The 127,987-nt window shown below is 46.6% G+C and overlaps 6 protein-coding genes, 1 long non-coding RNA gene and 1 pseudogene across 21 annotated transcripts; 3 read left to right on the plus strand and 5 right to left on the minus strand.

Moving 5' to 3' along the window:
- Window positions 1-4,038: 4,038 nt before the first annotated feature.
- Window positions 4,039-6,930, minus strand: LOC121499135 (annotated as a pseudogene).
- A 17,317-nt stretch (window positions 6,931-24,247) lies between these two features.
- C9H8orf33 (chromosome 9 C8orf33 homolog) lies at window positions 24,248-26,299 on the minus strand. The gene is made up of 5 exons (XM_041769708.1): window positions 26,183-26,299; window positions 25,789-26,097; window positions 25,573-25,657; window positions 25,334-25,480; window positions 24,248-24,858 (listed from the first exon to the last, which is right to left on the minus strand). The coding sequence occupies exons 1-5, from the start codon at window positions 26,186-26,188 to the stop codon at window positions 24,719-24,721; spliced, it is 687 nt and encodes a 228-aa protein (XP_041625642.1). The 5' UTR covers window positions 26,189-26,299; the 3' UTR covers window positions 24,248-24,718.
- A 16,981-nt stretch (window positions 26,300-43,280) lies between these two features.
- Window positions 43,281-53,555, plus strand: LOC121499067 (zinc finger protein 252). Of its 11 annotated transcripts, none has more exons than XM_041769558.1 (6): window positions 43,302-43,357; window positions 45,090-45,161; window positions 45,378-45,539; window positions 45,917-46,043; window positions 46,725-46,838; window positions 49,496-53,555. In XM_041769558.1, exons 3-6 carry the CDS (start codon window positions 45,501-45,503, stop codon window positions 51,838-51,840), a joined length of 2,625 nt encoding a protein of 874 aa, XP_041625492.1. In that variant the 5' UTR covers window positions 43,302-43,357; window positions 45,090-45,161; window positions 45,378-45,500; the 3' UTR covers window positions 51,841-53,555. The 11 variants fall into 11 exon arrangements, with proteins under 11 accessions (XP_041625491.1, XP_041625493.1, XP_041625492.1 ...); XM_041769561.1 differs by having other exon boundaries at window positions 43,321-43,357; window positions 45,448-45,539; XM_041769554.1 differs by lacking the exon at window positions 43,302-43,357 and adding an exon at window positions 43,419-43,975.
- A 5,691-nt stretch (window positions 53,556-59,246) lies between these two features.
- On the minus strand, window positions 59,247-60,395 carry LOC121498976 (28S ribosomal protein S26, mitochondrial-like). Its single transcript, XM_041769412.1, has 2 exons — window positions 60,374-60,395; window positions 59,247-60,245 (listed from the first exon to the last, which is right to left on the minus strand). Exons 1-2 carry the CDS (start codon window positions 60,393-60,395, stop codon window positions 59,635-59,637), a joined length of 633 nt encoding a protein of 210 aa, XP_041625346.1. The 3' UTR covers window positions 59,247-59,634.
- A 12,086-nt stretch (window positions 60,396-72,481) lies between these two features.
- On the minus strand, window positions 72,482-73,748 carry LOC121498977 (proline-rich protein 2-like). Its single transcript, XM_041769413.1, has 2 exons — window positions 73,744-73,748; window positions 72,482-73,226 (listed from the first exon to the last, which is right to left on the minus strand). Exons 1-2 carry the CDS (start codon window positions 73,746-73,748, stop codon window positions 72,482-72,484), a joined length of 750 nt encoding a protein of 249 aa, XP_041625347.1.
- Window positions 72,726-87,436, plus strand: ZNF16 (zinc finger protein 16). 2 transcript variants are annotated; one of them, XM_041768745.1, is made up of 4 exons: window positions 72,736-72,838; window positions 73,629-73,725; window positions 75,605-75,809; window positions 83,513-87,436. In XM_041768745.1, the coding sequence occupies exons 3-4, from the start codon at window positions 75,614-75,616 to the stop codon at window positions 85,357-85,359; spliced, it is 2,043 nt and encodes a 680-aa protein (XP_041624679.1). In that variant the 5' UTR covers window positions 72,736-72,838; window positions 73,629-73,725; window positions 75,605-75,613; the 3' UTR covers window positions 85,360-87,436. The 2 variants fall into 2 exon arrangements, with proteins under 2 accessions (XP_041624678.1, XP_041624679.1); XM_041768744.1 differs by lacking the exon at window positions 73,629-73,725 and having other exon boundaries at window positions 72,726-72,838.
- A 9,818-nt stretch (window positions 87,437-97,254) lies between these two features.
- Window positions 97,255-117,037, plus strand: LOC121498691 (zinc finger protein 250-like). 3 transcript variants are annotated; one of them, XM_041768760.1, is made up of 6 exons: window positions 97,255-97,875; window positions 104,196-104,289; window positions 104,552-104,678; window positions 104,880-104,993; window positions 105,217-105,279; window positions 115,514-117,037. In XM_041768760.1, the coding sequence occupies exons 2-6, from the start codon at window positions 104,248-104,250 to the stop codon at window positions 116,770-116,772; spliced, it is 1,605 nt and encodes a 534-aa protein (XP_041624694.1). In that variant the 5' UTR covers window positions 97,255-97,875; window positions 104,196-104,247; the 3' UTR covers window positions 116,773-117,037. The 3 variants fall into 3 exon arrangements, with proteins under 3 accessions (XP_041624694.1, XP_041624692.1, XP_041624693.1); XM_041768758.1 differs by lacking the exon at window positions 97,255-97,875 and adding an exon at window positions 100,876-103,713 and having other exon boundaries at window positions 104,537-104,678; XM_041768759.1 differs by lacking the exon at window positions 97,255-97,875 and adding an exon at window positions 100,881-103,713.
- On the minus strand, window positions 110,356-120,060 carry LOC121498737. Of its 2 annotated transcripts, XR_005989871.1 has the most exons (5): window positions 119,220-120,060; window positions 118,004-118,130; window positions 116,885-116,943; window positions 113,225-113,322; window positions 110,356-111,261 (listed from the first exon to the last, which is right to left on the minus strand). It is a non-coding gene; the product is annotated as an uncharacterized LOC121498737 (long non-coding RNA). The 2 variants fall into 2 exon arrangements; XR_005989870.1 differs by lacking the exon at window positions 119,220-120,060 and having other exon boundaries at window positions 118,004-119,196.
- Between the last annotated feature and the right edge of the window lie 7,927 nt (window positions 120,061-127,987).

Genomic DNA, 127,987 nt, shown 5'->3' on the forward strand with positions numbered 1-127,987 from the left:
GACCCAGCTCTGGAGGATGCGGTGCGACCTGCCCCCGCCAGGTGGGCTCAGGGCCCCGGCCCCTCCCGACTCGGCCTGCTGGGGCCGCCCACAGGGGACAGAGCCCCCGGGGCCCCCGTCCTCATCTCTGGGGCTCTCCTCTTCTGCTCCAGCCTCGGGGACCCCAGGCCAGGGCTGGGCGGGCGGGTACCCACTGCAGGGCCCGGGCAGCAGTGTGGGGGGCTGAGCACAGGGTCAGGCCGGGGGGGCCACGGGGGAGCCGTGAGGACCCCCGGGGCCCCCAGCGGGGGACACACAGCCTGCTGGAGACGCTGACCCCGTCGGCCTCTTTCCAGCGGGACCTGAGGAGTTCCCCACGAGGCCCCTGGGCCTGGAGCCAGTGTCCCCGGCGCCCGGGCCTCTCCTCCCTTCTCCGGCCTCTGAGCCACCGCCCAGGGTGGAGGAGCCGGCCTCCCCGGGCCCAGCTGCCCGGCCTGAGCCGCCCGGACCCCCTCCCGGCCAGGCCATCGTCCAACTTGCCCCCCAGCCCCAGTGGTGGAACTCCCTCCCCACCCTCCCGGGGCAACAAGGCGGTGCAGGCAGGTGGCCCCGGGACACGGCGGGCTTCAAGACAGAAAACGGGGTCTCCTTCCATTCGGCACCTGCCTGGGCCACCCCAGAGGCCCCGCGACGGACCGGGCCCTGGAGCACCCCCAGGACTCCCATCACGGGGTCCCCCCAGCCCCCTAGGGATGACGCTGTCGGGCCCAGGACACCCTTCCTGCCCCGCGGCCACTGCAGCTCGTGCCCCTCACTGGGCAGTGACAGGCACAGCCAGGGCAGAGCCAGGGCGGCGCTGAGCCCGCTGCCCCGAGGCCCCGCACAGGCCCGGGACCCTCTGCCCCCCACGTCCATGGGGCAGCTCAATGCTCGCGGGCCTCGGGGGCAGAGCGTGGCGGTGAGGGCGGGGGCCCGGAGGCTCCGGCCCGCCGTCACCGTGCCCTGCCTCGTCTCGCTGTCCCTCCCGGAGGGCGGCACCCCCTGCACGGGACACCAGCCCCTGACCCAGAGGGACCTGGGCTGGCCTGGCCCCGGGCTCTGTGGGGGCAGGGGCGACTTGAGCGCCTGCCCCAGGCCCAGCGCTAATGGGATCCAGAGCCCCGGGGCCCTGGCCAGGCCTGCGTTCTGGCCCCGGGCTGAGCGAGCCCTCTCACAGCAGGATGTGGCCTCCTGGGCCCTGGGCGTGCCCCACAGATCCAGGTCGCTGACCTAGGGCAGCCCTGGGGATCCCGGGACACCCCAGGGCAGGGCAGCGGGGGCAGGCCCGTGGGCCCCACCCGCACCCACACCCACACCCACACCCACACCAGGAGGCAGGCTCCTCCACGTGCTGGGGCTCCAGCAGTCAGTCACCCGGCCCCAGGGGGCCCGAGGCCGGGGTCCAGCTGCCCTGCGGCGACCCAGCGCAGGAGCCCATGGGCCGCAGGTCCACATCAGCCCTGCCGCCCCCAGAACCGCCTCTCAATGCCCCGACCTCAGGACACGCGCCCCCACCCGGAGTCGAGTCCGCACAGGCTCCCAGGTGGGGGACTCCAGCACCCGCACCCCTGTGGGATTCCCGCTTTCCTCTAAGGACAGGAAGGTCTCCCAGGGGAAGGCGCGCACCCTCGGCTCTGAGCCCCTGTTTGCTGTTGCAAGTTCAATAAAGTGTTGTTGTGTGAGAGGGCACGGCCGGCTCGTTTCTGCGTCTCCCGGAGCTCTGTGCACGGGGTGCGGAGACACCCCCAGAGAGGAGGAGGGGGCGCCGCCCAGGCCCCGACCAGCCCCTGCGGGGGGCCACCAGGCACACACAGCTGACGTCCCCACGTGCCTTCCCGGGGCAGCCAGACGCCAGGGTCAGGACCCCGCAGACTCTACTGCGACTCAGCCTGCGCCCGCGGCCAGGACGGACCTGGGACAGAGTGACAGCCGGGGAGCCTCAGGTCACCAGGGTCTGTGCTAAGCGCCCTGGGAGGTCTGTGCTATATATTTCCCTCTTAGGACACTTTTGCTGTATCCCAAAGGTTTTGGACCACTGTGTTTTCATTTTGGTCTGTTTCCATGTATGTTTTTTTTTTCAAAGATTTTATTCATTTATTCATGAGAGACACACACACAGAGAGAGAGGCAGAGACACGGGCAGAAGGAGAAGCAGAGGAGAAGCAGAGCAGCTCCATGCAAGGAGCCCGATGTGGGACTCGATCCCGAGACTCCAGGATCACGCCCTGGGCCAAAGGCAGGCGCCCAACTGCTAAGCCACTCAGGGATCCCCATCCATGTATGGTTTTTAGTTCTTCTTTGATTTCCTGATTGGCCATTCATTGTTTATCAGCATGTTGTTTAACTTCTATGTACTTGTGGTCTTTCCAAATCTTGTGGCTGACTTCAAGTTTCACTGCATTGTGGTCAGAAAATATACATGGTGTGATCTCAGTTTTTTTTGTAGTTGTGAAGGTCTGATCTGTGACCCAGTATGTGATCTGTTCTGGAGAAAGTCCCATGTGCACTGGAAAAGGCTTTATATTCTGCTGCTTTAGGGTGAAATGATCTGAATATATCTGTTGTCTATCCGGTCCAGCATGTCATTCAAAGCCATTGTTTCCTTATTGAGTTTCTGCTTAGATTATCCATCCATTGCTGTAAGTGGGGTGTTAAAGTCCCCTACTATTATTGTATTATTATCTTTTTTTATTTTTTAATTTGAAGGAGTTGAAAAATTTTTAAGGATGTTTTCTGTTTTTCCCCCTAAACATGAATCATTCAAGTAAAACCAACTTAACTATAGAAATGTAGCAAAATAAGGGGAAAGAAGCACAATAACCCAAGGGGCAAAGTTTGGGGGAGGGGCAGTCCACATATAACATAGGCATTAATGCTATATGATTCACCTGCTCGGGACAGTCTCCCCAGAAGGCAAGCACAAGGACCCATTTTAAAAGGATATTTTCCCCCCAAACATCCAAGAATGTTTCAACTTAAAGCTTAAGGTTAAAAAAAAAGAAAGAGAAAACAAACCGCCACAAACCACCCAACCATAACCACCTTCCTTAATTGATCATATGAGTTTTCATTTTATAAAAAGACTAATAAAAATATTGAAAAAATATTTTCTCATCTTATATTTGTAAAGATAATAGAATTCAGAAGTTTCAAAAAAAAAAAAAAAGAATTCAGAAGTTTCTTAGAAAACAGACCAGAAACTGTTTTCCAGTTTCCACCCCTGTTGCTGAGAGGATCAGCAGGACTATAAAGTTTGGGATACTGGAGCTTCTGGTGGAGAATGGGATGCCCAACTCAGAAGAACTCAGAAAATATTGGGGTAGGGGGCACATGGGGTGTGGTTAGCAGCACGCCATGGGATACATGGCTGTGCAGAAAAGGGGAACACAAGGAGGTCAGAAAGGCCTTGAACTCCTTGACATACAAAACCGGTTTTTACAAAGATCCAAGCAGTTTGGTCCCAAACTGAGGTGAACACTTCAATGTCTATTCACATGCTTTGTTTTCTCTTTAAAGAATCAAAGTTACCCAAATTAAATCTTTCTGCTATTATTACTACATATGCCTTAAAAAAAAAAAAAAAAAGGAAGAAGAAAGGCTTTTAAAATCCGGATAAGGGAGAAGAGATAAAAAAATCATAAAATTAGTCCTCTTAGCTCCAAATCAAAGTAAGAACAAAACTGTTGGTTTCTAATAGGGAACAAACAAAAATCCAAGTATCGCTCTCCCCTCCCTACCCCAGCCCCCACCCCACACACCAACAACAAATGAGAAACACAGCTAAAGTCTAATGTGTTCTGCTCAAGAGCTGGGCCTGACCCCAGTCTCCTCAGCCGGCCGCCTCTGCCCAGTGGGACGCAGCGCCAGGGATGCTTTCGGCTGGAGTGGGATTCTGCACAGCTGGCTGCTGGGGGTAGGGGTGGGACGTTTGCAGTCTTGAGGCTCCTCCGTCTTGCTGCTCACCAGCCATCTTCCCAGTGCCCTCTGTGCCCTGGGCAGGGGCTCCCACCAGCATGGCCCCTACTTAGTTGTGGGCTGTAAGTTGTCCTTCTCTTTTCGGTTCTCTGTCCCACTCTCGTTGTCTTCAATCTCCCCTTCCTCCCCACTAAACTTGTCACAGACCCATTTGGGGCTGGGGCTGGATTTCCAGAACATGAACCGGCCTCGACCGCGGCGGAAGGCTCCTCGGCCCCACCGCCACTCACCCACTTCTCACTGCCTTCACCTTCACGGTCATCATGCAGGTAATACTTCTTGCTCTTGGGCGTGTACTCAGGGTCCCACTCCTCCTCCATGTTCCTCTTTTGAAAAACGTTGTTGCTGTTGTAGTTGTTGTTGTTACCAGAGTAGGAGCCCAGCCTCTCCCTCTGGGCTCGAAATTGAAAGGTCCCGTGAGCCATGCCGTCTCTTTCATTTGGACCCACGAAGTCCTTGGTCCCTAGTCTTGACTTGTCAAAGCCTGTGCTGCTCTCTTCCCTCTCCTCTGTTTCTTCAGTGTACCCTTCTGCTTTGTAGGAGTGGGATGACTGGGAGGAAGAGGAGGAGGACCTGGACTGGCCTAGTGCCCTCTGATGCTTCTTCTGCTTCTTTGATCCTTTATGAGTTTTCTCTGTTTTCTCAGCTAATCTTTCCCTTGAGTGGCTTGAGTCTCGGGAATCCACTGATTCTCTTGATTTACCTTGTTTAAGATCTCTCTCCTTATATTTTTTATGACGTTCAATATCAAGGCAGAGGTCAAGAGGATCATCTTGGTATTTTCCCTCAGGCTTGTAGTCAGGTTTCCATGGACTTTTCATTTCATCGTGAGCCAAACCATGTTTGCTGCACGTACTGGGAGAAATGTCTATCCTCCTGTGTACTTCTGGGCTTTTCTTGTTTTTAGCTGCCTCCTGCTCAGTTCCTCTCTTCGGGTATTTAGTAAAACGCTCATGTAATGTCATTCCTGAGGACCCAAAGTTATGCTCTTTTACGTGGTGAACAATGGTCACTATATGCTGGTCAAACAGTTCAGAGGGGCTCCGCTGAGACTGAGCTGACTGTATGTGCTGGAAAATGGAACACAATTCCTGTCCCTTTTTGTTGCTATGGACTAGATCCCAACAAAGCTTGTGTTCCTGAGCCAATAAGCCACTTGGTCTCGCAAGGTCCTCATCAAAAGAGTCCATTCGGACATTGACCTGGGCCTCTCGAGTAATGGAAAAGGAAGACTTCCCCATGCAAAAGTCTCCCTTGGCTCCTAACTTCTCTCAGCTCTCAGAGGTCTTTCTCGGGGGAGGTGACGAGCTTTTCTCCTGGACTGCTTTGTAAGCGGTCACTCAGAAATTCTTTTCAGGCATGAACCCTCTGTACCCACTTTCAGTTCTCTTGGGCCCTCCCTCATCCTCCTTTTTTGATCTTTCATAGAAATATTCCTCCTCCACCTGCTCTGTTTTCCTCTGCTTTTCCTTCCCTAGAGGTGCATGCATACACCAGGCCTTCCCATTTGCCTGACTTCTCTTCCTGGTTTTTGTTTGCACCTGCTATGACTTTCAACATAAATTTGGGTTCATCATCAAACTCCAATTCCTTCCTTCCCTTAGCTTTGTCCTTATCTTGATCATCCATGTCATCCTTATGGAAGTCGGCCATCTTCTCGAAGTCAACTCGAAGCTTATACCTTCTGAGAGACTGGCTACCCCGAAAAGACTTCTCTGTATCAGTTTTGGGAGCAAATGGATCAGATTTCATTTTTGCACCACCCAAGCCTGTGTCAGAGAAGCTCCCTTTCTCTTTCATTTTTCTCTTTATTAGTATTGATTTGTTTCTGCACCTTATCTTTTCCATTCTCTGTGTTCTGTTCTTCTAGGTACCTCTTTGTAGCCTCCTTCTTTTGAGACAAGCCATACGTGGAACCAGTGGCCAGTGGACTCTTACCCACAAGGCTCTTTTTGGATGGACTCAAGGACCCAGAGCTATGATCGAATGGACTTTGGTGTGTTCCAGCCTGGTACCCAGCACCACTCAGCAGAGTTGAACCCATCTGGGATGTGTTGGAAAGTGGAGGGCTAGGTTTTGGCACAGGGCTAGGTCGGGGTGAGCACCGCCTCACCACCACAGACTGGAGTGGGCTTTTGGGAGCAGGGCTTTGCTCCAGGGGACTCAACTCAGAAACTGCAGAGGCCCGTGATGCAGAACCAGCACTGTAAGTGGTGGCATCTGGCCATGGTTTTGATCTGTCAGATGCTTTTGTATCTTGAGAGGTGCCTCCAGAGAACATCTGCTCCTTGGCCTCATCACCTTGGTTATCCCTGGCAGCCTGAGATGGCCAGCTACCCTTGGAAGAGGACTGTTTCTCCTTTGCAGACTTGTGCTTAGAAGATTCCACTCAGCTGTAGTTGGAGGAAGAATGAGAGGATGAGGAGCACCCTGATCTGTCAGAGGAAGACTTATCGGAGTTTCTAGAATGGCTCCTGGACCTTGGTGAAGGGGACCTTCTCTTTGGGGATGAGGATCCGGGAACGGCCCCACGAGGACTGTATGCTTGCCAGTAGTTCTGCCATTTGAGCGGTAGTTTCCATAGCCTCCTCGGTTATACCATGGATAAAAGCCTTTGTTGCGCCCACGGAAATAATAGGGCCTTCTGTAGCCTCTGTTGTGACCTTGGAAATCCCGATTCTGATATACTCTTGGGTGATTTCTCTCTCTGTTATGAGCTGGAGAATATGATCTGGAACAAGACCTAGAACTCAGCCTGCGCTTCCTTGAACAAGAGACAGATCGACTTCGGGACCGAGACTTCAAAAATGAACGAGAACGAGACCTTGATGCAAATCTTGAGCGAGAAGTTAGAGATCCAGACTTGGATTTGTTTGTATTGGACATCTCTGAAGAGAGCGTCACTTTTCAATTATACCTTATTTGAACAATGATTCAACTTGCACCGGATCCCAGATACCACCACAAAAGAACACTGGCATGGTCACTGGCTTCTCCAATTTACAAAGTCAGGATACAATTCTGGGCCCACCACAGCGATCACATCTGCAGCCTTGCAACAGCACAACCGGCCCCTATTATTGTATTATTATCAATGAGTTCCTTTATGTTTGTTATTATTTTATATATCTGGGTGTCCCCATTTTGGGTGCATAAATATTTACAATTGTTAAATCTTCTTCTTGGATAGACCTCTTAATTATGATATACTTCCCTTTTTCGTCTTTAGTTTAAAATCTAGTTTGTCTGATATAACTGTTGCTGTTCTGACTTTCTTTCGATGTCCATTTGCATGATAAATGTTTTCTCATTCCCTCACTTTCAATCTGCAGGTGTCTTTAGGTCTAAAATGAGTCTCCTGGAGGCAGCATATAGGTGTGTTTTATTTTTTCATTCTGACACCCTGTCTTTTAATTGGAATGTTTAGTTCATTTGCATTCTGAGTACTTATTGATAATTTATTGCCTTTTTATTACATGTTTTATCATTGTTTCTAGAGATTTTCTGTTTCTTTCTTGTCTTTGTCACTTTGGTCTTTTCTTTCCGCTCAAAGAGTCCCCTTTAATATTCTTTTGCAGGGCTGGTTTAGTAGTCACAAACTCCTTTAGTTTTTGTTGACTGGAAAACTCTTTATCTCTCCTATTCTGAATGACAGCTTGGCTGCAGATTTTTCCCACTTAGCACTTTGAATATATCATGCCACTTTCTTCTGGCATGCAAAGTTTTTGTGAAGAGATCTGCAGCTAGCCTAATGGGCCTTGCCTTATAAGTTAGGTACTTCTTTTGTCTTGATGCGTTTAGAATTTTTTTTCCTTATCACTATATTTTGCAAATTTAAGTGAAACATGTCTTGGTGTTGGCCTGTTTTGTTGATTTTGATGTGAGTTCTCTGTGCCTCATGGATCTGGATATCTGTTTCCTTCCCCAGATTAGGGAAGTTTTCAGCTATTATTTCCTCAAATAAGTTTTCTGCCCCCTTTTCTCTCTTCTTCTTCTACTGGAACTCCTAAAATATGAATGTTGTTACATTTTATGGAGTCACTGAGTTTCCTAAGTCTATTCTCATGTTGCTGTAATTCTTTCTCTCTTTTGTTCAGCTTTATTATTTTCCATTATTTTGTATTCTATATCATTATTCATTCCTCTGCTTCTTCCAACCTTGTGGTCATAGCATCCAGTCTGTTTCTAATTTGAGTTATTGCATTTTTCGTTTCTGATTGATCCTTTTTTAACTCTTCTATTCTCTGCAGTAAGGGCCTCCCTGAAGCCTTCCAGTCTTTTTTCAAGCCTAGTAAGCATCCTTAGATTGTTGCTTTAAATTCTCCATCAGGCATGTTATTTCTGTTTCATTTAGATCTCTGGCCATGATTTTATCTTGTTCTCTCATTTGGGATAAATTCCTCCATCTCAATATTTTGCCTAAGTCTCTGTCTTCTCTGTGTTGGAAAACCCTGTTGTGTTTCCTTCTCCTGAGAGTACTGGCTTTATGAAGAAGAGGTCATATAGTGTCCATGGTGCTTCAGGGAGTGTCTCTGCTGTGTGATGCATATACTCTGCTGCCCTATCCTTTAGGCCAGTCGTCTGCAGAGGTTCCCCTTACCTGCAGTGCAAAACGTTTGGTCCCTGGCCAGAATGTGGAGAATTTTAACTGGGCGTGCTCTGGTCTGCTTGTTAAAAGAGACCTGATACTACTTGCACTAGAAACGAAGCCCCGCAGAACTCTCTAGTGGGGAAACATGGTGTGGGGTTTCCATAGATCTTCCAGGGAAGGTGCCCACTGTGCTGAGACTGAGGCAAGCTTGACTGGGAAGGGCAGTATGCCCAGAGTGCAGGTGGGTGGGACTTAATGTAAGCAGGTTAGGCAGCCAGAGTTGGTGCTGAGCTGCTTTCCTCAGGTGACTCTGTTTATGCTGAGGGACATGGCAAGGGAAAGGGAACTGGCACTGGCTGGCTCCTTTGTCCCTGGAAAAGTGTCTCCCTGAACTCTGCCCCTCAGGACCGGCTTTGAGAAGAGTAAATAATCTCCCCTTGTGTACCCCAAGAATTCTTTAGATCACTGTTTCCTACCCCTGGGTTATTTGCCTATCTTTTCTCCAGGAGTAGGGCTGCACCCTCAGGGGTCTATCCCAGCCAAGTCCCAGGTGATGAGTTTTAATAGACAATACTAAAAGCCAATCCACAAAATGGAAAAAAATGATAATGTGAACTTCCTAAACTTAAAACGTCTACTCTGTAAAAGTAGAAGGTCTGTGAGAGACCTTGCTCAGAAAACTAAAAGGCAACCCATAAACTGGGAAAATATTTGCAAAATATATATCTGATAAAGAATTTGTATGCAAAATATACCAAAAAAACTCTCAGAACTCAACAATAAGGAAACCACCTAATTGATAATCGGTAAATATCTGGACAGATGCCTGGACAAAGAAGATAAACAGATACCAAGTACACATACAAAAATATGTCTGACATCATCATTAGGAAATTACAAATTAAAACAACAGTGAGATAGCACTGCACATCTAAATGCCAAAGTCCAAAAAAAGAGGATACCAATTACTGGAAGATGAAGAACGACAGGCACACTCCTTCACACTGAGGGAAATGCATGAACAGCCTCTATGGAAAGCAGTTAGGCAGTTTTTTCCAAAGCTAAATAAGTCCCATCTTAGGATCCAACCATTGCAATTCTAGTATTTAGACAACTGCTTTGAAAATTATTTCCAAACAAAAACTAGCATGCAGCTATGCACAGAAGCTCTATTCATAATGGTTAAAAACACAAATCAAAATTTCCTTCAATAGATGAATTCATAACCAACCATGTGAAGGAAGCAGAATACACTACCTCCAAATATGCCTATATTGGGGCTGATTAATTTTAAGAAACAGCAGACAGAGGACAATCTCTGAAAAACCAGGTAGAGGTTGCTGTTTGATGAGGGACACTTATAAATGAAAGCTCCATTTGTAAGTGTGTCTCCCTCTCTCCCTCTCCATACCAGAAACAGAGGAATGACAATCTCAAGAAACTTTTATCAAAAAAAGGCACAGGGGCAGCCTAGATGGCTCAGTGGTTTAGTGCCACCTTTGGCTCAGGGTATGATCCTGTAGACCCAGGATTGAGTCCCACATCAGGCTCCCTGCATGGAGCCTGCTTCTCCTTCTGCCTCTGCCTCTCTCTGTCTCTCGTGAATAAATAAATAAAAATTTTTTTAAAAAAGAGAGAAGACACAGGCTTAAATCTGTATAACAAACATACCCTCATTTCCTGTGCTCACCTGATAACATCCCTTACTGGCCTTCCCACCACCCAAAATCATTTCGTCTTTTTTTTTTTAAGATTTATTTATTTATTTGGGGGGGATGCATGTGTGGAGGGAAGGGGAGAGTCAGAGGAAGAGAGAGTGTGAATCAGGCTCTCCACTTGGCATCTCATGCAGAGCTCAATCCCATGACCCTGAGACCCATGAACCTGAGCCAAAACCAAGATTCAGAGGCCCAATCAACTGCACCACCCAGGAGCCCCAATTTTGTCTTTAGATGAAGATGGCATTTAGGGTGATGACTCAGCCACTTTGAAGAGTTCCTCCATTTTTCTGGGTATCTCCCATGTATATTAAACTTCTATTTGTTTTTCTTCTATTAATCTATTTACCAATAAAAAGAAATAAACCATCATCCAACAAAGACATAGATGAATCTTACATGTATTTTGCTAAGTCAAAGAATCCAGTCTGAAAAGTCTGAAAAAGCTAAACAGTTTGTAGGACATTCTGGAAAAGGCAAAACTACAGAGATAATAGGGATCATGGAGTGGGGGATTGAGGTATGCCATGATACTTTAATGATAGATACTGGTCAGTATTTGTTTATCAAAATCCTAACTTTTTTGCATCATAAAGGATAGTCATAATCTACTCAAGTTATTTAGGATGTGGGAATGTCACAGGATGGTGTATGGGCCAAGGGCAGGCCACCCTGAATGTGCCACTTTGGCGTATTGATTATTTTATTTATTTATTTATTTTTGACCCTGTATTGATTATTTTAAATAAAACTTACTTAAGAAAAAAAAAGAGGTGGGGCGCCTGTGTAGCTCAGTCAGTTAAGTGACTGACTTGATTTCAGGGTTGTGAGATCAAGCCCCATATCAGGCTCTGCCCTGGGCATAGAACCTGCTTAAGATTTTCTCCCTCCCTCAGTTCTTCCCTCCCTCTCTCCTTGGCTGTTAAAGAATTAAATTAAATTAAATTAAATTAAATTAAATTAAAGAGAGTCTATGTAAGAGAGACTCTGTCCCTCTGGAAGCAGGAAATAAATCCCCATATGAAGATCTCCCTGTGTCAGGAGGTAGAGACTTCCTTATCACCAGAGATGGGAAATTTATTTTATTTTATTTTATTTTTTTTGAGATGGGAAATTTAAAGCTTAGAAGGCTGTATAAACAATTGTTATTATTTTTTATTAATTTACTACCTCAGCCCATAATCTGTTTAGAATTCCTTACTTTCCATAGTTCCACTATTGTATACATTGCTGCTATAAACATTGGGACCCAGGTGCCCCTTTGGATCACTACATTTATATTTTTGGGGTAAATAAGTCATAATGCAATTGCTGCATCATAGGGTAACTCTATTTTTAACTCTTTGAGGAACCTCCATACTGTTTTTCCAGAGTGGTGGTGCCAGCTTACATTCCCACCAGCATTGTAAGACGGTTCCTCTTTCTCTGCATCATTGCCATTTGTTGTTTCCCGACTTGTTAATTTTAGCCATTCTGACTGGTGTGAGGTGGTATCTCATTATGGTTTTGATTTTTATTTCCTGGATGCTGAGTGACGCGGAGCATTTTTCATGTGTCTGTTGGCCATTTGTATGTAGCTAAACTATGGAAAGGGCCCAGATGTCCATCAATAGATGAATAGATAAAGAAGATGTGGTATATACACAGTGGAATATTACTTAACCATGAAAAAAGGAAAAAGAAATCTTGCCATTAGCAATGATGTGAGTGTACTATGCTAAGTGAAATAAGTCAATCAGAGAAAGCAATTATCATATGATTTCACTCATATGTGGGATTTAAGAAACAGAATAGAGAAACATAGAAGAAGGGAGAGAAAAATAAAACAAGACAAAATCAAAGAATGAGATAAACCATAAAAGAGATTCTTAACTACAGGAGACAAACTGAGGGCTGCTGGAGGAGTGGAGTTGGGAGAATGGAGTAGCTGGGTGATGGGCATTAAGGAGGGCAAGTGATGCGCAGCCCAATGTGGCTCAGCAGTTGAGCGCTGCCTTCGGCCCAGGGCATGATCCTGGAGACCTGGGATCGAGTCCCACATGGGGCTCCCTGCATGGAGCCTGCTTCTCCCTCTGCTTGTGTCTCTGTCTTTCTCTCTCTGTGTGTCTCTCATGAATAAATAAATAAAATCTTAAAAAAAAATCTTGGGCAAGTGATGTAATGAGCACTGGGTGTTACATACAATTGATGAATCACTGATCTCTACCCCTGAAACTAATAATACACTATATGTTAATTAACTGAATTTAAATAAAATTTAAAAATTTTTAAATGAACTCCTTACCAGTTGAAGCTCCCAAGGTTAAGTTTTCTTGTCCTGTGAATTTGTCACAGGTTTATTTTCTCTTTGTCCAAAAAGTTTAGAAACTGGGTGCTTTGGTATTTCTTTAGGTGTCAATTTCATTATTGGACCTCTAAGTGTACACAATTAAACTTTGTTTTTGTTTTCCTCCTGTTAATCTGTCTCATGTCAATGTAATTCCTAGTCCTACTGGAAGAACCTTAGAATGAGGAAAATTTCTTTCTCCCCTTCAGTGGAATACAGACTGTGACAAATAACCTAACTGTATTAGAAACACATGGATGGGGGAAAAAAGCCCTCATTGTGGATTGTTTAACAAAAGGCAATGACCTAAGTAACTTTGGAAATGCATGGAATCTATGCACTAAAGAAAAAAAGTACTGTATGTATACAGTGGGCCCTGTTTCTTGCAATTCTTTCCCAAGGGTGGTAGCTAATAGTTCTGAAAATGCCACATCTGTAATCTGTAAAAAATGAATTAAATAATTGCCAGGTGGTGGGAGCCAGGCTTCTCACTGTTGTAGAAGGAAGTTACAGATCTGCAAAGCGAGAAAAATCACAATATCCATGTGATGATGGACCAGGTAGGAAATATCATTATAAACTCATCTTTCACTAAATATAGATATGGACAGTTCCACATAGAAATCTTTATAAGTAGGTATGTTTACACAGGTTGGAATATGTGCACATATTTCCTTGCATTGTCTGCTGAGCACATTTAGTCCTCATGTAAGACTTTAATACCATTCTCTAATAAAGAACCAGGGAGCAGCCCAGGTGGCTCAGCAGTTTAGCGCTGCCTTCAGCCTAGGGTCCTGGAGACCCGGGATCGAGTCCCATATCAGGCTCCCTGCATGGCTCCTGCTTCTCCCTCTGCATGTGTCTCTGCCTCTCTCTCTATCTCTCTGTGTCTCTCATGAATAAATAAATAAAATCTTAAAAAAAAAAAAAGGAACCAGGGCTCTTTGAAAAATTGCCGACACTCGGACTAAGACAGTAAATGTAGGAGCCAGGATTATCTTGAAGTATCAGAAAGTAAGGAAGAACCAAGAAAAAGAATCAACAAAGATGGAATTATGTCAAAGGAAAACAGGAATCAACGGAAAGCATTCTCAGTAGCCAAAGCAGGAATGAACCAGCAGCCAAACAGCAGTGCGGGAGTACGATCAACAGCCTAAAATGACTACCCAAGAGTCCATGCTAGTAAACATAAATGATTATTTATAAAGGAAACCACAATGGGACACCTGGGTGGCTCAGCGGTTGAGTGTCTGCCTTTGGCTCAGGGTGTGATCCTGGAGTCCCAGGATCCAGCCCCACATGGGGGTCCCCTGCAGGGAGTCTGCCTGTGTCTCTGCCTGTGTGTCTCTCATGAATAAGTAAAATATTTAAAAAAAGAAAACCACAAGCACAAAAATGGAGTCACCTGTTAACACAGGTCAGCATATGGTTTCACTCATACGTGGAATATAAGAAATAGTGAAAGATATTATATTATAAGGGAAAGGAGGGGAACTGAGTGGGAAAAATTAGAGAGACAACCCATGAGAGACTCCTAACTCTGGGAAACAAAGTGTTGCAGAAGGGGAGGTGGGTGGGAGGATGGGGTAGCTGGGTGACGGGCACTGAGGGGAGGATACTTGATGGGATGAGCACTGGGTGTTATATGTTGGCAAATTGAATTTAAATTAAAATTAAAAAATAAAATTAAAAATAAAAATAAAAATAAAGAGACTCAGGTCAGTGAATCAAAATTTAATACCTAAACTAAATGCAGTTTCACACACATACCCCATGTAACATTTAACCAGTCAACCTGGAAAATGTATTGAATGGCCCCTTTGTTCCCCTTAGGATGATGACCTTGCCTAATGTCGGGAGCGGTCCCGCGGTGCGAGGCAGGATTCCAAGCTGAGCTGAGACTCCTCGACCCCCAGCCAACCTGCAGTCATGCGGTGCCAGGCTGGGGGGCCCCGAGCCAACCCGCAGCTATGCGGTGCCAGGCGAACCAACCTGCAATTATGCAGTGCTAGGCGGGGTTGCGAGTTGAGCAAAAAGTTCCCTTGATGTGCCTGATCAACCTGCGGGTATTGCATTTGACTCTCCCTCGCTTGAGGAAGTGAAAATGCTTGCTGACGGGGTCTGTGAAAAGCTACTTAGGCAGGGTCACTAAAGATCAAGCTAGAAATAGATTTAATCATCCTATGGCGCCAGCCTGGGGCTTTTTTTTTTTTTTTTTTTATGATAGTCACAGAGAGAGAAAGAGAGAGAGGCAGAGACATAGGCAGAGGGAGAAGCAGGCTCCATGCACCGGGAGCCCGATGTGGGATTCGATCCCGGGTCTCCAGGATCACGCCCTGGGCCAAAGGCAGGCGCCAAACCGCTGCGCCACCCAGGGATCCCTTCCCTGGGGCTTCTAATTGAATTCCCTGCTGTGCTTGACCAATCCACTTGGGTGGCGCATGACCCTTCCCCTTATACTACAAGGAAGTGGTTAGCAAAAATACTTTAGCAAGCAAACCTGTTTTCCTTGAATTAAGACTATGTCACTTTCACATGATCATATAATCATTGTGCATCAGCATTTTAATCAATAACAGGATGTCTTAGTTATTCTTAGATTGTCCTATGTGATTGTTTTGGATTGTGCTTGTTATGAATTATGCTTCCTCTTAAAGGATATATAAGCGCTTGCCTGTGATAATAAACTTTGTCCATTGTGGCCATCAGCTGCATGGAACCTCCTATCCCATGAACTTTTAGTTTCTTGTTTATTTCTCATCCCCTTGCCCTCGGTTCCTGAATCCGGACCTTCTCGCCAGCCGCGACAGCCTAAAACAATGCATCCTTTGCTAATAATTTCCTTTTTTCAATACCCTCTCTACTTTTAAAAATATTTCCTTCCCTACAACTCAAAGAAGCTCCTTTCTATTTGCTAGATGGGATGATGCCCATTTCATGAATTGTTTCATGAAGTCATTGTGATCTTTTAAATTACTTGGTTGCATTTTCATCAACATATTACAAGGGTTTTTTTTTTTTGTTCTTTTTTATTTACAATTTTTTAAAGATTTTATTTGTTCATGAGAGACAGGAGAGAGAGAGAGAGGCAGAAATACAGGCAGAAAAAAAAAAACAGAAAAAAAAAAAAAAAGAAATACAGGCAGAGGGAGAAGCAGGCTCCATGCAGGGAGCCCAATGTGGGACTCGATCCTGGGTCTCCAGGATCAGGCCCTGGGCTGAAGGCGGTGCTAAACCTCTGAGCCACCAGGGCTGCGCTATTACAAGGTTTTTTTTACAAATGGGTTGAATAGACCTCTCCTACTAAATAGTCCAAATAATAGATATGTGCACTTAGCCATCATCCATCAAGGGGGTGGAGCTAACTCCCCTCTCCTAAAAGTGTGCGCTCCACATAGTATTTTCCTGCTCAAGAAGACACACCATACACACATGGGAAAGAGTAACCTCATGGTAGGGAAGCCTGACCAACACTGCTTCAGCCAGGTGACCGTTAACAGAGACAGTGACAAGTGGCCTCCAGAGCATGTTCCCTTGATACAAAATGATGACAGAGTACTTTACCTCTGTGATCTGCTTCCTCAGAACCATAATCCTAGTTTAATTATGAGGAAAACACCAAGTAAATCCCAATGCAGGACTTTTTACAAAATACCTGAGCAGTTCTCCTCAATACTGCCGAGGTCATTGAAACAAGGTGAGTCATATACTGTCACAGCCAAGAAGAACCTAAAGAGACACTATGACCATAGGTCACGTGGTACCCTGCATGGGATCCTGGAGCAGGAAAACATAGAACAGAGAGATCTGAATTAAATATTGACTTTTAGTAAATAATAACCTTTCAATATTTGTTCATCAATTGAGACAATTCTTTGAAAATTAGAAAGAGAGTAGAAATTAAAGGTCAAATAAGAGAAACTTATTGCATCAGACTGGAAGCCTAGAGGAAATGAGTGATTTCTTAGTAAACGTACACATTAATAAGATGGATCCTAAAATGAGGGAAAACAAACAAACAAAAAAGGTCAGTTGGCCATTCAGGGACCTCTCCCTCCTGCTGGTTCTCCTCCCATTGTTCTGGGGTTTTCCTCCCAGGAATAGAGAAGGAACAGGTACAGAGCTGTTCTAGAGCTCCCCTGAGGTGACCTCACTCACTGTCTTGTCACCCCCAGCCAAGTGAGGACACACTGTGCACAGGGAATCTCAGGGACTATTGATCCCGATGTGTTGGCTGGCACTTTTTGGATGGCAAGGGACTGGACACACTTACTGAAGTAAAAGAAATTAATATTTTTAAATGGTAGAAATAAATTATTACTTGCAAGAGGTAAGTTAAGAATGGGTTTGGAGGGGCAGCCCTGGTGGCTCAGCGGTTTAGTGCTGCCTTTAGCCCAGGGCCTGATCCTGGAGACCAGGGATCAAGTCCTATGTCGGGCTCCCCGCATGGAGCCTGCTTCTCCCTCTGCCTGTGTCTCTGCCTCTCTCTCTGTGTGTGTCTCCCATTAATAAATAAATAAATTTTTTTTTTAAAGAGTGGGTTTGGACCTGACAGTACCAGGGGCTCACACTCTCACAATGTGACCTGGACCGTCTCCAATCCTCCATCCTAAGTGCTCTGGGGGTGACCCCATTCACAGACATGGTCTCTCTCACTGCATCTGGAGCCTCCAGCAACTCCAGGCTGGCATCCCCTCATTGTCTAGTCTACTGGGAAGCGTTTCTCCTTCCCTTGAGTTCCAAGAAGTCACAGATTTAAATATCTTTGGGCTTGAGGCACATTCTCATCCTTGAAACCATCTGAGCACCCAGAGGATGGAGCATGGGATTGCCTAGATTTGGATCATACACCTATCTTCAAGATGGGTGGAACACAGGGTCTATACTCTGGAACTCTTTGGTTGGGAGACAGATGATTTTATTGCTCAGTGAATCAGTGAGAGGTTTGAGGATTATTCCACAGCCCAGAATCCACATTTGGCATGCTTTCTTGAGGCCACAGTTCCTGGGTTGTACATGTGGTTCCCCAAGACCATGCAGCCTCAGGAAGAAACTGCCCGCTGGGAGACACGGTTGGGCCTATATTCTTGATTCCTTATGAATATGCATGTCAAAAGTTACACTATAACTGGGAGGCCAAAGGATTGCAGGGCCAGTCTGTGGTATGGTTATTCACAATAGGAATATATTCACAATGTTTGGAGGGTAAGAGGTTGTAAGGAAGGAGGTTATTTGTCTCAACCACACAGGTGTTAGGAATAGAAACATCCCAAAGGGCTGTCTACACAGCTCATGGACCTGTTAAATTCCCTAGTAACTGGCCACAAGGATTGTCAAGACCGAGGCTGGCCTGAGCTGGAGGACCACAGATGCCTGCCTGGATGGTTGGAAGCCAAGGACTGTCTTTTCTGAGACCTGACTGTCTAGTGCTGATCACTCAACTAGGATGGAGGATCCAGCTGTCGCTAGGAGAGCAGCACCAGCCCACAAGAATAGACTGCCCATGGTAGGTTTTCTGGTAACCCGTAGGCCACTGCACCCAGTCCTTTATAAAGTCACACACATCTACTGCATGCCCCCATGGGTCAGGTCTTTGCTGGAAACTTGGGCTGCCTAGGCAGAGAGGAGCTGGCAGATGGGAGGGTAGAAGGACTGTGCATGATCTTGAGGCCTTCCAAAACCCTCATCTGGGGTTAAGTTGAATTTCAAATAGTGACAGGAAGATATTGCACTCTTCTTTTATTACAGCCCAACATTGAGAGCGAAAACCCAATGTTCCAACTTAATCGCTAATACAAATGTGATCAATGGTGAGTCCTGTCCATCCTAGGCCCAGTTAGAGGTGAGATAGAGGATAGGGAATAGGGCCATGTACGCTAAAACCAAACTCTGACCTAGACACTGACCCTGACCCTGACCCAGAGGGTGAACAAGACCCTGACCCAAACCCTGACCTGAAACAGACCCTGACCCAGGCTCTGACAATGACACTGACTCTGAGCCAGACCCTGATCCTGATCTCAAGCCTGCCGCTAGTATTTCCATTCCTTATCACAAATATATGGATGTGGGGTGGCTCAGCAGTTGAGCACCTGCCTTCAGCCCAGGGTGTGATCCTGGAGTCCCGCTTCCAGCTTCTCTTTGGAAGAAGAAGAGCCTGCTTCTCTCTCTGCCTACGTCTCTGCCAATCTGTGTGTGTGTGTGTGTGTGTGTGTGTGTGTGTGTCTCATGAATAACTAAATAAAATCTTTTTTAAAAAACCCAAATATATGGATGTGAACATAAATGTTCAACTGTTGCATATCATGAATGATCCTTATAGAATTTTGTGTGCACAATATAATTATTCCTGTCTTTTTACAATTGAGGATTAGGGATTGAAGTGTTCTTGCATGTAGTTTGCATCAAAAACACTTCAGCTTTGTTTCTTGTTGTAATTGTTTTATTTTTCAATTTGACTTTACCTTCCATTAGACAATGATACCTTTCTTCAGCATCACCTGCACTTGGGGAACACCCAGATTAAAAGTAGTGCTGGAAAAAAAAAAAGTAGTGCTGGAGAGGAAGCTTTCTTGAAGAATAACAGAAGATATCTGGCATAATATGTCATTCTGAACTATGGGAACACTCAAAGAAGCTGTCTCAAAGAAGCTATTTTCAAATACATATATTACAGATCATGTCATAATTAGATGAGGACTTTTTATCAATTACTTAAACATAAGCGTTGAAACCTGAAACATTCTTCAATGGTAGCATGAGCCTCGGGAATTTAGCAAGGTAATACAGGGTTCATTAATTAAATATGAAATTTCAAGTGTTAATTGTGACATTTGCCTTTTGCTCAGCACTGAGATTTTATTTTGCTCTTTTAAAGATTTTTAAATTTTATTTACTGGAGAGAGTGTGTGTGTGTACAACTGGGAGGAGGGGCAGAGGGAGAAGCAGACTCCCTGCTGAGCATGAAGCCTGGCACAAGGCTCAATCCCAAGACTCTGACATCAATGACTTGAGCTTAAGTCAGACACTTAACTGAGCCACTGAGGTGCCCCAAGATTTTATTTTTCTTGACTAATTTTCCCAAACATGGGTTCTGATTTCATTTAACTACTCTCAATATATAAACTGAGGGTGCTTCTTGCAGGTACTTTAAAAAGCTACAGATTTCTAGTCTGGAGGAAAACCTTAACTCTTGTCCAACTATCAGATATTATAACTACTGTGATATCCCTCAGAGCTATGACAAAATACCTCACCTGTTACTGTTCAGACTCCCTATGGGTCTGTATGCAGGAAAAACTAGGTCCCAGGAAAATCTCCCTGAATCTCTGCCTTTAATGATAGCCCTTCTAGTCCATGTGGGGAAATGCCCAACCAGACAGCCAGGCACCTGCGCAACATCCCTCCCCATCTCCCAGGGGAGAGCCATGTAATTACAGGTAAGGTTTCATTATTCAGTCATCATTTATTCATACATTTAATTAATTCACCTAATAATTCCTAAAACTTAATAATTCCACTATGTAATCAGTAAATTATCCATTTGCCTTGGAATGCCCTCACCACCCACCTTGCCTGGTTAATTCCTACTCAGTCACTTTCCATCCTGAAAACATCGCACTTGAACAAAATTTTCCTTGTTGATTTAACAAATCAAATGAGGCTACCAAAAATGTTCTGCAAGGTTTTGATGTCTCAGAAATGGCAAGATTCAACAGGCTGAAGAGACCTAGGAGCTGTCCAGCTACTGAAAAATATGCTACATGACACCTAAGAGCAGCCATGGATCCTTTAAATTAGTCAAATGTCTCTTTTGTATAAGAAGTGATAGGAAGCCCAGAGAAACATCAAGAGGGTTAAACAAGCTTGAGGCTTAGTAAGCCTCCCAGACATCATCCAGATCACACAACAGAACTGGCCTCCAAACTGTACAGGAAATTAGTGCCACCCCAAAACCCTATCAATAGCATCGTTCAGAGACGACAATGGGACAAGGACACTACCACACTGCTGTTGGTAATAAATGAGGGGAAACTGCCATCTTATGGCAACTAAAGTTGACAAAACAGTTTTGTTTTTTATTAGGACTTTATATTGTTTAAACTTACAGTAGACATTCACTTAGGGGATAATAAGTTAATGCATATTGTCCCAGTGAAAGTAAAGGTAAATATATTTTAAACAGGAAGATTTGCAACTGGTGATTTTGCTTTTATTCTTTTTTGATGTAATAGGAAATTTTTCAAATATAGTGAAGAGAATGGTGTGATGAATGCCATGTACACATCATTTAGACTCAATAATTAGCCATATTTGCTTCACATTTTTGTATTGTAAAATATTGTAAATCACAGACATAACAACACTGCACATGTAAATATTTCAGTATGCACTTCTAAAAATACCAACCAGTACAATTTTCCACAGAACTACAATACCATTTCTGAACCCAACAAAATCAACAATTCTCACACATCATCAGTATTCGGTCAGGAGGGGTTTTCCAAAGAACAATTAACATGAGAGGGCATACTGAAGACATAACCAGGAGAAATGAAATTTGCAAGTCTAAGAATCTATTATAGTATCCTTATGGAAGACAACAAAATAAATACCTCCCTGTACACTGAAGAGAAATAGAGGAAATATTTTTGTCCATAAAATTATCAGGGAATGGGCAATGTAAACTTAAAACTATGCATGAAGGACCTTCCCCGTAGCTATGTGTAGAAATATGTCCAAATGTTCTGTGACTGTTTTGTTGGCGGGAATGTGTTAAGAATTACTGAACCTGAGACATTACACCTCTGTTTTCTCATAGATGCAGACAGACCACTGTGTGAAGTGTCCAATCACTATGCAAACAGTAAGAAAGGTTGCCACCCCCCCAAAGGGTGTGATCAGATAGGTTTTGGAGGAAAGCTCTGGCCAGCACAACTCTCTCCTTCTTTCTTCTCACAGCTGTGATATTTGAGGGCTTTGTGCAGCTCTGAGTTGAGGTCAACAACAATCCCTCAGCTACATCCTCCTCATCTCCCTCACCCTGTGCTCCTTCTGCTCCTTACTCTTCATTGGCCACCTGCATCCGCTGGCAATCCACATTTAGTGTGTGTACTATAAGTCTTTCCACTGTTTTGCCCAAAACTATCACTGTAGTCATGGCTTTCAGGTTCACGTCACCTGGGAGGAAAATGAAGTGTGGATCAGTGTCATGGGGCATCTACTTCTGGCATTTCCATCTGCTCCCTGATTCAAGCGACTCTAATCTGGCTAGGAAGGTCTCCAGGCTCCCCTAACACATACACTCTGAGCCGAGATATTCAATCCGTTCCAAAATTCTACCAATCTTTCCCTACCAGGTGTGCAGTGGATCTCCTTTTACATTCCATTTCTCAAACCACTTCTCTGTCACCAAGCTTTAATTCATTTTCTCTATTTTCCTGTTACAAAAGTCTTTCCCACACTCCAGTCTTGAACAAGTCTTTCTACTTTTCCCTCAGCATTCCTAAAGGTTAGTTTACAGCTTTATATCTTCTACTCCTCTGGAATTCACTATCAAGAATTGCAAGAAACTAACATTCCTTTCTAAGGAAAACAACAGGGAGAGGGCTGAGTGTCACCTGTTCCTGAAGCTCCCCCTTGAGGGCATCCACATGACCAGAGGCGGAGGGACAACTGAGCCCAGGACTCCAAGGGCAGAACTGGAGCGATTTTTCAGGCCCAGGAGCCTGGCTTTTGGTGAGTCCCACAGGAGTGGTACAGCAAGCAGGCAAATTAGGCTGGGGACTTCTGGATAGCCACAGGATACCTGGGGCATGTGCAGTGGCATGTGGGCATTAAAGGGGCTTCCAAAACCTCAGGGGATGCCAGCGTACCCAGTACAGGCACTCAGGTGAGTGATATACTTCCATTTTTCAGGAGACAACACAACTCAAATAAGGGGAAGGTTTCAGTTTTTATTAGGACTTTATATTGTTTAAACTTACAGTAGACATTCACTTGGGGGATGATAAGTTAATGAATATTGTCCCAGTGAAAGTAAAGGTAAACATATTTTAAACTTAGGAGGATTTGCCATTGGATTTTGCTTTTATTCTTTTTTGATGCAATAGGAAATTTTTCAAATACAGTGAAGAGAATGGTGCTACCAGAAAGAATATAGTCCACCAAGAACTGAGCAGGTGCTGATTTTTTTTTTTTTTTTTTTTTTTTGTAGAATAAATGATCATTGTCCAGTGGTATTTGTGTCAGACATGTGGGTGTAGCTCAAAGAACCAAACTAGGAAGAACCAAACATGAGTTGCGGAGCCATGGAGCTGGTGTTGAGACCACCACACAACAGGGCCTATTGCATAGACCAGACCACTGAGGCCTGAGAGCAGTGCAGGGAAGTCAAGGTCTCCAGTTAACCTCATCTAGCACCACCCACACCCATCCCATTTATAGATGGGTGAACTGAGGCCAGGGTAAGGGGTCTGACTTAGCTGTGCTTTCCCAACATGCAAGCCACGTATGAAATAGCACCAAGAACACAGCTAGATATAGGCTGAAGGAGCATCCTGAATAGAAAAATAACCTGAGAGGAAAGCAGGGTTGATGGTACAGAGACTCTTGTCTTCAGATGATTCCTGTTTCCCAGTCTCCATGTACCATGTTCTCCAGAGTCCAAGATCTCCTACAAGTGGACTTTTAGTGATATCAGGATTGAAGCCCTTGAGGAAGGATTGATTTGATTATCTCAGGAACAGACAAGTCAGCAAGGTAGGAACAAGAAAAGGGGGCCACATCAGAGAAGTGGTCAGGAGCCTAAAAGTGTGCAGGCCCCAAATGGGACCTTTCACATATCTAAAGTACAATAAAGTCACTAGGTCAGAGAAACAGGACTCAATATACGTGCAGAATCACTGGCTGCATAGAACACACAAGAGGCAAGAGTGATGTATGGATACAAACCCCTGGAGGCTCACACAGCAGTCAGGGGAAGAGCCAGGGCCATGACTAGTATGCCGAGCAGCGAAGAGAAAGCTCCAAATATCATAGATTTAGTTTGCAGACAGACCTCCTATCAGAACACATGTGTGGGAGGAAAGCAAGAAAGGATAACACAGGTCTTTGGCCTAATCAACTAGGTGAGCAGTACAGCTATTAACTCAAAAGCAGAAGACAAAGGAAGATTTAGGGACCAATCAAATGTTTTGGACACGTCAAGTTTGAAATGCTCATGAAACGTCAAAGTAGAAATGCTGAGCAGGCAGCCTGGGATGCAAGCTTGGGAGACACAAGCAAAGACAGCATCACAATTGCAGAGGGGGAAAAGGCCACCTGATTCCAAGCAAAGGACGTCCTGGGAGTATCTCCTGCAGCAGCCAAGGTCCAGAGAGGTCATCTACTGAGGGTCAACTCAGGTCTCCGGCCAGGATTGTTAGGACAAGAAGCTCTCTGCTCCTGAGAAGAAAGCCTGGCCTTCTGGGAGCTACGCTGGCTCCCTAGGGAGGACACATGCTCAGGAATGAAAGTAAAACAAAGGACCAAGCACCCTGGTGAGCCTAGAACCCAGCCAGGCCAGACACCTGCATCTTCTGTATTTATTTAACAGACGTTAGCACATGAATTCACTGATTCATTTTTACAAAAAATAGTTTTATTAGAGCAACATATTATGATATAAAGCACTACACCATTTGACACAAAGTTCTTTTATAAGTGAGCACCAGTGTACAGTTCTACAGCTTCCTCTGCGGTCCTTATTACAAACAGCTGCCTAACCTCAGCCTAAAGATGAAGTGCAACATTCTTTCTACAATATGCTGAACACTCACTTCAGTTTATTGTAGAAGTTTCCTAAACAGACATCCTTCTTGTCGCGGGATGGACATTTCATCTGAAAACTTACAAACGGTCTTGTGCTTATCTGACAGTACCCAATAGGCTGGTTTCACATCCGTCCCACAGCCATGGCACCAGATCCACTGGGCAGCCACGGACGGACTAACCTCACGTCTGTCCGGCAGAGCATTCCCGGAGAGGCTCCACACAAGACAAACCCCCACACTACCCAGGCAGGGGAAGTGTTCCAGCATGGAAGTCAGGCTAAAAGAAATTGAACCTGAACTCTTCATCAGGGGTATCCTGGGTGGCCTTGGCTACCCCCGGCTGGCGAGGCCTGCAGACCCTTCCGCTCTTCTTTCTGGTGGCCTCACCTACAGGCTGCACCTGCGCCGCGCGGGCCGCTGTGGGGGAGGGGACAGAAAGTGTCGGAACAGAGTAGTAACCGCTAACATTACCCTGGCCATTCACCTCGAATCTCTTGGGGCAAATCAACGGATCCATTCCTCAAAATCTGAGGGTAGGTGTTGGCATCAAACCCCACCCAGAATCACTAAGACCGGCACCCTGAGCGGCTCAGTTAGGCTTCCGACTCCATGTGGGCTCAGCCACGGTCTCAGCGTCAGGAGACCCAACCTCCCTCCCCCGGCGCACAGTCAGTAGGAGGGTGCTCCAGCTTCTCTCGCCGCCCCTCCCCCACCCCCTCACCGCCCCTCCCCCATCTCCACCCCCCTCCCCCTCTCTCGCAGGGCCCCAGCCTTTTCTCTCCCTGCGCCCTCAGGCCTCTGAGCCGACCCAGCCCTGTCACTCTGGGTTCCTCCGGTCCTGTCACCCCCTAGGCCCTTCCTCCGCGCCGCCTGGGTCCACCGGCTTCCTCACCTGCCCTGAGAGCCCGCAGGGCGTCGCGCCGCTCGGCCTCCATGCGAGCCCTGTAGTCCCCGAACAAGGAGCGCATCAGCTGCCTCTTCCGCGGCAGGGGGGTGCTGTCGCTGCGCAGGCTCCGGATCGCCCCAGCGGCCTGCTCTCCTGCCCGCAGCAAGAGAGGCCTGGTAACCGCCTCCATCCCGCTGACGGCCCCCGCGGCCCCCGCGGCCCCCCCGCCCCGAAGGGCCCCTCACTCTGTTTCGGACTCGGTCTCCGCGTCCTGAGGCCCAGCTCCAGCTGCTCCACGCACCAAGCCAGCTCCCGGGCCAGCTGCTCCGCCTGCGACGCAGCGAGGAGAGCGGCCGTGAGGCGGCGGCAGGGCGCCGGGGCCCGCGGCCCCACCCCACGGGCACCCGAGAGCCCCGCGGCGGCCCGCGCGCCCGCCCTCCCCGACCGAGGCCCGCGCGTGCCTGAGCCTCCGCGCTCCGGGGCGCTTCCTCTGGGGCCGGCTCCGCTGGGCCCTTCCCGCCGCCACGCGCCACAGCGGCCCCGTTCCGGCTTTTCTTCTTCTTCTGGTTCTTGGCGGCTCCGTCGCCCCCACGTTGCTCGGGGCGGCCCCCGGGGGCAGCGTCACGGCCGGCGGGGGCCCCGGAGCCGAGGCGGGCTGCGGGAGGCCTCACGGCGGTAGGACTCGCGGCGCCGGGCGGCGACCCGGGGGCCCGGGGGCTACGGGGCGTGCGGGCGGCGCCGGGGCTTGCGGCCGCTGCTGCGTCTCGGGCCTGCAGAAAGGGGGCAGCGCCAGGGTCAAGGCGGGCCGCGCGCGGCGGGACCCCGGCGCCCCCGCGCTCACTGGGCACCGCTCACCGCCATGCGCCGCCCTCGCCGCGGGAGACCGCGCAGCGCCGGAGCTTCCCGCCGAACCACTTCCTCCGGCAACGCGGCTGCGGCGCCGAGTTCCGCGGGGCACGGACTGGAGGGGAGGGGCGGGGGCGGGGCTACGGGCGGGGAGGGGCGGGGTGGGCGGGGCTACGGGGGGCGGTGGCGGGGCTGGGAGATGGGCGGGCGGGGGCGGGGACTGCAGGCTCAGGCTTCGCAGCGGCCGCTGGGACCCAGCGCAGGCTCCGAAGGGGCCCCCGGGGCCGTGTTCTCGCGCCACCTACTGCGTTGCAGGCCCCGCTCAGGATGCAAGGACAAGGCCCTGCACAGGGGAACGCTCCGACAGCTCGCCTGGTGGGCGGGGAAAAGCCGTCCCAGAGAAGCGTCGTGAATAGCGGCCGAAACTGGAGGGCGAGCGCTCGGCGGAGACCCCCGGGCAGCAGCCCGCGCCAGGCTGGCGGGACCGGTTGGGCAGCGGGAAGGAGGCGGGGCAGGGGCCGCGGGGCAGGTCAGGGCGTTGGGGAGCTCCGGCCGTGCAGGCGCCGGGGACAGGCCGCAGGTCCGCTTGATTGGCAGCGCGAGGGGAAGCCTTTGACACACGCTGGTCCGCAGAGTGCTGGGGTCTCACTCGGATGTGCGTTTGAAAGCCCCCTCGGCTGTCTTGAGACGAAGGCCAGACGGGCAGGCGGCAGGTGAGGCTCGGAACGTGGAGGGATGCCCGAGACGCGGGGGAAGAGCCTGCGCCCTTGCGGGTGGCCTGGACGTGAGCACTGCCGCGGGAGGACGCAGCAGGAGCCCGTCCCGGTCTGGCTTGCCCCTCCCCGCCTTCTGCCCAGGGCGGCCCCCCACCCTCCGGCACTACAGACCGGGTGCCTCCTCCCAGCCTGGGGCCCCAGGCGTCAGTAGACGTCCTCGGGAGGAAAGGGGCTGCAGCAGGACAGGAGCCGGAGTGCTGTCCGAGGATTCCGGTCGGGGAAATCGGGGTACCAAGTGTCGTTTCTGAGGCAACAGATGGGACGTGTTGCCTGCCTGGGCTGGGAGGTCTCGAGGGTGTCAGTTTGGTCATCACAAATAGTTGGTCTATTATTTATTGCGGGGTGACAAGTTGTCACACGACTGAGCTGATCGAAAACATAAACATCTGGTACCGTTCCCGAGGAAACAGGAATCTAGCAACAGTGTAGCCGTGTGGTTCTAAGTCAGGGTCTCTTGTGACCCCTCTTGAAGGGAGGAATATCAAAAACCTTTAGACAGGGCCGCCTGGGTGACTTCGTGCTTGAGCGTCTGCCTTTGGCTCAGGTCCTGATCCCGGGGTCCCAGGGTCAACACCCTGGGCTGAAGGTGGCGCTAAACCGCTGAGCCACCCGGGCCGCCCATTGAGGACCATTTTAAATGGAAAAATCACCAAAAAGCACAAGAATGTAAAAAGTGTAGCATTGAATATACTATGAAAAGGACACTGGCTTACAGTATGAGAGCAGTGTCGTCTGCTCAACCTCAGCTGGGAACATGTAAGTGTAGTGACCCAGAATTGTCATTATTCTGAGTGACTGTGAAAGCATGAGTATAGGTTTCGAGGGTTACAAGTAAATTTTAGCAACCAGGTGAATTTGCAAATATGGAGTCCTCAATAATGAAGATTGTACGGATCCCTGGGTGGCTCAGCAGTTTAATGCCTGCCCTTGGCCCAGGGCATGATCCTGGGTTCCCGGGATCAAGTCCCACATCCGGCTCCCTACATGGAGCCTGCTTCTCCCTCTGCCTGTGTTTCTGCCTCTCTCTCTCTCTGTCTCTGTGTCTCTCATAAATAAATAAATAAATAAATAAATAAATAAATAAATAAATAAATAAAATCTTTTAAAAAATGAAGATTGTATATATAAACATATTTGAAGGTAAAAGTCATAAAAATGCACATAACTATCCTCCAGTTGAAGAAACAGAACATTATCAATGTCTTTCAGGACTTCTGCATGTGTATACAACATAAGTACGGATTTGTAAACAATACTGCTTAGTTTTACATGTTTTGAACTTTATATACATTAAATCATTCTATATGTGTTCTTAAGCTTGTTTTTCTCAATGAGTTTATGAGGATTATCCCTGTTGCAGCATACCATTGTAGTTCACTGTCTTCAGTGAAGACGTGATGATAATATTCCACTGTATAAGGAAACCCAAGAATAAACACCTGAGTTTCTTACACTTTTTCTATTATAAACAATGCACTAGGAATATTCTTGTCTGTCTCTTCTGTTCAGGTATTTTTCCATATCTTGAGCAGAAAAGCTGCGTTGTAGGGTTTCTTCACTTTCATTATAGTATACTTTGATGAAAAGAAATTCTTTTTTAACATGTTTTTGTTTTTTATTTATTTGACAGAGTGAGAAAGAGTGCAAGACTGAAGGGGGGAGCAGAGGAAGAAGGAGACTCCCTGCTGAGCAGGGAGCCCAACACTGGGCTGTACCCCAGGACTCAGGGATCATGACCTGAGCAGAAGGCAGACAGGCAGGCGCTTAACAGACTGAGCCATTCAGGCGCCCTGATGAAAAGAAATTCTTATTTTTATTTTTTAAATATTTTATTTATTTAGTCATGAGAGATACAGAGAAAGAGGCAGAGACACAGGCAGAGGGAGAAGCAGGCTCCCTCTGGGGAGCCCGATGCAGGACTCGATCCCAGGACCCTAGGGTCACGACTTGAGCCAAAGGCAGATGCAGATGCTCAACCACTGAGCCAGCCAGGTGCCCTAGAAATTCTTATTTTTAACAGTATTAAATGTATCAATATTTTACTTTCCCCCTTTACGTCTTACAAGCCTTTTGTTAACCTGGGATCATAGAGATAACCTCCTCTGTTATAAATTTTATGTCTTTCCCTTTCATATTCAAACCTTTAGGCTGGAAGTGATTTTTGTGTCTTTCGTAATATAAATTCAGTTTTGTTTTTTAAAATATGCATAATCAACTTTTCTAACCTCATTTGTGGAATTAAGATCTGCAGTGCACCTCTGTTTAAAGTTCATTTCCACATTTGCATGGATGTAGGCATTTTAACAATATTTGTCCTTCTAATCCATGAGCATGAAATATTTTTCCATTCCTTTGTGTCTTCCTCAGTTTCTTTCATGAGTATTCTATAGTTTTCAGAGTACAGATCCTTTGCCTCTTCGGTTAGGTTTATTCCTAGGTATTTTATCGGTACAATTGTAAATGGGATCAATTCTTGGATTTCTCTTTCTTCTGCCTCATTGTTAGTGTATAGACATGTGACTGACTGGGATGCCTGGGTGGCTCAGTGGTTGAGCGTCTGCCTTTGGCTCAGGGTGTAGTCCTCAAGTCCCAGGATTGAGTCCCACATCCGGCTTCCTGCATGGAGCCTGCTTCTCCTTCTGCCTGTGTCTCTGCCTGCCTCTCTCTCTCCTCTCTCTCTCTCTCTCTCTCTCTCAGGAATAAATAAAATATTTTTTTAAAAAAGAAGTGTGACTGACTTCTGTGCATTGATTTTATATTCTGCGACTTTGCTGAATTCTTATATCAGTTCTTGTAATTTTTTGGTGGAGTCTCTGGGGTTTTCTACATAGAAAGTCATGTCACCTGCAGAGTGAGAGTTTGACTTCTTCTTTGCCAAGTTGGATGCCCTTTCTTTTTTGTTGTCTGATTGCTGAGGCTAGGACTTCCAGCACTATGTTAAACAACAGTAGTGAGAGTAGGCATCCCTTTATATTATCAGACTGATTGTAAAGATTGGCAGTTAAGCAGAGTGCATTAGAGATATACAAAAAGCCTTTTTTAAATTTTTTATTTATTTATGATAGTCACACACAGAAAGAGAGAGAGAGAGAGGCAGAGACACAGGCAGAGGGAGAAGCAGGCTCCATGCACCAGGAGCCCGATGTGGGATTCTCCAGGATCACGCCCTGGGCCAAAAGCAGGCACCAAACCGCTGCGCCGCCCAGGGATCCCAGATATACAAAAAGCCTAATGGAACACACTGCAGAGCTCTGAAATACATCCATGCAAATTCATTTCTCACCTAACTTCGAATTGATGAGGGTTTCTTTCTCTTTGTGTTTCTCTCTCTCTCTTTCTCTCTCTTTTTTTTTTTTAATTTTATTTATTTATGATAGTCATACAGAGAGAAAGAGAGAGAGGCAGAGACACAGGCAGAGGGAGAAGCAGGCTCCATGCGCCGGGAGCCTGATGTGGGATTCGATCCCGGGTCTCCAGGATCGCGCCCTGGGCCAAAGGCAGGCGCCAAACCGCTGCGCCACCCAGGGATCCCTCTTTTTTTTTTTTTTTAAGATTTTATTATTCACAAGAGACACACACAGAGAGAGAGGCAGAGACACAGGCAGAAGGAGAAGCAGGGTCCCTGCAGGGAGCCCAACGTGGAACTTGATCCTGGGTCTCCAGGATCACGCCCTGGGCTAAAGGCAGGCTCTAAACTGCTGAGCCACCCAGAGATCCCCCTCAGTGTTTCTCTTCAAGCTTGGAGACGACATACTGTATTTCTATTCTTTTATGGTTAATATTGAAATTTTAACATGCCTTCTTAATGAATAAATGTCTTAGGTTTGTCAATATTTTTACTTTCCTCATGAATGACCAGTTCTATTCACCCTTTCCTGACTCATCTGCTATTCCTCTGCTGACTTTATTTCTAGTTGGTTGTTAAACCTCCCAAATTAGACATGATTTTTATTTATAGTCAGTGTTTTTGCTAGCAAGCTGAAATGATCAGGTCAGAACACGGGATTCCTGCTCATGGGAAAGTATATGATGTGTCTTGGGCGCACAGATCATATCTGCACCAGTGCCAGTCACTAGGTTTACAAAGACATGTTAGAGACAGGGGCTTCTAGAGAAGCCATAATTTTAAAAGTCCAGAGGACAAGTTCATACCATAGGTTAAGGCTAATATTTGGGTATAGAGAAATAACAAATTTGTGTATCCTTTCCTCAATGGGAGAGCAGAAAAGGAGTATAGTGCAGTGGTCAAAAGCACTACTGGAACAGCAGGAATGTCTGCATTCAAATCTCAGCTCTAACAATGTGTAAACTTTAAAGAAGGTACTTAATCTCTCTGATCCTCAAGTTCTTCACCTGTACAGTAGGGGGGAATAGATGCACCTGCCTTCATTGGTTTGTTGCCAGAATTAATTGAAACAACGTAAAGAGCTTGGCACAGTGCTTGGATAAAGGATCGTCTTGTGGTTGGCACACATGGGTATTTTGGCTCTCCACCACCTGCCCCTTCTTAATAGCACCCAGTTTCTTTTTGGGGAACTGCCTCTGCCCGCTGTGTGTAATCTTAGAGGGATGATAAATCAAGATGTCTTCTTAGGAAGCTGAGTCATAAGCTTCCTCTCCCTGCCACAGTCCAGTCAGGGAGAACATGTGACCTATGTACATGAATCAGAGAAAAGCAGAGGGAACACTGGTAGAAATTTCACTTAGCGGAGCGGACAGTTCTGGCTATGTGGAGCCTGCTGCCCCCTGTTCCTCCAAAGCATCCTTGCTTCCTACACCACCTCCCTTGATTCTGCAAGTTTCCCAACTTCAGTATTTCCTCACAACCAAGAATCCAGATAAAACAATGGGGATGCTGACAAATCAAGTGTCACTGAGTGTGGGCTTCATGCTGGATCTTTGCAGGAGTCCTGAAATTGGAGTGTTTAAGCTTGTTATCAAAGGAGCTCAAAGAGGAAGAAAGTATAAAATCAGGGACCCCAAAAAAGAGACAGCCTATTTCAAATTCTCCCTAACAATGGAAAAGAAGAAACTGAATTTTTTAAAATTCATTACTACACACTGGGTATTCAATTAGGAACTCAATATACTTTTCTCATTTGTTTAAACAACTCTGTAAGAAAGGAATTATTCTCTTCTTAATAGAAACCAAGGCTCAGAGTATTTGAATATCTTGAACAAGATTCTAAGTACAGAACTGACTCCAGGTCTGACTTCAAATCCATGGTCTTCCCAGTGTACTAAACTGTCTGAGAGATAAGGCATCCTCTTGTCTTAAGCCTTGATGGATCCTGAGCCCAAATATCACTCAGCTTCAGAACCCACAGTTATGCTTAGAGAGGATCAAGCTAAGATGCAGTTAAGATTTGCAGGGCGGTTTTTACCCTGCAAGAGTAGGTTCCTGTAGGTCTCCTACATCATGCGCCTGTAGAAGCCCCACTGAACAGAATTTAGAAGGCACCACTCCATCAAGGAGAGAGACACAACCCTTGAAGGTCATCCCAGCCTGGAGCACAGAGCAAGAGGAAACAGGTCTGCTTGCTTGGCGGGTAAATCAGAACTGGTGGATGAGACAGCACCAGGAGAGAGCACCTGCACTTCCCTCATTCCACCTCCCTTTGCTACCCCACAGCCTCCTGGTCCCTCTCATCTCTCCTGTCCTTACATGGTCCTGGGCAATAATATTCACCAACACCAACCTCCTTCCAAACTAATCTGAACACTCCCTTAAAATTCACTAACTTGCCAGTTGATAGGTTCATCTAAGGGCCACCAGTGAATAGCCTGGTCCACATGCCAGAAGCCAAAGCTCTGAGGCTCTGGGCTTTTCCCAGAGCCTCAGGGACATTCTGGTGTGTCCCTCCTATCCGGTTAGCATATTCATCACATAACTGGCATAGTTGCCCAAAGGTAAGAAGATCCAGTAATCCATTCACTTTTACACTTTGGTCACACAACACGATAGTAACTGTGCACATTGCTAAATGTTTCAGGTTATCCTTGGTAGCTCCTGATCATGACACTAAAAATGCAGTTAGCACAGAGGGGCAATATAGTGACCCTAGAACTTGCAAGTAAGGCTGCCCTTAAGACTAAAAGCAGTTGGGGATCCCTGGGTGGAGCAGCGGTTTGGCACCTGCTTTTGGCCCAGGGCACCATTCTGGAGACCCGGGATCAAATCCCACGTCGGGCTCCCGGTGCATGGAGCCTGTTCTCCTTCTGCCTGTATCTCTGCCTCTCTCTCTCTCTCTCTCTCTCTCTCTGACTATCATAAATAAATAAAAATTTATTTAAAAAATATATATATATAAAAAAGCAGTTGGAATCAACTAAAAGCAGTTGGAATCAACATTGTGGAGTTTCGTCGCCTGTAAATGTAATTTGGAGATCACAATGTGCATCTGAGGAGGCTGGAACAGTCTGTCCAATCACAGTGACTTGGTTAAAACCTGTGATGATCTTTATTAGTGTTAGTTCAACCTTTTTTGGCTCTCACCAGAACCGCAAACTTGAAAGCTGACCCAGCAGCTGTTGCACCAGACTTCCGGCAGAAGGTACTTTGGGCCATAGTACCATAGTTTGTTGGGGGCATAGGACAGACAGGGACACCTCCGGCCCCCCCCAACACACACAACCTACCACGTTGGGGGCAGAGGACGGGCAGGATCTTCAAAGGTGGCTGCTACCTTTGAAGAATGGTGGAGAATAAAGATCTATGGCGGCTTTATTTCCTGGAGGCAATGAAAGAACCAGAGACACAGGAACATAGGAGACTCAGAGGAAACCTGGAAGTGGACAGCGGGCCCAGAACAGAGTCAGCAGCCAACTTCCCATCACTGGCAGAGTAGGTTGCCAGCTGCCTGGGGTTGTTGCAGGAATCGGGGTCACAACCATGTCCCCAGACCCACCGATGCAAGTAGGGCCGGCCCAGGGCTGTGTTGGAGCTCCCTCACTGTGGCCAGGATGGGATGGGCTTCCAGGGTGAGATGCAGACCGCAAGGTCACCTCCATCCAACAGGTACTGTGTGTGCACTGGAGAGGCTGTGGAGAAAAAGTGTGGGGCCAGGGAACCTACCTAAGCCTGACCTTGGGGTCTGCCCAGCAGGCCTCCCACTACACAGCATATGGGCTAAGGACTGAAATGAGAAAGGGAAGTGGGAAACAACTGCATGTTTTCAGATTTCCATGAATGTTTCCTCCACAAGTAAAAGTCAACAAGCCAAAAAGAAAGGTCAATTGTTTCCAAAGATTGAATCTGACATTACCTGAATGACCATTTTGGTCAGTCATGTAAACCCTATGGCAATCATTTTACCTAACCACTCACTCCATTAGACAACTCCCTCCATCTCCTCTCTAGAATCCTCCTGGTAATTGTAGGAACAGGTGGATCGAATGGGGCAGATATAGATTTCAGCGCCCCAGCAAGGGATGCATCTCAGGCAGGGATGCCAGGAGGTAGCCTGTGGTGCTTCCTGCATCTGTTGAGAAATAATAATCAGAGTAATCCCGGCTGAGTGAAGAGAATCTTGAAAGGAGCAGAAGAGAAGTGGCTCATTGAATACAAGAGATCCTCAGTAAGAATACCAGCAGATTTCTCATCAGAAACTTTGGAGACCAGAAGGCAGTGGGCCAATATATTCAAGGAGCTAAAAGAAAAAAAAATGTCATCGAAGAACCCTATATCTGGCAAACAGTCCAAAAGTGAAGTAAAATTAAGACATTCTCAGATACACAAAAGCTTGAGGGGGTTTGTTACCATTAGACCTAATCTGCAAGAAAGGCTGAAGGGAGTCCTGTAGGGCGAAGTGAGGGGACACTAGACAATAACCTGAAGTCATATGAAGAAATAAGTATTTCAATAAAGGTAAACACATGGGCAATTATAAAAGCTAGTATTGTAACAATGGTTTGTAACTCTACTTTTTTGTTTTCCACATAAAAAAAACTAAATTTTTAACAAAATATTATTAGTCTGAAAGCTACTATTATTGTAACTTTGCTTTTCAACTCCAAATTTTGTTCTCTTTGTAATTTAAGAATTCAATGTATTTAAAATAGTTACTCATGTTTTGAGGCACACAATGTATAAAGATGTAACTGTGATACTGACAACCAAAAGGGGTGGGGATAGGACTGTAAAGAGCAGAGCTTTTCTTTTATTGAGGTTTAACTGGTATAAATTCAAATTAGAGTATTATAACTCAAAGATATTATAATTTTTTTAAGATTCTTTATTTATTTATTCATGATAGACACACACACAGAGAGAGAGAGAGAGAGAGAGAGAGAGAGAGAGGCAGAGGCACAGGCAGAGGGAGAAGCAGGCTCCATGCTGGGAGCCTGACACGGGACTTGATCCCGGGAATCCAAGACCGTGCCCTGGGCCAAAGGCAGGCGCTAAACTGCTGAGCCACCCAAGGATCCCCTAACTTAAAGATATTAAATGTAATTCCCATGGTAACAACAAAGAGTTATAAAATATATGTAGTAAGAAGTTAAAAAGGGATTTTACTACAAAAGATAAACACATAAAAGAAGACAGTAATACAGAAAATGATGGACAAAAAAGCTATAAGGCAAATCAATAGCAAAATGACAAAAGTCCCTCTTTATCAATAGTTACTGAAATCTGAATGGATTACATTGTCCAATGAAAAGACAAAGATTGCCAGAATGGATAAAAACACATGATAGAACTATATGCTACCTACAAGAGTTCACTTTAGACCCAAAGATACAAAAAGAGTGAAGTGAAAGGATGGAAAAAGATACTCCATGCAAATAGGAATCAAAAGATACCAGGTGATTGTACTAATATCAAACAAAATGGACAGTAAGTCAAAAGTTTACAAGATTCGGGATGCTGGGGTGGCTCAGCGGTTTAGCACCTGCCTTGGGCCCGGGGCATGATCCCAAGGTCCTGGGATCGAGTCCCGCACTGGGCTCTCCGCATGTCCCTCTGCCTGGGTCTCTGCCTCTCTCTCTGTGTCTCTCATGAATAAATAGATAAAATCTTAAAAAAAAAAAAAAGTTTACAAGAGTCAAAGGACATTATTAATATATTAACATATTAATAAAAAGTTAAATACAGAAAGAAGTTATAACAGTTATAAACATTTATGCAACTAACAACAGACTCGTCAAATATATGAGGCAAAAGCTGATAGAATTAAAGAGAGAAATAGTTCTACAATATTAGTTGGGAGACTTCGATACCTTTCTTTTCTTTTTTAAGATTTTATTTATTTACTCATGAGAGACAGAGAAGCCGACACACAGGCAGAGGGAGAAGCAGGCTCCCTGCAGGGAGCTCAATGCGGGACTCCATCCCCGGGATCATGCCCTGAGCCAAAGGCAGACACTGAGCCACTGAGCCCCCCAGGGGTCCCTAATACCCTACTTTCAATAATGGATAGAACATGCAGAAGATAAATGAGGAAGTAGAGGATTCAACAACAACAAAAAAAATGCCACCTAGATCTAACAAACATGTATAGAATGCTTTGCCCAACCAAACTCTACATGTTCTTCACAAGTGTACATGTGACATTTTTCCAGGATAAACTCTGTTAGATCACAAAGTAAGTCTCAATAGATTTTAATTTTTTTAAATTTATTTATGATAGTCACAGAGAGAGAGAGAGAGAGAGAGAGAGGCAAAGACATAGGCAGAGGGAGAAGCAGGCTCCATGCACCGGAAGCCTGATGTGGGATTCGATCCTGGATCTCCAGGATCGCGCCCTGGGCCTAAGGCGCCAAACCGCTGCGCCACCCAGGGATCCCAGTCTCAATAGATTTTAAAAGAGATATTCAAAGTATCTTCTCTGACCTCAATAGGATGAAGTTAGAAATCAGTAACAGAAGTAAAACTGGAAAATTAACGAATTTGTGGAAATTACACAACAAACTGTTAAACAACCAGTGGATAAAAGAAGAAATCACAAGAGACACTGGCAAATACGTAGAAATGAATGAAAGTAAAAGAATACCAACACTTACGGGACACAGTGAAGACAGTGTTAAGGGAGAGATTTATGGGTATAAATGCTTACATTTGGAACCAACAAAGTCTCCAAGAACAAAACAAAGAAGAATAAACTAAACTCAAAACTCTCTGGAGGAAAGAAATAATAAAATTAGAGCAGATAAATGAAATAGGGAGTAGAAAAACAATAGAGAAAAATAATGAAATTAAATGTATTTCTTGGGCAGCCCCAGTGGCTCAGGGGTTTAGCGCCGCCTGCAGCTCAGGACGTGATCCTGGGGACCTGGGATGGAGTCCCACGTTGGGCTCCCTGCATGAAGCCTGCCTGTGTCTCTGCCTCTCTCTCTCTCTCTCCTCTCTGTGTATTCTCATGAATAAATAAATAAAATCTTTAAAAAAATAAAATAAATAAATGTATTTCTTTGAAAGATTAACAGGGTAGACAAACCTTTAGGTAGATGAATAGGTATGTTCCTTTAGGTAAGGAAATAGGAGAGAAAATTCAAATTACTAAAATCAAGAAATGAAAATTGGAACATTACTACCAATTCTACAGAAACAAAAAATATTATAGGAGAGTACTATGAAAAATTGTATATACCAGGGCGCCTGGTGGCTCAGCAGTTGAGCGTCTGCCTTCGGCTCAGGGCGTGATCCTGGGTCTGAGATCGAGTCCTACATTGGGCTCCCCACATGGAGCCTGCTTCTCCCTCTGCCTGTGTTTCTGCCTCTCTCCCTCTGTGTCTTTCATGAATATCTACTTTCATGAATAAATAAATAAAATCTTAAAAAAGAACTGCCCCCATAATTGGTAGAACATGTCATGTCTATAAGAGAAAGTTAAATTCTCAACAAGTGATACATTTTTATAAAATGTTTTACTGAAAAAAATTATTCTCCTGGGCACCTAGGTGGTGCAGTTGGCTAAGCACTGCCTCTTGGTTTTAGCTCAGGTCACGATCTCAGGGTTGTGAGATCAAACCCTTCATCAGGCTCCACTTTCAGCATGGAATCTGCTTAAGAAGACTCTCCATTCCTTTTCCTCTGACCCTCCTCCTAAAAATAAATAAATAAAATATTTAAAACATAATTTCTCCTTTTAAAGATATAATATCAGATATCCTTTCAAACAGTCTTTTTGAAGTGATCTAATTTATGTCTACAAGACTGCTTCCCCCCACCTCCAGCCCCACAAGTCATGCAAGCTTTCCTATTCCCTGTCTTACTGTCAGGAAGCCCACTCCCCTCTTGCCTGAGTGATTCCTGTCTCCATACAAATATCACAAGACACTACTGACCATAAGGCATTCTTGGAGAAGGTGTTTTGTCTTAGACTGTAGCTGTGTGTAGAAGGAACATCATTTTATTTTATTTTATTTTATTTTATTTTAGGAACATCATTTTAACAAACTAAGAAACTGAGGTGTGATGGCCTCCCAGTGTCCAACTGGTGGGAGCCCATTTACTTTCTACTTGCATATTTTGGTTAGAAACAGTATAATTCTAAATTCTGAGTCCATGATCTTACTTTCATATAGAAGTAAACAAAAAGTATATGGCACTGGGGGAGAAAAGTAAGTGCTATAAGAACTAAAGAACTATCTTGGGAGAGGAAAAATTTGGGAAGAACTGAAACCCTGGAGTAGTGACCCAGACCCTGGTGATGGAAGGAAGCTCTTGAACTGTGCCCTTTTCTCCCCCACCTTACTACCTTGAGAAGATTGCTACCTGTGCCCTCACCACTGTGAAGATGTATATTGGCCCCCCTGGGGTTGCCATTGCAGAATATCACAACCCATGTGCTTAAAGCAACAGGAATCTATTTTTCACAACTCTGGGGGGTAAAACTACAGGTCCAAGATGTTAGTAGGGCTATGCTCCCTCTCAAACCTGTAAGGAAATCCCTTCTTGCATCCTCTTAATTTCTGGTTGTTTCCTGGCAGTCTTGGGCATTCCTTGACTTGCATAACTTGGCTTGTTCTGCCTTGGTCTTCCCATGATCTTCTCCCTGTGTCTGTCTTCAGATGGCCATCTTCTTACAAGGACACCAAATTGGATTAAGACCCATCCTACTTCAGTATGACCTCATCTTAACTAATTATATCTGCAATGGCCCTATTTCCAAATTAGGTGATATTGTGATGTACTGGGACTAGGACTTCTGGAGTTGAGGGGGAGATACAATTCAGCCCATAACAGGCTTATACACACAAACACAATCCTAGCAGCATGCAGTCCAGTAGAGTTATATCAGGAGTCACCAGAACCTAGTTAACCCCTGAATATTCTATATCACCTTCTTGATGGCCACAGCCCTAAAATCAGGTGATTCCAACTACAGAAGATAAGTTCTTTCAAAAGACGAGTGCCAGGGCATCCGGTGGCTTAGTCAGTTGAGCACCCGACTCTTGATTTTGGTTCAGATCACGATCTCAGGGTCCTGGGGATTGAGCCCTGTATCAGGCTCCACACTCAGGGGAGTCTGCTTGAGGACTCTCTCCCTCTCTCTCTCCCTCTCTCTCAAATAAATAAATCTTTAAAAAAATAACTAATGAAAAGAGAAGATATAGGGAGGTTCCCCCAAGAGGCATGATCATCTGGTGAGGGTCAATAAGGAGGCAGATTGTGAGCTGTATCTCTACTATGATACATGGTCCTTCCCCTTTTAAGTCACCAGGTGTGACATAATCTAGAGACTGAGCACTGGTCACCCGGAAATGAATTTACAGGAAGAAGTTTCAGACATCTTTGAATCACAATCATGATAAAAGATAGGAGCAAGCTGTACAAACTCTACTAGATGAATTAAAATTAATAGAACAGCAGAACTAGAATTTAAAATAAAGTGAATATCTGTAAAGGGATAAAATGATATTATTGACACAAAGAAGCACTAGTAATAAACCAAGTGGAACTATCGTATATGAAAACTAACATTTGAAATAAAGAACACTGTAGCTGGGATAAGTAGTAGAAATAACGTAATTGAAAACACATCAGTGAGACAGAAGATCAAAGTTGAAGAACTCTCTAGAAAACACCAGAAAGGGATCCCTGGGTGGCGCAGCAGTTTGGCGCCTGCCTTTGGCCCAGGGCGCGATCCTGGAGACCCGGGATCGAATCCCACGTCGGGCTCCCAGTGCATGGAGCCTGCTTCTCCCTCTGCCTGTGTCTCTGCCTCTCTCTCTCTCTCTCTCTCTGTGTGACTATCATAAATAAATAAAAATTAAAAAAAAAAAGAAAAGAAAAGAAAACACCAGAAAGAGGGATCTCTGGGTGGCTCAGTGGTTTAGCACCTGCCTTCGGCCTGGGGCGTGATCCTGGAGTCCCAGGATTGAGTCCCACGTCGGGCTCCCTGCATGGAGCCTGCTTCTACCTCTGTATGTCTCTCTCTCTCTCATGAATAAATAAATAAAATATTTTATAAAAAGAAAAGAAAAGAAAACACCAGAAAGAATGAAGGCAGGTAAAATTTTTTTAAAAAATCATGGGGTTCCTGGGTGTCTCAGTCAGTTAAGTCTCCAACTCTTGATCTCAGCTCAGGTCTTAACCTCAAGGTCATGAGTTCGAGCCCTGTGTTCAGCTCCATACTGGACATGGAGCCTACCTTAAAAAGAAAAAAAAAAAACTTGAGTGATAGGAAAGATGAAAATAGAAGTATCAAAATTGATATTTAAAAGAAAAAATAAATGGAAGATAAATATTTTTAATGTGACTTGGAATAAAGATCAGCAACCTCAGACAAAATGGCTCTGAGTGTCAAACATGAAAGAAAGAAAAAACACATGCACTAGATATACTGTAGTGAAATTTAAGAATATAAAAAGAAAAATATCTCAAAATCTTTCAAAGAGATTATTACTTACAAAAGAAAAATATAATTAAAATCAGACCTGTTAATAACACTGGAAATAAGAAAACAATAGAATTATATATTCATAGTGCTAAGAGAAAATAATTTTGCACCTAGATTTTTATATACTTGGGGTAAACTATCATTTTAAGTGATGGTACAAGATAAATAGGTGAAGCACAGAAGATTTTTTAGGACAGTGAAACTATTCTGTATAATATTCTAATGGTAGATACATATCATTATACAGTTTTCAAAGCCCAGAGAATTACAACAGCAAGAGTGAACCCTAATGTAAACTGTGGACTTTTGAGTGAGAATGGTGTGTCAATATATGTTCAAAGATTGTACAAAGGTTTGACTGTAGGGGCACCTGGCTAGCTCCATCAGTGAAGCATGGACTCTTGATCCCAGGGGTGACTTCAAGTCCCATGTTAGGGACATAATTAACAATAAATAAATGAAATGTTCAACCCTAGTGTGGGAATTTGGTAGTAGGGAAGGCTGTTTATATGTGGGAGCAGGGGTACATAGGAAATCTCCCTACTCTTTGCTTAATTTTGCTGTGAACTTAAAATTCCATAGCAGTTTGTGGGGTTTTTTAAAGATTTTATTTATGAAAGACACAGAGAGAAAGAAGCAGAGACACAGGCTGACAGAGAAGCAGGCTCCATGCAGAGAGCCCCACCAGACTCGATCTAGGGACTCCAGGATCAGGCCCTGGGCTGAAAGCAGGGCTTAACCACTAAGCCACCCAGGCATCCCCTGCACAGCAGTTTTTAAATAACTTTAGGGGTGCCTGGGTGACAAAGTCGGTTAAGCATCGGCCTTCAGCTCAGGTCATGATCCTAGGGTCCTGGGATAGAGCCCCACATAAGGTTCCCTGCTCAGGGAACCTTGGCTTCTCCCTCTGCCCCTCCCCCTGCTCATGCTCTCTCAAGCATGTGTCCTCCCTCTCTCAAATAAATGCATATAATCTAAAAAAAAAAATACATATAATCTTAAAAATAAATAAAGTCACTTAAAAAAAACTATCCTTTCTCCATTAACTGTTCTCTTGTATCAAAGATCAATTGACTCTCTTTGTGCGAGTCTATTTCAGGGCTCTGTATTAGGCTCCATTAATCTATTTGTCTCCTGTTTCATCGACACCACACTGCCTGGATTACTGTAGCTTTATACAGAGTTTTAAAGTTGGGTAGAATCAGTGCTTAGATTTTGTTGTTCTTCAGTATTCTGTTGGCTATTGAGTCTTTTTGCCTTTCCTTTTTTAAAAAAAGATTGATTGATTGATGACACAGAGAGAGAGAGGCAGAGACACAGGCAGAGGGAGAAGCAGGCTCCCTGCAGGGACCTGATGCAGAGTTGATCCCAGGACCCCGGGGTCACGCAGGGGCCGAAGGCAGGCGCTGCACGGCTGAGCCACCCGGGCGTCCCTCTTTTGCCTTTCCTTACAAACTTTGGAATCTGTTTGTTGATATCTACACATTTTGATAACTTGGATTTTAACCTCTATTTAGTTTAAAACATTTAAGAGTTTTTCTTGAGATGTTCTTTTAACCATTTGTCCTTTACATGTGTATTGTTTAATCTGCAAATATTTTGGGATTATCTATCTTTCTGTTATTGATGTCTAGCTTAATTTCACTGTGGTTTGAGACCATGTTTTGTATTATTTCTATCCTTTTAAATTTGCTAAGATGTGTTCTATGGCTCAGAATGTAGTTTATTTTGATGACTGTTCCATGAGCTTGAGAAGAGTATAGGTTAATATACAGCATGTTTGCAACCGTTTTTCATTCATTGCATTTGCTCCTTTAAAAAAAAAAAATTTCCCAGGGTGCCTGACTGACTCAGTCTGGAGAGCACGGGACTCTGGATATCAGGGTGATGAGTTCAAGCCCCACATTGGTCGTGGAGCCTACTTTAAGAAAGAGAAGAAGAAAAGAAAAAAAGTCTTTCCCTGTTTCTGCCTTCTCTAGTTTAACTGGACATCTTATTTAATTCCAATTTCTATTTAGCATATCATTTATACTTCCTTGAAAAATATGTTAGCGGTTGCAATATATATTTACAGCTAGCCTGAGCCCCTTTCAAGTAACTCACTGCTTCATAGGAAGCGCGGGTGCTTACAACCAGCATCCCTGGTCGTCTCCCCGGCCCCCGACACCGCTGTCGTTCGTGTTATTCATCCATGTGCTGTAACAACCCGACATACTATTGCTGTTGTTACTTTGAAAAACAATAATCTTTTGGATTAGTTAGAAATAAAAATAAAAGACTTTGTTTCACCCTCTCCTATTCCTTCTCCGCTCCTTCTCCTTTCTTCAGGAGTTTCCGATTGCAGCGGGCCCACCCCGCGGAGCCGCCTACTTCCGGCCCGAGTCCGACCCGGGACCCGGAGCACAGAGTCCTCTGAGCAGCTAGAGCGGCCGCCGGAGCCGGGCATCCGATTGGTGGCGAGCTGGAGGCCGCGGCGGAAGTTCGGGGCGGCCACTTCCGGCCCGGCCGCTTCGGGCTCCCGGGTCCGGCGTCCGCGAGGCGCACCTGCCCCGAGTCCGAGCCGAGTGAGTGGGAGCCCGGGCGGTGGGCGCAGAGGCGTCGGAGCGGCCCTAGGGGGCGCCGGGTGCGGAGCGCGCGGGGAGAGAGGCAGGCGGGGGGCGGCGGAAGGCCCCGAGCAAAGCCGCCGTGGGGGGCGGGGCGGCCGCTGGTTGGGGAAGGCGTCAGGAGGGGCGAGGTCGGGGGATGGAGGCGGTGGGGGGCGCGGACGGAGCGGAGGAGGCCGCCGGGAAGGGCCGGGCGGCAGGTCACCGCGCAGCGTTCAGAGGGCTGGGCGGTGATCGTGTCGGATGTTCGCCAACGCCGTGCAGATACCGTGCACTGCACTGTCTTCGTTTAATCGTCAAGTTGGTCACTTAGATGAGTGGCGGTGATGTCGTCTTAAATCACTTATCTGAGACGTTTTCACCAGTCGGTGGTGTGTTCAGGTGTCCGCCCCGTTAGCTTCCAGCAGCAGCGTTCCGCGCTTCCGCGTGGTCTGGGAGCGAAGGCGGCGCAGGTCTGCTCGTGGCACGCCGTGCGATGCCTGGGGCGCGACGCTGTGGACGGGGGAGCTGGCTTTGTATCAGGCTGTTGGGGAAGACTTTCCTGGGAGGGACGGCCTTCAAGTCACCTGTCAGCCTAAGGTAAAACCCAATAGGTGGTTCTTTTTTTTTTTTTTTTTTTTTTAAGATTTTACTTATTTATTCAGGAGAGACCCAGAGAGGCAGAGCCACAGGCAGAGGGAGAAGCAGGCTCCCTGCAGGGAGCCCGACGTGGGCCTCGATTCTGGGACCCAGGATCACACTCTGGGCCCAAGGCAGGTGTTAAATCGCTGAGCTACCCGGGGATTCCCCCCAGTAGGTGCTTCTAAATGTCACCTGTATACAGACGGTTACCAGTGTACGTACCAAGCCAGCTTCAGCGTTTCTCTTGAATTTTGGATCAATATATCCAAAAGCTCTTATTCTCCACTTGTGAATCTGACAGGCATCTTAAATACGACATGTACAAAAAACAACTTTTAATTTTTACCCTTCAGATGTACTCCTGCAGTCATATCCCTCTGAGTGAATGGAAATTTCAATATCTTAGTAGCTTAGGCCAGAAATCTTGGTATCTCATTTCAGGTCTCATTCATCAGCAAATCGTATTAACTACACCTTTGAAATGCATCTAGAATCTGATCACTTATCACCTGCTCCCACCATTCTAGTGCAAGAAACTGTCATCTCTGTGGATTATTGCTAGAGCCTTCCAAAAGGTCTTCCTATTTACATCCTTACCCCACACACACACCTCCACCCCCAATCTGTTCTCAAAACAGCAGCTGTAGAGGCCACATGGCAGGTCATATCATGTCCTAGATCTTCCAGATGCTTCCAATCTCATTCAGAGGAAAAGCCCAAGTCCTACAGCCTATGGGGCCCCCCACTCTCCTCTCCCTTGCTCTCCCCTACTGCACTTCAGCCCTTCTGGCCTCCTTGCCCTTACATGAACACATGGAGTGGGCTTCCACCTCACAGCCTTTACACCCATGCATTCCCCTTCCTGGGATGTATCTCCTTTAATTCCACGTGGTACCTGCCCTCACTCCATCTGAACGTTTCCTTTGATGTTGATTTATAAAAGGTGCCTTCCCTGGCCATCGTGTGTAAAGTATCTCCTACCACCAATTATTGCCCTCATGCTATGTATTTTTTCTATCCCTTATCATCTATCATCACCTGACTCAGGTATCTTGTCTGTCAACCTCCCTAGTTGCTTGTACCCTGCCTTAGAGGAGGAGCCTGGTTGTTCTGAGCTGTTTGACCACTCTCCAGGACTTCTGAGGTGGGCCTGGGATGAAGCCTGTTGTCCACCCCAGCCAGGTTCCCCACAGGAGACATTATGTGGTGGACTTAGGATGCTGTTTGTACTGGAGGCTGCTGGGGAGGCCTCATGGTGGACAAGGGGATATACTCTCAGAGATCACTGGGTGCTTAGTCCATCTGTGCTTCCCAGGGCTTTCTGGCATCAAACTTGGTCTCTGCTTCTCTGCTACTATAGATCTCTTGAGACCCAGGCATGGAAGTCTCAGTGTTGCTGTGAAAAGCAGGCTGGTCACATTCCTTTACAGCTTCCCTCCACCTGCCATTTCACCCACCTCCTTGGGATGAGCTAAGAGATCCAATGATGGCCGTCAAGCAGCTCCTTCCTGTTGGGTCCCAGGTGAGTGGTCCTCATGGAGGTATCTCTCAGTAGCCTTAGCCCTTTCTTGGCTGGAATGTCTTCAAGGTTCTTTCTGAAAAGCTGGTCCCAGAGGGTAGATGGCTCCTTTTCTTCACCAATGTCCTCAGTCCCTGAGTTCAAGTCCCTGAAATGTGCTTCACGCTCTCTTCCCAATCCCTGGGCAGTAGAGGGCAGCAGTTGGGCAGACAAAGACAAGTCAAAATGGTACTGGTCTCAAAGAGCCCACTCTTGTGAGGACAGTAGTCTGGTACATGTATTCAAAGGGGTTTTGCCCATCATGTGCCTAGTGGGTCCTCCCCACCTCAGGACCACCCTGGGCCTGACCCTGGAGATGCAACAAAATATTGTCATTCCAGGTTTTGGTTTCCTTTGAAGACGTGGCTGTGCTCCTCTCCCGGGAGGAGTGGGGCCGTCTGGGCCCTGCTCAAAGGGGCCTCTACAGTGATGTGATGCTGGAGACCTACAGGAACCTGATCTCACTGGGTAAGGCCCTTTCTGAAATTCAGCTCTGGGTTCCTTGCTAGTGAATAGGACTGGGGTTAGGCTCAAAGCTCAGGGGCATCTTCCCCTCGGGGCCCAAATATAAAGCATTTCTGACCCTGGACTCAAGTGGGCCTTGTCTGCACAGAAGAGAGGACAGTCAGTGCTATGGACTCACCCAATTTCCTTGTAGGAAATATGGAAGAGGAATAGCATTCATTGAACCCTAAGTATATTCATATCCCCAGTTAATCATAATGTTATCTTCAAGGTTGATGTTGGGTTAAATGGTTTATAACTGAATCCAAAGCTGACAAAGATCCTCACTTTCTTAAGTTCACACAGGCGGTCAGGGGCAGATCTGGGATTTGAATCCATTTGGTTTCAGAGCCCTCCCTTACACCAGAATATGCTGCTTCCCTTTAGTCCTTGTGGACATCAACACCAAGACACTCTTATGAATCTTCTAGCATAATGTGTGCAGGCCCCAACTCTGTCCCTTATCCTTATCCCCCAAAGAGCTGGGTTTAACTTTTCTTCAGCTGGGGCAGAGGCCTACATCTGTCTCCTCAGTTTACAGATAGGGGCAGGGGAGGTCATGACCAGCACACACGTGCCACCCATGGGGCCATCCTGCCCTGGACTTGGATGAATTGTCAGCCTTTCTTCCTTTCTCTGGAGCAGGACTTCAAGGTTCGAAACCTGATGTCATCTCCAGGCTAGAGAAGGGGGAAGAGCCATGGGCCCCATACTCAGCGAAAATTGAGGAGAGCTGGATCCGGAGTCATGGGAGTGAAAGTGAGTCTCCAGGAATGCCTCCATGCTCCCCTGCCCCTACTGGCAGGTGCTGCCACTTTGCCAGGCCCTGCTATGCAAGCTCTGGACCTCATCTTTTGTCAGTGCTGGGGCTTTGCTTTCCCTCTTCTCCATGTCTACCTCTTTTCTCTTTTTTCTGTGTTAATACCCCTGTTTTTTACCCATAAGTGAGTTTATGTTTCCTTTACCCTACAAAATGCTCTTTCAATCCCAGAAAGGAGCTCAGGTATATCATCCACTCCTTCTCAGGCCTTGCTGGCCAGCTGTTCCTTAGCTGCTTAGAAAGACCATCCAGAGACATGCCATCGACCCAGACTCACTCCTGCTATTGTTCACTCAGAGTTCCCAGGCTGATTAAGGGCCTTGGGGAAAAACATGAGCTAGGGTTTCTTGCTGTGTAGCAAAGGATATGGGCATGTAAATAATGTAAATAGTACACAGTAAGTGGAGCAGAGTCCACTTTGCTGACACAGTGAACTTACACAGTCCTCCCATATCCTTGCAGAGTCGGTACCCAAGGAACTCTGAGGCATGGAGAGATTTGGTTGCTGGCCTGAGATCACAGCTGGCCAGGAACAGAGCTGGGTTGGATCTCTGGCATACTGGCTCCATACCCCATCTGAATTTCCCCCCTCTTAGAAACAGCTTTATTAAGGTATCTTAAGCACATAATATGCTATACATATTTAAGATGTGCAATTTGGTAACATTTCTGCATTATATGTGTGTGAAACTGTTCACTACAGTCAAGATTGCAGACATATCCATTACCCCCCAAAATTCTCTGTTGTCTCTTTGTAATCCCATCCTCTCACCCCTTCCCGTCTCTGTCATGAAGCAGTTACTGATCTGCCTGCTATCAATATGAATTACATTTTCTAGAAGTTCATATCATTGGAATCATAGAGCATGTACCCTTTTTTTGTCTGAGATCTTTTGACCCAATATAATTCTTTTGATATTTATCTGTTATATGTCAATAACTCCTTTATTTATTTTGATTAATATCCTATTTATATGGATATGCCATAATTTGTTTATCAATTCTTTTAAAATACATTTGTGTTGTTTCCAGTTTGGGGTTAATACAAATAAAGCTGCTATGAACATTTGTGTACAGATCTTTGTATGACCATACATTCCTTTTCTCTTGGATAAATACCTAGTAATAGAATGGCTGGATTACATGGCAGGTGTATATTTAACTTTTAGGAAACTGCCAGAATGTTTTCCAAACTGGTTGCACCATTTGACATTCCCACCAGCAATGGATGGGAGTTCCATTTTCTCCACATCCTCATCAACACTTGGTGTGTTGAGTCTTTTTCATTTTAGCCACTATGATAGTTGTATAGTGGTATCTCGTTGTGATTTTACTTTTAATTTTAATTTTTCTAATAGTTAAAGATTTTGACTATCTTTCCATGTGCTTCTTTTCCTTCTGTGTATTTACAATGGCGAAGCATCTGTTCATGTCTTCACATGTTTTTTAACTGGGTTTTTGTTTTCTTATTCTTAGGTTTTAAAGAGTTGCTTTCTAAATGTAGGAATGTTCCAGATACAGGCCCTTTATCAGATATATGCTTTGCATAGATTTTCTCTCCCTGTGTGCCTTGTCTTTTTGTTTTTTTACCAGTGTCCTTTGAAGACTAGAAGTTTTATTAAATTTTGATGAAGTTTATCAGTTTGTTCTTTTATGGATTGTGCTTTTGGTGTCATATCTAAGAAAACTTTGCTTAACCCAGAAGATTTTGGGATCCCTGGGTGGCGCAGCGGTTTGGCGCCTGCCTTTGGCCCAGGGCGCGATCCTGGAGACCCGGGATCGAATCCCACATCAGGCTCCTGGTGCATGGAGCCTGCTTCTCCCTCTGTCTGTGTCTCTGCCTCTCTCTCTCTCTCTCTCTCTGACTATCATAAATAAATAAAAATTTAAAAAAAATAAAAAAAAAACCCAGAAGATTTTCTTCTTATAGAAGAAAATTTTATAACTAAAAATTTTAGGTATTTGGGTCTGTGATTCATATTGAGTTAATTTTTGTGTCTGGTGTGAGTTACGGAACCAAGTAAAATTTTTTACAAGTGGATATCCAGTTCCAGTCCCATTTGTTTAAAAAAAAAAAAAAATCCTTTCTCTAATTCTATTGCCTTTGTCCCCTGGTCAAGAATAGTAAAAAAGTAGTAAATACCTTTAAAGTTCTGTGAGTAGTTCACTGAAGTCTGTTAAAATGACTTAGTCCAATTTTAGACCCCATCTAATCAACATTTTCAGCTCACTCTCCTTGTCTGGATAAACAGTCTGAAAATAACAGCCTGTTACAGCTTAATAATAACCAGTTTACAAAAAGAGAGGTTCCAGGGATGCCTGGGTGGCTCAGTGGTTGAGCATCTGCCTTTGGCTCGGGTCATCATCCCAGGATCCTGGGATTGAGTCCTGCATCAGGCTCCCCAGAGGGGCCCTGCTTCTCCCTCTGCCTATGTCTCTGCCTCTCTCTGTGTCTCTCATGAATAAAATCTTTAAAAAGAAAAAAAGTCCAGTATCCTCCTAAGAGATAGTTGTTTCATATAAGTGTTCCTATTTATGCTCTAATTCTTTCTCCCATAGTAAAATATTAGTAACTCATTTTTCTTCATTCTTTCAGGTTTTCAGTCTCTGATGGAAAAGAAAGGATTGACTCCAAAACAGGAAATTTCCAAAGCAATGGGGTTCCGGAGAGCAAAGTCAGAATATGTAAGGAATGTTTCCAAGGAATCTGAGTTTGAAGAGATGAATAAAACCGAGGGAAAGTTAAAGAATTACAGGAAAAAATCTGTAGAGGAAGAACTTAAGAAATCCTTCTCCCAGAAGAACAGTTCCAGGCCAGTGACATTGACACATGTGAAATCCCCTGTTGCAGGAAAAGGCCAAAAATCCAGTTCTCTGGAGGTAGGCTACACTGTAGATGCAAGCCCTGTCAGATTTCATAGAGCATCTACAGGGGCTAGTCTCCACCAGAATGTGCCATGTGTAAATGACTTTCAACAAAGTCAGGACCTCATTAATCTCCAGTGTTTGCATCTAGGAGAAAGAGCTTGTCAGACAGATGTGTTCATGAAAGCACCCAGGCAGAGTTCAGTTCTCAATGAGAATCAGAGGGTTAACAATCCAGAAAAATCCTTTGAATGTACTGAGTATAGAAGACTTTTCAGCCCAAGTAAAGCTCTGTCTCAGCATCAGAGAAGTCTCACTGGAGAGATACCCTGTGAGAGTGGTGGATGTGGAAGAACTTCCCACCACTGCTCTGTCCTCAGCCAACATCAGGAAGTTCACCGTGGAGGGGAGTCCCATACCTGTGCTGAGTGTGGCAAAGCTTTCAAGGCCCATTCCTACTTCATTCAGCAGCATAACCCTCACACAGGAGAAAGGCCTTATGAGTGCAGTGAGTGTGCACATTTATCTTACAGTCCACATCTTCAAATTCATAGTGGGCAGAAACCTCATGAGTGTAGTCAGTGTGGAAAAGCCTTTAGTCATAGTTCTAACCTGTTTCATCATCAGAGAATTCATAGTGGAGAGAAACCATATGAGTGTAAGGAATGTGGGAAGGCGTTCGGTAGGCACTCGCACCTCCTTCAGCATAAGAGAATTCATTCTGGAGAGAAACCTTATGACTGTACTGAGTGCGGCAAAGCCTTCAGTGCACGGTTATCTCTCATTCAGCATCAGAGAACTCATACAGGAGAAAAACCTTATGAATGCAATGAATGTGGGAAATCCTTTAGCCTGAACCGAACCCTTATTGTTCATCAGAGGATTCACACTGGAGAGAAACCCTATAGGTGTAATGAATGCGGGAAATCCTTCAGTCAGCGCGCACAAGTCATTCAGCACAAGAGAATTCACACTGGAGAGAAGCCCTATGTCTGCAATGAGTGTGGAAAGTCATTCAGTGCTCGCTTGTCCCTCATACAGCATCAGAGAATTCACACTGGAGAAAAACCTTATGGATGCAGTGAGTGTGGGAAAACCTTCAGTCAAAAGGGACATCTGATTCAGCATCAACGAATTCACACTGGAGAGAAACCCTATGAGTGTAATGAGTGTGGAAAAGCCTTCAGCCAGAGTTTTAATCTTATTCATCATCAAAGGACACACAATGGTGAGAAGCCCTATGAATGTAATGAATGTGATAAAGCCTTCAGTGTGCTCTCGTCCCTTGTTCAACATCAGAGGGTCCATAATGGTGAGAAGCCCTATGAGTGTCACAAATGTGGGAAGGCCTTTAGCCAGGGCTCGCACCTCATTCAGCATCAGAGGAGCCACACTGGAGAGAAACCCTATGAGTGTAATGAGTGTGGGAAAACCTTTGGGCAGATATCCACCCTAATTAAGCATGAGAGAACACACAATGGAGAGAAACCCTATGAGTGTGGTGACTGCGGGAAAGCCTTCAGCCAGAGTGCACACCTCGTCCGCCATCGAAGGATTCACACTGGAGAGAATCCCTATGAGTGCAGTGACTGTGGGAAAGCCTTCAATGTCCGTTCCTCTCTTGTTCAGCATCACAGAATTCATACAGGGGAGAAGCCTTATGAATGCGAGAAGTGTGGCAAGGCCTTCAGTCAGCATTCACAATTTATTCAGCATCAGAGGATTCACACTGGAGAGAAGCCCTATATTTGCAATGAATGTGAGAAAGCCTTCAGTGCACGTTTATCCCTTATCCAACACAAGAGAATTCACACAGGAGAGAAACCTTACAAATGCACTGAATGTGGAAAATCCTTCCGACAAAGCTCTCACCTTATTCGACATCAGAGAGTTCACAGTGGAGAGCGACCTTATATGTGTAATGAATGTGGGAAAACTTTTAGCCAGAGAATAACTCTTACTAGTCATGAGAAAACTCACACCGGAGAGCAAGCCTTTAAGTGTGTTAAACGTGAGGACCTCTTAACTGCACAGTCAGCTTCCATTCAGCACCATAAAGTTCACAATGGAGAATAACGTCTTTATTCAATAAAGTCTTCACTATTTTACATCAGGAGCAGTATACTGATGGGAAAGCCATCGCTTTTACAGCTTTCGTTTTGGAGATTTATCTCTTAAGTGATTTAACAGTCTCCCAGTGCACTGTTAACTAAAAGCAGGATGCCAAAATATGTGGCAAAAATTCCAAGGTCACATGCCATCCCTTAGATTCAGAGGGTGGATCTATGCTTGAGTATTTTAAAGGATCACAATTTAATTACACTTACTCAAGATTGTGTTTTCATAGCACCAGACTTTAAGGTGCACTGAGGTACTTTGTGGGGCCACCTGCTTTTCCTTCCTCATTGTCTATTTCAGGTTCAAGAAAAGTAGTTGGAATCCTTGCTCTTTGATTCATGATAGAGCCAGATTGGGATTTCATTGTTGGTTGGTTTGGGCCTCTTCAAAATGTTTTTGTTTTATTGTGAGGAGATGTGGCTTCAGAAGTGTTATCCCTTTCAGCATCAGATAATCCAAACAGCAGAGAAATCTTGGCAAAATTTGCTAAGGAATGAATTTAGGTTTTTATGTAGATTCAAACTTTGAGATCCTGCTAAGAACTCCAATGACACATGTAAGATGAGTTTTTCTACAAGGTAATTTGGAAAATCAAAACCCTATGAATTGGGAGGAAAATAAGCATAAGGTAGACACACAGTGACATGGAATATGACTTACAGATTTTGTTCTTTAAACCAAGGTTGGTGTATTCCATATCAGTTTTTCAGCAAGCAAAGGTGAGTGGTCATCAGTTGTTCCCTTTTACTGGGCAGCCTGGCACTGAACAGACCCAGAAAAGTGGCATGTCCCTCTGCTACACCAGAGGACAGGACTCCAGGAGAGGCAGGGTCATTAAGCAGCTTTGAGCAGGTTGATAATTATGCAGGTTGTTTGTCAACCCATGCACTCTTTTCTACATGCTTTAAAGGTGCCTTTTGTCCTCTGGAGTGACGTTGGTCAGCAGTGTCTCTGTGTCTTTTGGTTCTTGATGTTCAAACTGTTTTTCCTAGACCCAGTTTTCAGAATTGCTACCCTTGCCTGTAGTGTTTCTGCCTGATTCACTTGTGAGTGGCTCACTTCAGTATCCTTAGAACCTCCTTCTCCAGAAACTTCTTTAGCGCTTTCTCCTACTTTTTTTGTGGAGGAAAGATTAGCATCAAAGTGAGCTGAAATGGGTTGTAGATATGAGAAATTCAGCAACAGCAGTCTATGAGAGACTTCTGGAAGCTGAAATCTGGCAATGAGAGCTTAGAGTCTGATGAACAAGCTGGATGCCATATGTACAAACATCTCAGAAGGGATTGGCCAGTTAATATGTGTGATAAGCTACAATGGAATGATGCTTTGTATATAAGAATCGGGGTAAGAAAGAAGAAAGGTTAAGAGTAATGAATTACTTAGTAATTAGCCATTTTATTCCTTTATAGAGTCCTTTTCACTAATAAAGTTATTCCAGTTTTCCTGTTTATTAAAGGAGCTTTCTTAGAATTTGATCTTTTCTCCTTCATTGACTTGACCTATATTTCAGGTCTTATTTTCCAGGCTGTTGTCCATATTGCAGTGGTAGTGGTCATTGCTTATCTTAGAATGTTGAAAAGCTGATTGGAAAATCTGCCTCTCCATTGTAATCCTCCTAAACACATTTCACCACAAATAGCTTTGACTTAAAATAAAATAAAAACTGGAATGAATTTACTGTGATAATAAGGGCTATATGCTGAACAAAAATTCTGATTAAGTCTATAAAGCCTTTACTTTTATTTTTACTGTAGCATATACCAGGCATTATGATTAATGTTTTGTGTGGGTTTTCTCATTAAACCCCCACATCATTTCAATGAAGTAAGTACTTTTATTTACCCCATTTCATGGTGAGCCTGAGGCTCAGAGAAGCTGCTCGGTAGCAGTGCTGGCTCTGTGTGGCTCCACCACCCAGGCTCTCGATGCCTTCTGAGTCCTGCTGTACCCCAGCACCGGAAGAATGAAGGAGTGCTAGCAGGGAGCTTGCAGCCCCAAGGCTGACCCATCTGACTTGATTCCAAATAGGAAATAGTACATTTTACTTAAACATGTTTTGGTAAATGAGGCTTTCAGGTACTTTATCAATGAAGGAACATGAGAAAACAATCCAAGTTAGGAGCTTCTGGCTTATAACTTCCTCAATCATTGCCCAACAGCATGTTCTACATAAAACAGCTAAAACATCCTTCTGACTAATTCTGACTATGAGTCTTTGTTTTAGTTTTCAGTTAAGTACCTCACCTAAATTGTATTAATTTTTATTTACATAGTTGTTAATGTTCTGGATTCTAGTCATGTTTCTCTGTTACCTAATTTCTTCTTTAGCTTGTTGATGACTAATACTGGCTGGGAACCAGACCGTCCCCTGATGGTGCAGAGTCTCTGCTACACTGTTGGTTAGCACAGAGCAGTCATCCGCTTGACACCCCCAGCTTCTAAACCACGTAAGTCAGTTATACTTGAGAAGGACATTTCAGCTTCTTCAGTAGATGGAAGGAAGTTTTCCAGAAGAGAGATTCATTCTGCAGTGACCAGAAGTGCTGACTGATACCCTGCTCACTCGCCCCAGCCTACTTTTCCCTCAGCCCAGAAGGGTCACCCAGGCTTGAGAAATGCATTGGCAAGGGTGCTGCTCCAACTTCTGTGAAAGATGCTACGTCTATAGGCTAGGGATGGCAGTAGGAGAGCTGTCATGAAAATAGGTTCCATAACTCTGGGGATAGTTGAATACCAGACAGTAGCTCAATCCTTTCAAAGCCATGGAAGCATGTCACCTTAACAGGCCCACGGCCAGAGCAGTAATCAGAACAGTTACCCTGCACAATGGTGATGGTGTCCCTGAGACTGAAGTAGATGGCCTACTAAAGTCTCTATCAGTATAAGTGAAAAAACATTAAAGTTGATTAAAAGACCTGAACCTCATGAAGGGATAAAAGGCCAGATTCTCTTCAGGAAAGACCTTGAGGCTCTTCCCCACCCCCATTTTATACTACATCTTATTTCCTTCCCCAAAGGGAATGTGACCGATTATGGAGTAACCACGTTGAGAGACAGGAGATACCCACACTTAACCAGAGGTGAGAAAGTAAAAAAATCACCTGGACTGGGAAAGAAAATCTATTAAACTATTCACTGGTTTGGAATCATAAACAGATAAAACCAGCTTCAAAGTTAATAGGAGACTATACTTTCACAAAAAAGATGTGCAACTGTCATGACATTTTACCTCTGCTTTTTTTTTTTTTTTTGTATATATATTTTTTATTGGAGTTCAATTTGCCAACATATAGCATATCACCCAGTGCTCATCCCATCAAGTGTCCCTCTCAGTGCCTGTCACCCGGTCACCCCAACCCTCCACCCACCTCCCCTTCCACTACCCCTTGTTTGTTTCCCAGAGTTTGGGGTCTCTCATGTTCTGTCTCCCTCACTGATATTTCCCACTCATTTTCTCTCCTTTCCCCTTTATTTCCTTTCACTATTTTTTATATTCCCCATATGAATGAGACTATATAATGTTTGTCCTCCGATTGACTTATTTCACTCAGCATAATACCCTCCAGGTCCATCCACATTGAAGGAAATGGTGGGTATTCATCGTTTCTAATGGCTGAGTAATATCCCATTGTATACATAGACCACATCTTCTTTATCCATCATCTTTCAATGGACACCAAGGCTCCTTCCACAGTGTGGCTGCTGTGGACATTGCTGCTTTAAACCGGGGTGCAGGGGATCCCTGGGTGGCGCAGCGGTTTGGCGCCTGCCTTTGGCCCAGGGCGCGATCCTGGAGACCCGGGATCGAATCCCACATCGGGCTCCCGGTGCATGGAGCCTGCTTCTCCCTCCACCTGTGTCTCTGCCTCTCTCTCTCTCTCTGTGACTATCATAAATAAAATAAAAAAAATAAAAAATAAAAAAAACCGGGGTGCAGGTGTTCTGCCATTTCACTGCATCTCTATCTTTGGGGTAAATCCCCAATAGTGCAATTGCTGGCTCGTAGGGCAGATCTATTTTTAACTCTTTGAGGAACCTCCACATGGTTTTCCAGAGTGGCCACACCAGTTCACATTCCCACCAACAGTGCAAGAGGGCTCCCCTTTCTCCACATAGTCTCCAACATTTGTGGTTTCCTGTCTTGTTAATTTTCACCATTCTCACTGGTGTGATTACCACCAGTGAGAAACTTTGTTCTTCAATATCACGGACTAACAAATGTGCTACAAATTATCTAGAATGAAATACCGATTCTTTCCTGACAGAAGTCACTGTGACACAGAGAAGCAGCCTTGATTTACAACTGGAACCAAATAAGGAGTTTGGGACACTGCATTTCACATCTAAATTTTTCAGTTTCCAAGGAAATAGCAACCTGGGTCCGCTTCACAGTCCAGACCTGATGTTGACCTACTACTCACACCCCAGCTTTGCTGCCCACACATCCAAGCACTGCTTCATATAGATTTCAGCTAAAATCCACCCTTCTCCGAAGTCCTGTAACAACTCTGTTTTCCTTTGTTTAGTGGGATACCCCCCACAGATCTCATGTTTGTCACTCTCATGGCAATGGGTCCCTGACCCCAACTTGGTGGAGTACAGGCTTGTTCCTGGTAGTCTGAGGCTGATCAGCCTAGGGTGGAGGTTACTAGGTTCTGGCTCTGAATTGGTAACAGTTGAAGATATTGCTGTGTTTACCAGAGTAGGAGCTTATGAAGTCAAATGGATTTTTTTTAAGATTGTATTTATTTGTTTATGAGAGACACACAGAGAGAGGCAGAGGGAGAAGCAGGCTCGCTGTGGGGAGCCCAATGCAGGACTCGATCCCAGGACTCTGGGATCATGACCTGAGCCAAAGGCAGACACTCAACCACTGAATCACTCAGGTGCCCCAAGTCAAATGGATTTTTAACCCAGGATCATCTCACATTAAGATCACTGCGACCCAGAACCCACCGCATGTATATACCCAGATCCAGAGTGAATACATAGACATACTGCACTTGGGAGAACCCTCATGTGAATTCTCAGCTGTGAAGATAGGAATCTTTGGACTAAAGAGGCCTGGAGATAAGCCCAGCTTGTAGGTTGAATTACTCAGGGCAAACTAACCTCTCCGAGGGAGTTTGCTTATATGCAAAACGGGAAAAGAAATAGCAATTCACGTGGGGCTATTTGGGGTTAGGTAGAGCCAAGTGTGCAGAGTGGCCAGTGTGCTCCTTAGAGCACAGTGGACACACAGCAGAGCCAGCTCTCTTCCCTGCCACTCTGGTCACAGCAGCAACAGCAGGAGAAAGAGCACATTGCCTTTGGGGATGGATGGCTTGAGTCACAATCTTGGTTCCACCTCACTGGCCTGTTTTTCATTATAAAAGAGGGCATAGTATAACTCCAATTGCAGAGATTTGTATGTAATAACCCATATAACGTTGTAACCTGCTTTCCCAAATAGCACTCTTTTCCTTTCTTAAAAAAGATCTAGTTTAGTTGATTCGTGGATTCAATCAACAAATGTATTTGGTAAGTCCCTATTCTTGGTATGGTTCTAGATGCTAGGGATAGAGAATTGAATAAAATAAGATCCCTGCCCTCGTGGAGCATACATTCTAGCACAGAAAGATGATAAGCACAGAAATTATCTGGTGGTGATGAATGCCTCTGAAGAAAAGTAGAGAGTGAATAATGTAGCTCATTGTGGAATAAAGGTAGAGTAGCCTTTCCATCCTGTGGTTAAAGGAAAATATCTAGAAGCTCCTATCTTAGAAGAATTTGGGAAGTGGATGCAGGGCCTGGGTCCAAGCTCTGTAGGCTGGGGTACCCTGTATGAAAACAACTGTTTTACCCTCAAAACTACAGGGCCTACTTGAGGGTGGGGACTGATGTTTATCTGCTTCTGTATCCTAAGCATTCCAGGTAGAACAGTGTTCATTGCATGTTTCAAACACTCGCTAATCATGGAAACATCTCAAGTCACTTGTTTCTCACCCTTTACATCCACCCCATGACCTTGGGAAGAGGTTAGGGCAGGTTTCCGGGTTGAGGGTCACTGGCCAATGCTGTACTGGCCACAGCACCAGGCTCCAAGGACTGACAACTCACCTGGGTGCCAGCAACTGAAAGAGGAGATAGCAGGAGGGAGTGCAAGCTGCTCAGAGCCCACCTGCCCTGATTTCCTCACCAACCAGGCTGGCTGATCCTCATTATGGGCATCTATTCTGAGCCACACTAGAGAGCCCGACTCTCTAGACCCAGCTAACAGCAGAGAGCCTCGCAGGGTTCCCATTCTCACCCTTCCTGTGCTCCTACTATTATTCTATTTACTCCTTCTGAGCCCACTTCCTCTTCTCACGTGCCTGGGCTTTAGGGTTGTCATTCCAACTACAGAATGAGAGGAATGAGATCAGGAGAGCTCTCTCTATTATTCACAATCCCGTTTTTCCAGAAATCCAAAACTAAAGGAGCTTTAAGAGGTCCCCTAGCTATGCTGAGAATCTCTTTCTGGGGATGTTGATTCCCTGTCAGACTGAAACATCCACGATGGTGTCCAATTCCCCAGTAGTGACAAAGGTCTACATTGCACCCAAAAACCTTCCCTGCATTTTCAGAGCAGTTTCTGTAATTTTTTTCACGTTTATTGGGTAAGTTAACAAAAATAGTATATATTTAAGGTATAGAATCTCAAGATTTAATAAACCTATACATTATGAAATGATTACCACAATCAAGCTAATTAACACATCCATCACCTCACACAGTTTTTCCACACCTTTCTTTGTGTGATAAGACCACTTAAGATCTATTCTCAGCAAATTTCAAGTACAAACATGCAGTATTAAGTATATAATCACCGTGTGTACATTAGATCCCCAGAAATTACTCATCCTGTAACTATAATATTGTGCCCTTTGACCAATATCTCTCCATTCCCCCCAACACAGTTTCTCTGGTCCTGGTGGTCTGTTCCAAATTTCTTCATTAGAACACACATACACTGGGACGCCTGGGGGTGCTCAGTGGTTGAGCGTCTGTCTTTGGTTCAGGGCATGATCCCAGGGTCCTGGGATCGAGTCCCACATTGGGCTCCCTTCATGTAGACTGCCTCTCCCTCTGCCTATGTCTCTGCCTCTCTTTCTCTGTGTCTCAAATGAATAAATAAATCTTAAAAAAAAAAAAGAACACACATACACGCAAACTCCCTACAAACCACCAAAATGAAGCAAACACCACTCAAGTGGACAAACTCATAGCTAGAAACAACCTCCCTTCCACTCCTCAAAAAAAAATTCCGAGAATCCAGCCCTCCCTTAGCACCCATATGGGAATGTACAGTTCCAATTCCCTTAATTTTCTTTTTTTTTTTTGTGTGTGTTCCAATAAAATTTATTTACAAAAACAGGCAGTAGGACAAATTGGGCCAAAGGACTGTAATTTGCCAACCTCTGTCCATGTCCTTGATGACACTTAGTAAATGACGTAGTTGATCGAGGGGACTGTGGTCCATTCTGCGCCACTGCGAGCTGGAAACCTCTAAGGTCTGCTGCTTTGCTGAGTCGTACATGGGTGTAGAACAGGACAGTATGTATGGGAACTGCCAACCAGGTGGTGGGTGCAGGGCAGAATGTGAGGAGGACACTGGAATAGGCTGAGCCTCCTTCTTCCTAAGCAACATCAACAGATCTATTCCAGATCAGGCCCAACCCTCCTACCCCATACACACATGGTCCCTGGGTGGGCACTGTCCTTACTGGACCCCTACGAGCCCTTATGCTGTGGTCTGACCACCAGCCCTTCCCTGGTGATGGCCCAATTGTAGCTCTTCGGCGGCGAGTCCAATGCTTCTTCCACCCGTGCCTCCAGGTTCTCTCGGGTAATGAAATTTTTTGCTTCCTCCTGCAGCTGCAGCACTTCCTGCTCCTTGAGCTGCGCCCAGGCCTGGGCCTCTCGGGCCCGCCGGGCTTCTTCCTCTGCCTGCCGCTGCTGCTGCTCCCGCGCCTCCTGCCGCAGCCTCGCTAACCGCAGCTCGTGGAGCCGCTGGTTCTCCGCCTGGTTCCAGGCCATCAGGTCGCGATGCTCGGTGGCATCCTTCAGCGCCTTGCGCTCTGCCAAGACCCCGGCCCGGGCCTCGTGCGCCTTCTTCCGCACCTCAGTCACGAACTCCAGCCTGAGGGCGCGCACCGTCTGGCGATACTGCCGGTAACGCTCCGTCAGCACGAAGAACTCTACGGGATCCACCGTGGGCGGGGTCGCCACGCGCCCGACCTTGGACTTGGCCGGAAGGTCGTGGCGGGTCTTGCGGCCGCGCACGAGGAGCAGCAGCGGGGCCGGAGGCCCCCACCGGGGACCCGCGCCCCAAACTCTCCTCCCTTAATTTTCAAAGTGAATACCATCTGTGGCTGTTGGAGCAGTAATGTCACCTCCCCCTTCTCCATCCCTGGGGTAAAGAGTAAGAGAGGGAGGGAGGACCAAGTCTCAGTGGGCCAGGAGCACTGACCTCTGGCACCCAGCACAGGCATGACCACAGGTGAGTGTAGGCACAGGGGCAGTTCTTGTGCTAGTGCCAGAGGCCTAGGCAAGCAGAGGCTGAGCTGAGGAAGCAAAAAGTGGCCCAACCGTGAAGGACTCTGTGGACCAGGATTGGGCATTGGCTATAAACAAAGGGGTGCTGAAAGCTTTGAGAGTATTTAAGCTGTATCATGTCAGGACAGATAACTAATTTTGTGGAGTGGTTTTAATCAGCCAAGATAAGAGGCAAGGAAATGGTTGTTACAGGCCTAGTGGTGGAAAAGAAAATGTTATAGGAATGATCCACATAAAAGTACATGGGATTTAAGTGGTGGAAGGGAAATGGACAAAAAGATGTCAGTTCAGGTGAAGGTGCTATGGAATGGAACCTATGGTAGAGAAATGGGTAAGGAAGGTGAAGGGGTAATGCCAGATAAAGTTGCTTAAAACTGGGATCCCTGGGTGGCTCAGTGGTTTCGCGCCTGCCTTTGGCCCAGGGCGCGATCCTGGAGTCCCGGGATTGAGTCCCGCATCGGGCTCCTGGCATGGAGCCTGCTTCTCCCTCTCCTCTGCCTGTGTCTCTGCCTCTCTCTCTCTCTATGTCTATCATAAATAAATAAAAATAAGTTTAAAAAAAAGTTGCTTAAAACTGAAAGGGATAGGAATTATCCAGGATAAAGGTGATATGGGACTGAATTTGAGATACACATGCAAGAGAAGGAACAAATGCCAGAAATGTTTAATGCATAAAATTGGAAGGACTAGGTGACAGGACAGATTTAGACAGTAAAGAAGAAATAAGATCAACATGACCCCTCATTTCTTATTTAAGTGTCTGAGTAAATAAACCAAGGTAAATTTGGTGTATCTTGTATGGGGATAGATGCAAAAGAAGGTAAGGAAATGATGGTATTCTGGGCCATGTTGAGGTCTCTATATTGGCAGAACTTTGGGGTGAAAAGGTAGGGGCTGGGGTCCTGGGCAAAAGCATCACTGGGCGCTGATAGAGGAAATGGAGTCCATCAAGGAGAGAGTGGATTCATTGTTGGAATCAGACTAAAATTAGGATCCTGATAATGTTAAAGCCAAAGAGAAATTTAAAGGCTGGAGTGATAACTGCAGCAAATACTACAGAAATCCTTTATAATAAGGACTTAAAGTGTCCCAGGATTTGATACCTAGGATATCCATTGGAACTGCACGCAAAGCCCCATGGGGAGGTGGGATAGGGGTAGCAGCCAGGCTGCGCTGGGCGTAATCACATATGGGTGGCAAGTGCAGACAGGCTGCTGCGAACAACCTGAGCTGAAAGGGCTATGGCCAATTTAGAAGCAAGGTTATGTAAGGTCTAGAGGAAGGGTGAAGCGGGAAGTGAGCTGAGGAAGGTCCATAGGAGGGCATGAGATTACAAAGCTCAGGCTCTGAGGTCTCATAGGTAAAGTGCATGTACCTGCAGTGAAGTTTGGGAGGCACAGTGGGGACATCGGGGTGATGGAGTCTAATCCTCAAAAGGAGGAACTGCTTGAGGAGAGCATGATGTTGCCAACTAGGAACACTGAAGGCCCCACAAGAACAGGGTGCCCTTGAGAGGGGCTGTGGTGACACTGCTGGCACTATGAGGGAGCCAAACTCCCAGAATTTCCAGAATGGAGCCATGAGGAATGTGCAGTGACCCCACCCAGCAGATCTTCACATCTTCTGAGCCTCAAAATAGAGCATGTACAGGTGTCTGTAAGAGACAAGAGGTGAGAAGAGCATCCTAGAGAGAAGGGGGCAGACAGCCCAGACAGGGCTGGCCAGTATGCCAGTTCCCCACATCCCTGATTTCTGATAGTCCTTCTATCCCTCACCTCATGGCTCCTGTCACCCCCTTTTCCCTGTGCTTCTCCCTCCCGAGTCAACCACATGCTGCACAGGCCCTGGAAATCCATGAGGAAGCTAAGGAGAAGAATCCTGGAATAAAAGAGGGCACAAATGACTTTTCTGAGGTAGAGGCCTGTCCGATGTCACTTTAGGATCTCTCAGGCAGAGAGATTTTCTCAAGTCTGAAAGTTGGGAAATAGCACAGTTTGTAGTGTTGAAGGGAAGAGCAAAGGACCTTGCGAGATCCGGAGCAGAACGTCTTCTTGGGCATAGGGTACTTCAAAATTCAACCCTGAGTGCCCCCTAGAAATTAAGTGTTCAAGGTCAAAGGGTCAATGGCCCCAGCAGAAAAGGCTTGGTCTGTGACTGCTGGGTCATGGGGCAGGTGCTTCTATACACATATCCCAAATGGTCATATGGGGCCAAGTGCCCTCTCAAAGGAGGGGCCTGAAAAATTAGGGACCTTAACAACTTGTCCAAAGCCAGGATCCCAAAATTTTGCCACTGAAACATCCAAGAATTATTCTACTATGAGTCACTGTCCTTAGAGGGTAAGATCCCTGCCCACCTCCAACACTGTGTTACTCTCAAGGAGGGCAGGGAAGAGCAGGCAGTGTGCCAGGTCCCTATTCCCCTGACGAGCTCCTCAGAGAGCTTTAATTTCTGAGAAGGATTGGCTCTAGGAACTGGCATCCTCTATTTTGAGGGACGTGGGCCTGATGGAGAGGGAGATGAAGGTCAAACGTGTGGGAACCCAGGGTTGGCCAGGAGAGTCTCACCTTTAAAAGCCCCCACTCATTTCTTCCTGCCTCTCTATTCCTGCTGAAAGACAAAAAATAAATAAAAATAAAAAGATAAAAAGAGAGTTTGGAGCCTGTTTCTTGCTGTCCTCATTCTAATCAAGCAGCAAGCATAAGATTGTCTACATTAGCTTACTTGAGATCTCTATTGTTTCCATGTTACTCATTTTAAAGGTGATGAAAACACTTTCTACTGATCTTTTTCCGTCCAACCCAAATAAGGGAGCATTTAGTGCATTGGTCCTCATTTGACATTTCCATGTCCCCTAATGAAAAGGGGCCCAGATGTCAGATCTAGGGCAATATCTGAGCTGCAGTCTGTGGATTCTGCTCCCTGGAGACAGATGGATTCATTTGTAGCCACTCTTTCAGGCTTCTTGCTAGCCTCCAGGCAGCCCTGACCCAGGAAGAAGCTTGACCCAGGAGACACCGAGAGGGCAAAGTCCTCTAGGGATCCCGAACTCTCTCAAGGAGTCTATCCACAGCTCAGAATCACAGTGTTCAGTATTTTATCCTGGGCCCCTCCGTCATTCTAAGAATATGGGCTGTGAGTTTTAGATAGAAGCCCTAATTTTCACCTGACCCTGTGCTCTGACCAACCCATCTTCATAGGTTGAAAATGTTTCCATTTCATCAGAGAATCCCTGATGGGAATGATCCTCTGCTCCAGCAATTGCTTTAGAAAACTGGAAATGGGAGGGTGCCTGGGTGGCTCAGTCAGTTAAGCATCTGACTCTCGAACTCAGGTCTTGATCTCAGGGTCGTGAGTTCAAGCCCTATGCTGGACTCCCTGCTGGGCATGGAGCATACTTTTTAAAAAATGGGAATGGGACAAAGACAGGAACCTATCTCTTTTGTGGTTTAGGCCTTGGTTTCCCTTCCCTGAGTGATATTTGTATTTTTTAGAGCAGTTTTAGATTCACAAAAAAAGTTGAGGTGAAGGTACAGAGAGTTCCCATATATCCCCAAACTCCCACAGATCAGTCTCCCTCAGTACCAACATCCCCACCAGACTGGAACATTTGTTACAATTAATGGACCTACATGAACACATCACACTCACTCAAAGGCCATAGTTCACATTTCAATTCACCCTTGCTGCTGCACATTCTTTAGATGTGGACAACTGTCTAATGACATGTATCCATCATCATGGTATCATATAGAGTATTTACCCTAAAAATCTCCTGTGCTCCACCTATTTGCTCCCTTATCTACCCCCTGAAAACCACTGATCTTTTTACTGTTTACATAATTTTGCCTTTTTCAGAATGTCCTATACTTGGAATCATGCTATATGTAGTCCTTCCAGATTGGCTATGCTGGCCTCATGGAATGAATTAAGATCTGCTTCCTCCTCTTCAATGTATTGGAAGGTTTAAGAAGAATTGTCAATGCTTCTTTCAATGTTTGGCATAATTCATCAGTAAAGCCATAAGGTCCAGGGATTTTTCTTTCTCTCTTTTTTTTTGTTATTGTTTCTATCTCCTATTTTATGACTATTCACATTTTCTATTTCTTCAGGATTCAGTCTTAGTAAGTTTTGTGTTTCTAGGAATTTTTCCATTTAATCTAGGTTATCCAGTTTGATGACATATAATTATTCACAGCACTCTCTTATAATCCTTTTTATTTCTGTCACATTGGAAGTAATATTCTCATTTCTTTTTTTTTAAAAAAAAGATTTATTCATGAGAGACACATAGAGAGAGGCAGAGACATAGGCAGATGGAGAAGCAGGCTTCATACAGGGAGCTTGCTTCAGGACTCGATCCCAGGACCCCAAGATCACACCCTGAGCCAAAGGCAGACACTCAACCACTGAGCCACCCAGGCATCCCAACATCCCCGTATATATTTCTAATTTTTCATAGTCAATATAGTTAAAGATTTATCAATTTTGTTGTGCATTTCCATACATATTCATCATTCCATTGGCTTCTCCTAACTTGAGAAGGCTGACTTATCATTTATGTAGAAAATTCAGGACTGGTGAACTCAGATGTGGTGACTCTTATGCCATATGGAATATTCTAGTCTGTGAAAAAGACAGTTAAATGTGGCAAATTTATGAGGCCCAGATTTGAAGCAAAGTTGATTAGTGTCTTAGCTCAGTGCTATAACAAAATACCATAGATGGGTGACTTACAAGACACTTATTTCTCACAGTTCTAGAGGCTGGAAAGTCCAGGATCAGGGTGACCTCATGATCAAGTTCTTGATGAGGGCCCTTTTCCTGACTTGAAGATCTTGAAGATGGCTACCTTCTCATCATGTCTTCACATGACAGACAGAGAGAGAGAGAGAGAGAGAGAGAGAGAGAGAGAGAGAGAAGATGGAGAGAGAGACAGAGATAGAGCAAGGCATACTCTCCTCCTCCTCCTCCTCCCCCTCCCCCTTCTTCTCCTCTTTCTCCTTTTCTTCTTCTTCTTCTTCTTCTTCTTCTTCTTCTTCTTCTTCTTCTTCTTCTTCTTCTTCTTCTTCTTCTTCTTCTTCTTCTTCTTCTTCTTCTTCTTCTTCTTCTTCTTCTTCTTCTTCTTCTTCTTCCTCCTCCTCCTCCTCTTCCTCCTCCTCCTCCTCCTCCCCCTCCTCCTCCTCCTCTTCGGATACCAGTACTAACATACAAGTTCCAACTTGATGATCTCATGTAACCAAATTATCTTCCAAGGTTCCCACTTCCAAATACTATCACACAGAGAGGTCATAGTTCCAACATATGAACTTGGAGGACCAAACATTCAATCCATAGCATTCCCCCCATGGCTCCCCAAAATTCTTGTCCTTGCATGGAAAATATCATTAGATCTAAGGCTCAGGAATAATCCTTATGGTTTCAGGACTCTGCCTTCCAGATCCAGCAAGATCCCCTCTGTGGCTCTGCCAAGTGGGCTGGCATCCTGAATGCTCCATAAAGCTCTGTATAGGCTCCCCAAAGCTCCAGGCAGCCACTGTTAGGCCTCCTGCTGAAATGGAGGCAATGGGTGTTCCCTTTGAAAGTGAGAAGGCAGCCTTGATGATCTTTGTATCTCCTTTAGAGTCATTCTTCCCTTGTCTTGCAGAATAGTGCACATTTGTAGTCAAGAGTCTCTGTGGTTCAGTCCTGTAGGATCTTAGAAGTCTAACAGCCTCCCTTCATTTGTCCAGTCTCTGTCCCAGTCAATGCAAATTGGCAATGTTTTTGCTCATGTCTCATAATCTCTTTATCAAATAGTAATCCAGCCACATTCCTAGTACTTTCTTCTGAACACATTTTCTCATTTTTACATGCTGGGAATTTACCAATTTCTTAAAATTTTCTGGTTCCTTTTTACTTAACAATGCCTCCTTCAATTCATCTCTCCCTTCTAGCATTTTACAAGAAGTCGGGAGGAACCAAGCCACTCTCAACACTTTGCTTAGAGATATCCTCAGCTACTAAGGAGGGAACTTGATGGGATGAGCACTGGGTGTTATACTATACGTTGGCAAATTTAATTTAAATATTTAGGGACGCCTGAGTGGCTCAGCAGTTAAGCACCTGCCTTTGGCTCAAGGCATGATCCTGGAGTCCCAGGATCCAGTCCCGCATCAGGCTTCCTGCATGGAGCCTGCTTCTCCCTCTGCCTATGTCTCTGCCTCTCACTGTGTGTCTCTCACAAATAAGTAAATAAAATCATAAATAAATAAATAAATATTTTTAAAAATTTTTATTTATTTATGATAGTCACAGAGAGAGAGAGAGAGAGGCAGAGACAGGCGGAGGGAGAAGCAGGCTCCATGCACCGGGAGCCCGATGTGGAATTCGATCCCGGGTCTCCAGGATCGCGCCCTGGGCCAAAGGCAGGCGCCAAACCGCTGCGCCACCCAGGGATCCCAAATAAATATTTTTTATAAGTAAAATATTTAAAGAATGATTTAAAAAAAAGAAATCTCCTCAGGCAAATATCCAGTTTAATTGCTCACAAGGTCTACCTTCCACAAAAGACTAGAACATGAACACAATTCAGCCAAGGTCTTTGCCACTGTATAACCAGAATCACCTTCCCTCCAGTTTCCTTTTCTTTAATTTTTTTCCCTCCAGTTTCCAATGACATGTTCCTTGTTGCCATGTGAGACGTCATCAGAATGGCCTCTACCATTCATATTTCTACTGACATTATTCTCATGATTATTTATGTATTCTCCAAGAAGATGGAAGCTTTCTCTACATTTCTCCAAGTATCTTTCTGAGTTCTCACCAGAATCACCTTCAACATCCACATTTCTAGCAAAACTCTTCCCACTGCCAAGTTCCAAAGCCAATTCCACATTTTTGGGTATTTGGTATTCATCACCCCACTGTTTGGTACCAAAATCATTATTAGTCAGCTTGGGTTGCCATACCTAGTTGGCTTAAAAAAACAGAATTTATTTCTCACAATTCTGGATGCTGGGAAGTTCAAGGCTAAGGTGCTGGCCAGTTTGGTTCCCCAGTGAAGGCCTTCTTCCCAGCTTGCAGCCTGACAACTTTTCATTGCCTTTTGGGTGGCAGGAAGAGAGAGGGAGGAGGGGGGTAGTGGGAAAGAGAGAGAGAGAAGGAGGGAGAGAGAGAGAAAGGAAGAGAGTGCACTCTAGTCTTTCTTCCTCTTCTTATAAAGGCACTAGTCCCATTATAGAGGCCCCATCCTCATGACCTCATCTAACCGTAATCATCTCCCAAAGGTCCCACCTCCAAATACTATGACATTGGAATTAAAGGTTTCAACATATGAATCTAGAGGGCAGGAGGCAAACGTTCAATCCATAAAAAGTTTTAGCTGGACTCTCCTTGATTTCTTCCTCATTTTTGCTTTTATTTTTTGTTTATTTATTTTTAACGATTTTATTTACTTATTCATGAGACACACACACAGAGAGTCGGAGACACAGGCAGAGAGAGAACAGGCTCCACACAGGGAGCTTGATGTGGAACTCGATCCTGGGACCCCAGGATCAGGCCTTGGGCTGAAGACAGGAGCTCAACTGCTGAGCCACCCAGGAGTCCCTCATTTTTTGCTTTTATCTGGTTTTATGGCTTTTTGTTTTTGTTGTTGCAATCAATGATTAACAGAAATTTTCAGGCTTCAGTATGTAGTTTGTCATATGAAATGCAATTTACAACAGTTTATTTTGGTCCATTTTTAGTTTCAGTTTTTCCCCCTTTCTTTTCTTTCTAAATTTATTAGATAATTTAATTTCAATAAATTTATTAGAAGTCTGCCTATTATGTATTATAGTAAAAATGCCACTATTTTATGAATTAGTCTAGAATAGAATATTTTTATGGAAAAGTTGATGAAAAACATAATTTTTCAGGGGATCCCTGGGTGGCGCAGCGGTTTGGTGCCTGCCTTTGGCCCAGGGCGCGATCCTGGAGACCCGGGATCGAATCCCACGTCGGGCTCCCGGTGCGTGGAGCCTGCTTCTCCCTCTGCCTGTGTCTCTGCCTCTCTCTCTCTCTGTGACTATCATAAATAAACAAATAAAGCAGTGCTCTTTAAAAAAAAAAAAGAAAAAGAAAAACATAATTTTTCAGTCAATCTGAATTGTCACACACACAAAAAAAACACCAAGATAAATGTGTTGACACTACACAAGATGGCCAGCTGCTGAACTGAGAAACTCCCAATGACCATGAGATAGTAACTTCCTAACCACCAGCCTATACCTACAACTCCCAACAAGAACTTGAGGCCCATTGAAGAAGAAGGCTGGGTGGAGCATGGGACCAATGATCTATTATATTCTATAGAAATGTGCTTGCTATGTATGCAAAAGTATTTGATATGACTCTTGTTTGTGGTGTATTAGGACTATATTGAATGTGACTAAAACTATAACCCTAGAGGAAATGGATGAAAATAGTTCAGAATGTTGGCGAGTATTGGTTACCTTCTTGCCACTTTCAGAAAAGCCCAGCTAGAGAGACTTAGGCTAGAGGAAGGCAGATAGAGGAGATGACAGCTGGACAAGGAGGTTTCCCTCTGCGTGGGGCCTGTGATCTATGAGTCTGGTAAGAAGGTGCCACATGGCTGAAAATACCAACCTCTTCTGAAACCCACGTTCAGCTTTGAGAAAGCAAAGCTCTGAAGAGGCAGCCAAGTCTGTGCCCTACATTCCTCTCAAACACTCAGAGTCATAGCTATGCAACAAGGGTCAGTCCAACATTAAACTAAGCGCTAGTCCTTCTAAGCACAAAGCCCAAGTGACCGTACAGATCCAATAGACATGAAGACAACCCAGCCCATAGAGAGTGGGCCTGTGTCTCATTTGTGGAAGGTCATTCTACAAATACTTAAGGTATATATGATAGTGGAAGTGGCCTCAACGTAGTCAACTTCAACTGGAGAGAGAGAGAGAGAGAGAGAGAGAGAGAGAAGGATGGTGAGCAAACAAGAGGCCAACAAATAAAAAAGAATCCATAGGATTAAACCCATGACTAGATGGGGCCTTTGCACGTGGAGCTGAATGTGTATGTAAGAAGCTGACCCAGGGAGGCACCTATCAATCAGGAAGCCCCTGCAAACCTAGACCCCTGCAGCTAGGGCAGCCTCTCACATTCCTTTGCAGGTGGCCATGCAGATACTGACAACAACGCACGCGCGCACACACACGAACACACACACAGAGCCAAGTCAGACCTGATGAGGCCTGGGACCCAGGGAGCAAATCCAAGAGCTGAGTCCGAGTGCCCGAGTGCCCGAGTGCTGGCCCAGAGCTCCCTTCCCTGCCAGGGAGACAGTCTCCAGCATTCATGCCGAGGTGCTCGTGGGAGGATTCGGCAGACCGTGAACAGAGATGACTGCAAAGCTTGCTTACAAGCGTGTGAAAACTTGACATCCAGTGCTGCACAGTTTTATTTAAGTAACCGCATGGACACGGCTAAGCAGAGCTTGAATGCTGCTGTGTGTCTCCCATTCTCCACCTCTCCACACTCCAGGTTGGGGGGTGTGGGCACATGACCTGTCCTTCACTGATAGGACCTGATGGAGAGGCTGCCCCTTGTCCAGAGGGACTCGACTGAGCTGCATTCAGGACTGCACAGGACTTTGACTTTGGATTGTCCTCCTGACCAGGGACTGCATCCTGGGGCAGCAGCTGACCATATACAAAGACTATGGCAGAAGCAGGTCATTATCCCTGGTGTCCGTTCTCCTCTTCTCCCTCGAGCCAGCCGGCCAAACACCCTGGGGACAGGCGGCACCTGGGCCCCTGATGGCTGCCTAAGGAACCTATCATACAAACTGAGGATTTTACATGAGAGAAAAATATTTGAACCTCCAGTGCTAACGCGTGTTCTATCCAGGCTTCTAACTTCTCCAGGCCAGCAGCGTGAAGCCGGATCTCACTGACATTTAATTTGCCTTTTCTCTCATGGCTAATCAGCAGAGCGTCTCTTTCACCCCAGGGCCTCAAAACTATTTCCTGTGTTATTTCCTGCTAACCTCATCTCTGTCCGTTTCGGATCTCTAGCTCATTTAGAGACTACATTTTGTGTGTTAAGTAGAGATCTAGTTCTGGTTTTCTCCATTGAGTGAGCTCACTTTCCCAATACCTTCTATTAAAGAACCCACTATTTTGCCATTGATTGTCGTGCCATATTTATCATCTATTAATTTTCTACCTCCACAAAAGTCTGACACTGATCTCTCTGCTGTCCCGCTCCTGCTGTCAATTCTCCTGTCAATAGTAATAGCACATCCTTCCCTTTCCTTCTTAGGTTGATTTGGCTATTCTATGATTTTTCTTTTTCCACACACAGTTTGAGTTTCCTCCTAACCAAGTAGAACTTTGACTAGGTTGCAGATTTATAGGTTAAATTGGAGGGAAATTTATATCTTTGAAATATTAAGTTGCCCTATCCAAGAGCAAGAAATATCTATTTACTAAGATTATCTTCTTTGTCCTTTACTAGAGTTTCAAAGTGTTCTCCACAGAGGTTTTGAGCGCTCTTTATTAATTACACAGCATTTTAATAGCTTGTGCTGCTATCATGGAGTATATTTCATTTTCTCTTACATTATCTTGTTGGTTATTGCTGGTGCAGAGAAATGTATTTTCCTTTTTCTAACATCTGAAGATATACCCTTTGGTCTTCTTTAACAATGAAAAAGTAGTTAGAGCGATATATTTATATTATTGATGCAATATTAACCAAACTTTTAGAATCTCTTAAAGAGAGTTTTCTTTAGCCCTGGTTAGGATAGCTGCCCCAATACAGAATATTTATAAAGAAGAGAATGCTCTGCCCCACATTGGGTGCGGAGTCTACTTAACAACAACAGAGGGGATCCCTGGGTGGCGCAGTGGTTTGGCGCCTGCCTTTGGCCCAGGGCGCGATCCTGGTGACCCCGGGATTGAGTCCCACGTCGGGCTCCCGGTGCCTGCTTCTCCCTCTGCCTGTGTCTCTGCCTCTCTCTCTATCATAAATAAATAAAAATTAAAAAAAAAAAAAGAATTAAACAACAGAGTGCTGGGAGAGGAGGAGGAACATTTGGTGCAGGATTATATACGTTCTTTTTAACATGAGTTACAAAGCATTAGACAAAAGACATTTCAGAGAGTTACAGCGCTTATTTTAAGCTTTTAGTAGATGTAGAACTGTATGACCTTAACCTTCTGGGAACCAGGGAGGTTTCTGTTTTTGTTTTACTCTTCTCTTTATGTTTGGATTCCTCCCTTTTAGGTTATTAATAAATGAAGCGAATGTTACAGGCTTGTAGAGTTGTCTCCGGGAGCGGAAGAATGTATTTTTTTAAGACACAAAAGGGGGAAGTGATAGTTTATTAAATGAAGGTGAGAACAGAAATCAAGCTCTCTAGAGTGAGAGGGACCTGAATCAGCTGGCACTGGGCACTTTTATACAAAACTGACCAGGGAACTTAGACTTCTTGGTGTCGCCTTTGAATACCTTCTAGCTGATGTTTAAGACAAACCAGGTGGTCTGCTCATGCGCCCGTATCTCTGGGATTTGTAGAGGTTGGTCAAGCAGCGGCTTTCCCGGTCTCTCCCCGCCGGCCCGTTACTCCCGGATGTAGAACGTGTTCCCAGGAGAGACTGAGCCCGCGCTTGGACTCTGACAAATGTTAAAGTGTAGCTTCCCTGAGAGCCCCTACAGGGCCCACAAGCATTAAAAAGTCGGAATTTTCCTTTGTTTTATGGATTTTTTTCTCTGAAAAATACTCCGTAAATTTTGAATTTCGTATATTTTCCACTTCACACTGGCTTCCATAGGCGCGAGAATGAAGTCTTTTGCTTTTCATTGCTTGATAGCAGTCTGTCCTTTTCCAGCTACTATCACTTTTTATTAAAAGATTACGTAGGCAATGTTCGTAAATTCCAATATTTAAGAATTTTTTGCGAACTTTTCATTACAGATTTCTAATTTTGACCATCTTCCCGCCGAAAGCACCTGCCGGCGCCCGCCGTCCTCGGGCTCAGTGTGCCCCGGGCAGCCGCACGGAGCGTGGCGTCTCCTTAGGGACTCCGCGTGTCCCGCCCGCCCGGCGGCTCAGGGCCCCGCCCCGGCTCCACACAGGCGGCGAGCACCGCGCGGGCCGCCCCTCCGACCTCGGGGACGCCCGGGAGCCCGCGCTCTCGCCGGCCGCCGGCGGGGCCACCGAGTCTCCGGACCTCCGCCGCCTAGAGCGCCGCCGCCGCCCGGAAGTCGGGGGAGGGATTTCCGGCCCCGCCTCTGGGCGGAGCCGGCCGTCCTGCGACGGCGCGCGGCGACCGGAGAGACCCCCGGGTGGGGAGGACCCGCGGACGGGAAGCCGTGACACGGACGCCCCGCGGTGGGTGCCGGCCCCGGGGCCTGGGCAGGGCGGCGTGGGCACGGGGCGGGGGCCGCGGGGGCGGCGTGTGGCGGCCGGGGTGGAGCGCAGCGGGCCCTGGTCGCGGGGCGGCCGGGCCGGCGGGGTCCCCGTGCGGGCGGAGCGACGCCGGCCTCGCCCCTCGGCCCGCCCAGCGCGCCGAGTCTCAGGCGGGGGAACCGGCTCCTGGAGGTCGCGGGGCGCGCGCCTTCCGGCCGACCGCCCCAGTCCCCGAGGCCCCAGGGCTTGCGCGGGAACCTTGCGTCCGCGTCGGCAACGGTTCCGGTAATGACACGGGCCACGCGGGAACTCCCTCTGCGGGGTCCCCGCCGGCGGCTGTGCCGTATGCCCGGGTTGCAGGGCTTCGCAGCTGCACACGGAGGTCCAGGGCGTTCAGGTTACCGCAGGTTCGGTCTGTGTCCCGGACGTGGCCCCACATATACTGAATGAGAAAAACGAGATGTGAGGAGTGTAGAACGTTCGAGAAGGGCACATCAGCCGCTGGGGAGGGGAGCTGAGCCGCTGGCTGGGAGTGTTTCTCCAGAAGTCCTTCTTTGCCTTTGAATCTTGAGCCACGTGACTGTGCCCTCATTCAGTGACGGTGAGGATGATTTCAAGAAATTTAAAATAAAGCGAGTGAATATTGCAAATGTTCATTTGTGTGGTGAAGACCCCCCACCCGCGGAAGCAACCCCTGCTCTGTCCTGCTGCTACCGGACAGGCACCTTAGTCTGTGCGCTCCTTGCTTTGACGCTTGTCCGCACCATTCCAGGGAGCACCGGTTGGTTTGTCCTGATACAGAAACGTGGCCCCTGTGCCACCGTCAAGCAGCCACGGCCTCGTCTGTACCCCACGACCCTGCTTCTGAGGTCGGTCCACACCTTTACTTCATGTTCTCCAAATTTCTAACCAGGCATTGCCTAAGCCCGCTTCCCTGGGCCTTGTTTAAATGCCTGCCTGCCGCTGGGTACTGCTTCCTTGCTCCCTCCTGTTTTGTCCTGGTCTCAGCCTGTCAAAAGCCAAGGATTTGGGTGGACCATCCCTTGTGGTTCTTACTGTGATTGCAGAATGCTCTTCAGCGACAACCGTTAGGAAGTTTTCAAAAAAATAAAGGTTACTTAGAGGGCCTGCAAATTAGCACACCTGGAGGCCACAAGGGAGGTTTCAGGTAATGAGAAAGACAGGTGCAGTGGCCAGGGCTTCTGCTTTTATTGGGGTCAAGGGTGGAGACCTAGGGTTTCATGGGCTCACTCTTTATTGGTGAATTTAGAACAGAGTAGAGTGGCACCTGTGTGGCTTATTTGGTTAAGTGTCTGACTTCAGCTTGGGTCATGACCTCAGGGTCCTGGGATTGAGTCCTGACTCAGGCTCCCTGCTCAACAGGGAGTCTGCTTCTCTCTCTCCCTCTGCCGCTTACCCCACTGGTGCGCACTCACACTCTGCCTCTCTCTCTCAAAAGTACTTAATAAAATAAGAGTGGGAATTTCAAGTACAGAAAAAGAAAAATAACAAGTGGACCAAATGGCCAGTAATCAGAATCAACCAAGATCTCTAAAACAAAGGAGGCTCAATCAGGGGAGGCGGCCTGGCTCTTTAGGGAGTCCAGTGGCTGGCATTTATTCCATCTTTGACATGGATGCCTGCATGCAGTGCATGCTTCAGCAATCAGAGCTTAATTCAGGCACTTGGATTACAGAAAGCCAAAACAACTGTCAGGGCTTCTACACACTACCCAGGAGGCAGGCACCGTCCACCGTGGGCTTCTTCCAGCCTTTCCTGACTTGTCTTCCCCATCCTTGAAAGACAAAGAGGTGATCGTCACTTGTCAGTGGTGCAGCGTGATAAGGGGCCAAGGGACATTGCCACAATACAGGTGGGCCACTGAGCAGGGCATGGTGCATTTGCAGACACAGGGCAGGGAGAGGTGGGGGAAATACTAACTTGGTCCATAGGGGGACCTGACGTATCAGTGAGAGAATTATATCTCCTCAGGAAGATTTAGAGCTGGAGATGAGCCCAAGTTTGGGAATCGTCACAGGATAAGGTTGTTGATTCCTTCCTTAATCAAGGAAATCCATGTAGGTTTTTTTTTTTTTTTTAATTTATTTATGATAGTCACAGAGAGAGAGGCAGAGACAGAAGCAGGCAGAGGGAGAAGCAGGCTCCATGCACCGGGAGCCCGATGTGGGATTTGATCCCGGGTCTCCAGGATCGCGCCCTGGGCCAAAGGCAGGCGCCAAACTGCTGCGCCACCCAGGGATCCCGAAATCGGTGTAGGTTTAAAAGTAAGCCCTGGTGAACCAGCACGAAGAGATAAGGAGGAGCCTGGGAGGAAACCACTGTTAAAGTGGGAAGGCAGGTCGGGGATAGAGACAGGGATACCTACTATAGATACTGCCGGGAGGGCACAACTCAGACACCATGATGACCGTGTTGCGGCTCTACTGTGAATGGATCTGATGGTCCACCTTCAGGGCATTGTGTCAGGAATGAGGGGTAGACCTAGCGTGGTGGGTGTAGGCTCTGGGGCTGTTCTCCTATCATGGCAGGCCTGGGCCATTCCAGGATACCCATGGGACACTGCTCACCTTGCCCTGAGATCACCATCTTACCTCTTCCCTGAGACCCAGCACCAGGTCTACGTCAGGTCTCAGACTATAGGGGTAGAAGAGACCTCTGCCAGGTGGAGGTATGGCTCCCTGGAGCTAGCCCCTCTGTACACTCACCTGCATCCTTGCTGGTCTCCAGGTCCCAGCCATGCCTAGCCTCAGAGCTCGGTCTGAAGAGGCAGAAATGGAGCCCTCGGTTCCTGGACCATCCCCTTGGATCCCTGCATCCCAGGCCTGTGTGAGTGATGCTCCTGCTGTGACCCATGCTGGATCTACACTCCGTGATCCCCACTGCTGTGGCTACACTGAGCCAGGAGCCACCCCCCCTCACCATCAGCAGCCAGGTACTGGGAGCAAGTTTCCCACTGGTGCCCTCATTCTGGAGGGACTTTGTCTGCGTCACCCTGTGCTTACCTCCAAGAGACATCTATATCATTGTGAGGGATGGGCTACCCCATGGACTTGATGGCCTAGGCTAGAGAGTAGAGAGGAATTGAGCCTGGCTCCAGGCTGTCCTGGTGCCTGGGCAGGACACTGGGTTTCCCCACTGGACATAGAGAGCTATGATGTAATGGGTCACTGGCTGAGCCCTGCCCAGCCCAGCCACCAGGTTGATGGTGGTCCCCTGCTAGAGAGTAGAGAGGAATTGAGCCTGGCTCCAGGTTGTCCTGGTGCCTGGGCAGGACACTGGGTTTCCCCACTGGACATAGAGAGCTGTAATGTAATGGGTCACTGGCTGAGCCCTGCCCAGCCCAGCCACCAGGCTGATGGTGGTCCCCTGCACTCAGGGTACTGCCCTAACTCAGGCTGTGATCCTGCTCCCTCCTGGCTGTATTCATACTACCTAACCACTCCCCTCCACTTTGGAATTCTACTAGACCGTCCTTTCCTGAGGAGCCCCCAACTAGCTTGCCTTTTTTGTGGCCCTATCAGCAGTGATTAGGATGGTCACTCAGTGTAAGCCTCCCTCACTGGGATCTGCTATTTTACTGGAGGCACCTCTTAACTACATGACCTATGGTTTATAATCAGGATATCTGGACAGAAGACCCTGGTCAGACTCTGTGGCCAGGGAAGGTTGGGCTAATGGCAGTGTTGGTTCGCAAACCTTGCGAACTTTACAGGTATAACTTAAACTGGCCTCTGTATACAAAGGGAAAGGAGAGTCTGAAGAACAAGGCAGGACACCCAGGTTGGTAGGTGACAGGTTTTTTGTTTTTTTGGGTTTTTTTTTACGATTTTATTTATTCATGAGAGACAGAGATACAGGCAGAGGGAGAGGCAGGCTCCCCACAGGGAGCCTGCTGCAGGACTCGATCCCAGAACCCCATGATCATGACTGGAGCCAAAGGCAGACACTTAACCACTGAGCTACCCAGGTATCCCTGTAGGTGACAGTTTAATAAGCAAGGGAACTTATTTAAGAGGCTTGTCTTGGAAAGCTGCAATATGAATGAACCCTAGCACCCACCTACAAAATCTTAAAAGTTGATAGAGTGGCCTTAACTGGATTTAGTTACATATACTGTCTAGATGGTGTCAGCACCACATCATTGTCTCAAGGCTGTGTCCTTGGGGCAGCTTCTGGGAGCAGGGAAAGCAAGCAGAATGTATGTTCAAGGACAGGGAAAGGTTGAGGAACCCGGTCACCTGGATCCAGCTCATGAGTCAACCAGTGGTCACATCCTCTTGATGTCCTCCTTTAACAGGCAGAGATGGTACAAGGCAGTCCTGGGTATGTTGGAGCAGGAGAGTATTAGGGGATGAGAGACATCATGAGGTCCCAAGAAGTGGCCCTAAGAGGCAGGCCTGCTGATGACCACCCCAGACAGAGGCAGAATGTGAACCAAAGGGTTAAGGGTATGCTGGGCAGAGAATGGTGGGGGAGGCCAGGCCCTCTTCCATTAAAAAGAAAAACAAAACAACACCTAGGTTGATGGTAACTCATGTTTAAAAAGCCACTGTGGAACAGAATATTGGAGTACGTAGCTCAAAATACCAAGTCCTCCACATAAACATTAAAAACAAACAAAAAGGGGGCAGCCTGGGTGGCACAGTAGTTTAGCGCCACCTTCGGCCCAGGATGTGACCCTGGAGACCCGGGATCAAATCCCACGTTGGGCTCCCTGTGTGGAGCCTGCTTCTCCCTGTGCCTGTGTCTCTGCCTCTCTCTCTCTGTGTGTGTCTCTCATGAATAAATAAAATCTTAAAAAAAAAAAAAAAAGAAAGAAACTGCAGCACCAATTTTGTCAAGAATCTAAATCTAGAAAACAGGTTTACAGCAATCAGGTGAATGCTAAATCAAGAATAAAAGGCCACTTAAAAATGGTAGGAAAGCTTTGTGGTGTTTTTACTTGTTTGTGCCCAAACACTCCCTGGCTCAGTAGCAGTCTTAAAATGAGCATCTTGTGTTACCAGTGTGGGATCATGGTCCCTCATTCCAAAGGGATCAGATAAGACCTTACTCAAAAATAATTTCGTCCTAACCTGTGGGGGATTGGATAAAGGGTTGATGCAAAGCACTTGTTTCTGTTTTGCCTAACTCAAAACTTAGGGCAGAAAAGCATGGGTTCAAAAACATTGTAAGGAGGGACATCTGGGTGGCTCAGCAGTTGGATGTCTGCCGTCAGCTCAGGGTGTGATCCCAGGATCTGAGGATTGAGTACTGAATCGGGCTGTCTGCAGGGAGCCCACTTCTCCCTCTCTCTGTGTCTCTGCCTCTCTCTGTGTGTCTCTCATGAATAAATAAAATCTTTAAAAAAAAAAAAAAAAGGTAGGGAAGTTGAACAACACTATAAATCAATTAGACCTAATAGACATGTATATACATAAATTCCACCAAAGGAGTACATATTCTTCTTAAGTGTACCTGGTCATTCTCCAATGTAGACATTATGTTAGGCCACAAAACAAATCTCAATATAAAAACAGTTGATATCATGTAACATATTATCTTCAGTCAACCACAACCTGAAAAGTGAAACATTCACAAATGTATAGAAATTTTTAAAATATACTTTTGGGTATCCCTGGGTGGCTCAGCAGTTTGGTGCCTGCCTTTGGCCCGGGGTGCAATCCTGGAGTCCCGGGATCGAGTCCCACGTTGGGCTCCCGGCATGGAGCCTGCTTCTCCCTCTGCCTCTCTCTCTCTCTATCATGAATAAATAAATAAATAAAACTTTTTAAAAATTTAAAAATAAAAAAAATAAAAATCTGTTAACGTGTGGGTCAAGAAAAAAAATCACAAGGGAAATTTGAAAACACCTGCAGACAAATGAAAACAAACAAAAACTTCCAGTATGTAAAGGCAGTGCTGAAAGGGAAATCTATAGCAGTAAATGGATACATTAAAAAGAAAGAAAGATCTTAAATCAGTAACCTAACTTTACATCTTAAGGAACTACGAAAAAAATAAACTAAACCCAAAGCAAACAGAAGGAAGGAAATAAGAAATATTAAAGGAGAGATAAATGAAATAGAAGGTAGAACGTTAGAGAATCAAAAGTTGTTTTTTAGGAAATATAAAATCGACAAACCTTTGAAGACATAAATAAAACTCAGAAGTGGACATTACTACTGATCTTACAAAAGTAAACAAGAGTTTAAGAGAAGACTGTTGGGGGATCCCTGGGTGGCTTAGTGGTTTAGCGCCTGCCTTTGGCCCAGGGCACAATCCTGGAGTCCCGGGATCAAGTCCCACGTCGGGCTCCCAGCATGGAGCCTGCTTCTCCCTCTGCCTGTGTCTCTGCCTCTCTCTCTCTCTCATAAATAAACAAACAAATAAATAAATAAATAGAAAAGACTGTTGACAGCTGTGCATTGACAAATAATTTAGATGAAATTCCTGAAAACAAACAAAAATTACCAAAGTGACTAAAGAATAAAATATTGCACACATGGGATGTAACCCAGAACACAAAGGTTCAGCATAACAAAACCAGTCACACTAATAGAATGAAGGAAAAAGACCCATAATAATCTCATTAATACCATCCATAATCATCTCAATTGATGCAGAAAAAGTATTTGACAAAATCAAACACCCTTTGTGATAATTAAAAAAAAAAAAAAGGACCACTCAAAAAATTCAATATAAGCTAACCTCCTTAACATGATGAAGGGCATTCATGAAGAACCCGCTGCTAGCATTATATACAATAGTGAAAGATGAAAATCTTTCCCCCTAGTGATCAGGAAGGTATACCTGTTTACCATTGCTATTCAGCATTGTACTGGAAGTTCTAACCAGACCAATCAGCGAAGAAAAAGAAAAGACGTTCAGATGGAGAAGGAAGATAGAAACTATCTCTGTTTCAAAAGGACATGATCCCATATGTAGACATCACACAGAATCCATTAAAAAGTAGAAGAACTAATAAATTTCAGCCAAGTTTCAGGGTACAAATCAACACACACAATCAGTTGTTTCTATGTACCGGCAATGACCAATCTGAAAATGAAATTGAGGAAGCTTCACTTAAATAGCATCAAAAGAAAAAAAAATAGTGGCACCTGGGTGGCTCAGTCCATTAAGCAACTGCCTTCAGTTTAGGTCATGATCTCAGGGTGCTGGGATCTACCTCTACGTCAAGCTCCCTGCTCAGTGAAGAGTCTGCTTCTCCTTCTGCCCCTCCCTCATCTCTTTCTCTCCCTCCCTTTCTCAAGTAAATAAAATCTTTAAAAAAGAAAAAAAGTATCTGAATAAATTTAACCAAGGAAGTGAAAGCTTGTTTGCTGAGAATTACAAAGCCTTGACAAAAGAAATTAGCAAGTACCTAAACAATTGGAAAGATGTCAAGTCCATGGATTGGACGTAATAATGTTACAAATGTCTGTGCTATCCAGAGCAATCTAAAAATTCAATACAAATCATATCAAAATTCCAGCAGCGGGGGCACCTGAGTGACTCAGTTGTTGAGCATCTGCCTTTTGCTTAGGTGGTGATCCCAGGTTCTGGGATCAAGTCCTGCATCGGGCTCCCTGCATGTAGCCTGCTTCTCCCTCTGCCTATGTCTCTGCCTTGCTCTGTGTGATTCTCATGAATAAATAAAATCATTTTTTAAAAATTCCAACAGCTTTTTTTGCAGGAATTGAAAACTTAGCCCTCAAATTCATAAAGAATTACAACTCTAAACAGTCAAAACAAGCTTGAAAATGAAGAACAAAGTCAGAGGACTCATACTCACCAGTTTCAAAAATTACTACAGTGTCAATAATAAAAATTTTTTGTTTTGTACTGACATAAAGCTAAACATAGAGATCATTGGAAGAGAATTGAGAGTCTAGAAATAAACCTAGACATCTGTGACAAATCGATTGGCAACATGGATGTCAAGACCATTCAGTGAGAAAGATAAGTCTTCAACAGATGATGCTGGGACAAGTGGATATCCGTGTGCAAAAGAATAAACTGGGGCCACTACTTCACACCAAAAATTAATTCAAAATGGCCCAACAACCTAAGTAAAGAACTGAAATCATAAAACTCTTAGATGTAAATTTTCATAACCTTGGGTTTGGCGATGGATTCTTAGATATGACACTGAAAGCATGAGCAATAAGAGAAAAAGATGGGTAAGTGGGACTTTATCACAATTAAAACTTTTGAGTATCAAGGGACCTTATCAAGACAGTAAAAAGACATTCTATTGAATGGAAGGAAACCTTTGCAAATTGTGTTTCTGGTAACAGTCTAGTATCCAGGATATATAAAGAACTCCACAATAAAAGGCAACCCCAATTTTAAGATAGCAAAGGACTCGAGGAAACACTTTTCAAAAGAAAATAGGCAAATGACCAACAAGCACATGAAAAACTGCTTAGCTTCAGTAGTCTTTTGAGAAAAGCAAATCAAAACCACAATGAAAATACCACTTCATACCCACTAAAGTGGTTGTAATACTTAAATATGTAACAAGTGTTTCAGGGTGTAGAAAAATAGAAACTCCCATGCATCGCCTTCCGGTCCCTACTCCATATGCAGCCAAAGGAGGGTGAGAGGGTCGCTGGGTCAGTCACTGGGAGTAGTGGGGGGCATAGTGTGCTTTGGGCCATCCTGTCCATACCCTTGTTTCCCATAGCAGCCTTCCTGTCTGTCCCTGCAGTCCTCAGTGAACTCTTCCCTCATTATTCCTAACAGCCCAGCATCATGTGGACATTTCCTAGACACCCCAGAGCCAGGGCTCCTAACCTGGGGAGCTCTGAGGCTCACAGAAGAACAGGGTCAGCCCATGTGCAGCATATGATGATGGGCCTACCTGAGGGTCAGCAGGAGGGTAAAGCATGGTCCCCATATGTTGTGCCAGGCACATGGCTGAGTTCCAAGGAGAGTCTGACACAAACTCCATTCAAAGGGCAAGAAGTGTGCAGGAGCCTCCACATGTGTGGGCATGGCAGGCAGATAGGCTGAGTGTGAGGCTGTGCCAGGTCTGCATTGACATCATTCTGGTGGCTCCAGAGGGAACAGAAATATCCAGAACAGGCAGGGACGCAGTGCTGTTTTGTTAGGTCCTAGAACTCCCAGGAGGGGAGAGGCGATGTTAGCGTGGACTGAGGGACAGGTCAGAGGACAGCGAATCCAAGGAATCACGGGGAGGGATGTCCACCCACTTACTCTGCACCACTGACTGTGGCCATTCTCAGGACACGGAGCCCTGTCAGGGAGCAGCCAGGCTGCACAGGAGACAGCAAGAAGGGGAGGTGATCAGAGAAAGTCTCTCCAGTGAAGTGTGTTTGGCCAGAAACCAGGAAGAGGTGAAGGAGGGAGGGGCGTCTGGGTGGCACAGTTGGTTAAGTGTCCAACTCTTGATTTCAGCTCAGGTCATGATCTCAGGGTCCTGAGATCAAGTTTCTTGTATTTCTTGTACATCTCTGTGCTCAGCGCATAGTCTGCTTTAAGTTTCTTTCTCCTCCTGCCCCTCCCTTGTCCCCCACCCCGAAATCAGTAAATCTTAAAAAAAAAAAAAAAAATGAAGGAGCATGAGGACCATCTGGGGAGAGTTCCAAGTGGGGCAGATCTTAAGGTAAGTGTATCCATCGTGCTCAGGGAACAAGAGCAGGGGTGCAGGTGAGCTCAGGAAGGGCCTGGGCAAAAGGTGAAATACTCTGATGTCGCTAGGATGTCCCTGGACAGGAGGGGTAGGTACGAGGCCAGGTAAGCTTCTCAGCATCCAGGCAGGGAAAGATGGCAGCAGAGTGGTCTGGGTGTCTCCATTTGAATGAGACAGAGACTTAAGATCTGCATTCAAGTGAGATCCAGGGGAGTGATGTTTTCCTTGTTCCTTCGGGTGTGAAGAGAGTGGGGGAGGTGACAGCCCTTCTGACTGATGAGGAACCTTATGCACATTTCTGCCTTCAGAAAGATGGACACAGCAGCTTCATCATTGTACCAGGGCAAAGACTGTCCAGCTAGCAGCAGCCAGAATTGCAGGTTTGTGGGGGGGGGGGGGGGGGTAAGGGCTGCCTAGGTAGGGCAGGGCACAGTCTCTGAAGCCTCCTCTGTTGAACAGGACAGAATCTGTTGCTTCTCTGAAGGGAACAGGCCCCTCTGCACCTGCCGGCAGAGAGCCCACCTCTCCATACTGGTGACTCCTGAGGCAAGGCCTGAATGCCATTAGTTGGTGCTAAGAAAACTACTGGCGCAAGAAACACAGTGGGAAAGACCAAAGGGCGCAGTGATTAACAATACAGCATGAAACGTATAACGTACAGGGAGAGTGGCGAGCACTTGGACTTGAGGCACTCCAGGGAGAGCTGGCAGGACTTGCTGATGGCCTGCAGTGGGAGAGGGGAGGTGCAGCTGAGAAGCACCTGGGATTTTGGTTTGAACCAGGAGGGAGACGAGCAGTGATTTTCTGAGACATGGGTCAGGGGAGCAAGCATCAGTCTTCTAGTTTAGGGCTCCGCTGCCTCGTCCCCTTGAAGCCCTCCCAGCCCCTCCCTGGTCCTCTTGAGTTTAGGGACTACCACCCCTAGTGGGTCACGCATTCCCAGATGTGTCATCTGTATTTTCCTGTTTCCTTCCAAGTGACTTTGTTTGTCATTTCAGATTGGGACACCAGGACTAAGAGCAAGGAATTTCTTCAGAAGAAAGAAGTTTCTGAGAATTTGGAATCACAGGAAGAAATATCAGAAAACTATGCCAGTGATTTTTCCCAGGTGCCTGAGCTTGGAGAACTCTGTGATGATGTACTGGAGAGGGATTGGGGAGCCCCTGACAGTAAGAGACGAGTGCAGTCACTCTACCAGGAGGGGGGCTTCACTCCAATGGCAGTGCTCCTTAGGAGCCCCTTAGAGAAAGGGCTGGGCTGTGATGACTTTGTAAGAAGCTTCAGTCTGAGCCCAAACCCAATGGCATCTCAGGGAATTCCTACAGAAGAGAGGCCACATCTGTATGACATGTGTGGCCACAGCTTCCAGCACAGTATGGACTTAAGTAGCCATGAGGAGCATCACATAGCTGAAAGCCCACTCATATGTAATGATTGTGGGAAAACCTTCAGAGGAAACCCTGATCTTATTCAGCATCAGATAATCCATACTGGACAGAAGTCCTTTGTATGCAATGAATGTGGAAAATCCTTCAGCCAGAACTCATTCCTTAAAAATCATCAGAGATCTCATGTGAGTGAAAAACCCTATCAGTGCAGTGAATGCAGGAAAACCTTCAGTGTGCACTCAAACCTCATTAGGCATCAGATTAATCACAGCGGAGAGAAGCCTTATGTGTGCAGTGAATGCGGAAAAGCCTTCAGCCAGAACTCAAGCCTTAAGAAGCACCAGAAGTCTCACATGAGTGAGAAGCCCTATGAGTGCAGTGAATGTGGGAAGGCCTTCAGGCGGAGCTCAAACCTCATCCAACATCAAAGAATTCATTCTGGAGAGAAGCCGTATGTGTGCAACGAATGTGGGAAGGCCTTTAGGCGGAGCTCAAATCTCATTAAACACCACAGGATTCACACTGGTGAGAAGCCTTTTCAGTGTAATGAGTGTGGGAAAGCATTCAGCCAGAGCTCACATCTGAGGAAGCATCAGAGAGTTCACACTGGAGAGAGACCTTATGAGTGTAATGAGTGTGGCAAACCATTCAGCCGGGTCTCCAACCTCATTAAGCATCATAGGGTTCACACTGGAGAGAAACCCTATAAGTGCAGTGACTGCGGGAAGGCCTTCAGTCAGAGTTCAAGCCTCATTCAGCATCGGAGAATTCACACTGGAGAAAAGCCTCATGTATGTAATGTGTGTGGAAAGGCCTTTAGTTACAGCTCAGTGCTCAGAAAGCACCAGATAATCCACACAGGAGAGAAGCCGTATGAATGTAGCATCTGTGGGAAGGCCTTCAGCCACAGCTCAGCCCTCATTCAGCATCAGGGTGTGCACACAGGTGACAAGCCATATGAGTGTCGCGAATGTGGAAAAACATTTGGTCGGAGCTCCAACCTTATCCTTCACCAGCGAGTTCACACCGGAGAGAAACCCTACGAATGTACTGAATGTGGAAAAACCTTCAGCCAGAGTTCAACTCTCATTCAGCATCAGAGAATCCATAATGGATTGAAACCCCATGAATGTAACCAGTGTGGTAAAGCCTTCAACCGAAGCTCAAACCTCATTCACCACCAGAAAGTTCACACTGGAGAAAAGCCGTACACGTGTGTTGAATGTGGTAAGGGCTTCAGCCAGAGTTCACACCTTATTCAACATCAGATAATTCACACTGGTGAAAGGCCATATAAGTGCAGTGAGTGCGGGAAGGCCTTCAGTCAGCGTTCAGTCCTCATCCAGCACCAGAGGATCCACACTGGTGTGAAGCCCTATGACTGCTCTGCATGTGGGAAAGCCTTCAGCCAGCGGTCAAAGTTGGTCAAGCACCAGCTGATCCACACCAGGGAGTGAAATGGAATACAGCTCCATTCTGACTCCTCTGGCCATGTCCTGGCTTCATTCACCTTCCAGACTTGAAGCCAGATTCTTGCTACCCTCTCCCCCTCACATCCCACTGTCCACAAAGCCCAGACCCTCCTTCCCCTACCATCACTCCTGCCTCCTATGACCCTGTGGTTCTTGTTTGTTTTGCTTGTACATTTTGTTACCAGACTCCCACAATTGTTAGGAGGGGAAAGATGATAGATGCTGCGTATTCATGAATAGAGTTTATTACTATAATCAAACAGAACCAAAAAAGTAAACTGACATTTGGTTCAAAATAACCACAGTAACTCTTTTCTTTGGCAATTATTCATAAAGAGTGAATTCTGGTGTCTATGGTTATAATTGATACTCTGCTTACATAAAAATCAGATCGAGAGATTTTCAGGTCTGATTGTAGTCATCCTTCCACAGAAGTGGTGTGTACTCATTACCACCAGTTCACTCTTTCTTGTCCCCCCCATGTACCCACTAGGTGCAGGATTCCTGCCCCCTGTCCTTGTACCTGAGTCTAAGGTCATGCCTTATGGTCCCACTCAGGGCTGCTGCACAATTACACATGCAGCTATTTCCCACCCTCTGGCTTTGCACCTTACGGTCCTGGTTGTTGGCCTCACAGAGCCCTGCCCTCTGCTTACCCCTCCTGTTCTCACAAGCTCCCAGGCCCGTTCATCACCAGACATTTATAGAGCACCTGTGAGCATCCGTAGTAGGTGGGGACTGACCCCTCAGTTTCCCAGAGTGTGCCTTTCTCCATGAGCAGTGGGGGTTGGCCCAGAAACAACACATCTGCCACTAGAAAGGCCCCTAGATGCCAGCCCAGCAGGTCTCATCTGGGGGGTGTCCTAGGGTAAGTGGACGGAGAGGCCCCTCCTGTGTTTTTCCAGGAGGAAGGGCATTAACAGGCTGATGTAGTTGGGTGTGCAGTTAGGGTAGGATGGTAAGGGCTTGGCTTCTGTTCTTTCAAGGAAGTAGGAGCAAGGCCATCAATTGCAAATGAGGAAGGAGAGGTTTGAAGGGAAGTCTGAGACAGTTAGCTTAAGGGTGCACAGGTCAGGCTGGGGTTACACTGGGCTGCCTCCCCTTCTCTGAGAGGCCATCAGAGTAGCCATCACTGCTCACCCCACTTCAGCCCCACCTTCCCAAGGAAACACCCTAGATGAGAAACTGCCACATTTGCAGTTTTGCTGATAGCATTGCTGTGCTAACCCTCCAGCTCACTTGTTCCTCTTTCTGCCCCATGTAGACCTCCCTTTTCTTTCTTACTGTCAGGCAACCCTCTCTGGCTTCACTTTCCCCTTTGTCCAGCCTGAGTCCATCCTTTTCTCCAGTAAATACTTGTTTGATGCATACTACATGCCATTTGCTGGGGACACAGCAGGAAACAAGAAAGAAAAACGCCTGTCCTGAGGATTTTACATTCCATTGGGTAGAGAAAATGGCCTAATGGTTATGATTGTTATTTAGCAAAAGAAAGCAAGAAATAAGGTATGGGTTTTTTGAAGGGGTCTTTTAAATGAGGCTATCAGGGGCCTCCCCAAGATGTCCTTTGAGTTGACAACTTGAAGCAAATGAGAGAATGACCAGTGAAGATGGGAAGTGGGGGATGACACCAGGAATAGCCAGTTTTGTTAGGAAGGCAGAGCTGAGTAGTAAATTAGGAATGTGCACATTAAGAGCTGTGGAAGGAGGAGGTACAAGCTACCCACATAGGTCACCAGGTAGCTCCCTCAGCATCCAAGCTCCCGTTTTGGGAAAGTGAAAACCCTGGGGTCTTTTTTATTGAAGGCACAGTTTGAATACACTCACACAAAGGAATTAAAGTCACAAGATTACTGCACACAGATCCCAGAAGCAAGGGGCCAATGACCCAGAGGAACGGTGGTCCACCATCCCAGGTCATGAATGAGAAGGGAATAGGGTAGCAAGCACCTATTATTCAGGAATTGCTTAGGGTAGAGATCACTAAACTCAAGTTTTGTTTTGTTTTTTAAGACTTCATTTATTGGGGATCCCTGGGTGGTGCAGTGGTTTGGCGCCTGCCTTTGGCCCAGGGCGCGATCCTGGAGACCCAGGATCGAATCCCACGTCGGGCTCCCAGTGCATGGAGCCTGCTTCTCCCTCTGCCTGTGTCTCTGCCTCTCTCTCTCTCTCTCTCTCTCTCTCTCTCTCTCTCTCTCTGTGACTATCATAAATAAATAAAAATTTTTAAAAAAAGACTTCATTTATTTATTAGAGAGAGAGAGAGAGGCAGAGACACAGGCAGAGGGAGGAGCAGGCTCCACGCAGGGAGCCTGACACGGGACTCAATCCCAGGACTCCAGGATCACACCCTGGGCTGAAGGTGGCGCTAAACTGCTGAGCCATCCGGGCTGCCGCTAAACTCAAATTCTGATCTCAATGTCCACACTCTGGGTGTGTGTAGGGTTGTCCTATAGTAAAATGCCTGGGCAGTAACTAGAAAAAAAAACAGGCTTTTCTCATCACACCAGTTCAGAGGCCCCGAGCAAAAGCAGACCTCAAGTGTTCAAGAATCATCACAGGTCAGTATGGCCAGGAGTTGAGTGAGCAGAGGGAGAAGCAGATGGGGTGGGAGGTAATGGGCCATATCACAAAAGGCCTTATGGCCATGATAAGGACTTTGGCTTTTACACTGGGTGAAATGGGAGATGCTGGAGGCTTTTGATGACTCACATTTTAACAAGGTCATTGCTATGTGGAGAAGAGGCTCTGGGGCAAGCATGTCCTCTGTGTTCATCCCTCCTTTTGCCCCTTCCCCTGTCCTCCACATCATTGGGAGACTCCCACCCCCTTCCCCTGGGGCTGAGGCATAGCTGTGGGAAGCCACAGTCTAGACAAAGGAGTGTGTGTCAAGCTTCACCGGGCCTTTGTCCCTACCCAGTGTCTGGACAGATCTGACCAAACTTAGGGGATTGCTGCGGGCAGCCTGAGGAATTTTGATTTTGGAATATGTTTCCAAAGAGAACATGTGGAAAGCAGGTTGTCAACTACAATTTCTTTTGACTTTCATGATGTCCTTGGAAGTGTTTCTTGGGGAACAAGCACTAAGAAGCCTGGGTGCCCCCTCCTTGGGGCCAGCAGATTTGAAGTCATTGAAACCCTACAGGACAGGAGTGAGGTGTGTGCTGCAGCCTCACCCCCACCCACAGCAAATGCCCAGGCCAGTGCACTTCTGTTGCCCCTCAAGCCACTTTGGACCTGTGCTAGGATCCCTGCCCTGCTGACCTCATGCCCTTGTGGTATGTGTGGCATTGTCAGTCTTGACCACTGAACCGAATTTTGGGTGGGTGGGGGGTGCCCATCCATCCTGCAGGTAATGGTAAGAATCGGGTTTGGCACTGTGGGCAGGACAGCTGGACTGTGGTGCCCCAGGGCTCCATCTGCTCAGGCTTCGGCCACCCATCCTAGCCAGCGCAAGCCAGCCCGCACTGAGCCATGCCACACGCGCTGCACTCTTGAGTCCGACAGAGCCTTTGTTAGGGAGTAGCTGACCTAAATCACTCGATAATTAATTGTTGTTTAGGGACAGCAGTACGGGACGGGAGCCCTCCTTAAAGGGGCCCTGAGTTGTGTCTGATCCCAGGCCTATGCATACTTGAGACCAAGGCTGCAACGGACTCTAGCCCAGGGGAGAGACCTGTGGCCATTGGGTGGCCACTCAGAAGGAGCACATTTGCAAGGAGGAATTGGGTGGCATGCCAAGTGAGGCTCACACTCCAGAGAGCAGATGCTCCACTAGGACCCCTGAATACTGCTGGCGTCACAACAAAGATCCGGAGCCTCCGGGTTCTAGGGAAGAACACCGCTAGCACAGCCAAGAGATTGATTCAAACCCAGATTAAGCCTGTAAAGCAACTATTGCCAGGCACTAGCCCCTGATGATGCTGACCGGAGGTTCTCTGGAAGAAATCTGTGAACCCGAATGCAGCAGAGAGGACCACCCCGAAGTACATCCAGTGACCCCTCCCCCCACAGAAAGGAAAGAAACCCTGCATAGAAGGTGAAGCAACAAACCAAAACAGGCCCACAATTTGGCCAGCTGAGGGGATCCCTGGGTGGCTCAGCAGTCTAGCACCTGCCTTTGGCCCAGGGTGCGATTCTGGAGTCCCGGGATCAAGTCCCGCGTCGGGCTCCTGCATGGAGCCTGCTTCTCCCTCTGCCTGTGTCTCTGCCTCTCTCCCTCCCCCCCGTCCCCGTCTCTCATGAATAAATAAAATATTTTAAAAATAAATAAAGGGTGTTGATTTATGGCTATACCAGGGGATACACCACTGAATTTAAACAGGGACCCCTAAAAAAGCATAAGAGTTACTAAATATAAAATAGAGGACAGATAGATATACCTCATCTTAACAAAATTATTGCCTACATTCCTCATAATCATAATACACACTGCTCTTAAATAATATGTGGACACTCTTACCCAGTGAGTAATAAATTAAAATTTAATGAAGTCGGGGATCCCTGCATGGCTCAGCAGTTTGGCAGCTGCCTTCGGCCCAGGGCGTGATCCTGGAGTCCTGGGATCGAGTCCCGCATCAAGCTCCTTGCATGGTGCCTGCTGCTTCTCCCTCTGTGTCTCTGCCTCTCTCTCTCTCTCTCTCTCTCTCTCTGTGTGTGTGTGTGTGTGTGTCTCATGAATAAATAAAATATTTTTTAAAAATTTAATTAAGTCTTTGCTACTTATAAATTGGTTTGGCAGTATGGGTTCCCATGTGCGCGCGCACACACAGTTAATATAGTCAATATAGCCCTATATAAATTCAAACAGGGCATTCAAGGGTTGAAACCCATTATATAAGACCTATTTATAGAACCACCGCTTTTCCAATTAGCAGCCCAATTTGGCCTGTTCTTACACCTGGAAAGAATGAATGGTGCTTCACGGTGGATCACCGCAGTCATGATGCTATGGTCCATCTGGTGAGGCCCCCACACCCAGTGTTGTTGAAATTACGGGATCCATCCAATCAGCAACTGCCAAATCATTTGTGCTTACAGATTTGGGTAACAAGTTCTATTCAGCGCCTATTTCAACCTTTCAGCCACAGTGTGCCTTCATCTCTAAAGAAACATGATTTTCCTTTTCTTGGATGCCCATACGGTGCCTCAGCAACCTCACTGTCACATACAGTAGTGGCAGACGGGATCTTAACTGCATCCACCTTCCTCTGGGAACAGAGATGTGACATTATTGATGACATCCTCCTCCAAGGAGACTCATTTGATATTAATTTGTGTGTCACATATATTCAGGACACACAAGAGCTCATCAAAGGGACTGGGCCATTGTCCCCCAATGTACAAGCCCCTGCCTCTGCTATTAAGTTGCTGAAAATGGTTGTTAAGCCAAGGGCTGTTCCATCCTTGGAGCTTGAAAAACAGCCAGTAAGCTTGTCAGCACCCACAACGCCTTTAGATCTTTTCGAGGTTCTGGAGGCAACATGTTCCTCATTTACAAATTTTACCTAACCTCATTTATGCTGTTATTTGGAAAATGGCCCACTCTGCTTGAGGCCCTCTCCAAGAAAATCCTCAAGAATCCGTCCTGATTGCAATACCACATTCCCATTAGTATCCCCCAACAAGATTCCTTCAGCACAGGGGCTTCAGCAAACTCCTCTCGCAACTCCCAGAGTATCTGGACCACCCATGGTGGCCATAAGTTGTCCAAAGTCTTCTGGTCCAAGAAACAATCTTCTTTGCCCTCTACTATATGCTACAAGAGATATAATTGCTGGCCATGTACTGGGCCCTTCTAGAAATGGAGGCTCTCACAGGCCCTGAGCCTCTAACCATCTACCTAGCAGCCTAGTATGCTTTAGTTTGTGAAAGGCCCTGGCCTAGCCCTAGCCCTAGGCCTAGGCCTACCCCTAGCCCCTAAACCCTGACCCTAACCACCTACAGAAGGGGCAGCCTCCCCTGACCTCATCCTTTGCCAGGGGCCAGGCTGTTGGAGGGCAGCCCTCCCCAGACCCTTTGACTACCTGAGGAGCCTCTTGGGATGAGCTAAGTGAAAAGCAGTGGGAATTCACAGACTATACAAACAGCACACTGCCAACCATGATAGATGACGGAGCTCAGTGGGAGCTGCTGGCCCTCACTTCTTAACCAGCGCACCCCTGTTAAAGAACCAGATCCAAATGTCAGCATAGTTAGCCAAATTTCAGACAATTTTTTTACATTTTATTTATTTGTTCATGAGAGACAGAGAGAGAGAGAGAGAGAGAAAAGCAGGTGCACTGTGGGGAGCCCAATGCAGGACTCGAACTGGACCCCTGGGATCATGACCTGAGCCAAAGGCAGATGCTCAGTCACTGAGCCACCCAAGCCTCCCCAAATTTCAGACAATTATCTTAGCACTGGATGGCCTGGCTAATGAATTGCCACATCTGTACATTTTTACCAACTCTCATGCCATCACCTAAGAGTTGCCTCCTTTAGGGCAAAGAACTCTCAGAATCTCTTGCCTCACACATAGATGTCCCAAAATATCAAGGTCACAGATGACCCTACCCATACTCCGACCACAGTACAGGATCTCACCAGGACACCCTTATCCCCTCTGAAGTAGCTAAGGCACTCTTGTCCCTTCTCAGAATACACAATGCTGGGGTCTGGAAGGATTCAGTGGGATTTTCATCTCCTTCGTTAGCCTCAGGCTGCAGGTTGCAAGAGGGCTGTATAGCTTATTTAAACAAGCACTAATTCAATTAAATGAAATATGGTGTGTTTCAGTCATCACATATCACAGGTGAATTATAATGAGTGGTCTGGTTCCATTTTTTGATGTTTGCTGACAGCCCTGGAATCTCATCCCCATTATTCTCCATGCCCACATCTGGACAAGCTGATAAAAAAGCTGGGTGCTCTCTCCTTTGACACCAACATGAGATTCAAACCACCTAAGACTTCACCTATGCTTGGCAATCCTCCCACCCACCATACATGCTGACCACAGTAAATACCTAAGTCAATACCCCTTTCATGACTCTCCTCTCAAGCCATTTCAGACCAGTTTGAGAGGCTTTCCTTACTCTTCCCAGATTCCTCCATTATGTAATAAACCTTTCCATGCTTTCAAAAAAAAAAAAAATAGAAGCAGTAAGCACTCTGGCACCACACCTTCCACTCTGTCCTTTGGTTTATGGACATCAACAAATTCCTCTGTGTTGTGACTTCTCTGAAAGTTCCCTTCAACTTCCTGTTCTAAAACCTGGTCGCCCCCTGATCACACAGGTGCCCTGAAGCTTTCTCCCTCTTCCGTATACTGCTGGAACTGGAGGCTGGGAGAACGTTCTCCTTGCTTTATTTCCACTCCCAGATACGATTCCTGCCTTCAGCCAACAACCTCAATTCCTTTAAGAACAACAAAGCAGCAGCCCTAACAGCTGGTAGCTGGCCTGGTACAAACTGTGCAGAAGATCCACGTGCTTGGTAAGAGTCCTGCGAGATCTCCCTCATGTAACCCCACACAGTTTATGCTCTACAAGCGGGTCCTAAAACATCTGGGGTCAGACTGACGAGAGGGAAGAGTCTCCCCTAACGTCCACAGGCACCCCTCCACACAAGGCGAAGCTGGGAAATTCTGGAGCATGGTATGTGCAGAGCAGGGCCATGATCCAGCCCAATCCTAAAGCCTCCATGGCTCCAGAGGGAACTCCTGAGTCTGAGGGCAGAACAGACCTGATGGCTGAGAACAATGCAATCCATGCCAAGACAGCTGTGAAAGCAGCAGAGTCTTAGCTGGACCATTCCCCTGGGGCTTGGCGGGCAAGAGCCCGACAATCATCCGTGGCTACTAAGCTTCCCTGGAAGTAACAGGATGGCATGAGGGCAGCCTGGCTCCCGGGTACCCCATGTGGCTTATTCTCACGGTCTTTTGTGCCCATGGACTAGGCTCTGAGCCTTTCCACATGTTAGAATATCAGCTGAGATGACTCTCATATGGAAATTTTTTTTTTTCATATGGAAATTTGAACTAAGAAAAAGATGCCATCTCTGATAGTCTGTTATCAAGACTATGGAGGAAAGGATAAACTCCTGTAGCCCATCCTACAAAGAAGTCCTACAACTCAATTAGAAAACAACCCAATAAAAAATGGGCAAAAGATTTGAATGGACACTTCACCAAAGAATATATGGTAAATAGGCATAAGTAATAACACTCAATATCATTATGCATTAAAAACTACGTGGGTGGCTCAGTTGGTTGAGTGACTGACCCTTGGTATCAGCTCAGGTCCTGATCTCATGGGTCGTGAGATCAAGTTCCACCTTGGGCTCCATGCTCAGTGGAGGTCTGCTTGGATATTCTCTCCCTATGCCCCTCTTCCACTTGTGCACATGCTCTCTCTCAAATAAATACATCTTTAAAAAAATATGGGGATCCCTGGGTGGCTCAGTGGTTTAGTGCCTGCCTTTGGCCCAGGGCATGATCCTGGAGTCTGGAGTCCCGGGATCAAGTCCCACGTTGGGCTCCCGGCATGGAGCCTGCTTCTCCCTCCTCCTGTGTCTCTGCCTCTCTCTCTCTCTCTCTCTGTCAAGAAAAGAAAAGAAAAGAAAAGAAAAGAAAGAAAGAAAGAAAGAAAGAAAGAAAGAAAGAAAGAAAGAAAGAAAGAAAAATACTAGAACTCACAATATATTTAAAAAAAAAATGCAAATTAAACCACAATAAGACACCACTCTACATCCATGGCTAGTTTTTAAAACGACTACACCAAATGTGGGCATTATGTGGAGCAACTGGAGCTGTCACATTGGCTGGGAGATGCAAAGTAGTAAAAAATACTTTGAAAAGAGGCTGGCAGTTTCTTAAAAAGTTAAACACACATCTACTATACCACCAAGCCACTCTAGATATGAGCCCAAGGGTAGAGAATCCTAGGTCTATAATACTTGTATATAAACATTTGTAGTAGTTTTAGTTGCAAAAGCCAAAAAGTGGCAACCCAATGTCCACTAACAGGTAAATGGATAAACAAGTTGTGGTATATTCTTCCAATGGAATACTACCCAACAGTCAAAAAAAAAAAAAAAAAAAAAAAACCCAAACTATTGATATACGCAGCAATAAGGATAAAAATCAAAATAGTTTTTTAAAACTCAAAATAGGGGTGGCTGGGTAGTTCAGTCAGCTGAGCGTCTGCCTCTAGCTCAGGTTGTGATCCCAGGGTTCTGGAATTGAGCCCCGCATCAGGCTCCTTGTTCATAGAAATGCAGGGAAATGCAAAGTAAGCTAAGGTGACAGAAAGCAGATCAATCACCAGCAAAGGCAGGGGATGCATTTAAGGTAGATAGATGTGTTCACTATCTTGACTATGATGATAGTTTCACAAGCATGTTTTTATCTCAAAAATTTCCTTAAATTGTACATTAAAATATGTGCAACTGGGATCCCTGGGTGGCTCAGCAGTTTGGCGCCTGCCTTCGGCCCAGGGCGTGATCCTGAGGTCCTGGGATCGAGTCCTGCGTCAAGCTCCCTGCATGGAGCCTGCTTCTCCCTCTGCCTATGTCTCTGCCTCTCTCTCTGTCTCTCGTGAACAAATAAATAAAAATCTAAAAATAGTTTTAAAAATATCTGCCGCTTGGAGCACCTGGGTGGTGCAGTCAGTTGAGTGTCCAACTCTTAGTTTCAGCTCAGGTCAAGACCTGAAGGTCTTGGGCTCAAGCTCCATGTTGGGCTCTGTGCTCAGCATGGAATCTCCTTGAGACTCTGTCTCCCTCTTCCTCTGCCCCTAGCGTTCATGGTCTCTAATAAATAAACAAATCTTTAAAAAATATATATGTGCAATTTACGTCACAGAGGATCACCAGTGGGAATGCAAGATGGTGCAATCCTATGGAAGGGAAGTAGGCAATTCACAGCAAAAATGAATTATAAATACCCGCTAACCGATTTCTACGAATCTATCTCAAAATTAAACTGGCAAAACTATGCAAAGACTTGCACAGAACTATTCATCGTAACACTAATTTTAATAGCAAAAGATGGGAAACAACCCTCACGCCCAGTAACTGCAGACTAGTTGCACACGCTACGGTACATTCACGCCAGAGGGGGGGCATACTACCGCGGAATGGAATACAGAACATTCCTCAACACTGCGAATGAGAAGTCTCCAGGGTACTGGTAAGTGAAAAAAGCCAAAATGTAGAACAGTAGGTACAGGATGCTACTGTCTGGGGATCGAGTCCTATGTCGGGCTCGGTGTGAGGAGCCCGCTTCTCCCTCTGCCTGTGTCTCTGCTTCTCTGTGTCTCTCATGAATAAATCTTTTTTAAAAAATCCCATAAAAACCTGAAAAATTTGGGGCACCTGGCTGGCTCAGTCAGTGAATTGTGCGACTCTTGATCTCAAAGTTGTGGGTTCAAGTCCCATGTTGGGTGTACAGACTGCTTAAAATATTAAAAAAAAAAAAAACCTGAACAACTTTAAACCCTAAAGAGCAAAAGCAAAATGAAACAAATGAACCAGTATATAGTGTTAAGTCTTAACTCCACAGAAACAAATTATTTTACTGTAAAGCCGAGTAATATCCTAAATGGGATATATCCTAACAACAGAAAGAACTACAAAAGAATGTTAGACTTTTCAATAGTCATATTGTTAATAATGGAATTATTTTGACACAATTATATATAAAAAGTTATATATAACAATTATATATAAAAAGTATATATAACAAAGTTACTGTGTTAAGATAATCAGGATCCAAGATTTTTAATACAAGAGAAAAAGAGATACAAATATAAGTTAAACAAGTTAATAGCCCTAAATTTGAATTTGGAATATCAATGTGAACTCATGATATACTCTTACATTTAAAAACTTTATTTAAAAAAGTAATAATAATAAAATAAAAAATAAAAACTTTTTTCCTAGCTTTGTCCTCTGAAAAGGCATAGACATAATGAACAAACTGGTGCAATGAGTGCTCCTTTAGCCCCGGTTGTGTACTTGATATGCCATTCCCCATCGAGATGGGCTAGGGTTCCTTGAAAAAAATCTGCTGATTCTAAGGATCTAGGTGTTCTGGGAGACGAGCTTATACTATCTTGCCTTACCAGAAATCAAGTTATCAATGATCACAGGACTTGCATCAAAAAGCCTCAGGGTAAACTTAGAGGCTTCCACTGGCCAAACATGGGATGATTGAGTATTCATTTTAAAGACTGAAATGGATTAAAATACATCAAATATGTTAAGGTCTTTGAGTTCAAATGATTTTTTTTTAAAAAGGGACGCCGAGGGATCCCTGGGTGGCGCAGCGGTTTAGCGCCTGCCTTTGGCCCAGGGCGCGATCCCGGAGACCCAGGATCGAATCCCACGTCGGGTTCCCGGTGCGTGGAGCCTGTTTCTCCCTCTGCCTGTGTCTCTGCCTCTCTCTCTCTCTCTCTCTCTGTGACTATCACCAAAAAAAAAAAAAAAAAAAAAAAAGGACGCGGGGTGACTCAGCGGTTGGGCGTCTGCCTTTGGCCCAGGTCGTGGTCCTGGGGTCCGGGATCGAGTCCCACGTCGGGCTCCCCCCACAGCCTGCTTCTCCCTATGCCGGTGTCTTTCATGAATAAATAAATAAAATATTTTAAAACGTTTTAAAAATAAGTAAGATTCTAGTTTTTAAAAGGGGGGGTAAAACAGAAGACTGAACACTGGCCATTTGGTGATAATAAAGGATCCTGGTTTTATAGCTACCTGTTTCAGTGCCTTATCTTTTAGATAAGGAAAGAATCGTTAAATAAAATGACCTCCCCCCGGGGTTGGGGAAGCAAGTCCTGGGGCAGGAAGTCGGGGAGGAGACCGGCTCTGGGTCACTAACTGTTGCCGCAGTTCGGTGGACACGCGCGGTTCACCAGACGACCTTCTCGAACTTGACGCACTGTTGCAAGTTTCCTCGGAAGAGGCTGGAAGGAAAGGCCGAGAGGCTGGCGGTGCAGAGGGGCCTCACCTCCCAGGCCAGCAGCGCGCCGCCCCGCCCGGGGCTCGCCCCGCGGAAGAGGCCCGAAAGCCAAGCGCCCCCGTCCGCACCGTCCCCTCCGGGCTGCTGCGCTCCCCCCGGGCCGTGAGCCCCGCCGTCCCTGGCTTCACAAGCTCCGGCGGCCTGACGCGGGGGCACGGCGCTCGGCGGCCGCCCGGTAGCTTCCGCCCGGCCGCCGGAAGTGCGGTGGGGGCGCTGCAGGGGCGCGGCGTGGCCCCTCTAGGCGCACCGGAGGCCTCGGCTCTCGGTGGCCCCGAGCGCGCCGCGGAGCCTCAGTCAGGGAAATGGCGCCGGCGGGGCGGGCGCGGCGGCTGGCCGCGCGGGGAGAGGTCGCCCCGGCGGCCCGAAGGCCCGGGGCCGTGGGCGAGGCCTGAGGAGGCGGGGCGCCCCGGGATTGGCGGGCGCGCAGACGAGGCGGGGCGCCCCCTTTGTCTGGGTGCGCTGCGGGCGGCCGTCCCTTCGCGCGTGCGGCTGCGGCGGGGAAGGTGAGTCGGCGGAGCGGCGGCCGCTGGCCGGCCGGGCCCCTGCCGCACGGAGCCGGGAGCCGGGTGGCCCTGCCCTCGGACGGGGCGTCCCCGCGGGCCCCGCCGCCCGCCGCAGCCCGGGCCCGCCGCCCCGGTTCCCTCCCCGGCGCCCCCGCGGCCGGCGGGCCTGGCCGGAGGCGGGCGGTGGCGGCGGGGCCTGGGCCGAGAGGCGGGGTGCGCGGGGGCCCCGGGGACGGCGGTCCGCGCCCCCCGCGCCCCGGGCCGGCCCTGGGGGCCCCGCGAGCGCAGAGCGCGGCCGAGCGGCGGCGGCCCGGAGGCCGAAGCCGCTGCCGGGTTTCGCCGTGGCCCCGGGCGCTCCGCGTGCCGCCGGCCCCCGCCCCCTAGTGAGGCCCTTCCCGGCGCTCGAGACGGCGACCTGGACGCGGCCCGCAGACGTTCCCCGGCTCATTGTCTGCTTTGTCACGTTTTAATAGAAAACGAAATGCATTTCTTACCATGTACACACGTGAGAAAAATACGGGCAGTGGGGGCGTCGGGACGAGCCTGCGGGGAGCAGGGCAGGCGCTGGCTGGGCCGCGGTGCACCCTCCCCGGGCTCCGCGCGCGCCCTGTCACTCGCCTGAAAGGGACGCTGGGGGCGGCGGGGGCCGGGCCGGGCCGCCTGCACTTGACAGACGTGTCGTGGTGGCGGCGCGTCCCGCGGGGTGGTGCGCGGGGCGGTGGCGGTGGCGGTGGCGGGCAGAGACGTTGGGGCCCTGAGGAGACCGCCGTCCCCGCGCTCGGGTCGCTCGGACGCTTTAGTTTCCGTTCCCCGTGGTCGCTGAGGTGGAAACTCTTCGGGTGCCTTTGTGTTTCCTTTTTCTTTCTTTCTTTCTTTCTTTTTTTTTTTTTTTTTGCCTTTGTATTTCCTCTGATCTGCCAGTTCGTGCTCTTTTTCGTATATGTTGAAAATATTCTTCACAAATTGACATTTGACTCCAGTTATGGTGTTTTGTTCTGGTTTGGGGTTTTTTGAAGAGATTTCAAGTTTTTAATGGTAAAATATTTACTTCTAAAGCTTTTGAGCTTTGTTATGTTTTAAAAGGGCTTTCTCCGTGCCAAGATTTATTTTTAAAATAAACTCTTGTTTTTCTCTGGTACTTGTGCAATGTTGGCTCCATCTGGAATTTATTTTGGTGTGGGGTGAGGGGAATCCGGCTTCATTTTTTTTCTGTCTGCTGTTTCTAACACTATCTATTGAATAATTCATCTTTCCAGTGATTGGAAAACCACCTTCGTCATGCATTAAATTCCTACATGACTTTGGGCCCATTCTGGAATTTGGTGACTTTGATGTGCATAAGGTCTGAATTTTCATGCAGCAGATCTGGAAGTTTCTGCCTCTATCTTTCTCTTTTGGCATTTTGCTTAGGAAGGCCCTTCCCACCTGGAATAATAAAAACCTCTGTATTCGTAGTTGAGTTCTTTTTATAAAATGTAATTTAAAATGTCAACTCTTATTGGTTAGCCCAGTGAATTCATTAGATTTGTAATATTTGATATGAGATGATCTAATTAGTTTCTGGCCTTTTTTTCTTTTTTTTTTTTTCTTTGCCTTCCTCTACTTTCTGGGAGATCCGTTGAACTTGGTGTAAAGGCCTAATTTTACTTTTCCTAAAGCATTTAACTGGTCCTAGCCCCATTTACTGAATCATTGTTCTTCAGCAATTTGAATTACCTCATCTGTTCTCCGTTTGTTTATACAAGACTTGGCCCTGCTTTGCCCCGTTCTTGGGTCACCCCCTTTCATCCAGCCCCACTCGGCTCTAGGCACTTTGGTTTTATGGATACAGTGGGCAGAATTTACATCTCATTTCTAAAGTTTATTTTCAGCTTGTTTCTTGTACTATTTGTGAGTAGAATCTTTTTCCCTGTATATTTTCTGACTAGGTATTGCTGGTGTGTAGGAAAGCTATTGATTTGGATACGTGACCAATCACTATGGAATATTGCAGGGTTCTGCTTTGTGTTCACAAGTGGCTCAGAGGTGCCTCTTCCGAAGATGCCTCCACCATGGAGGGCAGGGCATTCCAGCAAGAAAACCCATAGGCATGGATGGTGAGGACAGGGCAGAAGATCCTGGGAGGAGCCCACCCCAAACCAGGGATTTGGAGTGTCCCTGTCCTAGCCTGTTACCGTGGGAGAGATTTCTGGAGGACAGACATGCTTCGTCTTTTACATCAAGCCCATGAGGAATTCAACAAGGGCAATAAGTTCCTAAAACAGCTTAAAAACAAAATAATAATAATAAACATTAAATTCTAAGCTCTTGGTGCCTCTGCAGTCCCTTCTTCAGTTCCTGTCTGTGTTGCTGGCTGCTCAGGCATCACAGGAGCCAGACACTGCTTGGCACACAGAACGTCTCACTGCGGTGTGGCTTCCTTCCCATTAAGCATCCACTGCTGCTGAGAACATTGATCTGTTCTGGTTTTGTTTGGGTTATTCCCTGAGGAGATTTCCGAATATGAAATTCCTGCATCTGAAGACTGACGGACGGACAGACAGATGGCTGGGCGGGTGGGCGGGCTCCAGTACAGGCACCACCAGGGCAGGTACTATTTGTGCTTGCCCCTGTGTTGGGGCGGCCTGGCCTTCCTCACAGTTTGTTGTCATACTCAGTGATGGGGACTCTGGCTCTGGGGCCATCTGAACAGGATTTGTTGTGCGCACCTATTCTCCCTTTCTGTCTAAATTCCTATGTTGGGACACCTGCGGGGCTCAGTCAGTTAAGCGTCTGGCTCATGATTTCAGCTCAGGTCATGATCTCAGGGTGGTGAGATTGAGCCTCACGTTGGGCTCTGTGCTGAGTGTGGAGCCTGCTTAACATTCTCTCCCCCTCTGTCGCTGCCCCTCTTCCCCCTTATTTCTTTTTTTTTTTTTTTTTTTTATTTATGATAGTCACAGAGAGAGAGAGAGGCAGAGACACAGGCAGAGGGAGAAGCAGGCTCCATGCACCGGGAGCCTGATGTGGGACTCGATCCGGGTCTCCAGGATCGCGCCCTGGGCCAAAGGCAGGCGCCAAACCGCTGCGCCACCCAGGGATCCCTCTTCCCCCTTATTTCAAACAAAAACTTCTGTGTTTTTCCCCATAGCAAACCTGGAATTGGGGATCAGGATCGTGGGAGTAAGGGTGGAGGAGAGGGTGGCTGGTTCAAAGCCAGTTTTGGTGCCTTGGTTGGTTCTCTTTACTTGCCCGACATTTGTCAGGTTTGCGGGTCACAGTGTTTCACCTGTCTTTGTATGCAGACAGTACCACTTTTTGCATTTCTTTTGTTCATTTTTTTATCAGAATACAGATATTTTGGTTCCTTTGGGCTTCTGTGGTAAAATACTGTAGACAAAGTAGGTAGCCTGTAAAACAGCAGACATTTTTCACTGTTCTGGAGGCTGGAAGTAGCCTTTGTTTCAGTGTTTTTCTGGGACTTTCCCCTTCCCCCCACCCGCTCCCAGGAATCTTTTCCTCTTTGCCCTCTCCACCCACCTCCATGCCTCACTAACATTGACAGCCTGGTTCTTTGAGTTACTTTAATCGAATGCGATAATACTTAGCCCAGCAGCATCTGAGCCTGAATCTTGCCATCCTCTTGAGGCCCACAGAGGAGGGGTGTGAGTGCCCTGTTTTATAGGTGGAGACAAAGCACGTGCACACACGTCTTTGCCTTGGAATCATTGTTTCTGAAAGAGGACCTCATGGACATTCTCTGTGCATTCCATGGTTTCATTTACTCATCAGCTGGCTCCCACAGCCTAAATCTTTCTCTCGGGGTGTGTATGACCTTTGTGTGGGAGGACTTTGGGTTGGCAGTGGCACCAACCTTGAGCCTATGTCCATTCCAGGACACAGGGGAGTGCCCACTGCCTAATGGCATGTCTTACTAATCTACACACTGCCAAGTGGCTTTCCTGGAAAGAGTGTGAAGTGCGGTCTCCTAGCTCTTTAATTTCATTCACTTACTCAGCAAGCATTGGGCTGTTGGCTGCTCTGCTGGGACACAAAGGGAGAATGAGGACTGGGTGGGGCAGAGGCCCTCGTGGTTGGGGGGGTCAGAAGGGCCTCAATGAGAGGTAATGTGGCCAAGCACCAGCCAAAGGGCAGGAGCCTCCCTAACAGAAGGGAGGCCCAGGAAAGGGATGAAGCCAAGAACAAGCCTGTTCCCACAAGGGTCAGGTGTACAACCGCACTGCCACAGGGGCAGATTCTGGGTGTGCCTTGGGGGTGGATTAAGAGTGGAGTGTGAGAGAGCAAGGTGGAGGGACGCCTGGGTGGCTCAGTCAGTTGAGCATCTGTCTGACTTAGGTTTTGGCTCAGGTCGTGATCTCAGGGCCGAGAGATCAAGCCCTGTGTTGTGCTCCGTGCTCAGCAGGGAGTCGGCTTGAAGATTGTCTCCCTCTACCCCTCCCCATGCTCATGCACTCTCTTGCACACATGTGGGCTCATGTGCTCTCTCGCTTGCTGTCTCCCTGAATCAATCTTTAAAAAAAAAAAAAAAAAAGAAAGAAAGAAAAAAAAAAGAAGCCAATTGTCTTCTAGGTTCAGCCATACCTGCTTCTATCACCCCCACTGGGGAGGCCCTAAATAGGGTTCCTATGGGTGTTTATTGTTGGATACTGGCCCAGTTACAGTGGGGCCATAGTGCAGGTGACTGCCTACTTGCACCAGGTTCCCAGAGGACCAGAGCTGGATTATACATGAAGGTCAAATTCTCATGCAGGTGAGGGTGGATGGAGGCCCTGGCTGAAGGAGCAATGTCCCAGAGACCGAGTGGAGACTGAGTTGTAGGAGGGCAAAGTAACCAACTGTCACCACTGCAAACAGTGGACAAGGATCTGGTCATATGGAGGTCATACCCATGGGCAGGGCTGCTTTGGGGTTGGTGGAGACCGCTCATGGGGAGGCAGCTGGACAAGGCCATGGGAAAGATGACCGACCATAAGAGATGGCAGGTCTGGGGCTGCTCGAGGGGGTGTCAGACATACCACCAAAGAGGGCAGGAGGCAGACGGGTGGCAATGACTTCCTCATTGTTGAGACCTGGTGAGGCAGGATCCCTGCCCCCCATTCTTTCATATTTTATTCTTCTCTTTCTCCAGCATCTCGTTCATATGGTTTTTAAGGTAGTTTTACTCCTCTAAGACTCTTATTGGAATCCTATTTAGAGTTGCATTGCATCGACACAGAAACATAGATTTGGGGGAAATGGGCATTCTTGGTGAACAGAGCAGAGAGGCTGGCCTCTCTCCATCCCAGGCTACTCTCCTGTTCCTTAGAAGGCAGCTGCAGTTAGGAGTTCCGTGTGTATATTCCCAAAAGTTGTCTATGCAGACATACACATGCATCTGATGTTGTACTAAGAAAATGGGGTTGTGCTCCCTGACTTCCTGCCCCCAAGCCTTCCCTTTGGGCAGCCCACAGTGTGAGGCATCCTGTTTGTCCAGGGGATGGTCTTGTACCATTTTTCCTAGAGTGATCACCTGCTAGGTTTCTGTGTCCCTGTTACAGACTCCCTTTGACATTCCAAAAGATGTGAATCCCGTATCCCCATTAGGAGAGCTCCTGGTCCCCCTGCCCCCACTTTCTTTCAGTAATTTGAACATGACACATACCTCAGCTTAACTTATCCTGATATGTCCCCAGAACCTGTCCACCCCCAGGCTCCCCAGGGTGCTCAGACCAAATCCCTGGGTAACTTTGGACTTAATCTACCAGAATCAACCATGTGTGATGTTCCATTGCTAATCCCTGGTGGAGCCACCACCAGGCTGATGGCCCCAGCCTCACTGGAGCACCAGGGTACAACCAGGTGAGACTGAGGCATCAGTAGGCCTACAGGAGTCATGGTTAAGTGAGGCATGCGGGCCTGGGATGGGGTCCCAACAGGAGTGTGGACCTTAAGCAAAACCATCGATTCTCATCTTCCCTGGGGATTATCTCTGGAGGCAGCTTGGCCTGGCATCCATGCCCAACCTGTTGATCACTTGGCACCTGTGTGAATGCTCTAACACCAGCCCTTGTACATGGACTGTGGGCCTGAGCAGATGGCTTAGAGTCCTTGGTAGCTCCCTAGCTGACTGCGAGGACCTCACGGTGTAGAGAGCGAAACCTTGAGGCTGAAACCTCAGGGTACACTGGTGTCCCCAAGCATCTCATACCGGATGTTGCTGGGCCCACAGTCAGAGTCCAGGGACCATGGTTCCTGAACTGTAGGGGCAGGGAGGCTGGACTCCCAGAAGTCAGGGTCTGTGAGGGCAAGGCTGGGCCCCTCATGTGCTCCCTCTTCCTCAGCCCCACAGGATCCTCTGACTTCCATCTGCCTCAGAAATCTCGGGATCAGGTGATGGCAGCGGCCAGGCTCCTGCCACCACCGGCAGGACCCCAGGTGAGCTGCCCCCAAGGCCTGTGGACCACCCCTGCATTTCCTCAGAGCCCTCCCATGCCCAGGGCTCCAGGTGGTAGCCTGAGTGTCCCTGCATCTCCTGAACTCTGTGGCCCCTTCCTGGCACCCACCCCCAAGCTGCTTGCGTGTTTGCCCTACCTCCTGACCAAGGCATCTCCACTCCCCACACCCCACATTGCCTGTACCCACTCCCATCTCCAGTGTGGAGATTTAGTCTAACCTGCAGCAGCCCCTGTCATTCCAGGCCAAGGTGACCTTTGAGGATGTGGCTGTGCTCCTCTCCCAGGAGGAATGGGACCGCCTGGGCCCCGCTCAGCGCGGCCTCTACCGACACGTGATGATGGAGACATATGGGAATGTGGTGTCACTGGGTATGTCCCCTCAGCAGGCCTCTTCTGTGTCTGTGTGCTTGGCCAGGGGTGGAGGCCCTGCACTATGGGTTTTGGGTAACATCCAGGTATTCAGCTCTAGAGGAAGGTCAGTCCATCTGTCTCATGCCTGCAGGTCACTCAGGTAGGGTGGGAGTGTTCCCAGATATGTGCTGACAAAAGGCCTTCCCTCCCCATGAGCAGGACTTCCAGGATCAAAGCCCAATGTGATCTGCCAGCTGGAACGAGGAGAAGAGCCATGGGTCCTGGATGGGCAGGGGACTAAGGAGACTGGGGGCCTGGGGAGTGGCCATTCAGGTGAGTGAAAGGAGCTGGCCCTCCCTCACTGGGGCTAAATCCGTTCTGGCGGCTGTGGGCACTGAGAGGTGACAGCAGGAGTGGCTTCCACCCAGGCCTCTTCTGGCAGAGGAGCCTTCGGGCTTAACTCCTTGAGCTGCACTTACCCATGTGACAGCAAATGAAAGAAGTTCCTCCTCTGGAGAAGTGTTTTCTTGTCCCTTCAACTCTCTGTTTTTTGCAGACAACTACAGACACGACCACATGCCAGCTTGTATGCGACAAGACAGCTCACCCTGTCCGTGGGGTAGGTGTATGTCTCATCTTTTTAATCCCTAAATCCCTGAAGGTGTTACTACCCGTTACTCACCAGAATGTAAAGAGATTCCCGGGGTGCCCCGATGCAGAATATGTTCTCATTATATGACACAATCTCCACGAAACTGTGGGCAGGGGTTTTCTAAATTAAAATTTTCTTTCAGTGCAATTGTTTTTTTCCCTTTGTCTTGTCACATGTAAAACATTTTTCCCCAGTCTATACTTGAAACAACTTAAGCCATCATTCTGAAAGTGGGTGCTCTGCTTAGGCCAGCTTCTGCGCCACGTGGGCCCAGGGGGCCTGGCACTGTCCCTGACAGCAGCTTGAGTCTGTGGACATGAAAGGTTGGTCATGCGTTGATTTTATGACCTGGATGGTTGAGTGAGTAATTTCCTATACAGTTGTTTTTTAACTTATTAAAGTCATCTTGCTCATCTTGTTACTTTGGCATCAGACAAGAAACCACCTATTCAGGAAACTTCGAACCATAGAAATGATACTTCTCATTGCAAATAGGTAATATTTTTTTGGCTAGTAAGCTTTGGTCTATGGTAATGAAGCTCTTTATAAGTCAAAAAAAAAAAAAACCCCAAAAACCTAAACCGTGTTTCCCAGTTTAAAAAAACACATAGTATGTCCTTTTAAAAATAAGTTGTAAAAAAAATAAATAAATAAATAAAAATAAAATAAGTTGTATAAAAATTTTAATTTTATTTATTTGTTTTAAAGATTTAATTATTCATGAGAGACACAGAGGGATAGGCAGGCTCCCTGTGGGGAGCATCAATCACTGAGCCACCCAGGTCCCCTAAAAATTTTATTAAATAGATAATAGTAAAGCCAGATTTTTAAAACGAAGAACCTATTAGTGTTACCATTCTTTTTTTTTTTTTTTTTAAGTTTTTTTTTTTTTTTCTTAATTTATTCATGAGAAACAGAGAGGCAGAGACACAGGAAGAGGGAGAAGCAGGCTCCCCGCAGGGAGCCCGATGTGGAACTCAGGCCCAGGATCACACCCTGAACCCTGAGCTGAAGGCAAACGCTCAATCAATGAGCCACTCAGGCATCCCACTTTTACCATTCTTGAATTATTAAGTATACACTTAATTGCTCTAAGGAGAATAAGAAAAGTAGACACAAAACTTGAACAGCTTTGGATTAGAGGAGGAAAACCAAAGGGTCAATAAATGTGAGAACATGCTCAGCCTTATTATTCATCAGTAAAATGTAAGTCAAAACTATTATCGTTTACCGTGTTAAACCTTCAGGATGAAAAAAATGGAAAGATCTAATTGAAGTTTGGGTGAGGCTATTAGCTAATGAGGGGGTAAATGTGCACACTACTTTGGAAATCAGTTTGGCATTATCTAATGAAGCTGAAAATACAAGTTCCTACATCAAATACCTTTTTTTTTTTTTTTTTTTTAAGATTTTATTTATCTATTAGTGAGAGACAGAGAGGCAGAGACACAGGCAGAGGGAGAAGCAGGCTCCATGCAGGGAACCTGATGCGGGACTCGATCCCCGGACTGCAGGATCACTCCCTAGGCGGAAGGCAGGCGCTAAACCGTTGAGCCACCTGGGCTGCCCTACATCAAATACCCTACTCTCATATGTACAGTAAGAATGTTTGTGTATAAAAACCAAGAAGCATATGCAAGAATCTTTTTAATTTTTTTTTGTATTTATGATAGTCACAGAGAGAGAGAGGCAGAGACACAGGCAGAGGAAGAAGCAGGCTCCATGCACCGGAAGCCCGACATGGGATTCGATCCCAGGTCGCCAGGATCGTGCCCTGGGCCAAAGGCAGGCACTGAACCGCTGCGCCACCCAGGGATCCCCATATGCAAGAATCTTACAGAAGTATGCTTTGTGATAGAAAAAATTAACAATAACCCAAATGTCCATCCTACTGTCCAGCAGTAGGATAGATGAGTAAACCGTGGTGTTTTAATAGGAAATGGGACGCTTGGGTGGCTCAGCAGTTGAGAATCTAACTTTGGCTCAGGGCGTGATCCCGAGGGCCTGGTTTGAGTCCCGCATCGGGTTTCCTGCAGGGAGCTTGCTTCTCTTTCTGCCTATGTCTCTGCCTCTCTCTCTTTCTGGGTCTCTCATGAATAAATAAATCTTAAAAAAAAAAAAGGAAAGAACAAGTTGTAGTAAAAATGGTTTAATAACCGCTGTGGAACAATATAATGAATTGGAACACAGTGTTGACAGAGGAAAGCAAGTTGAAGAAGACCAGGCACCATGAAATTATAAAAATCTCAGGAATACGCCTAATTGAGTTACTGGTCAGAGATACAAATTTCTAAGATAAAGCTATTTAAAAAAACAAACACTGGGCGGCCCTGGTTGCTCAGTGGTTTAGCGCTGCCTTCAGCCTGGGGTGGGATCCTGGAGACCCGGGATCCAGTCCCGCATGGGGCTCCCTGCATGGAGCCTGCTTCTCTGTCGGCCTGTATTTCTGCCTCTGTCTGTCTCTGTGTCTCTCATGAATAAATAAAGATCTTTTTTAAAATTAATAATAATAAATGGAGTAAACAGAGATGGGAGTTACCCTCTCACTTGAAACATCTGAAAAATGACGAGATACATGAAACCACAGCTCTCCAGGTGTTGGGAATCATTGTCATGAAATCAATGAAGGGGGATCCCTGGGTGGCGCGGTGGTTTAGCGCCTGCCTTTGGCCCAGGGCGCAATCCTGGAGACTCGGGATCGAATCCCACGTCAGGCTCCCAGTGCATGGAGCCTGTTTCTCCCTCTGCCTGTGTCTCTGCCTCTCTCTCTCTCTCTCTCTCTCTCTGTGACTATAATAAATAAATTAAAAAAAAAAAAAAGAAATCAATGAAGGAAATTAATCCCTGAGAGACAGGAAACAAAGGGCTGATCCCTATAATTGCCCCAGCTTACAGCTTGAAGAAGATCACAATGCAGGGAGGGCAGAGCCCAGTGGTCTCCCAGACTTAGGGACACATAGTCAGGAGTCCAGAGAAGCCAGGGAGGCTAGAAGTCCCACAGAAGAGTCCATTTGACAAAGAGAACTCTGGAGATCTGCAGGGAGACCTTCTTGAGTATTAGCACTAGCAAGGAAACCCCGTCCAATGCCAGGAAGGAGCCCCCTCTTTGGAAGGAGTAGCAGCTGTGGTTGCCAGAACTTAAGATGGTTTTCATAGTGGAATGAATGCTTGTGCGCACCGCCCCCCCCAATTCATCTGTCAAAGCCCTAAACCCCAGTGTGAATGTATTGGTGATGGACCCTTTATGGAAGTTTTTTTTTTTTTTTCTTAAAGATTTTATTTATTCATGAGAGACACAGAGGCAGAGACACAGGCAGAGGGAGAAGCAGACTCCACGCAGGGAACCCGATGCGGGACTCGACCCCCGGTCTCCAGGATCACGACCTGAGCTGAAGGCAGATGCTTAACTGCTGACCCACCCGGGCGTCCCTCTTTTTCTAAAGTTGTTTTTTGTTTTGAGTCATCCCCACCCCCAAGGTGGGGTTGGAACTTAGCACCGAGATCGAGAGCGGCACACGCCACCTACCGAGCCTGCAGGCTCCCCACACGCTAGGTCTCCCAGCAGGGCTCCGGCAGGCCTGGAACAAACTCTTCCAACTTCTTCCCTTCCCCTCCCCTTGGCTCCCCAAAGCCGGCCTGCGCAGAGCCCCTTTATGGAAGTTATTAAGGTTAAATGAGGTCATAGGGTAGGGCCTGGATTTGCTAGGGTTAGTGTCTTTATAAGAAGAGGAAGGGGCAGCCTGGGTGACTCAGTGGTTTAGCGCCATCTTCAGGCGTGATCCCGGAGACCTGAGATCAAGTCCCACATCAGGCTCCTTGCATGGAGCCTGCTTCTCCCTCTGCCTGTGTCTCTGCCTCTCTCTCTCAGCATCTCTCATAAATAAATAAATAATCTTAAAAAAAAAAAAAAGGAAAAGAGACCAGAGCTCTCTTTCTTGGCACATACAGCCTCCCGGACCCCTGCCCCAGGACGTATTCATCCCACTTGCATAATCCCCAGGACTGTGAATATGGGTTTTACTCCTGTGACTGTTATGTTAAGCTTTTGCTTTTAAGGAATGGAGGACCCTTTAAACATGGGTCTGGAGGTCAGCGACAAGTCAGAGTCAAAGACTGGGAAGGATTGGATACACCACTGCTGCCTTGAAGGTGGAGGGACCACATGGCAAGGAATGCAGGTAGCCTTTCAGAGCTGAGCGTGGCAAGGAAACAGTCACCTTAGTCCTGCAGCCTTGTAGAAAGAGCTAAATTTTGACAACTATTAAGAATGAGCTTTGAAGTACATTTATTGCCTGAGCCTCCACACACAGACAAACACTTTATTTCAGCCTTATGATACGCTGAGCAGAGAATCCAACTATGTCATGTGGCCTGCAGAACTCTAGGCTGGCGGATACAGTGCCCAGTGCTCATGCGAGGCTGGGAAGGGTGCTGCTCCCAACACAGGAGTGGGAAACCCGTGACTCTCAGGGCACCATCGATTAGAGAGCTGACTTGGGGGAAGAGCCCTAAGCACCCTCTGGTCTGATCTGACAAAGTTGAAAGACAAGAACTACAGTTGATACTCTGAAGTAACTTAACCAAGAATACTTAAGCTCAAGAATATTTGTTTTGTTTTTATTTAAAATATTTATTTATTTGAGAGAAAGAGAGAGAGACAAAGAATGGGGGGTGGGGTGGGGAGGAGAGGGAAACTGAAGCTGACTCCGCGGAGTGTGGAGCCTGACACAGGGCTCGATCTCACAATCAGATCATTACCTGAGCTGAAACCAAGAACCCGACACTCAACCAACTGCATCACCCAGGCACCCCACGTTCAAGAATATTTCTAGGGGCAGCCCAGGTGTCTCAGCAGTTTGGTGCCGCCTTCGGCCCGGGGTGTGATCCTGGAGACCTGGGATCAAGTCCCACTTCGGGCTCCCTGCATGGAGCCTGCTTCTCCCTCTGCCTGTGTCTCTGCCTGTGCCTCTCTCTCTCTCTCTCTCTCTCTCTCATGAATAAATAAAATCTTTAAAAATATATATATATATTTCTAGAAATATCCCAACACCAACCAAGGTAAAATTCATAATATTTGGCTTCAATTAAAATGTTACCAGACATACAAAAAAGTAAGAAAATACGATCATAATTAGAAAAAACAGTCCTGTTAAACTAACCAGAAATGACATCAGTGATAGAATTGAAAGACAAGGATGTTAAAATAAAATAAATTTATTCCATATGTTGAAGGACGAGAGAGAATATTGAGCATATTAAGTAGAAGCATGGAATATCCGTGAAAGACTCCGATCTGATCTCTAGGGATGGAGACAACAACGTCTGAGACGAAGTATTCACTTGGTAAATTAGTGGCAGATTAGACCTCATGTAAGAAAAGATTTGTGAAAATAAAGTCCTAGGAACTACTGAAAAGGAAGCAAGGGAAAAAGTACAGCACATCCATGAGCTGGGGGACAATCTGAAGTGGCCTAATACATGTCACTGAGGCCAACAAAGCAGGTCAGAAAAAATATTTGAAGACAGTAGTTGAAATTTTTCCCAAATTTGATGAAAGGTATGAATTCCCAGATCTAAGAAATTCAACGAACCCTCGACAAAATTACACTAAACTACATCATAATCAAAACTGTTCTAGCTGTGAAGCCAACAAAGGAGATAAAATAGAATTAGGAAAAGTAAGAAGAGAAAGAGAAGAGGGAACAAAGCGCAGCTGTTTAGGGACCCCTCTGGGCTTTAGGATTCGCGGCTCTGACATAGTGGCCTGGGGCAATGCGAACCCTGGTTCTCATGTGGCGTGTGAGACATGACAAAAGGCCGCTGACAGAGTGACTTGGACATCATCAACTTCGTTCACGCCCTGGAGGCCAGAAGCCCCAGACCCGTGCAGCAGGGTATCCGGTGAGGGCCTCCTGGCACCGGCACCTTCAGATGCTCGGAGGCCTCTGCCTGTGAGCGCGGGAGGGGGGGGGGGGTTAGCTTGCTGGTGTCTCCTCCTACTGGGCACTACTCCCGTCCTGGGGTCTCCTCCCAGTGACCTCCTCTGACTCTAATCACCTCCCAGAGGCCCCACCCCCAGACATCACTCGGGTTAGGGTTTCAGCATGTGAAGTTGGGAGGAAGGGACACAAACAATTGGTTCATCACAACAGTCCTGTTACTCTGTCCCAGGTCCTGTGATCTACCGAAGTTCTACCCGTATGTATGTTATAAACCCGCACTCCATACCTTTTTTTAAAGTTTTAAGTGATCTCTACACCCAACATGGGGCTTGAACTCAACACCTCAAGACCAAGAGTCGCACACTCCTCTGGCTGAGCCAGCCAAGCTCCCCAGCACATAACTATTTTTGCTTTAGACGGTTCTCCTTTACAGTGATTTAGAAAACCTTCTTTACATAGTCCTGTATATATATATCTTCATTTTAACCATTTCCAAAAGCCTTTATTTCCTTATATAATCCATCTTTTCTGTCCGGTATATTTCTGCAGCCTGAAGAATTCCCTTTAACATTAGCTTGGATTTGATTGTTGGGTGTCTTCTCCATTGGTGTTTGTGAATTGACCAGTTTTTTTCTTTTTGTCACTTTCCGGATGTCAGTCCATTGTCCTTTGACTTGTTTCTGATGATGAATCCACTGTACTTGTTCTATTCATTCCTCTGTGTCATAGGTGGTTTTTGTCTAACTGCCTCTAAGATTTTCTCTTTGGCTTTTAGCAGTTGGACTATGATGTATCTAGGTGGTATTTTAAAAACACGTTTGTGATTCTAATATCTTGGATCTTTGTTTTGATGTCTTCTATCATTTTTAGAAAAATCTCAGCCATTTTCTTTTCAGATGCTTTTTCTTGCCTCTTTTGCGATTCCAACTACATGCAAGCTAGGCCATTTGATAATGACCCGTACTGGCTTTATGTTTCATACGTTTCTGTCTTTGTATTTCTTTTTGGATGATTTCTCTTGACCTATTTTCAAGCTCACTGGTCTTTCTCAGCTGGGTGGGGCATTCCTGTGTTACTGTGTTTTTTACATCTAGCATTTCTAATTGGACTGTTTCTTCCAGTATCTATCTGTCTGCTGAAACTCCCCATCTGGTCATTCAGTTGTTCCAGCATATGGGTCCTCCCTAGTTCTAGTTCTGTTCATCATTTAGTCACTTCACTCTGTGTGTGTGTGTGTGTACATGTACGTGTATGCAGTCTTTCTCTTGGGTGGCTCATAGTTTTTTGTTGAATGTCAGCTAGTAGAGATAGAGGTAAACAGTGTAACTGTCTGGAAACGTAGCCTGCGCTACTGGGCTGTCAGCGGGGAAGCCTGAGCTGGTCTAGTCAGGAGCTGGGCTGGGCTCAGTTGTTTCCAGGTGTGCCTGTAAGAGGGTTTTTTTCCTTGCTCTTGCCCCCACCCTAGCAGTAGTCTCAGTTGCTGGTTATTCTATGCTTGCTGGCCTTTGGGGCAGAGGAAAATGAGAGGATGCTCCACTGTCCCGGTCCATCCTCAGTTGTAGGCAGGTGTTGTGTCCCTGGGTCACAGCCCCTCCCCTAGTTGAAGCAGATCTCACTTTTGGGCTCACGATCATTTCCTGCCTCTCCCTCAGGAGTAAAGGGTAGTTTTCCTTTCCCTTCCCGGCCATTGTAATTTTCGCCCGTGCCCTGGAATGAGAGGTTTGCTTTCCCTCTCAGATGACTTACAGCTTTTGTTCTGTAGAGAAGGATTCCAGTGGGTGCTTTTGCTTTTCCCTCTTGTAGGCCTGAGCCACCAAAGAAGGCTTCCTCTGGACCTGCCCCCATGGGGAGCCCATGGACATGAGCCCCCTGTGTCTGTGGCTCTCTGGGGTTCTTTGAAAGATGATTAATGTTTTAACCAGGTGCTTTGAATTGCTTGGGTGGTGACCTGTCTTTCATATTCCTCTTACCTCTTTTCCATTACGGGCGCACCAGTGCAGTTGTCTCTCTGTGCAGGCACCTGTCTCCTTAGATTTCAGCGCATTTGGGGGCTGTCGTGACCTCGGCTCTGTGATAGATTCAAGAAAGTTAAGATTTTATAGATTATCTTTTTCTTACTGTTGAGGTGGAAGGGATAGTCTTACAGCTTTATCCCTCCTGGGGGAATTCAGTTATTGTGTAATTAATAAATAGTATAATGATGGTGATATTAACAGTTAAAGGGACATGAGAACTATAACTGGGTTGTCGGTGTATCCACCTGTCAGATTGGTCGTGGTGAGGGCCCCTCCAGCGCCACTGATGAGTGGGCAGTGCTGGGGGAGAGGGTGGCTACTTGACAACAGTAAGCTGTTACCGGGCACCTGGGTGGCTCAGTCAGTTAAGTGCCTGACTCTTGGTTTCAGCTCAGGTCACAATCTCCTGGGTTGTGGGATCAAGCCCTGTGTTAGGCTCCACACTCAGCACCGAGTTTGCCTGTGACTATTACCTGCCCCTCATACTCTGTTTCTCTTTCTCAAGTCAGTAAATCTTTTAAAAACTTTTAAAAATGATACGGTGTCACATGGTAGCCTGACCATAGGAATAGGGCTTGTCCAAGCCGTCTTTCTTGTGGAAAGAGGAAGATAAGGAATCAAAAAAGAGACGTAGATCCCGAAGGCCCACCAGCCACCAGGGTAGGGGCTCCTTGTAGGAGGAAGGAAGTGCTGGTGGGCCATCTGGATGGCCAGCTCTGGCAGCAGGCAGCACCACCCGCCTGAGTCTGGGAAGCCCTGCAGGATGGAGGCGTGTGTGTCCCTAGTGCCGCCGAATCTTGGGGTGGGTGTGGAGAGCGGTTCATCAAGCCTGGAGTGGGACTCCAGCCTCTAAAAGGGAGGCCCCTCATTCGGGAGAGTCTCCCAGCATCTCACTCCCGCCTCTTCTCAGATGACCCTCTGGCTGCCACCAGCTTCTGCAAGAGGTATTGGCGTTTGGCAGGTCTTCTTCCTCCATCCAGGGCAGCCATGCCCTAGCTGCTGAGGGCAACACAGATCTAAACAGGCATATTTTATTCGTTGACCACCTTGGCCCAGATCTTTCTCTGCACACCAATCAGAAGTCCATCTTAGGAGCTCCCTGGGGTTTGTGGAGAGACCGCTTGGCTTCTGAATCTTTTGTTTTTCAAGGGTCCATATTGGGGTTCCAGGAGGCCCCCAGACCAAGTTAGGAACTGATTAAAGATTGAAGCTTCTATCTCGATGATGCTGTTATCAGCAACATGGTAGGGGGGGGACCACAGTCCCCCATCCTGGGCCCCACCTCTGAACAGAGTGGAGCAGCACGCGGTCGGCAAGCTGAGCGGCCCGCGTGTCACTTGTCCCCAGTGCCCGGCGGCCTCCACTCTGCTCACGAGGTTTCTCGGCCTCAGGATGTTCCGGGCCGACGTCTTGGAGCCGGGGATGGCCCCCCAACCGCAGGGCTGCGCTGGGCGGGGACTCCTGCCTCCACCCGCTGGGGGCCCCGGAGCCAGCGCCCCCGGCACCGCCCGGCCTCGGGACGTCCGCGGTCCCCCCATGGGTTCTGGCCTTCCCGGTGGCGCGGTCGCCAAGGTTCACGGGGCACTCGCCTCGGATGGTGCGCGCACGGCTTGGGTGTTGTGGGCGGGACTGAACCCCCCCGCAGCCCTTGCCCCTCGGGCGCCGCACACGAGGACGCCCCTGCGCCTGCGCCTGTGCCAGGCCTTCCACCCTGTGGCCATCGGACACGCCCGCGGGCTCCTGTCCCACCTGCTCCACACCACGCCTCACCCGCCGCCTTTGCGGTCAGCCCAGCCAGGCCCCCGCGGGCGGGGTGCAGCCCGGTAGTCGGTGCTCCTGGGGGGGCTCCAGGGAGGGGGGCCGGGGAGATCCCAGGGAGGGGGGCCGGGGAGACCCCAGGGAGGGGCTCCCGGGGGGGCTCAGCCGGCTGCGTCCGCCTTGGGCTCGGCTCGGGGCTTGGGGGGCTGGGGTGGGGCCCTGCTCACGGGGAGTCCACGTCCCCCTTAACCTAGGTCCCTCCAGCTTCTCGTTCTCTGTCTTAAGTAAAGTCCCAAGAGAGGAGGACTGCGGGGAGATGGGCCCAGGCCGCAGGGGCCGCTGTGCTAGTTGCTGCGCCCACTCGTGATCGTCCTGGCCCCGAGCGCTGGGCCACCTGTGCCCAGCAAAGCCACCCGTAGGTGCCGCCTGCCGCGCCGTTCTCTCTGGGTTCACCTCTAACGTGGTGCTCTGCGTTTGCTGTTTCAGAATGTGAAAACCAGGGAGAGAACCAAGATAGGGACTTGGGCGTGAAGCCACGTGTCTCCGAGGACGGCTCCGTGGTCCCGGGGGAAGGCCGCCCGGGATGGCGCGACCGGGGGCGCCCGCGCGACGCTCCGCCGCCTCGGGCCCCGGCCGCTGCTGGCGCCGAGCGGCCCTACAAGTGCACCGAGTGCGGCAAATGCTTCGGCCGCAGCTCGCACCTCCTGCAGCACCAGAGGACCCACACCGGCGAGAAGCCGTACGTGTGCGGCGTGTGCGGGAAGGCCTTCAGCCAGAGCTCCGTGCTCAGCAAACACCGGCGCATCCACACGGGCGAGAAGCCGTACGAGTGCAACGAGTGCGGGAAGGCCTTCCGCGTGAGCTCCGACCTGGCGCAGCACCACAAGATCCACACGGGCGAGAAGCCGCACGAGTGCCTGGAGTGCCGCAAGGCCTTCACGCAACTCTCGCACCTCATCCAGCACCAGCGCATCCACACGGGCGAGCGGCCGTACGTGTGCGCGCTGTGCGGGAAGGCCTTCAACCACAGCACCGTGCTGCGCAGCCACCAGCGCGTGCACACCGGCGAGAAGCCGCACGAGTGCGCGCAATGCGGCCGCGCCTTCAGCGTCAAGAGGACGCTGCTGCAGCACCAGCGCGTGCACACGGGCGAGAAGCCATACACCTGCAGCGAGTGCGGCCGCGCCTTCAGCGACCGCTCGGTGCTCATCCAGCACCACAACGTGCACACAGGCGAGAAGCCGTACGAGTGCGGCGAGTGCGGCAAGGCCTTCAGCCACCGCTCGACGCTCATGAACCACGAGCGCATCCACACGGAGGAGAAGCCGTACGGCTGCTACGCGTGCGGCAAGGCCTTCGTGCAGCACTCGCACCTGACGCAGCACCAGCGCGTGCACACCGGCGAGAAGCCATACGTGTGCGGCGAGTGCGGCCACGCCTTCAGCGCCCGCAGGTCTCTGGTGCAGCACGAGCGCATCCACACGGGCGAGCGGCCCTTCCGCTGCGCGCAGTGCGGCAAGGCCTTCAGCCTCAAGGCTACGCTGATCGTGCACCTGCGGACTCACACCGGGGAGCGGCCGTACGAATGCAGCCGCTGCGGCAAGGCCTTCAGCCAGTACTCGGTGCTCATCCAGCACCAGCGCATCCACACGGGCGAGCGGCCCTACGAGTGCGGCGAGTGCGGCCGCGCCTTCAACCAGCACGGGCACCTGATCCAGCACCAGAAGGTGCACCGGAAGCTGTGACGCCCGGGAGCCCCGCGGCCCGGAGCCCCGGCACGAGGAGCTGCGGCCCGGGGGAGCTCGGGGGCCCGGCTTTGTTTCCCCCCACCCTCCGGTTCTGCCGCACAACACTCACCTCCTTGGTGACTTTTGGTACAGGGCGCCACGTGCACTCACCCTCTAACATTACACCGTCTGTTGGAAGAAACCGAAGGAAGTTAGGACCCAAGGAAATACTGTCACAAAACTTTCTTACCTTCTAAATAAAGTTTTTTCTTAGAACATCCCATGCCTTTCCTAAAAACAATAATTATTCTAATTATCGCACCTAAAATTAGACTTGGATTATTTGCAGTGTTGTTAGGCCACTAAAGTGTTGTCTGGATGATATATTTTTTTAAAAATGTCATTAAGTCTCATCATGTAAATGGCTAGGAACCCTAACTGTATAGAATCACATGTTTTATAAAAAGTCTAAAGATTAATTAGTGAGAAATGATGTAAACTTAGAAAACACTTCATCTGGTGTTTCAACTTTATTCAAGATCAGAAGGGATGTCCTAACTTTTGGTGAAAATTCAACTCAAATATGCTTCTTTGCCTCAAAGCCCACCCTTATGATTTAAAGCTTTGTGCCCCAGAAATCATGGGACGTCTTGAGCCTCTGGACCCCATGTGGGTTGGAGGGAGGCTCTGCACCTCAGAGCCCAGACCTCAGCTGTTGCACGAACTGGGAGCCTCTTTACACATTGTTTTACTCAAAAGAAAGTTCTTTGGTATATATTTTTAAAACTTAAAATTCTCAAATTCAAATAGCTTTTTTATTATCTAAAATTTCCATTCCAGTGTTTGAGGTTTTTGTGTTTTAACTCCTGATTCCAAGAAAGTCTAGTATCCAGTTTCACTTACTACAATGAATCTGGTTTGTCATTTCTAAGTTTTTTCCTCTCTCTCTTGAAAACATCAGCTTCTCAGGAGAAATGAAGGACTAGAGTGTTGACCTTTCAGTCCACAGCAATAACATTGACGCAGATAAAAGCTTGTTTCCCCCTCCCTCTCTCTGATACAGGTGACAGGCGCCAATATCACAGGTGAAATTCTGGAAGCTGAGGGTTGCAGGTGGGCTTCAGGGAGGAGATGGGCTCCTTCTGAAAAGAATTGGCATCACATGTGTACTGCAGAGCCGCTGGGACCAGAGGAGCTAAAGCCACTGAGCAAAACCAGGAGTTGGGCTCACTAAGGTAGATGAGCTCACCAAGGTGTTGCTTCGCTGGAGCTGAGGGAGCAGGTGCAACTTCAGAGATGGCGAAAACCTCTGAGGAGATGCTGTCGAGGCCAAGTTCATGGTGCGATTCAGAGGAGCTGAAATCCCTGGGACCAAACTGCAGAGGAATAGAGCTCATGGAAGTGGGACACTCACTCCTGAACCCCACGGAGGGGGGCCACCGCCTCCCCCGCGCTGACTGGGTCTATGGCTGTGTCTGACTCTACAGCTGCCCCGCAGGGCGCACCACTACTCAGGGCACAATTCCTAATCCCATGGAAGAGTTAGGATACAAAACAGTTCGGTCAAGACAACGCTGAGTTATGTACAATGTACAGAAACACTTGCTTGGAAAGACACTGTACTACAGGACAACAGAAGTGACCCTTCAGTTGCTCTGGATTGCTAGATCCACCACACCCAGGATTTGGGGGGGAATCTGCAAAATGTATGGTTCGCTTTTCAGCCTTCTTAGGCGAAGTATACTTTATCATTCTGGCTTTTCTTCCCGTCAGCTGCCATTGACCTGTTGGTGAGTGTCCAGGCTCAGGTGTCCATGGGGCTGGAAGGTGAGCTTCAGTGCCCTTCTCCTTGGGAATGGTCCCTGGGCCACACATTTTTTTGTCCTTCACCTCTCCAAGGACCAGGAGGTAGCATATAACCTGCTGGAACGTATGGGCGGTCTGCATCTTTTGGAAGTGGCATCAGGCACCAAAATGATGCCTGGGGTCCCTTCACCCTGGTAATAGCCTTCTCGGCCATCGGCACCCAGCTTTCTGTAGTCCTTGTGATGGAAGTTAGTATAACTCTGAACAGGTGCAGCTGTCGTGGAGGCAGGGGGCCATGGAGCAACAGGCCAGGGGAACTGCTCACCCACCACGAGGAGACAAATTCTCCCCAACCCCAGGGGATCTTGAAGAAGCTCAGCCCACAGGCCTGCAACACATGCAGCTGTCATGAGAGGCCACACAGCCACCTCCAGCAGGGACCCAAGGACAGCCTTGAGGACACGAACCCCAGGGGGCGCCTGAAGAGTGGCCCAGCTCTTGAAGATAGGTGGGAGGACCCAGATCCAGTTCTCTGGCTCAGATCTGATGCTTGGGTGGCTTGGGTTCCTCGGCCCCAGGGGTGTGTATAGGGCCAGCTGCAAAGATGTAGGGCTTGGGTACCACACACACACACTGAGCAAGACCTTACCCAGCCTTACCAGGACTCCTGGGTCAGCTGTTACTGAGTTTCCGTGGAGGTCAGGCTCAAGTCTCCCCTAACAGGCCAGGGCCCTCCCCTGTCTGATCCTCTGACACCAGCAGTTCATCTCCTGACTGGTAACTGCCCAGAGATATTAGCAAGTAGCTGTGGTCTGAGATGACTGCTCCCAAAGGCCCTCTGTCATCAGCAGGCTGACAACTCAGGTTTCTGACCCTGTAAGCTGAAGAGGCAAGGGACAGTTGCAGGCAGTTAACCCACCAGATACCCAGGTCTGACTGTCCCAGTGGCCAGGCAGAAACATCAAGAACCAAGAAGTCCCTTTGCCTGTGCTCCCTCCCATCCTTAGATGAGCTTGACATTTGGCCCCTGTGAAAGCGTGGCACCAATTCATGGTGCCAGCCCTCATCAGCCAAAACCAAACAGCCAAGAAAGCTTGTCAAACCATCCGCTTTCCGATTTTGCACAATGAAAACCAGTAGCATATTTTTTTCCATGTATTTCCAGTAAATACGCTTCTTCAGACTGCACTGGCCCACCACACCTCCTGCCACACTAGCCCTCCCACCTATGGCTCTAGGGCTCCCCTCAATGCCACAATCCCTTGGGGTGCCACTGGCTTAAGGGACATCCATGCTGATAGGAGGAAGGGACCCCCAGAGCAGGAGTTCTTAACCCAACAAGAAAGCATCAGAGCCATTAGCAGTGATAGGGCAGGGAATGTAAGAGATGGTTCTTATTAAAGCCAACACAAGGACTCCTGGATGGCTCAGCAGTTAAGCTCTGCCTTCGGCTCAGGGCATGATCCTGGAATTCAGGGATCGAGTCCCACATTGGGCTCCCTAAGGGGAGCCTGCTTCTCCCTTTGCCTGTGTCTCTGTCATGAATAAGTAAATAAAATCTTTATTTTTTTATTAATGAGAGACACAGGGAGAGAGAGAGAGAGAGAGAGAGGCACACACAGGCAGAGGGAGAAGCAGGCTCCACACAGGAAGCCCAATGAGGGACCCCATCCAATGACCCCAGGATCATGCCCCAGGCAAAGGCAGGCACTAAACCGCTGAACCACCCAGGGATCCCCTAAATAAAATCTTTGAAACAGACACACACACACACACAGAGAGATACATCTTTCCTGAGTAATCAGACAGTCAAATGCAATACCAGCCAAGAGTCATGCCTATTTCATTAGCAAGTAGAAGTTAAAATTACAACATCCAGTACAGGGAGGCTGTACGGAAGTCAGACTGTGCTCTCCTCAACTTTGCATCCTGACATGGAAGGATAATGTATTCCAATGATTAGGTGCTGATGACATTATATATCTGGTACAACCACCCTGGAAAGCATTTGCTTATATATAAGCAAGTACTTGTAGAGGGATTAAAGGATACTTGTTTCTTCCCTTTTTGGGAGACAGACACTTAAAGAAATCTTCAGAGTGCTGGATGACCACACAGTGGAACTGAGACCTCAAAGACCAAATACATTGAAGAATAAACACTATGCAAACAAACTGAAAAAGTCAAAGATGGCTTCCACCATCAACAAGCAAGACTCAGCAATCTCGGAGGAGTGGAAGGCTTAGAATTCCAGAATCACCACACATAACACTCAAAACACCTGGTTCTCAACTAAAAGTATTAAAAATATGCTAAGAAACTGGAAAGTATGGCCTATTCACAGGGAAAAAATAATTGACAGAAACCATTCCTGAAGAAGTCCAGACACTAGAATTATTAGTCAAAGATGTTAAGTTAATGGTCTTATATATGTTGAATGACATAAAGGAAGCCATGGGCAAAAAACTAAAGGAAAGCAAGAAAGTGATACATAAACAAAATGAGAATATTAATAAAGAGACACAACTTGCAAAAACAAAACAAAACAAAATCTGGAGCCAAAAATACAATAATTGAAATGAAAAAAATTCACTGGAGCAGTTCAACGGATGTGGCAGAAGAAAGGATCAATGAACTTGAAGACAGGACAATTGAAATTATGCAGTGTGAGGGAAAAAAGAATGAAGAAAAATGAATAAATCCAAGAAACCTATGGAACACCATCAAAACTGCCAATGTATACATTATATGATGCCAAGAAGGAAAGAAACAAGCAAAAAAGATATATGAAGAAATAATGGCTAAGAATTTCCAAAACCTGAAATGACATGAATATGCCTGTCCAAGAAACTCAATGAGTCCAAACAGTTCATAAACTAAAAGGGATCCACACTGAGGCATATTGTAGTCAAATTGTTAAAGCCCAAAGACAATGTTGAGGGACACCCGGGTGGCTCAGCGGTTGAGCATCTGCCTTTGGCTCAAGTTGTGATCCCGGGGTCCTGGGATCGAGTCCCATATCGGGCTCCCCACAGGGAGCCTGCCTCTCCCTCTGCCTGTGTCTCTGCCTCTCTCTGTGTCTCTCATAAATAAATAAAATCTTAAGAAAAAAAAAAACAATGAAAATGTTGAAAGCAGCAACAAACAAATCCACATGGACCAAGGAGCCTATGTAGGATAAATCACTGATTGCTCTTCACAAACTATGGAAACCAGAAGGTAGTGGGATGGTGTTTTAATAAGTTTGAAAGGAAAAAAGATGTCAACCAAGAATTCAATACCCAGCAAAACTATCGTTCATTCTTGAGGGTGAAATTAAGACATTTCCAGATAAAGAAAAGCTGACAGAGTTCATTACCAGTAGACCTGCTTTACAAAATATGCTAAAGGGAGTCCTCTAGGCTGAAATGAAAGGACATGAAACAGTAACTCAAAGCCATAGGACAAAATAACATGAACTAAATAGGTCGTATTACTTAACTTTTGTTATGGTTTATTTTCCTACATGGCTTAATATTCTAATGCATAAAATAATCATAAGTCTATGTTGGTGGGCATAAAACAGATAAATGTCTGTGACAATAACAATATAAGGAGAGAAGGCCAGAGATAAATAGGAAGAATGCTTATACTACTAAAATTACATCAGTATTATTCAAACTAGGCTGTTATAAGCTTAAAATAATCCCCACAGTAACCACAAAGAAAATAACTAAAAATATACACATATACAGAAAAAGAAAGAAAGGAATTAGAATAGTATACTACAAGACACAAGTACAAAAAAAAACAGGCATGGACATAGAAATAGAGGGGGAAAAACAAGACATGTAAGACAGATGATAGAAGTAAATATTATCAGTAATCATATAAAATACAAATGGATTAAGCTATCCTAGAAAAGGCAGAGATTGGCAGTTTGGATTTTAAAGAATCAGGATCCAACTACATGCAGTCTCTGAAAGATCACCTTAGCAATAAGGACACAAAGAAGTTGAAAGGATGAAGAAATATAATTCATGCACAGTAACTAGAAGAGAGTTGAAATGGCTCTAGTATTATCAGACAGAGACATGTTGACAAAAAAAGCTAGAAGATTAGAAGAGACAAAGAAAGAAATTATAGATAAAAAGCAAGAAAATATTATAATACATACACACCTAATGGTAGAGTCCTAAAATATGCAAAGCAAAAATGACAGTTTTGAAAGAGGGAGAAAAGTTCCCCTTTTAGGAGACTTTATACTCCTAGGATAGGAGGATAGGAGACTTCAATACTCCTCTTTCAATAATAGATAGAACAACCAAACAGAAAATCAACAAGGAAAGAAGACCACCTGAAGGACACTAAAACCAATTAGACCTAAGAAACATCTACAGAACACTCCATGCAACAGCAGAATACATATTCTCCTCAAGTGCACATGGAACATTCTCTAGACCATAGTAGAGTCTACAAAGCAAGTCGCAACATATTTAATTCTGGGTTTTTTTGTTTTTAAAGGTTTTATTTTATTCTCTCATGATAAATAAAATCTTTTAAAAATTTTTAAATCCTAAATTATCTTTTCCAATTACAATAAAACTAGAAATCAATTACAGAAGAAAAATTGGAAAATTAAACCAAAAATTTTTTTAAGATTTTATTTATTTATTCAGGAGAGACACACAGAGAGAGGCAGAGACACAGGCAGAGGGAGAAGCAGGCTCCATGCAGTGAGCCCAATGTGGGACTTGATCCTGGGCCTCCAGGATAATGCCCTGGGCTGAAGGCGGCGCTAAACCACTGAGCCACCAGGGCTGTCCCTAAACCAAACTTTTAAACAACAGGTAAGTGGAAGAAGAAATTACAAGGGAATGTAGAAAATACTTAGTGATGAATGAAAGCAAAACCACAATATACCAAAGCTTATGGGATGTTGTGAAAGCAGTGCATAGAAAGAAATTTAAAACTTTAAAAGCATACATGAAGGGGTGCTTGGGTGGCTCTGTCAGTTAAACATCTGCCTTCAGCTCAGGTCTTGATCTCAGGGTCCCGAGTTCAAGCCCTGCACTTGGCTCCATGCTGGTCGAGGTGCCTATTTTAAAATTAATTAGCTAATTAATTTGTTAAAGTTCTCAACCAATAACCTAACTGTACACTCCAAGAAACTAGGGGGGAAAAGTGTGCCTGGGTGGCTCAATTGGTTAAGCATCTGACTCTTGATTTGGCTCATGTTGGGCTCCACACTGAGTGTGGAGTCTACTAAAGTCTCTCCCTCTTCCTCTGTCCCTCCTCCACCCCCCACTCTCTCTCTCTCTCTCTCTCTCTCTCTCTCTCTCTCTCAGAAGAAGAAGAAGAAGAAGAAGAAGAAGAAGAAGAAGAAGAAGAAGAAGAAGAAGAAGAAACCAGGGAAAAGCAAACTAAACACAAATAGAAAGAAGGTTGATAGTAAAGATCAGAGTGGAAATAATGATCTAGAAAATACAGAAATAGGGCAGCCCCGGTGGCTCAGCGGTTTAGTGCCGCCTACAGCTCAGGGCGTGATCCTGGAGACCTGGGATCGAGTCCCACGTCGGGCTCCCTGCATGGAGCCTGCTTCTCCCTCTGCCTGTGTCTCTGCCTCTCTCTCTCTTCTCTGTGTATTCTCATGAATAAATAAATAAAATCTTAAAAAAAAAAAGAAAAGAAAATACAGAAATAGAGAAAATCAACAAACTTCAAGTTAGCTCATTGAATTGATCAACAATGTTGACAAACTTTTAAGCTAGGTAAATAGAGAAAATTTAAATTATTAAAAAACAGAAGTAAATGTGTGGTCATCGTGACCAGCCTCACAGAAATAAAAAGGATTATGTAAGAATACTACGAACAACTGTATGCTAACAAATTAGATAATCTAGATGAAATGGACAAATTCCTAGAAACACACAATCTACCACTGACTCCTGAAGGAGAAAATCTGAATAGATTTGTATCTAGTAAGAAGATTGAATCAATGATCAAAATCTTCCCAACAAAGAAAAGCCCAACACAGATGGCTTCACTGGTTGATTCTACTGAACATAAAAAAAAAGAAAGAAAGAATAAATACTAATCCACAAATTCTTTCTAAAAATTAAAGTGGAGGGTGGCTTGATGACTCAGTTAAGCATCCAACTCTGGGTTCGGCTCAGGTCATGACCTCAGGGTCATGAGATCAACCCCACATCAGGCTCCATGATCAGCATGGAGTCGGCTCCTTCTGCCTCTCCCCCACAATAAATATTTTAAAAATTTAAGTGGAAGTAAAACTTTCTAACTCATTCTATGAGGCTCAGATTACACTGGTATCAAAGAGAAACAAAAACTAGGTATCTATATCCCTTATGACTACCGATGCAAAATCCTCAATAAAATACTAGCAAACCATGGGATGCCTGGGTGACTCAGCATTGGTGCGTCTGCCTTGGGCCCAGGGCATGACCCAGGGGTCCTGGGATCAAATACTGCATTGGGCTCCCCACAGGGAGCCTGCTTCTCTCTCTGCCTGTGTCTCCGCCTCTCTATATATATCTTTCATGAATCAATAAAACCTTTTTTAAAAATTCTAGCAAAGCGGGATCCCTGGGTGACGCAGCGGTTTAGCGCCTGCCTTTAGCCCAGGGCGCGATCCTGGAGACCCGGGATCGAATCCCACATCAGGCTCCCAGTGCATGGAGCCTGCTTCTCCCTCTGCCTGTGTCTCTGCCTCTCTCTCTCTCTGTGACTATCATACATAAATAAATAAAAATTAAAAAAAATTCTAGCAAAGCAAATTCAATAGACTGTTGGAAAGGATTATACACTATGACCAAGTGGAATTTATCCCCAGAATGAAAGAATGGTTAACATCAAAATCGGTCATTGTAATTGATCACATTATCAGAGTGAAACAAACAAACAAAAAAAAACCCACTTGATCTTTTCAACTGATACAAAAAAAGCTTTTGGTAAAACTTCAGTTTCTTGATAAAAGCACTCAATAAACCAGAAATAAAAAGAAACGCACATGGTAAAAATCCACAGCATGGTAAAAATCATATAGAAAAACCTAATATAATACATAATGGTAAAGACTGAAGGCTTTAAGATCAAGAACAAGTAAAGAATGCTCGCTTTTGCTACTTCTATTCAAGAAAGTACTGGAAATTCTAGCCAGAGCAATTAGGCAAGGAAAGTGAATACAAGGCACCCAAGTTGGAAAAGAAGTTAAACTATCCGTGTTAACAGACTACATGACCTTATATATGAGGAAACCCTAAAGATTACACACGCCAAAAAGAAAAAAACAAGACAAAACAAAATCTTAGGAACAAACCAATTCAGCAAAATAGCAATATACAAAACCAGGACATAAAAATTAGTTGCATTCCATTAATTAAAAAGAAAAATTAAGAAGGACCCCTCGGTGGCTCAGTGGTTGAGCATCTGCCTTTGGCTCAGGTCATGAACCCGGGGTCCCGGGACCAAGTCCCACATCGGGTCCCTTCTGGGAGCCTGCTTCTCCCTCTGCCTGTGTTTCTGCCTCTCTCTCTCTCTCTGTCTCCCATGAATATATAAATAAAATCTTTTAAAAAGAAAAGAACATTTAAACAAATGGAAATAGGGGATCCCCGGGTGGCGCAGCGGTTTGGCGCCTGCCTTTGGCCCAGGGCGTGATCCTGGAGACCCGGGATCGAATCCCACATCGGGCTCCCAGTGCATGGAGCCTGCTTCTCCCTCTGCCTGTGTTTCTGCCTCTCTCTCTCTGTCTCTCATGAATATATAAATAAAATCTTTTAAAAAGAAAAGAACATTTAAACAAATAGAAATATATCCTATGTTCATGGAAGGCTTGATGGATTCATATGACAATACCATCCTAACTGATCTATAGATTCAATGCAATCCCTATCAAAAGCTGTGATTTTGCAGAAATAGAAAATCCCATCCTAAAATTCATATGGAATCCCAGATAGGGATCCCAAATAGCCAAAACAACCTTGAAAAAGAACAAAATGGAAGGACTCCCTTCCTGATTTCTAACTTCCTATAAAGCTACAGTAAATTACAATATGGTGCTGGCATAAAGACAGATGACAGAATAGAACCCAGCAATAAACCCCTGCATTGTATGGTCAATTGATTTTAGATAAGGGTGCCACGACCATTTAGGAACTGTTTGCGTTTCCCCTCCATCCCACCCTACTCATTCATGATGTTGAAGCTCTAACCCAATGTGACTGTATTTGGAGATAGGGCTTGTTAACTGGTAATAAAGGTTAAAAGATGAAAAAGGTGGGGCCCTAATCTGATAGGGCTAATGCCCTTATAAAAGGAAGAGACATCTGAGATATTCTCTCCCATGCCAGGACACAGTCAGAAGGCATCTGTATTGAAGCCAGGAAGAGAACCCTCACTAGGGCTGAATCATCCAGCACCTAGATCTCGAACTTAGTTTCCAGAACTATGAGAGTCAAATTTGTTTTTGATAAATTTGCGTTTTAAGCCACCAGGTCTGTGGTATTTTTATGGTAGCCTAAGCCAATACAGGCATACCTGGTTTTAATGTGCTTTGCTTTATTGTTTCTTGCAAACACAAGATGTGTGGGAATCCTATGTTGACCAAGTCTATTGGCACTATTTTTCCAACAGCAATTTATTCACTTTTTGTCTGTCACATTTTGGGAATACTACAAATACTCTCAATACTTCAAACTTTTTCACTATTTTTTTAAAGATTTTATTTATTCATGAAAGAGAGAGAGAGAAAGGCAGAGACACAGGCAGCAGGAGAAGCAGGCTCCATGCAGGGAGTCTGATGTGGGACTCGATCCCAGGACTCGATCCCAAGACTTGATCTCGAGACTTCAGGATCATGCCCTGGGTGGAAGGCAGGGGCTAAACTGCTGAGCCACCCAGGGATCCCCCAAACTTTTTCACTATTATATTTGTTATGGGAACCTATAACCAGTCATTATGATTTGCTGAGAGTTCAGATACCATTTTTTTAAAAATAAAGTGTTTAAGGTTTGTACACTGTATTTTTAGATATGTCACTGCACACAATACACACTGTAGTGTAAACATAACATTTATATGAACTGAAAAACCAGAAATTCATTTGACTTGTTTTACTGAGATATCTGCTTTATCAGAGTGGTCTGGAGCCGAACACACACACTATCTCTGAGATATGCCTATACTATTCAATGTGGAAAACTGTGTCTTTTCAAAAAATGTTGTATGGAAAATTGGATGCAAAAGAAGTTGGACCCTTACCTGATACCATATATAAAAGTCAACTTATAATGGATCCAAGACCAAAACCTTAGACCTAAAGCTATAAAACTCAGAATAAAAGGGGGGGGGGCAAATCTTCCTAACCTTGCATTTAACAGTCTCTTGGTTATGATATCCAAAGAATAGGCAACAAAAGAAAAAATAA

Source organism: Vulpes lagopus, chromosome 9 (assembly GCF_018345385.1).
Source record: "Vulpes lagopus strain Blue_001 chromosome 9, ASM1834538v1, whole genome shotgun sequence".
NCBI classification, from domain to species: domain Eukaryota; kingdom Metazoa; phylum Chordata; class Mammalia; order Carnivora; family Canidae; genus Vulpes; species Vulpes lagopus.

What these genes read in the sequence shown, in the direction of transcription:
- C9H8orf33 (XM_041769708.1), bottom strand. An exon ending in CCCGGAGCGCGGAGGCTCAG is followed by an intron (nt 25,658 to 25,788) that starts GCACGCGCGGGC and finishes GCTGCGTCGCAG; the next exon opens with GCGGAGCAGCTGGCCCGGGA. An exon ending in GAGACCGAGTCCGAAACAGA is followed by an intron (nt 25,481 to 25,572) that starts GTGAGGGGCCCT and finishes TGCTGCGGGCAG; the next exon opens with GAGAGCAGGCCGCTGGGGCG.
- LOC121498976 (XM_041769412.1), bottom strand. Translation starts at nt 60,395, where the DNA reads ATGCCTGTGCTGGGTGCCAGAG. An exon ending in GCCTGTGCTGGGTGCCAGAG is followed by an intron (nt 60,246 to 60,373) that starts GTCAGTGCTCCT and finishes TTGAAAATTAAG; the next exon opens with GGAGGAGAGTTTGGGGCGCG.
- LOC121499067 (XM_041769557.1), top strand. Translation starts at nt 45,501, where the DNA reads ATGATGGCCGTCAAGCAGCTCCTTCCTGTTGGGTCCCAG. An exon ending in CAGGAACCTGATCTCACTGG is followed by an intron (nt 46,044 to 46,724) that starts GTAAGGCCCTTT and finishes TCTCTGGAGCAG; the next exon opens with GACTTCAAGGTTCGAAACCT. An exon ending in CCGGAGTCATGGGAGTGAAA is followed by an intron (nt 46,839 to 49,495) that starts GTGAGTCTCCAG and finishes TCATTCTTTCAG; the next exon opens with GTTTTCAGTCTCTGATGGAA.
- ZNF16 (XM_041768744.1), top strand. Translation starts at nt 75,614, where the DNA reads ATGCCTAGCCTCAGAGCTCGGTCTGAAGAGGCAGAAATGGAGCCCTCG. An exon ending in CCCTCACCATCAGCAGCCAG is followed by an intron (nt 75,810 to 83,512) that starts GTACTGGGAGCA and finishes TTGTCATTTCAG; the next exon opens with ATTGGGACACCAGGACTAAG.
- LOC121498691 (XM_041768758.1), top strand. Translation starts at nt 103,538, where the DNA reads ATGTCCCCAGAACCTGTCCACCCCCAGGCTCCCCAGGGTGCTCAGACC. An exon ending in GAGCACCAGGGTACAACCAG is followed by an intron (nt 103,714 to 104,195) that starts GTGAGACTGAGG and finishes CCTCTTCCTCAG; the next exon opens with CCCCACAGGATCCTCTGACT. An exon ending in CACCACCGGCAGGACCCCAG is followed by an intron (nt 104,290 to 104,536) that starts GTGAGCTGCCCC and finishes AACCTGCAGCAG; the next exon opens with CCCCTGTCATTCCAGGCCAA.